Below are 144,179 nucleotides of genomic sequence, written 5' to 3' on the forward strand. Positions count from 1 at the left end.
TGTCACACAGTTTTAGAGACCTATGGAAGCATAAAGAAAGGAGATATTGCTTTCTAAATGTCATGGGCAATAATTTTTGGAATATCAGGTTTCTTTGCAGAAACTTAGTAAGCTATCTGACTTTTAAATGTACTGTGTGATTCTTTTTTTATTGAGGTATGATTGACATACAACATTATATGAGTTTCAGATGTACAGCTAAATGATTCCATGTTTGTATGTACAGTTGCAAAATGATCACCACAATAAGTCTAGTTAACAGTCTGTCACTATACATAGTTACAGAAGTTTTTTCTTGTGATGAGAACTTTTAAGATTTATTCTATTTTTTCTTGTGATGTGAACTTTTAAGATTTAGCAATTTTAAAATATGCAATACATTATTGTTAACTATGGTCACCACGATGTACATTATATCCCCTTGACTTATTTTATAACTGGAAGTTTGTACCTTTTGACGCCCTTCAGCCATTTCACCCAATACTTACACCCCGCCTCTGGCAACCACCAATCTGTTCTCTGTATCTATAAGCTTTTTTTCTTTTCTTTCTTTCTTTTTTTTAGATTTCACTTATAAATGAGATCATATGTTATTTGTCTTTCTCTGACTTACTTCAGTTAGCATAATGCCCTCAAGGTCCATCCATGTTGTTGCAAATGGCAAGATTTCATTATTTTGTATGGCTGAATAATACCCCATCGCATGTATATATGAATACCACATCTTCTTTATCCATTCTTCTGCTGATGGACACTGAGGTTGCTTCCAAATCTTGGCTATTGTAAATAATGCTGTGAGCATGGGGGTGCATATATCTTTTCGAGTTAGTGTTTTGCTTTCTTCAAATGAACACCCAGGATTGGAATTGCTGGTTTGTATGGTAGTTCTAATTTTAATTATTTTGAGGAAACTTTATACTGTTTTCCATAGTGGCTACACCAATTTACATTCTCATCTACAGTGCACAAGGTTCCCTTTTCTCCATATCGTCACCAACAATGTTATTTCTTGACTTTTTGATGATAGCTGTTCTAACAGGTGTGAGGTGTATCTCATTGTGATTTCAAATTGCGTTTCCCTGATGATTTGTGATGTTGAACATCTTTTCATGTTGGCCATCTGTATGTCTTCTTTGGAAAAAAGTCTGTTCAAGTTGTCTGACCATTTCTATTTTACTTTATTTTATTTTATTTTGGCTGCACTGCACAGCTTGTGGGATCTTAGTTCCCTGACCAGGGATTGAGCCTGGGGCCCTGAGCAGTGAAAGCACAGAGTCCTAAACACTGGACTGCCAGGGAATTCCCTCTGCCCATTTTTAAATCATATTTTTTAAAAATATTGAGTTGTATGAGTTCTTTATGTATTATAGATATTAACCTCTTAACAGATATATGATTTGCAAATATTTTATCCCATTCAGTAGGTTGCCTTTTCATTTTGTTGATTGTTTCCTTTGCTGTGCAGAGCTTCTTAGTTTGATGTAGTCTCACTTGTTTATTTTCACTTTTGGTATCAAATCCAAAAAAATCATCACCAAGATTGATGTCAAGTTGCTTACTACCCATGTTTTCTTCTAGATTTATGGTTTTAGGTCTTATATTCAAGTCTTTAATCCATTTTGAGTTAATTTTTATGTATGGTGTAAGGTAGCGGTCCAGTTTCATCCTTTGCATGCAGCTGTCCAGTTTTCCCAGTATCATTTATTGAAGAGATTGTCCTTTCCCCACTGTATATCCTTGGCTCCTTTGTCATAAATTAACTGACATATACATTGGTTTATTTCTGAGCTTTCTATTCTGTTCTATTAATCCATGTGTCTGCTTTTATGCTAATACCATTCTCTTTAGATTACTACTGCTTTGTAATATAAATAGTTTGAAACCAGGAAGCATGATGCCTCCAGCTTTGCTCTTCTTTCTCAAGATTACTTTGGCTATTTGGAGTTTTTTGTGGTTCCATACAAATTTTAGAATTGTTTGTTCTATTTCTGTGAAAAATGCCATTGGAATTTTTATAGGGATTGCACTGAATCTGTATATTGCTTTGAGCATTATGGACATTTTAGAAATATTAATTCTTCCAATTCATAGCACAGAATATTTTCCATTTATTTGTGTCTTCTTCAATTTTTTAAAATCAATTATTATTATTATTTTTTATAAATTTATTTATTTATTTATTTTTGGCTGCGTTGGGTCTTCGTTGCTGTGCATGGGCTTTCTCTAGTTGCGGCAAGTGGGGGCTACTCTTCGTTGTGGTGCGTGGGCTTCTCGTTGCGGTGGCTTCTCCTGTTGTGGAACATGGGCTCTAGGTGAGCAGGCTTCAGTAGCTGTGGCACGCGGGCTTAGTTGCTCCGCGGCATGTGGGATCTTCCTGGTCCAGGGCTCGAACCTGTGTCTCTTGCATTGGCAGGCTGATTCTTAACCACTGTGCCACCAGGGAAGTCCCTATTTTATTATTTTTGATGGAATTGTAAATGGGATTGTTTTCTTAATTTTTCTTTATGACATTTTGTTGTTACTGTATGGAAACAACAGATTTCTATGTATTGATTTTGTATCCTGAAACTTCACTGAATTCATTTATTAGTTTAAGGTTTTTTTTGTGGTCTTTAGGGTTTTCTACATTTAATATCATAGCATCTGCAAATAGTGACAGTTTTTCTTCTTCATTTCCAAACTGAATTTCTTTTATTTCCTTTTCTTGCCTAATTGCTATGGCTTGGATTTCCAATTACTGTGTGATTTAAAATGAGTCACCTCATCACTCTGAACCCGTTTATCATCAGTGAAAGAGGGGCTTTGGCCCTCCAGATGATCTCTGAAGTCTGTTTCACTTGTAATATTTCATTCCTCTAAATCTGTAATATAGTCTGATTTTTCTTGAATTGTTTATGTATAATTTAAAAAGTTATTAGGTTAAGGGGTAAAAAGTCACCTATGGGATTTAGGTGTCTCCTCTTCCGGCCCCTCTTACCCCTGAAAGGGATGAACTGAAGTGTGTGACTAGAGTATTTTATTCTCCAAGATGAGCTTCATTTCAGGTGTACAGAGATGAAGGGCAAACTTTTAGCTTAGGTGCTGCTCAAGCCGCCTTCTCTCTGGCAAGCATGTTTGAATAAAGAAATAAACACTAACGTCTGTCCATGGACTAATCAACCTAACAGTATAGTTGAACAGAGGAAATTAATGTGGGTTTGAATCTGGGCTTGAGTGGACTCCCTGCGCAGGCAGTTTAAAATCCCTAAGCCTGTTTCTTTATCTGTAAAATGGCAATAACATCATCTTATTGGTCATCTAGAGGATGACATGAAATAGAATACTGTATATATTTTTTACGTGCCTAGTATCCAGTGGACACTTAAAACTGTTACTTGCCTTGATGATATCCCTTATTTGTAGAATCTAAAAAATACAACAAATATTGTATTTGTGAATATAACAAAAAGGAAACAGACTCACGGATATAGAGAACAAATTAATGGTTACCAGTGGCGGCGGGTAGAGGCAATACAGGGGTGGCGGAGTGGGAGGTACAAACTACGGGGTGTAAGATTAGCTACAGGGATGCACTGTATCAATACAACACGGGGAATATAGCCAATATTTCATAATAACTGTAAATGAAGTTTAACCTTTAAAACTTATATAAAAAATAGAATTAAAAAAATCACCAACCTATACAATCAAGAGCAAACAAACGCTTGTTGTTTGAAACGACTTTAAAAAAAAAGTTACTTGCTTACAAAATCCTCGCTTAGAAAGGAAACTGAAAACCTCTGGGGTACCCCCGCCTGCCGGGTAGGCTGGAGTCGGGAATCAAACACCCTTCTCCCCTCTCCCTCCCCTCCCCCCGCCCACCGGCGGCCCCCAGCTGCCGTGACCCCGGAACCGCACCGCTGGGAGGAGTCAGAGGCGGGGTCGGCGGAAGTGCTCGCTCGCCGCTGTCAGCTGCGCCGGAAGTTCCTGGCCTGGCCTGGCGGTAACCTTGGGGTCTTCGCCGCCCGAGCAGCCTCGGCCGCCGCGGGAGTGGGCTTTGCTAGTCCGAGCCTCAGCCGGGGCCAGGTCTGTTAGGTGCCAGAAATCGCCGGGTTGCCCAGGAGTTCGCTGAGGTTCCCGGGGTGTAGGAACCGCGGGCCCAGGGCCGCCCAGCCGACATGTCTCTAGTGGCAGAAGCCTTCGTCTCGCAGATTGCAGGTAGCGTGCATGGCCGCGGACCCGGACGGAGGCGGGGACCGGCGTGGGGCAGTTGTGGGGAGCACTGTGGGCTTTAGGACTGCATGTTTCCTCCCGCCTTGTAGCATTAGACGCTGAACCCAGGCCTGGGGATGGAGGTGGGCACTGAGTACCAGCCGCATCTCATAGATGAGAAAACGGAGGGGGAGAAACTTGGCTAAGGTCACCCGGTAGGACTGGGAGTTCCATCTGCTTTTCCTGGGCACTGCTTTGTCCAGCTGCTCACTGGGTCTGGAGGTGTTGGGGTGCGTGGAGAACGCTGTGGGTTGGAATTAAGGTGGGGGCGTGGCCACAGGGGCAGGGCTTCCGAAAGCTTCAGTGATTAAGTATGGGGGCAGCCTCGGTGTGGGACCTGAAGTTTAAGGTGATGGTCACTAGTGAGTCGCCGTTGTCATTTGAGTGGCCACCGAAGTTTCCTCTCCGAGCAGCACAGTATTATCATTTGCTACGTCTCTAGGATTCATTGACACATTTTAAAGTCTACATGAATTTTTTGAAGCACCTTTGACTTGACGGACTGAACATGACTGATGTAAATAGATTTATAATGTATTTCTGTTATCGAGGTTCTTACTGTAGTGAAAGAAATTACATATTGTTGAGAAAGCGAGGAGACTATTGTAGGTGTAGGTTGATGGGTAATAGTTAATCTTTAAATGGAGTTAATCTTAAACATCCTAGCAGTATTCTCACAGTGAGTACGGTAAATATTCAGTCACAAGGATAAATAGGTACATTTACAGTAAGGTAGTATTTTTGAAATGGAAAGTACTGAATGTGTTACAGAATTTTCCAAAATGTTTTTCATTGCATTTGTGTGAACATATACTTCTTTTTTCCTTTTTTCACTTAAAGACTGTTTTCTAAAAGAGAGGGAAGCTCCCACTAGATTGCAAGCTTCATGAAAGCTGGGATAATACTTATTTTGTCTCTAGTATCTTTTTTCTTTTTTAAATTTATTTATTTATTTTTGGCTGCCTTGGGTCTTCATTGCTGCGTGAGGGCTTCTCTCTAGTTGCAGTGAGCGGTGCGCAGGCTTCTTATTGCAGTGGCTTCTCTTGTTGCAGAGCACGGGCTCTAGGCATGTGAGCTTCAGTACGTGGTACGTGGGCTCAGTAGTTGTGGCTCGTGGACTCTAGAGCGCAGGCTCAGTAGTTGTGGCGCACGGGCTTCGTTGCTCCGCAGCCTGTGTCATCTTCCCGGACCAGGGCTAGAACCCGTCCCCTGCATTGGCAGGTGGATTCTTAACCACTGCACCACCAGGAAAGTCCCTGTCTCTAGTATCTTGAGGACCTGCTTTTAATAAGTTTGGAACTTTGCATCCATTAGTGAAATTTAAGAATTTCTAGGAATTTTATCAGTCTGTCATCTTTGCTATTTGTAGTGGTCACTCTAGGAGGAGGCGTTTATAGATGGATAATTCAATAAATGGTGTTGGGACAACTCCTAAGTCATAACATTGCTAGAATAAATTCCAGATGAATTAAAGATTTAAGTGTAAAATAAGATCAAAAACCAAATTGTAATAAAATAATTAGGAAAAAATATAGGAGATATAGCGTAGGAGGCCCAAGCAAGACACAGAATTAAGAGTTCATGGAAGAAAAAAATTATGGATTTTATTGCACATAAATTTAAAAAGCTTTGTATGATAAGAGACATAAGTTTCTACAAATTAAGAAAAAGACAGTCCAACAGAATCAAAGATAAAGGACAAGAACAGGCAGTTCACAAAAGGGGAAATGCAAATCAGCAGTGAAGGTATGAAAAGATGCTCTCCACTAATTTCCACTCAGTTGGACCCTCAAATTATTGGTGAGTCTGTAAGAAATCACTGCTTTTTGGGAACTTAACATAACAATATTTATTTAAATGCTGTTAATTGACCCAGAAATTCTTCTTCATGGGATTTATCTGATAGAAATAGAAGGACCAGTATTTTTTTTTTTTTTTTTTGCGGTATGCGGGGCTCTCACTGTTGTGGCCTCTCCCTTTGCGGAGCACAGGCTCCGGACACACAGGCTCAGCGACCATGGCTCACAGGCCTAGCTGCTCCGCGGCATGTGGGATCTTCCCAGACCGGGGCACGAACCCGTGTCCCCTGCATCGGCAGGCGGACTCTCAACCACTGCGCCACCAGGGAAGCCCGAAGGACCAGTATTTAAAGAAATATACAACAGTAATAATTGTAGTATTATTTGTAATAGCAAAAACCCAGAAATGTCCTATGGCATGCCCACATTATTACAGATACTAAAAATGAAGAGGTATATCTGTTAAATGCATTGGCTTGAAAACTCTGATTATCTTAAGTAAAAACAAGTTATAGAATAGTGTAAGTGTGTATATGTATATAGTATGAACCCACTGTTAAATAAATGAACCCTGTATAAACATGTATATGTAAGCAAAGAAAAATGTAGAAGAATATTCAACTAATTTTAACTAGTAATGTCAGGGTAATAAGGATAGGATGTTGGTGGAGTGAGGATGTTTTACTTTTGAATTTAAATGGTTCTAATTTAAAAAATTTGAAAGATTACATTTTGGCAACAGCGAAAAAAGGGTGGCTATACCAATAATTTATATGAAACCTTGTATTGACTTGTAAGTGTGACTCAAATCCAACAACTAATCACAGCATTCTGTTCCTGGCAGTAATACGGTTTTCTTGGAAGAGATCAACCTCAAGAGATTAGAGATATATATCTACATAGTCCCGTTATAACTTAATAAGTAAATGTGAATCTGTTTTTGTAGTTGAGAGCTCTATTTTTTAATGCGTTTAACACTTTATTATTCTTTCTTTCAGTGGGCCAACAAACTGGTATTTCTTTTGGAAACATTTAACGGCATCTTACATCTATCTGTGATATTCATGAAGTGCCCTCCTTGAGAACCTCATTCATAAGGACATCCTTTTGAAAGCCTTCTCTGAACTCCCCCATTTAAATGAACCACTTCTGTCTCTTTACCACTAGTGTATCGTGTATCCCTCACCAAGTCCTCTCAGTTCTTACTCCTTATTATGACTCAGTAGCTATTCTCTCCATCTCCACTGCTATATTATTACCTTAGTTTAGGGCTTTGTTATTTCTTGCTTGGATTACTGTAGTAGTGTCTGAATAGGTTTTCCTGCTTTCAGTCTGGTCTCTTTCTAGTACAGCCTCTACACTGCAAAGCCTCAGTGGGTTTTTGTCTGTTTGTGTTGTTTTATTTTTATTTTCCTAAAATGCAGATTTAACTCCTCTCGTTTTAACACCTCATTGGTTCCCCACTGTCAGTAGAATGGAGTGAGGCATACAAGAGCCTCCGTGAGTTATTCCAAGTCTGTCTCTCCAGCCTCATCTCTCATCACCCCTTTCCTTGAACTCTTGCCTTTCTAAACTATTAGTAAATAAATAAACTATTAGTAGTGTCCATCTTTGGCAAATGTTGCCTTTTCCCTGAACTGTCCACTTTGCTTGGATAACTCCTGTCTGTCCTTTAAGACTGAGCACATTTTAGCCTGTAAGTCTACCTGACATTTTTTTCCTGTGTAATAAGAAAGGTTTATTGTTTTTTCTTTTTTTCTCATAATAAAAATGATACATTACTACTGTAGAAAATGAAAACAATCCAAAAGAATACAAAGTAAAAATCACCTAAAATCATAAATTTAAAATCTCATCCTCATCATTAAAACTTTGGTGAACAAAGCTACCTCATTTAGTCTCCCTACAAATAAAAAAATGAACATAAATAATATATAATATGACTACTTTTTTGTAATCTATTTAGTCATGTAGCATATTGAGATCTCTTTCCATGTCTATGAATGGACTGACATATATCATCATTGTTAAATGGTTGCATTAGTATTTCACGGTAATGAGAAATCATAATTGGCTTATCTAGTCTTATTATGATGGGTATTTGGGTGTTGTATTAGTTCAGCCTGAGAAGCAGAAGTGGTAGGAGCTCTAGTGCTAGTTCTAGCTCTGTCTACACACACACACACACACACACACACACACACCCACGCATGCACACGCACGCGCACGGAACTGGCTTATGCTGTTGTTGTGGGGTTGGCCAAACAAATGCTAAGTCCGAAGGCAGACAGCCCTGAAGGGGGTCCAGGAGGAGGAGGGAGCACATGCCGCAGGTGCTGCTTGCAGAGCCCGAGCTCAGGGAGGACTTAGGTCCTCTGTTAGTAAGTTGGGCCCACCCAGGATAATCTCCCTTTTGATTAACACAAAGTCAGCTGATCCTGAACTTTAATTATATCAGCAGAATCCCTTCACAGCAACGTCTAGATTAGTATTTGAATAACTGGGAGGTGTTTGCTACAAAATGGCGGTTGCCTCCCTTCTGTCTTCCCAACACCTGCTGGAGGATACCCCTTGTAGCTCACCCTAATAAACAGTAGAAAGGATATTCTGGCAGATGTAGTTCAGTCTAGCCAGTTTCATGCGCCTCAAAACCATCACAGGTGTATATGACTTTGTAAACAGTGCTTACAAATACATATTTGTGTATCTGAGTAGTTTCTTTGGATAAATTTCTTAAACTGGGAGAGAATTTTGAATTTTTCTTTTAACTCAGTGACATGGAAATAAATGGTAACATGATTTTGAATTAATAGCTTGGATCTCTAGATAATGATATGCTAGATTAAGAACTTTAAAAAGAAGATGAAAGTAGTCCTGGATATTGAGTGGTTTTCAAAATCTTTTGTAACAGCCTGTGTATTTTACATTTTAACTTGTATTTTAAATGGCAAAATTTTCCAATACATTAGTTGAGTTTCAGGTTAAAAAAATATATTTTTTTTCAGATAGTTGGGTAGGCACATATCCCGGGGAAGGATTGAGTATTCCCATTTGGGTTGTATGACCATATTTGGAGTAGTCACTGTAGCCAAAAGGACAGAGTACTGTGATGGACAGGCCTGACTCACTTGCCCATCTATTTACCAGGAGTGACTCCAGCTTTTAGGGCCACCAGATACACACAAAAAGCTAGAGAGGTGCTGAGCGCTAAACTGCAGGAATCTCCTATAGTGTTGATCACTTCCTTCACCTTGCTTTCTTCCTGTGGACTTGGAAGTGAGAGTCAGACCTGGGTTTTTATTCAGCTACTTGCTAAATGTGTGACCTTGGGCAAATTACTTGCCTTTTTAAGCCTCAGGTTTCTTATTTGCAAAGTGGTAAAGATAATTATAGATTATTTAAGGAATAGATGACAAAAGGTAGAAAATGCTTGGCATTGTGTCTGGCACATAGTAAGCACTCAATAAGTGTTCATTAATATTATATTTAGCTCATTTACCTATCAGTTTTTCTCTTACTGGACTTTGCTTCTGTCCTCCTGTGTGAAGATACAAGTTTGGTAAAGCTTTTAAAATTACTTATAAATAGAATACATAATTTATTTCAATAATATAGAACATCTGTAAACAGTTATTACTTTTATTAAAATTACTCCTGTAATAAATTATTCTAAGATATTTGTTTCAAGATTATACCTTTGATAAGTTCCAGCCATATTTATCTTCATTATATAATTGGATCTTCAGTATAGGTCATAGGTATAAATACTCTGAGACTTTTTCAGTGGTGATTTGTTTGTTAGCATTGCCAAAAGGTTTTAGCCTTAAAAACTTAGCTGCTAAGTATCTGGTTGATGATAAGAGTAAGCGTCCATTTTTGACCCACTGTGCTAGATGATATATTGATACATAGTTGCTAGTATTAGCAATTTGATCATGTTAGGCATTTTTCTTGTTTTATGGATGAGGAAATTGAAACTCTGTCAGGTAATAGAGTATAAAGGGTAGGAACAAGGCCATTGGAGTGAGACAGAACTGAATTCTAAGCTCAGTTCTGCTTTCTGTTTTATGATCTTGGGCAGAGCTTTCTAGGCCACAGTTTCCTTATTTGTGAAAAGGGGATAGTATATTTTACAATGTATTCTAAGTACCTAGGGTAGTACATGGTATGTTCAGTATGTGGTAGTTTGTTACTGCTTTTGTTCCCTAGGTGCCTCTGAGGATGTTACCTTTGTACTGTTATCCCTTTACCATTTTGGTCAGCAAAATATCCAAAGTGTCTTTATTTTTATTAATTTCTATACCATCATTTCTGAATGATCTTATTACTTCACTAATGTGTTGATATAGTTTAAAGCATATTAGTTAATTTCATCATACTGTGATTATTAATCTTTTGAAATCAGGACAATATCTGTTCTGTTCTTTATTTAGAAGCTCTGTAAACTATGTAAAGGATGAAAAAGAAGACTTGGAATATTTCATTTATCTCATTGTGAGCATGCAGATGCTTAATTATTTAAATTTATTTATTTATTTATTTATTTATTTTTTTGCTGTACGCGGGCCTCTCACTGCTGTGGCCTCTCCCGTTGCGGAGCACAGGCTCCGGACACACAGGCTCCGCGGCCATGGCTCGCGGGCCCAGCCACTCCGCGGCATGTGGGATCTTCCGGGATCGGGGCACGAACCCGTGTCCCCTGCATCGGCAGGCGGACTCTCAACCACTGCGCCACCAGGGAAGCCCTAAATTTATTATTAATTTCATTCTTGCAGTTGCATTAATTTATGGTATGATCTAGGAAAGTAGTTTTACAGGTTCCATGGCACCCATATGTAAGCATTTTGAAAGTAAGTATAATCAATATAGGCATGTTTAAAAATTTTTGTTTTTATATCAGTAATAAAGTGCTTTTTATTCCATCTTTCTTCCACATGAATACTGGGAAATTTGGACTTTGAAAGCATTTCAGAAGCATCTTAGAGGCCCAAAGTGGAAACTACGGGTTAAAAGTCCTTTGTAAGATAGAAGTGATGCTATTGCTCACAAGATTTATTAAAAGTGAAGAAAATGGTAGTCAAGGCTCTTACATCTGTATATCTAATATCTAATAATTGCAACAGATATTTGAAAAAATATAATGCATTCAATTCTTTTGCTCTTGAAAATAAAGATATTTTGTTAGTTATTTGTAGTCTACATTCTGGGGATTCTCCAGTATTGAGGAAGGCACTGAGGAATTATTGAGAGGTTATTGAAGTGGCCATTACATTTCAGAGAATCTTTTTTCATTTGTATTAGTTGTATGAATAGACTCATACCGTAGTGCTTATCACCTTGGCACATGTAAAGTTGATATTGAAGGGGCAGATGGAGAAGCAAAACAAAGACAAAACAGGTTATACTTCAGATTAGAGGCAAAATACAGTTTACTGACAGCAGTGTGACCTATTTTCTTTTATCATATGAACAGGTTGAAAACCAAATTCTTTTTTTTTTTTTATAATAGTTACTTATCAATCTTATTGCTTTTTTTTTTATAATAGTTACTTATCAATCTTATTGCTTTTTTTTTTTTTTGCTGTATGCGGACCTCTCACCGTTGTGGCCCCTCCCATTCCGGAGCACAGGCTCCGGACGCACAGGCCCAGCGACCACGGGCCACGGGGCCACGGGGCCACGGCCCACGAAAACCAAATTCTTAAAGGCAGTGTTTATTTCCTTTTAGAAAACTTTGGTATGCTGTTAAGATCACTTGAAAGGCTTGTTTTTGATCGTATAATAGTCCATATTAAGCATAATGTGAGTTTTGATTTTCTTGCGTGCTTCATTAACATTCTGTACTCTGAAACGACATGATTTTTCATTTTTAACTTAAAAGATTTCGGTGATGTATGCCCCATAAAATTTGTCAGTCTTTCTTCTGTGAAGACTTACGAGTTATTAATGTTAGCTCAAGCCTTTCATATATGAGTGAAAATTGAAAGAAAACATCAAACTTCTTAACATTTTTCACACATTTTTGATATTTCTTGATAAGCAGTTTTCAGATGGGCTGAAGATGTCACATGAAATGAGATATTAAATTCAGGCTTCTCATTTTTTGTTCAAAGACAGAAGTTATAATATTCAGCAAATCCAGCTACAGACATTTATGTGTAGAAGTTTCTGCCTTGCCAGTAAGAGAAATGCACGTTTTAATTTTTTATTGCTTTGTAAATGATCCTGTACTCTATTCTTGAGCACTTTTCTTATTTTTGTACGCTCTATAAATGAATCATGGTTTTGAACTTTCCTACATCAGTAATAAAAATGAAATTTGATTGGTTAGTAATAAAGAAGATTCTTTTCATAAAAACGATCATTTTGTCATGGCAATTCCATTAACTGTAACTGCATTAGCAAAATAGAAACCATAAAAAGCATTTCATTATGCTTGTACACTTAGCTATGTTTTTGTACTGATTATATATTTTTATCTCTAAGAACTTTTATAAACCAGAGAAGTTTCTTCATGGCTTAACCTGAGATGTTATCATTCCTAATTTGGTTAGATGGTTTTATTTCCAGACTTATAGCAGTTTTTTGCTGTCAGGTATCTTTTAGGCTTTAGATAGCAAAAGACCTGCTTGTATTTCCCACAGAATACGTTTTTAGGTTGAGTATCTAATTTGCATTAGGTGCTCTGCTAAGTGCTGGGGTACAAAAATGAGTAACAGTTGTTGAGTTTGGTGAACTTACATTCTTGTGTTGGACAGATCCATTGAAACAAATACAAACTGAATTAGGGGTGTTAGATATTTCGTGAACATCTCAACTCTCCCTGCCCCTCACCTTCTGTCTAGCGCACTTGTGATTATTTTTTTTACCCAGTTCATATTTCGTCTCCTCTCGTGAATTCTTTCCTGTCTTCCTCAAGCAGATTGTTATTTCTTCAAGAGGATTCCTATAGTGCTTTATACATCCCTCTGGTCTGATGCTTATATTAATAATTGATATTGAGTACATTCTGTGAGCTTAGAGACTGTATATGGCATTTACGTAGTTTATCTAATTTTATTCTTCCAAGAACCTTACAAGGTAGATGATATTTCCCCTTTTTACAGATGAAGTAAATGAGGCAAGAAGAGGTTATGCAACTTGGCTAAGGTCACTTAGGCAGTAAGTTGTAGAGTTGGGAGGGGAACTCAGGCATGTCTCACTTCAAGACCTATGTTTTTTCCCACCTGTATTCATTTATTGTATTGTAAATGGTTATGTGCATCTCAGTCACCTCTTCTCACTCCCTCTGCTCTGTGCCCCCCACCCGCTCAACAAAATTAGATCTTAGAGAGCAATGGCAGTTTTATATTCATCTTTGTCTATTTATCATAGTCCCTGGTACATTTTCCAAGTTTAATAACCTATGGTTGTTTAGTTAAATGCTTTAATATATTTTTTTTCAGCCTCTCTCAGGATTTTCTATCCCTGTGCTTCTGTTCATGAAGGGATTCTGTGATAGTTAGTCTATGTTATCTTATTTCTTGTTTGTTTTTTCTTTTTTTGTTGTTGTTGTTGTTCGTGGGGAATCTGGCAATCTGCCAAGACTTCTGCAGGTATAACAACAGATCACATCCTCTGTAGGGAGTCATTTGTTTCACGGCTAGCTGAGAGGAGTGAGGGAGGAGGAATAGAGAGTTCTTTGGTTACCTAGCTTGATATGAGAGAGTGAGTATATGTCATGTACTAGAAAAGGGCAGATACTTAAAATAATAGGTATTATTGTTACAGTGATTGTAATTGGTTTAGAGTAGTGGGGAGGATTGTTTCATAGTTGGACGGACATTTACTTTCCATTTTCTAGGATTAGATTTAGAGAACCATTAAATCTTGAAGGGTAACACTGTTAACAATGTTGAGGTCTGATACTTGTGTGGGACTGTTTGTCTTCTCTCTGTTTTTTGGCCAGATACTGCACTTTTAATCTTAACCAGCTGTTTTTGCATAGTTCTGCTATTGATCTCATATTCATCTCTATTTCTGAGAAAAGTTCAGACACGGTGTCAGTGTTTCCTCTTTTATGAATTACAGATTACCATTTTTAAAAAGAGAATTCAAATTTTGAGTCCTAGCTACAAGGTTCATATCTATTCATAGTCACCTGGAGTTGGCCTGCTGTTTATTGGAAATTAATGAAAAATGGTGGATCTTTTTTATAATGGGGCAAAGTCTAAACATAACCATTTGAGAGGATGACACATGAATCCTTACTAAGAATGGAAGGTTTTCCGTTTAGCTTGTATTCATTTTAGCCTGAGTTATTGGCTTGCTGATGCTGTGAATTTGTTTTCTTCACCCTTGTTAACCTCCAGAAGTTTGTCAGTTTTATGAAATTGATCCTTGAATACCATTTTGAAATTGATCTCTAGTGTCACATAGATAGGTTCAGATGGCTCACGTTCAAGTCCCATAACTACTAACTTAATTTTACTTTCCTTATTGATTACATCTAATGGAAAAACTATCATTTAACCACTTTTTGGTTCCAAAGCAAGTGCAGCCTCAGTTCATTAGTCTTAAAAGCTTATTCTGGAACACTATTAAAATTCAACATGTTACTAAAGCATGTTTTAAAACATGGCTTTAAGCCATATCCACAAATACTTAAGTAGAATAAGATGGGTAAAAATCTTCTTGAATAAAATTAATCTGCATAGATCCTTACTGCCTGCCACATTCTATGAGGCAAATGAATCAAAGGGGTGAAAAGAACTTAATCTTATTTCAAGTGTACTCCATGTCCTGTGGACAGTACTTTTTTTTTTTTTTTTTGATGGTGGTCGCAGACCATCTGCATCAGATTTACTTGGCGTGTGTGTGGCAAGTTTGGATTCCTGGCCCTCGTTTCTACAGTATCAGAATCTCTGAGTTTAGGGTTTGGTGGAAATATGCAATTTTACAAAGTTCCTTAGGGGATTCATATACATTAATGGTTGAGAACCATTCTTGTAGGATGATTGTAATTTCTTTAATTATAATTAATTAATTATTATAATTATTACCTAAGAACGTTTATTTGTGGGCTTTGTAAGAAGTTAGCTAATACAGTTCTGTGTTCATTGAATCCGGAGCCAGACTACCTGAGTTCAAACCCTGGCTCTTGTCACTTATTAGTCACTGTGACTTTGGCAAATTGCTTATGGTTGTTCCTTAATTTTCTTATTGTAAAATAGGGATAATAATAGTAGTGTCTACATCATAAAGTTGTTGTGAGGTAGTTACTATGTCAAGCACTTAAGTGCACAATAAATGCAATAAGTCTTTTAAAATCTATTTCAGTTTTACTGAGGTATAATTTATATACCCTTTTAAAGTGTACAATTAATTTTTAAAATATATTTACAGAGTTGTGATTATTACCACAATCCAGTTGTAGAAGGAACATTTTCATCACCCCCAAAAGAAATTTCTTGCCTGTTTACAGTCATTCCCATTCCCATCCCAGCCTGAGTCAACCACTAACCTACTTTCTGTTTCTGTAGATTTGCCTATTCTGAACATTTCATATAAATGGAATCATACAATGTGTTTTCTTTAGTGACTGGCTTTTTTCACTGGGAATAATGCTTTTGAAGTTCATCTATGTTATAACAGATATTAATGCTTGGCTCTTTTTTTTATTGCCAAATAGTATTTTGTGGTATGGATATACCACATTTAGTTTATTGACTCATCAGTTGATGGTCATTTAGGTTGTTTCCACCTTTTGTTTACTGTGAATAACACTGCTGTGAACATTCTTGTACAAATCTTTGTGTGGATATGTTTTTCCATTTCTCCTGGGTGAATACCTAGGAATGGAATTGCTGAGTCATAATGGCAATTCTGTGTTTAACATTTTGAAAACCTCCAAGCTTTTTATATTCCCACCAGCAATGTGTGAGAGTTCCAAATGCTGTACATCCTCTAAACATTTGTTATTGTCTGTCTTGTTGATTAAAGCCATTCTAGTGGGTGTGAGGTGGTGGCATCTCATTGTGGTTTTGATTTGCATTTCTCTAATGGCTCATGATATTGAGTATCTTTTCATGTGCTTGTTTGGCCATTCATGTATCTCCTTTGGAGAAATGTCTATTCATATCCTATGCCCATGGAAAGGATTGAGTTATTTGTCATCTTTGTTATTGAGTTGTAAGTTTTTTGTATATTCTAGATACTAGCTGTAAGGGTCTTAAGGGACTCTTAACTGTTGTCACCATCCCCCCCGCCCCCCACCATTATCATCTGCCTCAGTAGCAGTCTAGGTAGTTTTTGACCAGAAAGAGGTAGATTCTCATTATTCTCTAGTTTCATTTGGGCACCAACTTTGGTTGTAAGAGAGAAGTTCTGCCCTTTACAAGTTTTCCTGAATTTTCAATCTGTTTTGCTTTCCTTCTTCTGCCTCCTGAATGGCAGGATATTAGAACCCATTTGCCTTGGATATTAATTCTAATGTATCATTCATTCATGTGCCCTCACTTTGAATCATTTTAGTCCTTTGTTTACCACGTTGTTACAAATGAATAGGTGGTTGGAGATATTGATGAGGGATTTGTGGGGTTGATGATTTGTCTGCTATGGGCTCAGTAAATTGGCATTCATTTGGCATTCTGGAGATTGTGCACTGTTTTATGTAATTTTTTTCTTAGTTCTGTGTAACATGTAGACAGAATTAAGCCTTGTTATGGGTGTATCAGATAATCTTTATTGTTATTTTCAGATAGGCTCCAGTATTCGTTAGAGTTTTAAACTTGAAACATTATAAAGATAACAGATAGGGAGATGGGCCATATGGTACCACTAAAGTCTAAGTGCCTTAAAGGCAGTTACTTGATTTTCTCTTTTTTTTTTTTTTTTTTTTTTTTTTTTGCTGTATGCGGACCTCTCACTGTTGTGGCCTCTCCCATTGCGGAGCACAGGCTCCGGACGCGCAGGCTCAGTGGCCATGGCTCACGGGCCCAGCTGCTCCGTGGCATGTGAGATCTTCCCAGACCGGGGCACGAACCCGTGTCCCCTGCATCGGCCTAAAACCTGCATCGGACTCTCAACCACTGTGCCACCAGGGAAGCCCACTTGATTTTCTTTATAATTTTATCCCTAGTGCTTAGAATGGTGCCTGGCACATTATATTCAGGGTGTGTGTGTGTGTGTTCTGTGAATATTTATTGAATGATAAAACGGATTTGTAGAATGTGGCTTAATTTACTTTCTAAAATGAGAGCTGTGTACAGTTTACTAGACATACTTATATGCAACAAGCAATAAAGAATATTCAGTGGATTCTGATGTCAATCAACAAGTTTTTAAGGACTGATGATAACTTGTAGCCAAGGGAATGGTTCTAGTGTGTATCTTCTTCCAAAGTTTGGCAATCCCTTTGTATTTTTGTCTTACACTTCTCTAGTCTGTCTTAGAATGTCTGCTCCTTGCTTCAGGACCCTTATTTCAATCTAAGGTATTCTTTTTTTTTGTTGTTTGTTTTTTTTTGCGGTACGCGGTCCTCTCACTGTTGCGGCCTCTCCCATTGCGGAACACAGGCTCTGGACATGCAGGCTCAGCGGCCATGGCTCACGGGCCTAGCCGCTCCGCGGCATGTGGGATCTTCCTGGACCGGGGCACGAACCCGTGTCCCCAGCATTGGCAGGCAGATTCCTAACCACTGTGCCACCAGGGAAGCCCTAAGGTATTCTTTAATCTTTCTATCTGCACTTCCTTGCAGTATATTTTTTAAGTGGCTCCTGTGATCTGAATGTTTGTGTCCCCTCCAAATTTATGCTTTGAAACCCTAATCCCAAGGTGATGGTATTAGAAGGTGGGGACCGTTAGGAGGTGATTAGGTAATGAGGGCAGAACCCTTATGATTGGAATTAGTGCCAAGAGATCCCAGAGAGCTCCCTAGCCCCTTCCACCATGTGAGGACCCAGCAAGAAGTCCACAGTCAGTGACCTGGAAGAGGTCTCCTACCAGAACCCAACCATGCTGGCACCCTGATGTTGGACTTTGAGCTTCCAGAACTGTGAGAAACAAATTTCTGTTGTTTATAAGCCACCCAATCTGTGGTATTTTGTTATAGTAGCCCAAGTGGACTAAGACAGAGAGTAGCCTTACCACTGTGTTACAAAATACTACCTGTCAGTATTTTAAGTATTGGAACTATTTTAGGTTTATGGAAATGACAGCATGGTACTACACCTCTCCATTCTCTAACATGAGCCACTTTCTTTAAAATTTTTAAAAGTTGAAGTATAGTTGATGTACAATATTGTATAAGTTATAAGTGTACAATATAGTGATTCACAATTTTTAAAGGTTATATTCCATTTATAATTATTATCAAATATTGGGTATATTCCCTGGGTTGTGCGATACGTGAGCCACTTTCTGACATGAACATTGATCTCACTGTTGAGGTGATGGGAGAATGTTTTTTTTAAAATAAATTTATTTATTTATTTTTGGCTGCGTTGGGTCTTCATTGCTGTGCGCAATCTTTCTCTAGTTGCAGCCAGCGGGGGCTACCCTTCGATGTGTTGCTCGGGCTTCTCATTGCGTTGGCTTCTCTTTCTTGCAGAGCACGGACTTTAGGCGCGTGGGCTTCAGTAGTTGTGTCACGTGGGCTCAGTTGTTGTGGCTCACGGGCTCTAGAGCGCAGGCTCAGTAGTTGTGGAGCATGGGCTTAGTTGCTCCGCGGCCTGTGGGATCTTCCCAGACCAGGGCTCGAACCCATGTTCCCTGCATTGGCAGGTGGATTCTTAATCACTGTGCCACCAGGGAAGTCTGAGAATGATTTTAAACTCTTATTGTGTGAAGAGTCATGTCCTGCTTACACATCTTTGAATTGTACTATAGTTTGCAGTCTGAATTGTTGAATCTAATATATAGCTCTTAAAATTCTAGCTTTGATAAAGTCACATGTCATCATATTTTAACTCTAAACATCTTAAAAATCTATTTTAAATGAAGGCTTCATATCATAACTGCCTAAAACTTGACAGGTGTTGAACTTAGTGTCTATGTTGATATCACTGAGATCATCAGTATAGTATTTATGTCAAACAGTATATTTATTTCCTTCTTTTCTCTGTGTGTCTTGCAGTAACTTGTCCATGTTTAAGAGCTGTCAAATGTTCTTTGAGCATTTTGTTATATTAGTCGTATTTGCATTTACACCTTTGGCAGAACGACATCCAAATTTGGAGATAGGTTGCATGCGTTTCTTATTCCTTTAGACTGTCTAAATAGTCTTTGGAAGAGGAAGAGATGACATCTATGAGCTTTTGGAATCTAGTTGCCTAAGGATAAACTGGGTTTGACTTCATTAGTGCACAAATGATAGTTTTGTGTACAGTTATTATAGCATTAATCTATTTGATGGATTGGAAATATGACAGTACTGAAGCAGCATGTAATATTAGTGCCTATTATCCTACAAATTATGTCTTCACCTACATTCATATGCCAGAGGAGTCATGTTGTACATTAAGAATGAAGAATTAAAAAAAAAAACCCCGACAACAGAGGGCATCTCTTTTTATGGCCCTTCTCTTGTCCTTTTAGATTAGATCATCAAGAGATGGACTTTAGAATTAGACTTATTAGGTCATAGCACTTTCATACTGTGAAATACCCTGAATTGAATGGAATAGGTAGATCATTTGCCACCAGAATGACTTATCACCCAACTTGATACTATAGAGAATACTGCAGGTAAAATGGAGTCTTTAAGAAACCTAGGTATATACATATGTGAATTTGTTGGCCAGTAGTCATTTCTCTAAAAATTGTAATGGATTTGTAGTAAAGAGTACTGATGTTTTTGTTATGTTGGTTGATAAAGCTTAAAAATAATAGGTACCTTAAAGATAATTAAATGAGAATCAAGTATGTATTTTGGGGGGCTATGGGTTTTGCTTTATCATGTGTGTCTTTCTAGCACAAATTCATTTATTTATGTATTGTTTATTTTATATTAGGGCTTTCAAAAGTCCAAAAGTATATATTCTCTCTCTTTCTAAGCTTTATTCCTCCTCCAAGATAAGTACTTATGGGAGGTAGAAAATATCTTTGAAAAATTTAAAAACATTCCTTTGCATAAAAAAAGCTACCACTAAAGGCTGAGACTTTAAGAGGAATCACCTTTGCTCCTGGTAAAAGAGATACTAGTGTAAACTACTCAGGGCAGTTTTACCTGGGCAGAATGGCAAAGAAGGTAAAGGATAGAGGGGTTAAAAGACCTTCAATAATGTTATTTGGATAGAAAGTTATGTGGTGTTCTGATATTTGCTTTATTTCTAGATGTTTATTTATACCTGTAAAATAGGAATATATTTCTTCTTTATAAAAATGATAAACACTTTCATGGACCTTTTGCTAGGGAATAAGAAGTCCTTCTAATTCTCAAGAATGAATTAATGTAGGTCACTAAGAGTATCTTGGAGTAAGTTATTGCTTTGGTATGAAAATGATATAGTAGTTTCTGATTGTGAAAGAATTAATTTCTGAAAGGTGGGTAGTTTTACTTTGGAACTCTTGTGATAAAGATTAGTTTTAAATGATACTTAGACCAAAAAAATTTAAATATTGCTTAATTTGAATTTCATATTTTGGCATGTATTGTACGTATTATTATAAGTGCCATATTCAAGTTTGGAGCAATTGAGAAGCCTAGTCTTTAATAAATAATCTCAGGACCATAGGAATTTTCACATTCTGGGAACTTACTGCCTAGAAACAGAGATAAGTTATTGACATAATAATAGAATAGAGAAGAAAGCAATATATGATATAAGACAAGTACAAACTGCTATGAGCAGTATAGATAAAGGAGAAAGTAGATTTGTTTAGTTACAAAAGCCTTCTTGAGAGAGGTAGCGTTTTAAGCTTGGTCTTGAAAAAGGTGTAGGATTTGGGTATGTGGTGGGGAAGGAATATTCTGGACCGAGGGGAACAATTTGAGCAAAGTCACTAAGGTGAGGAAGTATGAAGTATATGGGGGAAATTTTAAGTACTCTGGTAGGATACAAGGGTACTATTATTAGGTAGATGGGTAGGCAGGTATTCCCCCCCCCCCCCATTAATTTGTGTGTGTTCTTTCCAAGCTTTTTTCGTGGTCAAAAAAGGTGATTTCACTAGAATAGAGGAGGACTCTTCTTTGTTCAAGGGTACGTGAATGGCTGGGTTCCCTGCTGAAACTTCAAATAAGTAGTTATTTAATTAGAACAGTGTTTTCCGAGGTGGGGTGAGGTATATATACACCCTGTTTTATGCAGGACAGTCCTTTGAAGTACAGGAATAAAATATTGGAATTTAGGTTTCAATTTATTTTTTAACTGTTTTCTTTTTTAGTGTATGTTTTATAATGTGCATGATTTATTAGCTTAGGAATACCAGCCATATGATTTCCAAATCTATTTGGGTCTGCATACTCAAGGTGTTTTTTTTTTTTTTTGGCTGCGTTGGGTCTTAGTTGCTGTGCGCGGCCCCTCTCTAGCGCAGAGAGCCGGCGCTACCCCTCGCGGTGGTGGGCAGGCTTCTCATCGGGTGGCCTCTCCCGTTGTCAAGCACGGGCTCCAGCAGCCGCAGCACGCAGGCTCAGTAGTTGTGGCTCGCGGGCTCCAGAGTGCAGGCTCAGCAGCTGTGGCGCACGGGCCCAGCTGCTCCGCGGCATGTGGGATCTGCCCCGACCAGAGCTTGAACCCGTGTTCCCTGCATCGGCAGGCGGATTCCCAACCACTGCGCCACCGGGGAAGCCCCCTCAAGTATTTTATTGATGGGGACATGAGAGTTTAAAAAGTGATAATCCGGGCCTCCCTGGTGGCGCAGTGGTTGAGAGTCCGCCTGCCGATGCAGGGGATACGGGTTCGTGCCCCGGTCCAGGAGGATCCCATATGCCACGGAGCGGCTGGGCCCGTGAGCCATGGCCGCTGAGTCTGCGCATCCGGAGCCTGTGCTCCGCAACAGGAGAGGCCACAACAGTGAGAGGCCCGTGTACCGCAAAAAAAAAAAAAAAAAAGTGATAATCCCTATGTTAGAGTTAAAGAATATGGAAAGGCGAATAGTGAGAAGACTTGTCAGATGGTTGAGGGCCTTGTGTTGGTCTTAGGAGCATTTCAACAGTAATATCCAGTGAAAATTGTATATTTGGTATAAAACGTAGAAACAGATTTCCAGTTTTAGGGTCAGTGCATAGGTAAGTTTACAGGATTAGATTCTGCCAACTATTTCAGGCAGCTGTTTAACATTTTTATAGTTGTGTTATTGGTTGTAGTTTTGGAGTTCTCTGGGTAAAAGTTTCCCTTTTTTTTGTCCAGGTTGTGTAGTGTTCTTATCTTCCCTGATTCATTCTTAGCCTAAACAGTCCAGAATCATAATAATGATAGTAGTAATAGTGAACACAAACATTTATTCAACCAGCATTTACTGATTGCCTGTTTGGTGCTAGGTTCTGGGAATGAAGTGGTAAGCAAAAATCAGATATGAACACTGGATTCATGTGCTTATTTTCTAGTGGGGGAGGTAAACAAGTAGTCCTCAAATCCTTGTAAAAGTGTTGACTGTGATAAGTGGATCAAAGAAGTGTGCATCTTATTCAAGCTTGAAACAGAGAGGGTTTGAACTATTCCGGAGGTCACTGAAGTCTTCCCTGAAGACAGGACCAGCTACATAATTTGTAGGGCCCAGTGCAAAATGAAGATATGAGGCCCCTGTTTAAAAGAACAGGGGCCTCAAGACTGGCACAGCAGAACATAAAAGCACCCGTGGAGCCCTTCTAAGTATGGGCCCTGTGCAGCTGTTCAGGTTGTAAGTCCATGAAGCTGGCCCAACCTGAGGAAGTGATGTTTTTGCTGAGATGTAAGGACATGAAAGGAGGGGAAGATAGCTCCAGGGTAGAGGAAACAGCTTAAATGAATCTCTGGGGCAGGAAGGAACGTGATGCATTCAGAAACTGGGTGAAGGCCATTGTGGCTGGTGTATAGAGTGGGTGGAGAGGAATGATGAGGCCAGAGAGGGAGAGAGGCTGATGTGTAAGGCCAAGTCGATCTTTATTCCAAGAGCCACACAAACTACTGATGTGTATGAAGCATAAAAATTACTTTTGATATGCAAATAATACCAGTAATTGGCACCTTGACAGTGTTGGACAACATTGTCTCTCAATCCTCATTTTCTATCAGTCTCCTTTTCAGAAACGTTTATCCTCACCTTCTATATTTCTAAGCCTGGCCCTTCCCTAAGGCAGGTTTAAAAAGCCTCTTCACATCAGGGAGAGATTTTGGTGGTAGAAATGGAAAATAGGATAGGTGAGTCATGAAATTTTATTTGCTATGGAATTAGTCTGTGGTCTAAAACATTTTAGGTTGACTAAAGTAAAACTAGTAAGAGATGAAAATGTTTTATTATTTATTTTTAAAGATTTTTCTTTTAAAATGCGGCAGATTTTTAAGGTCTGTTGTCAGTACTATGATTTTGAATTCTTAATCTCCCTCTCTTTTACACATGATCAGGGACAAGGGTGGATATTAACTTCCCTAACCTTGGGAAAGAGGAGTGGGGAAGAAATTGTATTTTTGGACTTTGTCTTTCACATAACAGGCATTCTCAAAGAAAAGGCTTTAATTAATATTACCCAAACCAAGAAATAGGCTTTGTACTTTGTTATGTGTGGATAATGTTCATGATTCATTGACTTACTTATGAAAGCTCATTTCCTAGAAAGAAACCTACATGGTTGATCTGTAGATCCATTGCCATGCCACACAACTTAGGATTTTCACTATTGTCTCTCTGTTGAACAACACACCAGCCATTTCTTCTCCCATGCCATTCATTCCCGGATCACTCCCTGCATACTCTGCTATTTCTTGCCTCCTGGACTATGGATATACTGGAATTCCAAGCTGCTAAAGTAGCATGGTTATATAGGTTTATATCAGCCTACTTGCCTTCTCTTTTTAAATGATAGGTTCAGTTTGTGAAGATAACATCAAATGTTTTGGCAGAGTTACTTTCTGAGAATTTACTTTCAGTAATAATTCCTGAGTTGGAACATAGTTTGTATATTGGAGCAAGGAAAATATACTCTGTCATCCCCATTTCCAGCTTTAGGTTCTTAATAACAGAGCTTTTAGTATTTGTAGATAACTCCTTTGTTCTTATTTGCAGTCGGGTAATATGTTGCAAGATTTCTGTTACTTTTACATATGTCGGTTGTATTACATCAGGAGAAAGGGGGTGATGATAAATGAACTTTTAACTGGAATTACTGAACACGGAAGTTCCTATTCGTATGAGAACTCTGATACTGCAGAGTAGTGATGTAGCTTCTGATTTATCAAAGAACACTTAAATTATACTCAGCATATATTTAGTGCTAAATGTATGTTTTTCCATTGTTTTGAAAATTTGTAATTCATGTCTAATATGTACACAAAATAGCTAACCAAAAGTTAAAATTACCAGAATATTTAATTAGAGCACCCTATTACTTTAACATAGTTGATAATTAAGTTCAGTAAAACTTTGATTAGCCAGAATGTTTAGGGGATTGACTGGTAGGTTTCTTTCTTTCCATGCACAATTAATGATCACCAACTGTACGCAAAACATGGCACAGTGTGGCATACACAGATGCATATGACACATTTGTGCCCTCAAGGAACTTAATTTCAATGTCTTTGGAACTTTTGTAAATTTTATTCCTATGCCTTATTGCTTTCTTTAATAAGATTAATATAATGCATATAATTGAGTCTTTGATGATGTAGACTCTTACAATGAATGAACCTCATTGTATTGTTTCTTATATAGATGTAAACAGTGTAGGTGTGCTGATCATACAGTTTATCCTAAAAGGTTATTTTTTAGTAAATTGCTGATGTCAGCTTGTTTTTGTTTCCCTGACTTTTATTTTTAAAACTGTTACACAGGTTAATTGGGTTCTTATTGAAATTTTACTTTGTTAAAAAGTTTACACTAACATATAGTAATATTTAGTTGCACTGCCTTTTTGGTATGTGAGTTGAAATTCAGTAGCCTTTACGTATATGTATACAGACAGTCCCTAACTTAACAACGGTTTGACTTAACGATTTTTTGACTTTATGATAGAGCGAAAGCAGTACGCATTCAATAGGAACTGTATTTCAAGTTGTGAATTTTTATCTTTGCTTGGGCTAGCGATATGTAACTAGATACTCTTGATGCTGGGCAGCAGCAGGGAGTCACAGCTCCCAGTCAGCCACGAAATCACAAAATCAAGAGGGTGAACAACTGATACGCTTACCACCATTCAGTACCCATAAAACCATCCCGTTTTTCACTTTCAGTACAGTATTCCATAAATTACATGAGATATTTAACACTTCATTATAAAACCGGCTTTGTGTTAGATGCCCAACTGTAAGCTAATGTAAGTGTTTTGAGCACGTTTAATGTGGGCTAGGCTAGGCTATGGTGTTTGGTAGGTGAGGTATATTAAATGCATTTTCAACTTACAGTGGGTTTATCGGGATGTAAACCCATGATAGGTCAAGGGAGGTCTGTAATACTGTGATAACAGTGTGCAAAACTGTGTATGGTCCATTATTTGCTTGGTGACTTCATGTATTATCCCTAAGTATGAGTTTAATTTTGTGTAGCCCAGACCAAACCAAAATTTATAATGTACAATAATACAATGTTTTTCTTTTCATTCTAAAGTGGAAGTAAAAGGAAATTAAGGCGTCCACCCCTCCCTCCCACTCGTAAGACTGTTTTAGTGCATCTTAAATGATCAGTCTTAAGAAAAAAATGCTTCATGTGTATAAGTTTCTTTTTTAAAAAACCAGCTGGAAGTATATATTAAAAAATAATTTACTGTGTCACAGACTGTATTAATTTAAACACAGTAAGAAAAATACCAATTATTATCAAATTTCATATTTGACTTTCTTGCTGACAGCAAATATAGTTAGAGTGTTAGAATTGGTGATTCTGATGTTTTATGGCTTTTACAAAGAAGAATTCAACAAATGATATACTGTATATTCTGTCAGTGGAGGCACTGCTTCTTAAGTGCAGTTGATTAGACAAATTCAAATCTAGTGCTTTTTCCAAGCACTGGTAGGTTGCTAATATTCTCTTTGTAGTTGGAGTCTTCTCTGGATGAGAAATTGAGTCAAGGTCAAGCCTGGCTTCAGGCCTAAAATTAGCTTTAGCAGCTCTATTTCACATTGTAGGTACTTAACTGCTTCATCATGTTACTTCCCTTTGTTTTTGTGAGATGGTGTTGGTGAGGTCAAGGCAATGAAACGTGGACAACAACAGGATTCTTCTGTCTGTTTAAATACTACCAGCTTATGAGGAAAGGTGCACAGCCTGATAGAGATGTATTTGATTCTTTCATACAGTGTTGTCTTGAAAATTTACTTCGTTAAAAGTTTACAGTAAAATATTATAAATATTGCTTCACTATTTTTCTTTTTGATAGTGAACTGAAATTCAATATCTTTTTATATGCATGAGTAACATTTTGGATATGTCTGTGTTTGAAGGAGGCTAAAGGAATAGTAGCATTTAGGCTGTTTTATTTTTAAAATTTTCCCTTTTGATTGGGCAAGATGTCTTCCACCTCCTCCCCATAAAAAATGAAACTGCCACTAAACATTCACTTAAAAGAAATTATCTAACCTGCTTATATAGGTTCCCATAGAATCTAAAGTAGTATGACTAGTTGCCATATTTAAGGTATCCTTGGCAGTTGACTTTAAATGCTCTAGGCAAATGTATGTGATTATTAATTTGGTTGGTTATTGATATGTTTTTGCCCTATGTGCCTAATTATCACTGCTTTGTTTCCACAGCTGCAGAACCGTGGCCTGAAAATGCTACATTATATCAGCAGCTGAAAGGTAGGTACTTGTTCTCAGTTAAAAATGGCTTTGTATCAAAATATATTTATTACCAAAAACACCCTTCAATAATATAATCCTTTGCAAAGAGAACATAAAACGTAAAGAAGGGATTCCCTTGTATAATTTGTCTAGGAGATTTTACCTAAATTTATATCTGCCAGTGTAAACCAACTATTCATGGCCTATAAGGTCCTTAGTTGATTATTGACTCATTATATTGGCTGCTGTAGGCAGTGTAAAATGATGTGGTTGCAGGAGCAGTTGGCAGATTTACTGTGCCAATAGCTGACACAGCAGATTTTTGAAGTCCTGTGGTAAAGTGGGCTCTCAGTAAAAAGGAACTGTTAAAATGTATAGGCTAGGATGGTTCAGGCTCCCTTTAGCAGCTCTTCATATATCATCAGGTCACATTATGGACCCCATTTGGGGCTCAGCAGCCTGCTGCAGTTGTCAGAAGACTGCAAAGTAATGAAGACTAATAGGCAGCAGCCCTAGTCTTCTAAGCATGGAATTTTTATTGCAGCGAACTTGTCATCTTTCTTTTGTGTGACAGACCTAGACACACTGTGTAATATTAACTGTAAGCTGGTTTTATATGATTTTGAATGCTTTTACTTTTAACTAGAGAGGTTTGAGTAGAGATACTATTTTACTTAATGAAAAGAAGAGGAATGTTTCTTGAAAACTTGGAAAATGAATTTGTTTTTAAGTGAGCGATTTTCATTATATATTGTTGATAAAATACAGTAAGTGATCAATTAGTTTTAGGGGAAATTGTTGATAAAATACAATAAGTGATCAAATAGTTTCAGAGTAAATAGTTTTGTTTCATTGTTATTTACATACTATGATAATTTAATCAAAATTATAATCACACATTGATATAGACATATAGACAACAGCATTGATATAGAACTTCATGATTACATTTTCTTTTTAGAAATAGGAATAGTTTTTAAAAATAAAAACATTTATAAATGTATTTTACTTGTTTAGCAGTTATGCTTTTGACTCAGACCTTTCACTGTATTTCCACAGGGGAGCAAATTTTGCTTTCTGACAATGCAGCTTCTCTTGCTGTGCAGGTAAGTATGTAAATAATGTAATTTTTTAAATTTTGAGTTGCAAATTTTTTTTCCTCTCCAGTCTGATACTGTATGTTTAGAATTTTTTGTGATTTATCATTATCAGTATAACATCTCTTTGTGAAGTATAATTTTATTATGTAATATTATTCAGGTAATTGTTGCCAGTATGTAAAATGAACATAAAAATCTTTATTATTCATTCTTTTTATAAACATCACTTATGTTGTGGGTGCATTTTCTTTATTTGCTGTTTTGCTTTTGGCTAGATATGATGGTATTGATTAGTTGGGGTGAATGTTCATTTATAGGCACAAAACTATTTTCTAACTTATTTGTAAAGTTTTATTCACTACATATTTTTAAGCATCATTCTCTCATTCTTCTCATTCTAGCCTTAATCCATTTGGTAATCATGAAGCAAACATATTCTTTTCCAGCCATTCCTTATATATTTATCGATTACATTAGTGTCTGTTATCCCCAGACCACTTACTGAATATAATAACTCTTCAAGTTGTATATCACAGTTGTGTAATCCAAAAGCTTAGTGGCCCTGTAAACTTTAACCTGCTCTATAGGAAATATAGGATACTTGGGAATTGTTTGCCTTAAAAAAAAGAGAAATGTTTATGTAGATTATGGAATTATAATTATTGAAACATTTTACATATTTAGTTGCTGTTTGGTTAGCTTACATGGTTTGAATCACAAAGAGGATTTTATTGTGTAGCACCTAAAAGATAGCTTAAAAGAGAAATCTAAGACGTGACATTTGTTGCAGATGAGACTGTGAGCTTCTTGAGGACAGAAAGAAAAGGAAGAAGAGGGACTGCTTTTGCTGCGTTCTAGGCATGATGCTAGGCACTTGGTCATCTTGTTTTTTTTAAATTCAAGTTGATAATCATCTGGGCTTAATCACTATGTCTGATACATAGTATGTCATTCAGTACATTTTAATTTCGTTTAAGGCAGGGAAAGAAGGAAAAGATAGAAATGTGTTTGGACAATAATTCATTTGTATGAGTATGAGCTTTTTAAAGTTTCTTTCTTTTAGAAGATTTATATATTTTTCCCAAGAATATAAATTTTGTTTATTTTATTTACTTACCTTTATTTTATCTTTAGTACTGTGACTAGTGTATTTTCTTTCTTACGGTAATCTTTGAGAGGCAGAACTTCTTAGTTGGTTATATTTAATAAATACGGACTTTATACTGCCATTTTGGCAGGGGGGATAAGGAAGTTGAAATTTAAGTTTAGTTTTCAAATACTAATGACACAGTGCCTGGCTTATAAAATGTACTCAGTAAATATTTGTTGAATGAAGGGTTTATAAGTGTGGTAGAAGCAATCTTGCTTGATAACTGATAGCACAAGTAAATTATTTGCTGTGTGTGAAATAGTGTCTTCAGTCTTTATACTTTTGAAAAGATAACTTCAGGGCACAGTGAATATATTTTTTTAACATCTTTATTGGAGTATAATTGCTTTGCAGTGGTGTTGTGTTAGTTTCTGCTGTATAACAAAGTGAATCAGCTATACATGTACATATATCCCCATATCTCTTCCCTCTTGCATCTCCCTCCCTCCCACCCTCCCTATCCCACCCCTCTAGGTGGTCACAGTGCACCGAGCTGATCTCCCTGTGCTATGTAGCTGCTTCCCACCAGCTATCAATTTTACATTTGGTAGTGTATATATGTCCATGTCACTCTCTCACTTTGTCCCAGCTTACCTTTCCCCCTCCCTGTGTCCTCAAGTCCATTCTCTAGTAGGTCTGTGTCTTTATTCCTGTCCTGCTTCTAGGTTCTTCATGACCTTTTTTTTTTTTTTTAGATTCCATATATATGTGTTAGCATACTGTATTTGTTTTTCTGTTTCTGACTTACTTCACTCTGTATGACAGATTCTAGGTCCATCCACCTCACTACAAATAACTCAATTTCATTTCTTTTTATGGCCAAGTAATATTCCATTGCATATACGTGCCACATCTTCTTTATCCATTCATCTGTCAGCGGACACTTAGGTTACTTCCATGTCCTGGCTCTTGTAAATAGAGCTGCAGTGAACATTGTGGTACATGACTCTTTTTGATTATGATTTTCTCAGGGTATAGGCCCAGTAGTGGGATCGCTGGGTCATATGGTAGTTCTGTATCAATTTACATTACCACCAACAGTGCAGGGGGGTGCCCTTTTCTCCACACCCTCTCCAGCATTTATGGTTTGTAGATTTTTTGATGATGGCCATTCTGACTGGTGTGAGGTGATACCTCATTGTAGTTTTGATTTGCATTTCTCTAATGATTAGCGATGCTGGGCATCTTTTCATGTATTTCTTGGCAATCTGTATGCCTTCTTTGGAGAAATGTCTATTTAGGTCTTCCTCCCATTTTTGGATTGGGTTGTTTGTTTTTTTGATATGGAGCTGAATGAGCTGCTTGCATATTTTGGAGATTAATCCTTTGTCAGTTGCTTCATTTGCACATATTTTCTCCCATTCTGAGAGTTGTCTTTCCATGTTGTTTATGGTTTCCTTTGCTGTGCAAAAGCTTTTAAGTTTCATTAGGTCCCATTTGTATTTTGGGTAGGAATAGACCAGTAGTTCTTAACTGAGGGAGGATTACTACCCCAAAGAGGACATTTGACAGTATTTAGACATTTTTGATTGTCACAACTGCTAGGGAGGCTGCTTTTGGCATCTATTGGGTAGACACCAGGGATGCTGTGAAGCAGTGCATGAGACAGTCCCTCCACAGAAAGAATTATCCAGCCCCAAATGTAAATGGTGTCAATGTTGAGAAACCCTAGAATAGATGGTTTAACTAGTTTGCAGCACAAACCAAGATATCATTATATTACTGTTAAAAAAAATTAACATTTTAAATAATCTGGGGAAGGAAAGAAAAAAGAAATCTTAGTGTGTACCTTATCTAGTAATTCTGTTTTTATGGTTCTTATTAATTTGCTTTCTCACCATGGCATCTCAAATCACAGTTGCAATTAAAACCAGAAACTAAGAACCATTTAAAATGCAGAATTTTGCATAACCGTTTTAATTTTTTTTGTTATCCTACGTATGTCACTTAGATGATAAATTAACCAGCATATATTAAAAATTCTTGGTTTTCTTCAATATTCTTTGACTTGACAGCTGATAGTAGCCATGACTATAAATGTGACTTTTCCAGATATCTGATGTAAACTTTATGGAGTAATTTTCTTCTATATAGTGGACCAGTATCCGTTTAGAAGAATCAGTTAAATGTATAAAATTGATCAAAACAATGTGATGGGTATCCATAAACTGGATATTTTCTAGAAGATATCAGATATCAAGCATCAGATATTTTAGTAGTCTGCCAGTTAAGCCATCAGGAAATTTAAATTTTACTTACCACATAGAATTGGCATTTATTATATTCCTGGAACTAAGTGGTTAGATTTTTTTTTTTTTTTTTTTTTTTGGTTAAAGGAACTTTTATGATTTCAGTTTAAAAGAAAATAAATTTTTTTTTCCCCATGGCTGTTATTTCCTCTTATATTTGCTTTCCTTCTTTCATCCACAAAGTATTGGTATTACCTGAAGTGTTTGCCTCATAAAATAATCTTGTATGTTGAATATTTTGAAGTATTAGAGTAGCGTGTTCCTCTGGTTCTCATGAGCAGTGTGTGTGTATAAATATATATACACACACACATATATATGGCAAGATGCATATACACAGTATTACATACACAAACGTGGGGGAGAGAAATCTTCTATTTCATAATATTACTTCCGCTCTGAAGCTTGTAATGGTTGGTAAAAGAATTTTGATAACAGTTCTCTGTTACTATCCTCTCATCCCCTAAACCTAAATCAACTGTCCAGTAGATATATAATGTATATAATGTTGCCCACATATGTAATTTAAAATTTTGTAGTAGCCCCACTAAAAGAAGTAAAAAGAAACAGGTGAAATTAATTTTAATAATATATTTTATTTAATATTATCAAATATTATCATTTTAACATGTAATCAGTACATAATTTATTAATGTGATGTTTTTTGTTTTTTTTTATATTAAGTTCAAAATCTGTTGTGTATTTCACACTTACAGCACATCTCAATTTCTGCCAACCGCATTTCAAGTACTCTGTATGTAGCTGGTGGCTCTTGTATTGGTCAGCACATGTCCAGAAATACTGTATGAGCAAATGCATATGGACTTCAAAGTTTTCTGCAGAAAATGTTTCATTTGATTTTTCTTCAAGAAGTTTATGTCTTTACTGATTCAGTATATGTTGTCTTTTATAGCCGATTCCACAAATGAAATGGGTGGTTGGTCTCTGTTGCAAATACCTTAAACATTACTCTTTGTTTCAAGTTTCCTCATCTGTAAAATGGAGATATAATAGAAGCTATCCTACTGGGTGTTATGAAGACTGAATGTGTTAAAAAATATGTAAAATATATATAAAAATTAAAGCATTTAGAAAAGCACCTGGCATATTGTAAACATGCAATGAACATTGGTTATTATTTCCTTCTTTCCTGATTCTTTGACAGAAATATACATAATCAGTGTCAGCATCAGGAATGCTTTGTAATGCTTAAAGTAATTAAAATAAATGTTAGGTGTAAGAGTTATTTTTGGACATATTTAAATCTGTATGAACATTAATAATTTTTATATTCATTGTTTCATTCCGTAACTAAAAGTTGTTAATATAGAGTGCTTGAATTCAAACAAACCCCGGCATTATTTTAATAATACTAAATAAGGTTTGTTTTAAAGTTGAATATTTATCGAATGCTTTTATTGTCTAAGGCACTCTATTGAGAGCTTTTATGTGTGGTATCTCCTTCAATCTTTACCGTAACCCTAGTGTAGGGCACTATTATTAAGCTCATTTTAAAGATGTGGAAACTGAAGCTCAGGAAAGCTCTGGCCAAGGTCATAGAGCCTAGAAATTGAGGAGGTAAACAGACACCAGCAGCACTGGTGGAGTGCCTACTATGTGCTCATCACTGTGCTGAGCACTTAATTCTTATGAACTCATTTAATCCTTATAATAACTGTATGACGTCAGTGCTGTTATAATCCCCATTCTGCAGATAATATTAATAAGAACAACAATAACTGAAGCTAAAATTTACACAGCCCTTACTCCATGCGCCAGGTCTTGTTCTGTGTACTTTAGGTATCATAGATAATGCTTACACACAGGCACCATATGAGGTAGGTAGCATTATTATTTCCGTTTTGCAGATTAGGAAGTTGAGGCAGAGAGGTTAAGCAATTGGCCCAAACTTATATAATTAGTACTTGACAGAGCTGGAATGCAAATCCAGGGAGTCTGGGTCTAGAGTCCACCCTTGTAACACTTTGCTGCACACCAGTCCAGTCCAGTGATACAGACCTTTGGAGTTTTATCCAAAAATAAGTAGACACTTAATTCAAAAATCATTTCTGACATTTCTTAGCGAATTATATCTTACAATTTACGGATTATATTAAGATGTGAGAGATAGATATGTTGCAGCTTTTGGATCTCTGAGATGTGATAAAGGTAGTATTACCTATGTTATGGGTTATTAGGAAGTTCAAGTTAGGTAATAAATGGGAAATTCTTTTGAAAAAAGTGAAAGCAATAGAACTACAAGATGATGTTGAATGCTGAATTAGTGCCAATTTTTGCTTCAAAGATTTATATACGTATTTTGTGAATGTCTATATAATAAAATGTTACTTCTAGCAAGTTTTAGAAAGGATTTTTGTTTATTATATATATGAAGCCAATTTAAAAAGAAACCTGTTTTCCTTTTTTGTGTGGCTTAATCTAAATATTGTAAAAGTTTAGTTATTGAATTTATTTTTTAGTGTCTCAAACTGATGATTATTAGAATGCTGAATGAAAAAGTAATCTTACTTTTTACTTCTTCATTTTTTAGTTACTTCAAGTAAGAATAACATTTAAGCTGAGGTTAAGGGAAATAATATTCTTATTTTTTCCTATCCTTTGCGAATAACTACTTAATCTCTAAAAATGAAAGGGAACACAACAGAAAAAAACTATATTCTTTCTGTTGAATATGTTGTTTTTTTTCCTTCAGGTTTTGTGGTTTTTATTAACACAGGCTGTTATAAAAAATTTGTTTTGCTTTTTAAACATTATATCTAGTCATATAACCCCAAATAATTATTTACTTTTGGTACAAAAGGAAATAAACTGGGAGACCGAAGTCCTATTTTAACAGTAGGAAAATATAGTTTAAGCTATTCCATTGAGAACCTGCCTCTCTATATGCTCCCCCAACTTTAATCATTAAAAATGTCAGCATTTTTATAGGCCCCATTAATACTGGGCCATGAACACTAACATGCCAGATCTGCTGATAAGCAGTTAGCTGACCCTTGCTTTTTCCTTTTCACAATTGATGCTTTTTAGGTGGACATATTAATTTGAAGTTAAATGATAACATCCTAATGTAGTGATTGGGGAAGAACAGGAAAGAGGAGTATCTCTCCTTCAGGACTGCAGGTCAATTGTTGCATTGGAGAAAGAACTGTGATTATGAAATTACAGCTGTTGTAAACTTGTTGTGTCATTCAGATGGTCACAGTGGACAACTTACCTATAGAATTTTAGAGGAAATGATTTTGAATTTTCAGTTTGGTTTAATACATTTTCTACTTTAAACAACTTGTTTATGGTTGTATGTAGTTTCTAAGTGTCAGTTTAAACCTGATATAAATACAGTAAGTGGGAATGCAGTGATACATTTATTTTAATAGAGAATTAATAGAATACTATTTTATGTAAAACATTTTAAAATTGATATAACTTTCTTAAAGTTTTATAAAGTGTAAAATCTTAGTTTTTTTTTTTTTTTTTTTTTTTTTGCGGTATGCGGGCCTCTCACTGTTGTGGCCTCTCCCGTTGCGGAGCACAGGCTCCGGATGCGCAGGCCCAGCGGCCATGGCTCACGGGCCCAGCCGCTCCGCGGTATATGGGATCCTCCCAGACCGGGGCACGAACCCGTATCCCCTGCATCGGCAGGCGGACTCTCAACCACTGCGCCACCAGGGAGGCCCAAAATCTTAGTTTTTTAAAGTATGTTTATCCCTTCCACTTTGATCATTTTCTGCAAAATGAGGCTTCTGTGTTCACTTTCAGGATTAGGAGAAGGAAAGCTAAGGGACAGAGAGAATTTAGTGGATCCTTTTCAGTGTTCTAAAATGAGCAAAATAGAGGCTGCAGATGTTTCCTTGATATCACTGAATTTAAATTCTTCAGATTGAATGTGTTACATTACATTACCTTTTTTATATCAGAAGTATTATAAAGCATTTTGGTGATATATGCATAAAACACCTGGAATGATTTAAATGTATAAAATGTGACCTTTAGGAAGGATGTCTGTGAACTTAAAGTGCAAATAGAATTTAGCAGATTAAAAAAATTCTCAGTATTAATATTAATCCCTCAACACATAAATGGTATGGTGTATATAAAACATTTAAATTAATCTTACAGATTTGTGAAAAGTATATTCAAAATAGAATTAGGTGGCTATTGGAGTTGTCATTTTTTTTTTTTTTTTTTTTTTTTTTTTTTGCTGTACGCGGGCCTCTCACTGCTGTGGCCTCTCCCATTGCGGAGCACAGGCTCCGGACGCACAGGCCCAGCGGCCACGGCTCACGGGCCCAGCCGCTCCGCAGCATATGGGATCCTCCCAGACCGGGGCACGAACCCGTATCCCCTGCATCGGCAGGCGGACTCTCAACCACTGCGCCACCAGGGAGGCCCTGGAGTTGTCATTTTTAGTAATTAGTGAAATAATGTAAAATGGTTATACAGGGTAATAGTTTGCTAATATAAATATCTATTTAACTTAGCAGAAATTTACACTTCTGTAGTTCTGAGAGATTGCAAGTTAGAGTATCAACCGTATACTTTTCTCTTTAAAAAGTAAATAGCAAGCAGGATTTTAAGATTTGTTGCTGTTAAACAGAACAATAAAGACATAGCAGTAAGATGAAGAAAATGACAGTCTGTTTTTTAAACAGAAAAAGGCTAGAATTCTTCATGATTAGATATACGTATCAATGTAATCGATCTAGCAGCATTATATTTGAGCTGAAAATGCACTTAAATTTGAGACCATACGCTACCCCGTGTGAGCGAAACATCTTTCATATAGTTCTAAGATGAAATTACCCTTGAATGAATAGCATCTTCATTTATCTTCAAACCTCTTCTGTGCTTTTAGTGAATCTACTCTTTCAACATTCTACAAGAATTACATTATACCATTATACCAGAGTATTTCTGCAGTGTGAAATAGATTGGTTTGGAAAATGAACCTGGCTTTGATATAAATTACATTGCCAGGTACAAAGGAATTTGTTATTTTGTTTAAAATGGTCACAAATATAATTAAGGTCTTAATTTATGTTAAACTACAAATATGGCTATTACTTTAACTGGATTAGGAACTTAATCTGTCACTTCAAGAATGATACCTAACACTTTTCATTTGTAACCTTAGATACATTATTTCAATTACAGGGTCTGCAGCTGTTTGATATAAAAAATGAATTACTTTGTAGATAGATTTGTTCATCGTTTTTAATTTTAAAACATGTCTCTTCAGTAAGGTGGAAAATAATCCTTCAGTTGTTGTCACAGATTTTCCTTTGTGTTTGGGTAAAACAAGATATGAATTAAAATTCAGAACCATTTTTATTTTGTGCCCTGAAAATGGTATTGCGTGCTTTAGAATAGTTCTTAGTGAGTTCTTACCTAAAATAATTCAAATTTAATTATGAAATGAATAGAAGCTTTGTCCTAAAGAAGAAAACCTGAGGCCTGCTGTCTAAGGATAACTGGTAATGATTGGACTGAAAATGGATTGTTTTCTATTTAGACTTTGGATAATTTTGTTAATGTTAAGTTTACATACATTTAGAAACTATGTTTATAATCCCTTAAATTCCACAGTGTTAATCAATTTAAAGCACCCAATCTTTTAAAAGGTTATTGAGGACAATTCTTTAAAATTTTGAGTTCTTTTAATATTTTTATTGGCAAGCAATGTTGATTTTATTGCTTAAGTGCAATTAAAGAGTATTGTTATGTATTTAACTTATAAGATAAATGTTCATTTTATTTTTGGAATAAAGAAAATAAGTTAATTGGTGTTGCTCATTGGTAAATGATTCAGTATCAAGTTACCATTAGGTTATTAAAATGAAATGAATACATTTTATATTGCTGCCATCTACTATTTAACTTATCCTAAGAATTTTAAATTTAGGGTTTTTTTCTTGTTGTTATTTTTCTCAGTTGGGAATATTTAATCTGTAAATCACAAAACTTTACAACATTCATTATAGGAACTCAGAGAAAAAGTAGTTTCCTGTCATTACTCCCAAATTGTTCACTGAGTGCCAACTCTGTGACTGGTACTGTATTAGGTTCTTGGGTTACAAGAATTATTCTTTCTGTGTCTTTGACTATTTTATAACTCTTTTACTTAATTTTGACCCTACGATTTACTTTTATTTATATTTAATTCTAACAGGGAAAGCTTATATCTTTTCCTATTCTGGTTATCTTTTTTGTTGCTTTCTTTCTGCACTTGATTTTTTTCTACAGCTGTCAGATATTGATATATCTAAACTTGAGTCATATATTCCAAGAGTGGTATTCAGGTGAGAGTTGTGTTAATTAGGAAGGTCCTATTCTCTGATGTGATGTTTCATATGCGCTCCCAATAGCATTTCATGTTTTTGGTAACAAATTTGCTCTATTTAGAGCTTTTTGTGCATATTGAATTGTGGTTTCTGATGATTTCTGCATAGCTAATTTTTTAAGAAGTTGAATTCCTGTTATTGTTTTTCTAAAACATACCTGCTTAAATACCTCTGAATATAACAGGGGTTACATTGATCTTTTTAATGCAGTGAGCTTTGGTAACATAAAATAACAAAATGCTAATCTTTGTTGTAGCTTACTGGTTTTCTATGAACTTAGGTATGTTTGTATTTATTATTATGAATATCTGTGTCTTATTCATTAAGCAAACGTTTACTGAGAACCTGTGGTGTGCTGAGGATAAAGTAGTGAGCAAGATAGGCGTGGTCATCATGTACTAATGGAACTTATGTTCTGGAGGGGGAGGCCTTTTATCAGTTTCATCAGTGTGTATGACTTTGAAAAATTATTTGTAAAGTAAAAGTTTATGTCAATATCAAAATGTCTTCAGTTGTTTTTGCCATGTTGAGAAGATTTTATATTGTATAAGCTTTTGGTTATGTTCCCTTATTTATTCTTTTAATATCTACTTAGAGATTTCTGTCTTAGTGCACAATTTTTCTATTTTGATTATAAATAAGTATAACTGTTACAGTATGTAATTATTATTTGCCCTTTTCTCTTAAGGAGGTGTTAATAGGTAATAAAATAAGTGAAGTTTTCTTTTGAAATCACCAAGATTAAATAGTCTTTCTTCTTTTGCAGATAGCTCTATGAGTGTTTATTATTACTAATATTATTACTACTAATTTTAATAATAATACCTTATATTTATTGAAATACTATGTACCAGACAGTATGTCAAGTGTTTTACATACAACACTTCAGTTAATCTGCATAACAAGGTGTCTTCATTTTAGAAATGGGAAAGCTTACAAGGTAAAGGAACTTTCTCACATTAACACAGTCATCACCAAGATTCCACCCAGAGCTGTCTCACTGCTCTATTAACTTTTTTTGTTCTATATTGACTTTTAAGACTGAGGCAGGGGATTCCCATTTTTCAAAAGACACTATAGTCTCCCACTTAAACAGTTTGCTTCTTAAATATCTGCTCTGTTAGGATCTGTTAGGTTCTGCTAGGGCACTTAACCAGTGACAAATAAGGAGTGAGAGTGTGCTAATAGTAGCCCAGTCATAAGAGTGGTATGGCTTATGAGTCAGCAACAGGTAGTCAGATTACTCTAAATGATGGTAAGGACAGCATCTCAATGAGGCAGCGTCCGCCGTGTGCAAATGCAGTGACCAGGGTGGGCCTGTTGTTGGCTGGCTGTGTTTCCATTCAGCCAGGGTTGAGCCCTTTACACCATTTCATGAACTGAATATTTTTAATTACCTTTTTGGTTGTTGTTAACATAATGCAACTAAAACAAAGGATATTTGATATTTTAAGGTTTTTAAGGTTGTAGATTCTATTTCCTTACTTCTGTCAGGGACCATCATAATTATTGTTTTCTGTAAAAGAAATTGATGACTTTTTGGCTTAAATTTAATTTCACTGGTTTCCCCCTAGATTCTTTCTGGAATACTATTTGAGATGTTTTGTTTTGTTTGATTTGCTCATTAATGTTATTCTGCTTACCTGCTTATATTAATTGTGAGACTTGCATGCTTATTTTAAATTTTCTGACAACTGAGCCATAGTTGCTGAGATTTTAAAGGGCCCGGCTGACAGTGGCTCCTTCATGTGGTACTTCTCAGTAAATTTTCAGAAGATAATACTGTTCTTATCAGATGGTTTCTTAGCTTCTTAAAGCTTCTTGTTTAACCGGGTGTTAAATTGACTTTTCAGTTTTTAAGCGTGGTGGGCTATAGATGCAGAAAAGATCAAAGATAAAAACGGTCCTTGATTGTGTTTTTATTCTGCATAATATCTGTAGCTCTACCAGTTTCTTAACACCTTGATATTACCGTACTTGCAGGAGTGTTGACAAAGATGATACTGATTTGTAGGTATTTCTGTCACCTTTGTTCATAAAAGAGATGGGGTGGCCTTTGAGATGGGGCTTCTTGATGTTTCATTAGAATCTGTTTATCTGGTTTCAAAGCATATAACTGTGCCATTTGCAACTCCAGGCCTTTGAAAAGAGAGCAGAGTTTTCTGCTATTCATTGCCTGTCAGAAGTCTAACAGAGAAGTGATAATTAGAGAAGAACAGCTAAAGTCCCCTGAATCCTCCTCCTCCCACCAAAACCTGCTCATCCCACAGTTCTTCCTATTTTGGTAAATGGCAATTCCATCGTTCTTATTGTTTATGTGAGAAACTTTGAGTCATCTTTGGAGTCCTCTCTTTTTTTGCTATGTCCACATCCAGTTACCAGCAAATCTTTTTGACCCTACCTTGAAAACATAGCCAGAATCTGACTTCTTACCACCTCCAGCTCTCCTATCCTGGCCTGGGCTGCCACCATTTCTTGCCTGGATTAGTGCAAAATTTTCCTAACTAGTTCTTGTGTTTCCACCCTTCTACTCTTTACAATCTAATCTCTGTATAGTGGTTTGTAATCCTTTAAAATGTCAGTCAGATTCCAGCAGTCCTCAGCTCAACCCCCTGTAATGATTGTTCGTTTCACTCAAATTAAAAGCCAAAATCCTTACAATTATCTCTATGTCCTACATGATCTCCTGGTTGTCTCTCTGAGCTCGTCTCTTACCACTCACTTCCTTAGTCTGCATCGTCACACAGGTCTTGTTGCTGTTCCTCAAACACTCCAGTTGAAGCACAGAACTGCTTTGAACTTGGACTGCTCTTCTCCTAGAAACCTACATGGCTTGCTCCCTAACTTTCTTCAGGTTTATGCTCAAATGGTATGTTACCGGTGAACCCTTATCTGACCATCCTACATATAATGGCAATACCCTCACACTGCTTTGTATTTCTAAGTAGCAGGAATCACAGTGGATCTATTCTGGCTTATTTGCTTATCTGTCTCCATTAGAATGTAAATTCCATGAGGTCTGGGACCACTCTATTCCCAGTGCCAAGAACAGTTTCTGATAAATAGCACATGCTCAATAATATTTATTGAGTGAGTGAATGAGTGAATAATTGCTTTCCATTCATTCTTCTAGATATTCAAAATTATATCCTCCTACTAAGTTAGCTCACAGGAAGCTATACAATGGACCAAATAAATTAGCTTTTTGCAGGCGTTATTAAGCTATGGTTTAAGTGATTTGCTCCAGGCCTTTAGAAGAAAAATAACACAAAAAGGAATTCTGCATTTGGCGTATACTGTCTTATGTCATTCAGTAGCCCAGATGAGAAATGTCTTTGGAATTTAGTGTGAGAAGTTCAGTTGAGGGGCAACCCCATTCTTTTTTGAAGGCTACAAATATTCCATTAATAGATTCACCACAGTTTATTGAACCAGTCTCTTATTGATGGATATTAGGCTATTGTTATAATTATTACTTTGCTACTATAAATAGGGCTTAGGTGTGAATATCCTTACATATATCTTATATAATCTTATATAAATATGCCCATATGGTATATTTCTAGCAATACAATTACTGGGTCAAAGGCTATGTATATTTAGAATTTTGGTAGATGTTACCAAAGTGCCCTTTAAAAAGATTACATTGATTTATACCCCGACCAGTGGTTGAGTATAAATTTTGTCTTGAATTTTGACAAAAGCAGCCTTTTTTTTCCCCCTGTGTTTTTATTATCAGAAGTTTCTGTTGTTTCATTTAGAAAAATTCATGTATGACTAGAACTAGGTGTACTGAGTTTTGGATTCTCTACTTTTTGTTTATTTTGTGGTTTATGTATTGTTCAGATTTTTGTGTGTTTGTTCATTTATTCATTGAGCTGATAATTATTATCTGTTATGTACCAGGCACATAACTGGGAATTACAGCAGTAAAAGCTAGTTTTAGAAGACAGAGGGTTCTGAAATGAGAAGGAAGAGGAATCAGAAGCCTTGCCACCATGTTACTGAAGGATTGCTGTTACAGGATCCCTGTCTATATTCCTGACATTCTTTTTTTTAAAATTTATTTTATTGACGTATAGTTGATTGACAATGTTGTGTTAATTTCGACTATACAGGAAAGTGATTCAGTTATACATACATATACAGTCTTTCTCATATTCTTTCCCATTCTGGTCTATCACAGGATACCGAATGTAGTTCCCTGTGCTCTACAGTAGGACCTTGTTGTTTATTCATCCTGTATATAGTAGTTTGTGTCTGCTAACCCCACACCCCCAGTTCATTCATCCCTCCCCCTGCTGCCGCCCCCGACCCCACCCGACCCCACCCCAGCAAGCACAAGACATTCTTTTATCTGCAACGTGTGTTAGGTTTCCCCCCAACATTTAAGATGCTAGTTTTATGATCTAATAAAAGGAGTGGCACTGTTATCTAAAATAACTTTTGAATATAGGATTTAAAGTATTTGTAAGGGTCGGATTGATTGGTAACAGATTGTTCTTATTTCTTTAGACTCCTGGCCTTAGTTTCAATTATATGTAAATGAAATATATTTTATGTCTCAAAACTAGTTTTTACAAAATATTTGAGCTGTAGTTCCCAGAAGATATGATTCAGAAGTAATTAGTGAAGAAATAGAATTTAGAATCTTTATGGATTATCATAGGTGTTACCTTCTGGGACTGTTTCTAGAATTTCTCTGATTTAAAAGTTCTCCAAGTATGCTATTTCTAAAGAATTTAGAGTTAAGAAAAATGTGTAATCTTTTTATATTTTTCGCTTTTTTATAATAGCAATTGATAACATTATATATCCTTTTTAGCTTGGAATTAGGAATTTTAGAGTTGCTGCTCATGTTAACGGACATTTGAGTTCCTTTATTTGATTATATGGACGAAGTTGCTAGGAGCATTCTTGTGTGTTAGTGGCTATATGCCTCGTTTCTTTTCGGTGTATTTCTGGGAGGGGAATTGTTGGCTGACAGAGTAGGCATCTGCTTAATAGTCAATACTACCAAACAGTTCAGAGTGGTTGGCTCGTTTACCACTCCCACCATCAATGTATGGGAGTCTTATCACACACAGAAAACAGTCGACTGTCCCACCCTTACCTCACCCCAAATCCTGATACCCAGAAACAACCACTTTCTGTTCTTTCAGCTGTATTTTTTTTCCCCTGGGTATATTTACCTCTATATTTCGAAGTAAGATGCTTGTGTTGCCGTTTCATTTTTTAATTTAAATATATCTATTGAATCCCACTACGAAATTTACCATTTGCAGCTCTCTTCCCCTTCTCCTTCCCCATCTTCCCAATAATTCTTTAACTTTTGTTAAATTAATATTTAGTGTTTATATTATAATTAGAATGTAAATATTTACCCCAGCTGAGTGGCTTAGTGTACAATGAACATACTCTTTCTATATGATTTTTTTTCCATTGAGTAAGTAATTGCTTTATTTAATTCATTTGGGTAGTTTTCTCTCCTAAACTCTTTGACTGAACTGTAAAACTCCCCCTCACAATGGTCAAACACGTCAGGTCCTTTATTTACTTATTTCTTGGAACTATTACCGTTGAAAGCCCTGTTCCTTCTACTTTAATTGGGACAGTTTCTTTCTTGGTTGGCGTCATAGCTGGTTGTTAAGACTGCTATTCATCATCATTCAGGGAATTCTTCTTGCCTGCCTTTTATGTTGGATTCCCTAATTTTCTGCATCCCATATTCTTTTTTTTCTTGGTTTATTATTTTTATTTTAGGCTTTTAAAAAAGACCTTGCTTGTGTTATGTTTTTTTTTAAAATTCTATCTTCACACCTGATTGATTCCTTGGCCACATGTAGAATTTTAGGTTGGCAAGATTTTTCGTTAGAATTTTGAAAGCCTTTTGTCATCCTTTAGCTTTTGGAGCTTCTTTTGAGACATTCAGTGTCATCTCAGTCCTTTGTATGCTTTGCTTCTTTTCATTTTGCTTTTTCTTTCTTTTTTTCCTTTCTTTCCCTTTTTCTCTCCTTTCTTCCCTCCCTCCCTCCTTTCCTTTCTTCCTAAATGCCTTGAATAGATTGCTTGACCTCCCTGTACTTCTGTTTCTCATCTTAAAATAGGGATTTTTTTTTTGTACCTACCTCATAGAGTTAAGCTCTTATGCAAATACCTGGCACATAGTAAGTGCTCAGTGAATATTAGCCATTATAATTTTTCTTTGAAGTTGCTGTCTGCATTTTCTATTTCCTCTCTGTTTTTTTTTGTAGTTTGTTTTGGCTCTGTATGTTTGAGGCTTTCCTCAAATATCTGTTGATCTCTGCTAACAATTTATATTTAAGAGTGAGGCACTAAAAAGCTGATGGGGCATTGAGGGACTTTTTGACCTGCGGGCTTCACTGTAGACTGATTGCACAGTGGCCATTTTTTGGCGACTGTCCCTACCCCTCACTAAAATCATCAGTATTGGTAGGTGTTTTCAATGGAGGGGTACTCTGGAGGACTTAATGTGGCTGCCAGTGTTTGGGAGCTGAGAGGGAGAGGGTGCTGTGGCTCTCTACAGTGTACATACTTTCCCTTAACCTTCCTTCCAGTGTGACCCTCTACCCAGGGCTCTCTGCTGTGCTTGGGTCCTGAGTCAGGAGCCTCTCTGGTTGGGTTTCTCCAGAGAATGAAACCCTGTCTCCTGCCAGATTGGGGGCGGGCTAGTTGTCTGATGCTTTTACAGACTTTCATCCAATTGTCCTATTTTTAGTCCTTTACCTCACCTCTGCCTTCTGTGGTACTTGGTACCTCCAGTTTTGGAATCTTCCCAGTTTCTGTGATGCAAATGTATTGATTTTCTCCTCTGCATGCCCTTAGGTTTCAGCTTCCTCTGCCCTGCTAAGTCTGCTTTTTATCTTATAAAAATGGGTTGACATCTCTGGTCTGCTTTGGTCTCCTCTTCCATTCTTTGTGTTTTTCTGGGTTTACACATTTTCTGCTTCTTCACTGTTATTTCATTGGATTTTTTGAGAGGTTGCAGAGATAAATGTGTAAGTTCAATCCTTCATGTTTAACTGGTTCTCGATGATCTAGTATTACTTTTTTCCTTTGAATTTTTTTGTGGAAATAAAAAAATATACAGACATACCCTTCAATGAATTTTTTTTGACGCTATGAACTTAATTAATTCACTCAATATGTTGAAACTACATGAAGCTAATTAAATTTCAGGGTCTTAGACTTTAGGTACTGGGTATTATGTTCTGTGTGCGTGTGTGTGTGTGTGTGTTTAAAAAAGTCCTACCATGTCATGTGTTTAGGTACTCAGTAAATTTATATTCAAAGAATATATTTATTGGCTGTGCTTTAATTTATTCATTCTAAAGTTCTTATTTTTCACATTTTAATAAACTTAACCTGACCCATTTTGTCAATTGGGGTTGCTCAGCAAATGAGTAAACCCTATATTAGTTCTTTCTGAAAATTGAAAATATTATGGTGTTTAATGTCTCACAGTCATCACTGTAATACTGTGCAGGTTGTTTTTATAATATTTAGCCTAATCTCTTTCAGATGATGTCAGCCTGTTTTGCTAAGGTATCTTTTATGCACTGATTACCATTGCTATTGCAATAGACTCACACTGTCCAGTAGAACTTTCTGTGATGATGGAAATGTTCTGTTATTTGTACTGGCCAATAAATATGGTAGCCACTAGCCACATATGGCTATTGAGCATGTGAAATGGCTAGTATGACTGGGGACCTGAATTAAAAATTTTATTCAAATTTAATCAATTTAAATTTAAGTTAAGTAGCCACAGGTGACTAGTGGCTACCATACTAGACAGCACAGTTATAAATCATTGTTCTCATAGGGTGTGCTAAATTTTTTATTTAAATTATTTTATGTTGTCAATCACTTGAATTAGTTTGGAATAATGTATCCAACAGAGGAAGAGGAGTTGGCTGAATTTTCCTAACTTTCCTTATTATAATTAGAACTACATTTTTCTTTGTATTTACATAAGAATAAAAGTATGCAGATTGCTATTCAGAATTGAAAATAAAATGTGTTTTAGGTTGGTGTATCATACCTGTTTTAATTAGAGTATTTGAGGTGCTAATAATAGATTGAAAATGCAAGTGAAAGGTGAAAGTACTATTTTGGAGCCTCAGAGATTTTTCTCCTGTGCTACAAGAGAAAGGAGAAATACTGTTGAATCAAAGTCTGTTTTGGATTTGGAATTTTTTTTTTTTTTTTTTTTTTTTTTGCGGTACGCGGGCCTCTCACTGTCGTGGCCTCTCCCGTTGCGGAGCACAGGCTCCGGACGCGCAGGCTCAACGGCCATGGCTCACGGGCCCAGCCGCTCCGCGGCATGTGGGATCTTCCTGGACCGGGGCACGAACCCGTGTCCCCTGCATTGGCAGGTGGACTCTCAACCACTGCGCCACCAGGGAAGCCCTGGATTTGGAATTTTAATATTCTTGAAGACAGTAATGGTAATGTTTTGGTTTTCATTTTTAATGTTTGGATGAAAATACTGTGTTTGTGACATCAGACTTCTTTGTGATTAATTCAGAAAATTTCTTTTTAATCAGGGATGAAGAATAATTGCAGTAAATGCTATAAAATTAATCTTTGGCTAAGTAGAATTGTGCCATCAATTGAGGTCTGTGGTAAGTTGAATGTTGTTAAATTGGTTAAAATTAAGCCAGTTATTTTTTAGTAAAGAAGTAAAAAAAATTCACAGGACTGGAAACACGGCTTTGATTGTAGAACGTTACAATTTTGCTTAATCTCTTTTAGTGAAACACAGCTTTTTGGAACAATGATTAGTACATTTACCAATGTACATGGAGGTTAGCAAAATATACCATATTTACTATTTTATATAGTGCTATGATTGTTAACTAACAACTGAGTATTATTTTGACCTTTGAGAAGATGCATTAAGCCGTTCTTTCAAATTCTTTTTGTTCTTCTGAAGGCCTAAACCCCCTCTTAGTCCTACATTCTCGGCAGACAGTTTCTTCTCCCATTTCACAGAATATGAGCACTCCCTCATTTTCTTGTCCTTCTCACTTATCAGCTTGCAGTCATCATCACTGATGCTGACCACCCCTTGCAAGTACAGTGGAAAAAGTGTCCTGTTTCCTGAAAAAAACAGATGCTTCCACTTGTGCTCTTATTTCATTCCTTTTTATCTTCTCAAGGATCTTGTATGTCAGTTATTCTGCCTGGTTCTTGTCATTTCAGCCTATTTCCTATATATGTTTTAATGAGCTCAACCTTTTTCCATCATTGGGTACAGATACATATATAATAGAAGGGAGTTGACCCTTCTTAATTCCCTTCTTCCTTCTCAGTCTTGAAAGTTCTCTTTATACTTATTCTAATTCTTCCCTTCTTAGCAATCCGTGTTTTAACAAGCCTTCCACATGACGTTGATGGTACACTGAAGCTGGAGAACCACTACCTGGAGTCCATACTTGTGGGCCAACCAAGAAGCTCACTATTATTGTTATAAATTCGGAGCATAGGTTATAGTATTTAGAGGACTGTTAGTTATACTTATATAGACATAGAGGAGTCAACTTTTGTTTGGGTGAGGTGCTGTTTAAACCTAGAAACAGTAATTGTTGGTAAATTAGTCAGGATTAGGTTTGGCTGTAAGTTATGGAAAACCCAAAATAGCAGTGGCTTAAAAAGATAGAAGTTTATTTCTTTTCTTTCTTTCTTTTTTTAATACAAGTAATCCAGGTTTGGGACTGAATGATTATCAAAAACTTAGGCTTCTTGCCTCTTCTTGTTGCTCTACCGTCTTCAACACTCAGCTTCTACCGTGACTCAGTTTGGCTATGGTGGCTGTAAATCATTTTTTTCACATTCTAGTCAGCAAGAAGGAAAAAGAGGAGAGGTCATATCTTTTCTTTTTAAAGAAACTTCCTGAGCAGTTGCCCAGAACTTTGAGTCCCGTTGGCCAGAATTTAGACATTGGTCACACCCAGTTGGAAGGAAGCTTTGGAAATAAAGTTCTTATTTCAGGCAGTCATGTGTGAAGATATAATTAATGATTTTTAAAAATTGTTGTATAAAATTATATGGTTTGCATTTACCATAAATAATTTAACAGTTCCCTATTGTTAGACAATTAAGTCACTTATAAAATTTTTGTTGCTATAAACAAAGTAAAAATAAACAATTCTATATCTTTAAAAAGTGAGTTAATAAGCATGAAAGCTACACATTAGGATGTTAAGTATTATTGGAGAGAACTTTGAAGTAGTAAAAATAACATTTTGAGAGTTTTCCCCTAAGACAGGAAAGATAAGGATTCTGTAAAGAGTAGTGGAAGTTAGTTAGCTTATAAAGTTTGGACTTTAGTCATCTGTTAAAGAAAATTAAATAAATATACAGTATTGCTGACTTACATAAACTAATGCAGTAAAATAAGTGGATAATTTACATTTGTGTGTATAAACGCTTTAAGTTTTATACATTTACTGGTGTCTAAGTCATATTGATTTTTAGTATTGAAATGACATTTTATTTTTGAAAGAGTACGAATCTTTCACTTTAAGTTGATTCATTCTTTTTCTTTTCCTGAGCTATTACTTAAGTTTAGAAAAGAAATAAATGAAAAGTTGTGTTTGAATATGCATATACTTTCACTAGACTTACTGTAGACTTCTCTTGGTTGACAGGCCTTTTTGCAGATGTGTAATCTGCCCGTCAAAGTGGTTTGCAGGGCAAATGCAGAATATATGTCTCCATCTGGTAAGTGTTTTTTAGTTTTGTTTTTCTTCTCTGTTAATATTCTGCATTGATAAAATTGCAGTGATAGTCCAGTTTGTACCTAGATTTTTTAAATGCCTATATTTTTTGTTTACCCTTTGAAGAATTTTCCCATTCTATAAAGTTACAGTTGCAAACTTGACAGTCTTGGGGTGACGTGTCTACTCATTTCAACTCTGTGGTCAGAGGTGATTACTGGAAAGTTAGGGGAATTGTTTCAAATAGTAAATGTTAAGAAAATACATAATCTCAGATTTCCCCCAGTCTTATTTACGTAAGACTGTTCCTTCTTCAGAAAACAAATTTTAATATGTGAATCCATTTATTATTAAATACACTTCTCTAAATTGTATTCTCCCATTATGCCAATGGAAGAAGAGAGATTGTGGAATAATTAAATTAACATGTCATAGATCTGAATGTCTTTGGTTTCTGATTCTTTTTGTTTCATTTTAAATTTTTAAGGTACTTTTTCTTAATAAGGTTTTAGCCTTTCTGCTATTTTTTATAATTAGTATTGCCTTTTCTGTGTATCATGTATTAGTAGATTAAGGCACAGTTTTAAATAAATATGATTCAGGTAATTTTTAATATAAAAATATAGTGCCACCAAATCTGATAAATAAATAGAATTGGTATGGGTTATTATAATTGTCATTTTGCTGGAGCAATAATAACATATAGAACCACTGCTTTATGAATAAATTCATTAAATATAACTGATTGGTATAAGTGTGTTACATTGCTTTTTAGGGAGACATTTATCGATCTCTTTATTGTGGTGATAATTTAGGAATGACTTGGATCGTTAGAAATGACATTTTTTTCATCATAAACTCTTAAGGGTGATAATAATTGTCAACAGCTGTGAAGACACCCTCTCTATACACACTGAAAATTCTATATGAATACCTCTACATTTATAGGTTTATGAATATACATTTTAAAAATGTTTCAATAAATGAATTTTTAGACTTATAAACATACACATCTTTTAGATTATTGAAGGCTATTAATTGAATCATTTTGCTTTAAATTTATACATAGGTTTTATAAACTTTATTGAATTCTGGTGAAATGAATTATATTGGGTTCTGTCCATCTTTTTCCCCTGTGTAGTCATACAAAGAGTGTAGATATACATATAAAAAGGTTAGTAATCTAATACTAAAGTTAATATCTTTGACAAATCAAGGAGAAGCCATATAGCTTATCCACCTATTTCCTAAAATGAATGTACTATATGTAGTATTACCTAGGTAGTTATCCATCTTTATAGATTCTAGGAAAGACAAACATAAATATTATAGAGACTACAATACATACATATATACATATATGCATAGGAGAAGTCTCCTATAGGTAGATGAAAATGGCACTTTCTATTAAGGTATTTAAATTTCATTGTCTCTAGTATTTCTTTCATCATATGATTTGGGTGACCATGGGAATGTGTTGTATTTTATTTGCTTGTTTGATCTGGTTGTTGGTAGATTTTTAAAGCAGAGAACATCATGGAATAGTCAGAAGACCGCTTGGCTAAGAGTTAGGAAATTTTTAGTCTAACCCTTCTGTGACTTTGTCACATGTTAACAGTTTTCCTGGGAGATTTCACTTTTCTTTGAGCCTCAGTGACTTCATCTGTAATATGAGGTGGTTGTATTAGATGACATCCAAGATCCTTTCAATATATTTCTAATATTCTCTGAATAAATAAACTTGCTTGGCAACATCTTGCTTTCTTTAAATATAAAAGTTCCAAAAATGATTATTCTGCCTAGAATGAGAAACAGGGCCTTTGGGTTTTTTTTTTTTTATGACCTTTGGTGCCAGAGGATAACTGTCTCACTCTGCTTTTGTCTGATCACCTCCAATAATAAGGATATAACACTGGCTCCACCTTAAGTCAGGCTAGTGACAGAAAACATTATTTACTTCTAATTTGTTGCCTTGATTTTTTAAAAAAATTAATTAATTAATTAATTTTGGGGGCTGTGTTGGGTCTTCGTTGCTGTGCACGGGCTTTCTCTAGTTGTGGCGAGCAGGGGCTACTCTTCATTGCAGTGCGCGGGCTTCTCATTGTGGTGGTTTCTCTTGTTGCGGAGCATGGGCTTTAGGCACCTGAGCTTCAGTAGTTGTGGCACGCAGGCTCAGTATTTGTGGTTTGCGGGCTCTAGAGCGCAGGCTCAGTAGTTGTGGAATACGGACTTAGTTGCTCCATGGCATGTGAGATCTTCCTGGACCAGGGCTCAAACCCGTGTCCCCTGCATTGGCAGGTGGATTCTTATCCACTGCGCCACCAGGTAAGTCCCTTGTTGCCTTGATTTGTATTTATTTCTTTGTATTTAGAGATATATGAGTATTCATTTGACTACCCACACTGCTTCCCTGCTTCAGAATCTACAATGCTCATAGTATTTTTAAGAAAAGAAATAAAATACAGGCGTACCTTGAGATACTGTGGGGTTTGGTTCCAGACCACCACAGTAAAGCGAATATCGCAATAAAATGAGTCACATGGATTTTTTTTGGTTTCCCGATGCATATAAAAGTTATGTTCACACTATACTGTAGTCTGTTAAGTGTGAAATAACATTGTGGCTAAAAAAACACTATACAGATCTCCGTTAGAAATATTTTATTGCTAAAAAATGCTAACCATCATCTGAGCCTTCAGTGAGTCAAAACCTTTTTGCTGGCGGAGGGTCTTACCTCCATATTGATGGCTGCTGGTTGATCAGGGCGGTGGTTGCTGAAGGTTGGGGTGGCTCTGGCCATTTCTTATTGTTTCATTCATTCATTCATTCATTCACTCATTGATTGATTGATTGATTGATTGCTGCGTTGGGTCTTCGTTGCTGTCCGCGGGCTCCCTCCAGTTGTGGTCAGCGGGGACCGCTCTTCATTGTGGTGTGTGGGCTTCTCATTGCAGTGGCTTCCCTTGTTGCGGAGCACGGGCTCTAGAGTGCAGGCTCAGTAGCTGTGGTGCACAGGCTCAGTTGCTCCGCAGCATGTGGGATCTTCCCGGACCAGGGCTTTAACCCGTGTCCCCTGCATTGGCAGGCGGATTCTCAACCACTGTGCCACCAGGGAAGTCCCTGGCCATTTCTTAAAATAAGACAGCATTGAAGTTTGCCTCTTTGATTGACTCTTCCTTTCACAAACGATTTCTCTGTAGCATGCAATGCTGTTTGATAGCATTTTACCCACAGTAGAACGTCTTTCAGAATTGGAGTCAATCCTCTCAAACCCTGGTGCTGTTTTATAAGCTAAGTTTATATAATATTCTAAATCCTTTGTTGTCATTTGAACAGTCTTCACAGCATCTTCACTAAGAGTAGATTTTATTTCAAGAAACCACTTTCTTTGCTCATCCATAAGAAGCAACTCCTCATCCTTTAAAGTTTTATATTTATAACAAATATAATAATAATGAAAATGTTTGAGGTATTGTGAAAATTACCAAAATGTGATACAGAGACATAAAGTAAGCAAATGCTGTTGGAAAAATGGCACCAATACACTTACTCAATTCGGGGTTGCCACATACCTTCCGTTTGTAAAAACACGCAATATCTGCAAAGCACAATAAAGCCAAGTACAATAAGACAAGGTATGCCAGTATAAACTCTGTCTTCCAAGAACTCCAAACTGGATAATGAAAATGAGAAATATACTTTGATCTCAAAATGTACCACCAGAAAATACTCTTCAGTCTAGACATTCATTCACAAATAGTTTTCATTCTCTGGTCATATTATCTCAGAGGACCTGCATTATTTCTATCAGTATAGTAGTTACAAAGATATTATCCCAAGTTAAAAAAGAGTATGATCTAATTCTTAATGCAGATAAGAAAATTTTTTCTCTTTTGAAAGATTTATAAAGCGGTAGAAAAAAGGAATGCAGAATTCAGTGTTTTTATATTGGTAAATGGAAATGTCTTCTAAATAGCTCTGTTGAGTTGTATTCCAAAAGGCCTGCCTTTCCTTTGTAATGTCCTGTGGACGCAGATGAAGCTTTTGTTGGTGCTGTGCACCTAAACCATTACCCTCAGGCTGTCTAAGCCAGAGAGGAGTGAATCTGTTGAAAAGGACCACGAAGAAGCCTGCTGTTAGTGTGAACTCTATTTGAACTAGGTCTGACAAAGTTTCATCCTCTAGCATTTGAGGTAGACTTTATTGCTATTTGGAGATCGTCATCTCTGATAATTTCATCTATTATTAGTATTTAAAAAATGAAATATTACTTTTTTAATGTGGCATTTATTTAGGGAAACCAGTTTTTGTAAGCATACTACTTCTTTTTTCCCCACATGTGTTAAGAGCATACTTTGTATTATAATTCATAAGCTAGCATACCTTCAAAGATTGTTATTAATTCCTGATATTTTTGAGTCAGATACATTTATTAATGCACCATTATGTGCTTAAACAATTGATCTGAATGGGTACCTGAGATTTGAAAGTAGTAGATGTAAAAAAAAAAAAAAAAAAAGCTTCATAAATGTAGCTTAAATGTAGATTGATACATTGTACTCTGAAGAGAAGGCCCAGTTTAATTTTTTCGGATCTGTCAGTGGTCATGAACCAATGACTAGGCTTGTTTCATATAATTTGAATAATTAGTATTTACTGCTATATAGTGATTTATTAGTGTTAGCTCTGAAAAGGGAATATTGTGATCTGTTATTACATATAAGAACTCTAGAAATGAATCTCCTTGTTTTTTTCTTTTGTTTTAAAATTAGTAATTAATGTTTAAAAATTTTTAGAATTTAACATACGCATTTAACTATAATTTTCAAAAGTCATAGTGTTAGGAAACTGTGTATTAATAAAACATATCCCAGTTTTGTGTTGATTTCCTTTTTAGCACAAACTTTAATTTATGGAGAGTGTTTTCACATTTTTTTTCTCCCTCAACAGGTAAAGTACCTTTTATTCACGTAGGAAATCAAGTAGTATCGGAACTTGGTCCAATAGTCCAATTCGTTAAAGCCAAGGTAATAGAAAAGATATTAAATGCATTTGATCACAGTTACTTTTAAATAAGTCATTCATCATTCTTTAGGGTGTTGTAACATTTACGTTGATTTTAACCTAGTTTTACAAAATGCTGATATAAACTACCAGAAAAATATTTCTAAAGAGTAAGTTTTTTTTCCCCCATAATGTAAGTCAATGGCAAAAGGGGCCATTTGATCTTTACAAAGTGATAGATAATTTTCTAACTCATGCTTATGAGAATTTTGGTCACAAATGAAAACTCTTCATTGTTGTAAAATATCAGGTTAACCTTTGAGAAGGGAGTTATAGAATATGTTTAAAAGTTGAATGTATCAATACTAATTTACCCATTTGAATTATTATTCAGTTTAGATTTTAATAGTTATCAAAGAACAACCTCCATTAACATTTTGGGGAACGTGCTTCCAGAATTGTTTTTTGCATATATAGAAAAATACAGGTCATACTGTTATGTATTATTTTGCAACCTGCCTTTTAAAATCATCAATGTGTTTGGAAATTCTCCCATTTAATGACTATAAATATATGTTATCCTTTTAAATTGTTATATAATATTCTATCATATGGATATATTATAATTTATTTATTTAAGTCTTTATTGATGGACACTGAAGTTGTTGCCAATTTTCTGCTGTTATTGAGTGCTAATACAAATATTCTTGTATATACACCCTTGTATACTTGTTAAATTATCTCCTTAGGATAAATTCCTAAGAGTGATAATACAGTGTTATAGGGTATGCATTTAAAAAATCTTACAACTACAGCTTATACTATTTTATGCATCTACTCATTACTATACTGTATTAGAATTTAAAAATTAGTGTCTATTTCCCTATCCTTTACTAATAATATTTTAAAAAATCTTTGACCACTTTATAAGTAACACATGTCAATCTTTGGAATTTATTTTATTACTAAAAAGGTTAGTCTCTTAAAAAAAACAAGGTTTACTGACTATCGTTGTTTTCTTCTTTTGTGAAATAATAATGTAATTTTGTCTCTTGAAAGATACGTTTTTATAATGACAAGTAAATACTTCTTATTAATATTTTGTAGTGATAGCAAAGTATTATTTTTTCACATAAAACAATTATGTTTTAGGGGGCATTTTGGAAATTAATCCATTGAACATTTGCAGTAAAACATTGATGTTGTATTACTTGGTAGTAAGATAACTGAAAGTTTTTGTATATTTAATATGATGCTCTTTTAAAGTTTTTTAAATTCCCTTTAGGGCCATTCTCTTAGTGATGGGCTGGATGAAGTCCAAAAAGCAGAAATGAAAGCCTACATGGAATTAGTCAACAATATGCTGTTGACTGCAGAGGTATAATAGAAGATAATAGGCCTTGAAAATAAGCTTTTTCTCTCATAAAAGATCATCTTTCTTATGGGTTATGTTAAAGTTACTGAAAAATAGGAAAACAGTCAAGCAAATTCTAGGGCTAGTGTGGTTACCCAAATTATTTGATCATTATCTTTGAACAAGTTGCCTGATATTATCATTTCTAGTTTTTCTGTTTGTAAACAGGAGTGACTCTTGCCCACTATTATTTTATTTTGGTCTTGTGAAATTCTCTTAAATGGTATCTGTAAAATACCTTACTGGCACTTAGAGATGTATTCTATGAATAAGAAATATTTTTATAGGTACCACTGTTAAGTTTAATAATTCTATGTAGCAACATTAGCCAAGAAAAAACAAAAACAACCCTCACATATGTGACTTTTATGATGTTGGCTTATAAAAAATTACCCTGGCAAGAAATAACTTTCTTTATCCATTTTCTCTTTGATACTTTAAAGTTTTGGTGACTGTTTTTTTTTTTCCTAGTTGTATCTTCAGTGGTGTGATGAAGCTACTGTAGGGGAGGTGAGTGGTTCTGCAACATTTATCTTAATTAAAATTTAATGAAAAAACACTTTTGCTCAGAATCATAAGTCCCTGCTCATAAATGAAACATTGTGGTTTATACCATTAGTGATATAGTTTTTCACTTTAATTTTGCTTGCACATACATTTTAGGGAAGCTGTGTGTCATTGATATAACTGGTTGCAGAGTATGTGAAAGTTTATATATTTTTTAAGGGAGTGGTTTAAAATTTTAATTTTTAGATTGCAAGCTATGTTTTGTTTTATTTTATTTTTTCAGATTGCTCTGTTTGTGGTCTCTGGAAATATATTTCCCTTAGAATTTTATTTGTGAAAACAGGCTATGTCTTTAGAATCATGTTTTTAACATAATCTTTTTGCTTTAGATCACTCATGCTAGGTATGGATCTCCTTACCCTTGGCCTCTGAATCATATTTTGGCCTATCAGAAACAGTGGGAAGTCAAACGTAAGATGAAAGCTATTGGATGGGGTAACAAGACTCTGGACCAGGTCAGTTCAGATTGAAGTTGATAAAACCCTCAACTTTAATACATAAAGAAAAAAGATTTTTAATTGTTGGTCCTTTAAAAAGAATCCCAGGGGACTTCCTGGCGGTCCAGTGGTTAAGACTCTGCGCTTCCAATGCAGGGGGCGCCTGTTCCATCCCAGGTGGGGGAACTAAGATCCCACATGCTGCGTGGCACAGCCAAAAAAAAAAAAAAAAACTCCCAACATAATAAAAAAAAATTTAACAAAACATTTGTTCTTATTTTCTCTGGCATGAAGTACTTTTTTGTTTTATAAAAATCACACATGCTTATTGTAAAACAAATTACGTAATACCGAAAACTTCAAAAACGGAATAAAAGTTGGCTGGAATCCTACCATCTAGAAATTGCCACTGTTAATAACTATATGGAGAATATTCTTCTAGGTGTCTCTTTTTTTTTGCCATACGTGGGCCTCTCACTGTTGTGGCCTCTCCCGTTGCGGAGCACAGGCTCCGGACGCGCAGGCTCAGCGGCCATGGCTCACGGGCCCAGCCGCTCCGCGGCACATGGAATCTTCCCGGACCGGGGCATGAACCCGTGTCCCCTGCATCGGCAGGCGGACTCTCAACCACTGCGCCACCAGGGAAGCCCTAGGTGTCTCTTAATAACATTTTCTTTAAATGGGGTCATAGTATACCTGCCACTCTATAACCTAATTTTTTTTTATCCATTCAGCAATACATTGTGGACATTTTTTTATGCCAATAAATATAGATCTACAGCATCAGGGCTTAAAAAGAAAAACCCAACCCTGTTAGATGCAGTGCTTAATATACCTGCTTTTCTTTGGTCTTAAATTTACTGAAGTAGCAAAATTATAAAAATATATATCTTGTCAAGGTCATGACTTTGAGCATCATTAAGCTAATTAATGTCTCTTTTTCAAGGATACCCCTAGTCCTAGTCAGCCAGCTCATTGATGTGTGCCATTGGCCACAAGGGGGATTGGGTAAATGAATAGGGATGGAGTAAATAAAATCTATTTCCACTAGTGGGGAAACAATTCAAATGATTTTTACTCATGGTAGGTCAGCAGTGTCATCTTTATGAAGCAGATTTTTTAATACATGTGAAGTCATTTGATTATATGGATTCAGGAAAACATTTTTGTAGGGAGTAGAGTTTTGAGATAAAAACTTTCTTGATCATAATCCTTATAAGTAACTTAAATGTACTTGTATTTAAAGGAAATTTGCTCTCAAATTTTCTTCCTGTTTCTTGTATAGAAATTATTACGTATGTTCTCTATGTGGTCTATAGTCTGATTTAAATATACTATAAATGGTTACCTAAATTTATATTTTTATTATAAACTATGATACATATTAAGTTTTAGACACATTTTATTGCTTTGCTAATTTAAATATTTTTCTCTGGGGTCTGTTGCTTGTGTTAGGTCTTAGAAGATGTAGACCAGTGCTGTCAAGCTCTTTCTCAAAGACTGGGAACACAACCGTATTTCTTCAATAAGCAGTAAGAATTTATTCTTTTTAGTTACTTTTCTATATTATTATTTTATCATACATGTCGTATCAAACATTTTTTCATAGAGGAATTGTTTTATCAAGAAATATTTATGAAAAGATTTAGTTATATTAAAGTTCATTTTTGCATTCATTAACCATTTAATTTCTTGGGTGTCAGGCATAGCACTAGCTTCTGGGAGACCAAGATTTCTAAAATGCAGTGCTAGCTATTAAGAATTTTCTCCTGAGGGTAGACAATGTAAACCAGTCATTATTGTATGATATCATAGAGGTTCTACTAGAGGTAGTTCAAGGTGCTTTGTATGGAACTATGACATCTTAACAAAATCTGAGCTTGCAAACTACTATTAAAACATGAAGTGTAGCCATACCTGTCTGTATAGGATGATACCCTGAGGACTAGAAAAGTGAATAAAACTAAACTGTAAAAAATACTGTTGTTTGGACAAGCATTATTTGAACTTTTCTTTTAAAATTTAATGAAAATATTTGTAAACATTGGATAATTATGAAGGATATAGATAAATATATGTATGTGTATATATGTAAATTGAATAATTCATGTTTTATTAAGACAGAATTTTTTTGTAATTTGGAAAATAATATTTAACGTAGGCAAAGAATGAATTTTCCTTTTTTTTTTAAAGTTACAATTTTAGTATATCAGAATCAGCTATCCTGTGATCCAGTTTAAGATGGGTTTAAATTAGCAGTTTAACCTCATTGGTTTGCTTAGAATTCTAATCTTTTCTTGGCTTTTTATCTTTTTGTCTTCTAATCTTTTTATCTCTCTTAAGAGAGATAAAAGTGTCTTGACTTTTAGATTGATTTTTTTGTGTGTGTGGTACGCGGGCCTCTCACTGCTGTGGCCTCTCCCGTTGCGGAGCACCGGACGCGCAGGCTCAACGGCCATGGCTCACGGGCCCAGCCTAGATTGATAATTTTTTAAAAGGTTTATTTACTATTATATATTACATCTTCATAGGCATTCATCTATAGCTATATCAAACATCTTTTGGTAGAGATATTAATATTTGTAGCAAAAATGACTATGATGATAGCTTGGTAATATTAAAGTTATATTAATGTATGTGCTATATAACTGATATTAAAATAAAATTGGGCTCTGTTGATCTTTGAAGCAGAAAGGTCATAGAGTTCAAACCATGAAATCCTGGTAGGTAAAGTTTCTACAGCTATGTTCTTATTTCTAGTGATGTTTTCTATGCTGATTCTAGTTGTTTAGTCTCTAATACAAAAGAAAGGTATCAAAATGTTAGTATTATGTAGTCCCCTTTCTTTCTGATATAGGAATTCTTAGGAGCTGAAAAGCTCAGAAGGGGTGCATTTTATTGTTTGAAGTGCATCACTCTGTTTTAGGAGTTAGTTTTGTTATGCACCCTGTCTCCATGGGAAGCCAGGATAATAGATCTAACTTATTTTTCTCCTCATTGAAACTCAGTGTCAAAGAGTTAGTAACCAGGTATCATTTGGCATGTGATTCAGTGGAAATATCAAAAAATTTTTTTCTTCATAAGGGTATAATTATTATTTTTAACAACTTTATTGGAGTATAATTGCTTTACAATGGTGTGTTAGTTTCTGCTTTATAACAAAGTGAATCAGCTATACATACACATATATCCCCATATCTCCTCACTCTTGCATCTCCCTCCCATCTTCCCTATCCCACCCCTCTAGGTGGTCACAAAGCACCGAGCTATTTTACACTACCAAATGTAAAATAGATAGCTAGTAGGAAGCAACTGCATAGCCCAGGGAGATCAGCTCGGGTATAATTATTTTTAAACTTGTAATGAAAAATTCAAAATTTAGAATAGGTACAAAAACAATTGAGAAACTGTTGAACTGGTATTAAGATGTAGGTTTTTGAAATAATTTTACCTTATATGAGACTTAGATACACATTTTTATGATTGAAGTATAGAATAGTTTCAATTTTTAATTTTAATTTTATCCAGTTGTTTAATATTAAAATTTATTTCCCTGTGTATCCTCTCCTTACCCACTAAAATTAGAATCAGCTTTTCTTCTAGCTTACCTACTAGACGTGTTGAGAGGCCTCATGAAAGAAACTCAGTAGCTTTCCTTGATGAGAGAAAGGGAAAGATAGTTGAGGGAGATCTTGCAGCAAGAATAGTAATTGGGAAAAGAGGACAAAGAAGCTAAATGGTGGAAAGGAAAAAGGAAAGTGAATTTGAAAAAAATTAGAAATAATACAAAGTAGATACTAACAATTGTCCTTTTTATCCTTCATAATATATAGTTGGTAGCTTTTAAATATTTAAATCATATTTCTAAAATGCAATTCAAACAAAATCTGTGTTATCTGTTGTATCTGTGATCTTGCTGATGTGATATCTGTTAAGACACCTATACAAAGACTGGGTAATTTATTCCCTTTCACCTGGTGAGTGGATTTGGAATAAAAAACTAAAACTTTTCTTGAAGTGATATTTTCATGTTACCTTTTTAATAAAGGGGAAGAAGAAGAAAAAAATAATTTTTCTAAATGTAATCAGGATAGAAAGAGTTAATACTACTCCAAAGCATTTATGAGCTCCTAGAGGGTTTGTGTTTTCCAAACAAAACCTGTTAGAGGAAGCTCAGTAAATATTGGTTAAGACTAGATTAAATTGAATGAGAAATTGGGAAAGGAGTTAGGTTTGAAAAAGAAAAAATACTGCTATTAACCATTAAGTAAATGGTAAAATTTGAAAATATACCTTCATATACTGATAGGAAGGTATTTTGAAGAAATGATGCAAAAATTATACTTGGGAACCTTAAGAAAAATTTCAGGGGGTAATGGGATTTCACTGAAGTTTATTCAATTGAGAAATCACTAGTTAAGAAAATTAAGGGGAAATTGCTCAAAATATCCAAAAGCAAAATATAGCAAAGTTGATGGCAAGGGGCTTGATTTACAAATTTGAATGATAGTCCTAAAGATCAGTGATTGATATATAAAGAAAGGATATGTAGATTATTTCTGTTAGTATGAAGAAATGACAAGTTAGTAGTATAATGGGAAAGAAAAATTAGGGAACATTCAGACAAAATTAATGTTTTTGAAACTAGACTGTGAAACGTATCAGAAAGAGAGAAAGAAATGTGGAACCATAATAATTGAAAATGAAAAAGATAAGTACAAAAAAATTTTTAGTGGGAAAGGTTAGGAAAACATTCGCATTTTATGGTACTGTTTTTATTTTGATATTCAAATGAAAGAATAGTAGATAATCGGTGGATGTTAGCTGAACCTATTGTGGCAACAATTTTCAATATATGTAATTATGTAAATCAAACCGTCATGTTCTACACCTTAAACTTATACAGTGATGTATGTTAATTATTTGTCAATAAAACTGGAAAAAAAAAGAATAGTAGGTAACCAACAGAAATGTGGAAAGAATGATAATGCAAGATGAGAAGGCAACAATGTGAAAGACGTTGAAGGTCTTAGGAGGAGAGTTGCTATCTATATCCAAATTACAATCTACAAACTACTTAGTAAGCAGAAGGGTGGAAATGTTATGTTTTCTCTCCATATTGTATAGAAAAGGTAATTAAAACTGGAGGTACATGAAATCTTGGCTTGATTAAACAATTCAGTGGAAGTATTGGCTAAAGTGTAATTTTTTGTCCTTGTCTCTCATAGGAGTTGCAAATATTTTTCTGAGCTTATTGCTTTTTTATTTTTTATTTTTTTATTTTTATTTTTATTTTTTTTTTCTTTTTGCGGTATGCGGGCCTCTCACTGTTGTGGCCTCTCCCATTGCGGAGCACAGGCTCCGGATGCGCAGGCCCAGCAGCCATGGCTCACGGGCCCAGCCGCTCCGCGGCATATGGGATCCTCCCAGACCGGGGCACGAACCCGTATCCCCTGCATCGGCAGGCGGACTCTCAACCACTGCGCCACCAGGGAGGCCCTTATTGCTTTTTTAAAAAGTCAGGTTTATTGTGGCATAATTTACAAAAAGTAAAATTGACGCTTTTATGTGTATAGTTCTGTGAGTTTTAGCAGTGGTATACAGTTGTGTCCCCACTACCACAGTGTACTTTTTTTTTTTTTTTTAAATTTATTTTTGGCTGTGTTGGGTCTTTGTTGCTGCGTGCGGGCTTTCTCTAGTTGGGGCGATTGGGAGGCTACTCTTTGTTGCGGTGTGTGGGCTTCTCATTGCAGTGGTTTCTCTTGTTGCAGAGCACGGGCTCTAGGCGCGTGGGCTTCAGTAGTTGTGGCATGCGGGCTCAGTAGTTGTGGCTCATGGGCTCTAGAGCGCAGGCTCAGTAGTTCTGGCGCACAGCCTTAGTTGCTCCGCGGCATGTGGGATCCTCCCGGACCAGGGCTCGAACCTGTGTTCCCTGCATTGGCAGGTGGATTCCTAACCACTGCGCCACCAGGGAAGCCCACAGTGTACTTTTTAAAAAGAAAGAATTGTGGGAATTGATAACATATATGTCAGAGTCAACTAATATAAGTAGTTGCTGAAATTTGTAAGGATTACAAAAAATATGCATTAAGTTATGTGTGTGTTTTGCTTGATTTAGTATAGTGTATTCTACTTCCTGTTAGATGTTCTAAAAGTAATTTGTCACAAAGTTGCTATCTTTAGGTAACATAAGATCAGTTTTTGTATGCTCATTACCCTACATAATTCAGCACCTTTTGAGTTATGTGGATGTATATTTGAAGCAAATAATATTTTGACCACTTCAGGGGTACTTCTAGACTACTCTGGTTTGAACATACCTTCATACCTGAGCTCATTCAGAACCTTCACTTATTGATAAAAGATGCCCATCTACCCTACTGGAAGTTGCATCAGAGAATATATTCACCTTTTTTTAGGCTCTGGTATAAGAAGCAGAGGGTAGTTAATCCTAAATAAGGATTAAGGAAATAAATCCTAAATTGGTAAGATACATGTTTTAAGAAATATGTTTAGGGATCTGGAAGAGTTGGTGTTTATATTACTTCTCACAAAGTGCCTCAGCTCAATATTTATCCACCTTCTACATCCTTGGTTTTTTTCAGGTATCCATTTGTTATTGATTCTTCATCTGTAATGCTAGGATCATGGTGCTATTAAGTCCCAGGACACTTGTGATTTTTTTAAACTATCCTATTGACTTCTCTCTTAAACATGTCCATAAATTGCACATTTGACTTTGATTAGTACTTCATGAATGTGTCAAAAGAGGGAAGGCTTTGGAAGAATGTGAATAACTACTATTGAAAAATTAAATATCCTATACAACTTAGGCAGGATACTTTCTTTTCTCTTTCATGTATTCATTCAGCAAATAACCATTCAGTTCCATAGATACTCTGCTAAGAACTGGGGTTATAAAGATATATGCAGTGTTATCTTTAGAGAACTTAGAGTATAATAGGGGAAACATTAAGTAAACAGTTATAGTATGGTATGAGAAGTACTTCACCTTTTTATCGATTCATTAAGCACATATTTATTGAGAACCTGCTTTGGGCCAGGCATTGTTCCAGGTGTTGGGGACACAGCAGGAAACAAGTAGACAATGTCCTGGTAGAAAGAGACGGACAGTTAATTAAAAACAAATATTAGATAGTTTTAAGTGCCATATAGAGAATTAAAATAGAATCACATCACAATAAGCGGCTATATGTCCACTTTAGATTGAGTGGTCAGGGGATGCTGACCACTCAAACTAAGATGTGACATTTAAGTTGTATTCTGAAAAACAAGGAGGAGCCAGCAGTATGAAGTCAAGGGCAGGGTGTTCCAGGCAGCAGGAATAGTTGGGTCAAGGCCCTAAGATTGGCTAGAGTTTATGTTCAAATGGAAAAAGCAAAACCATTTATGGTTGTGTGTAGAAAATGGTAGGAGATGAGGCTGAAGAGGTAAGCAGGAGCCAGATCATCTAAGATTTGTATGTTTTGGATAAGGAGTTTGGCATGTTAGTGTAAGTGGAGTGGAAATTCATTCCAATGTTTTATGCTTGGAGGAGATATAGATAAGTGGTGGCATTTTTGGTGGTTGTGTCTCACCAGGCTTGCTAATGGATATGGGAGGGTAAGAGAAAAAGAGGACTGAAGAGTAACTCAGATTTTTGGCTTGAACAGGTGGTGGGTAGTGGTGACTTTTATTTTGGGAAGATGAGGGGACAAGCAGGTTTGAGATGCTTATTCAACATTCAAGTGGAATTGTTATATAGGCCTTTGAATGTATGATTCTGGACTTTAGGGGAGAGACTCAGATTGGAGATAAATATTTTAGGAATTAGTGGCATGAAGAGATACAAAGCCATACAACTATTTATTTTTTATTTTTTATTTTTTTGCGGTACGTGGGCCTCTCACTGTTGTGGCCTCTCCCGTTGTGGAGCACAGGCTCTGGACGCGCAGGCTTAGCGGCCATGGCTCACGGGCCTAGCCGCTCCGCAGCATGTGGGATCTTCCCAGACCGGGGCACGAACCCGTGTCCCCTGCATCGGCAGGCGGACTCTTAACCACTGCGCCACCAGGGAAGCCCCATGCAACTATTAGAAGAAGTCATTCATCAGTGGCGATCAAGGCCACATAGCTAGTAAGTAACAGAATTAGGATTTGACGGACCCCCAAATCTATTTTGCCAAACCAGATTACTGCAACATATTTTTACATTTTAGGTCGACTAATGTGCCTTCTCAGTAACTTTTTCACTGTAGGGCTGACAGCAATAATTAGTTCATAATAATGATGGTATTTTCTCCTTTTAGTAATATTGTACTAGTACAGTACAATGAGGGGGCTCAGGGTGCTGACCCTTTGCTGCAGCTGAAAATCCATGTATAACTTTACAGTCAGACCTCTGCATCTGTGGTTCTGCATCTGCAGATTCAGTCAACCCTGGATTGTGTAGTATTCTAGTACGTATTTATTGAAAAAAAACCTGCGTGTAAGTGGACCTTCACAGTTCAAACCAGTATTTTTTTTTAATTAATTAATTTATTTTTGGCTGCGTTGGGTCTTTGTCGCTACGCACAGGCTTTCTCTAGTTGCAGCGAGTGGGGGCTACTCTTTGTTGCAGTGCGCGGGCTTCTCATTGTGGTGGCTTCTCTTGCTGTGGAGCACGGGCTCAGTAGTTGTGGCTCACGGCTCTAGAGCGCAGGCTCAGAGAGGCGTGGTGCACGGGCTTAGTTGTGGCGCACGGGCTTAGTTGCTCCGCGGCATGTGAGATCCTCCCAGACAAGGGCTCGAACCCGTGTCCCCTGCATTGGCAGGTAGATTCTTAACCGCTGCGCCACCAGGGCAGCCCTCAAACCAGTGTTGTTCAAGGGTCTACTGTAATTATTTTAACGTAATATAGATTGGTGATGTCCCATTTATAGACCGTTAGTAGCAAGGTAGATAAATTTAATCTTTTTGTTAGTAATGTATAATTAAAGGGAAAAAAAACATAGAAAAAATTTTGTTGAAGCCATTCTTACATCTCCTTCAGAAAGCTAAGTTTACTTTTAAAATGGTAAAATTAAAATTAAATCATGTTGTAATATGATGATCAGGTAATCAGGTATCATTCTGTTTTCCTAGCACCACAGTGAAATCCTCTGCTTTGACAGCATTTTGGTTATGCATCTACAAAAGCACTTACTAAATTGTGTAGTGGTAATTTATGTTTTATGTCCATGTCTTAGAATATCTTTCTTGCTTTTATATCTTTAGCATCTGGCATAATTCCTGGCACACTGGAGACCTGTTGTATATATTTAGTGAATAAATCAATGAATAAGATGAATATGATCATTTACACCAATATTATTATTATTTTAAGGTTACATACTATATAATTCCATTTGTATGACATTCTTTTTTTTTACACCAATATTATTTTAACACAGTTAAATGATGCTATTTAAAAAAACAAGTCACTTTTCACAGAACTGGAACAAAAAATTTCACAATTTGTATGGAAACACAAAAGACCCCGAATAGCCAAAGCAATCTTGAGAACGAAAAATGGAGCTGGAGGAATCAGGCTCCCTGACTTCAGACTATACTACAAAGCTACAGTAATCAAGATAGTATGGTACTGGCGCAAAAACAGAAAGATAGATCAATGGAACAGGATAGAAAGCCCAGAGATAAACCCACACACATATGGTCACCTTATCTTTGATAAAGGAGGCAGGAATGTACAGTGGAGAAAGGACAGCCTCTTCAATAAGTGGTGCTGGGAAAACTGGACAGGGACATGTAAAAGTATGAGATTAGATCACTCCCTAACACCATACACAAAAATAAGCTCAAAATGGATTAAAGACCTAAATGTAAGGCCAGAAACTATCAAATTCTTAGAGGAAAATATAGGCAGAACACTCTATGACATAAATCACAGCAAGATCCTTTTTGACCCACCTCCTAGAGAAATGGAAATAAGAACAAAAATAAACAAATGGGACCTAATGAAACTTAAAAGCTTTTGCACAGCAAAGGAAACCATAAACAGGACCAAAAGTCAGCCCTCAGAATGGGAGAAAATATTTGCAAATGAAGCAACTGACAAAGGATTAATCTCCAAAATTTATAAGCAGCTCATGCAGCTCAATAACAAAAAAAACAAACAACCCAATCCAAAAATGGGCAGAAGACCTAAATAGACATTTCTCCAAAGAAGTTATACAGACTGCCAACAAACACATGAAAGAATGCTCAACGTCATTAATCATTAGAGAATTGCAAATCAAAACTACAATGAGATATCATCTCACACCAGTCAGAATGGCCATCATCAAAAAATCTAGAAACAATAAATGCTGGAGAGGGTGTGGAGAAAAGGGAACACTCTTGCACTGCTGGTGGGAATGTGAATTGGTACAGCCACTATGGAGAACAGTATGGAGGTTCCTTAAATAACTACAAATAGAACTACCATATGACCCAGCAATCCCACTACTGGGCATATACCCTGAGAAAACCATAATTCAAAAAGAGTCATGTACCAAAATGTTCATAGCAGCCCTATTTACAATAGCCCGGAGATGGAAACAACCTAAGTGTCCATCATCGGATGAATGGGTAAAGAAGATGTGGCACATATATACAATGGAATATTACTCAGCCATAAAAAGAAATGAAATTGAGCCATTTGTAATGAGGTGGATGGACCTAGAGTCTGTCATACAGAGTGAAGTAAGTCAGAAAGAGAAAGACAAATACCATATGCTAACACATATATATGGAATTTAAGAAAAAAAATGTCATGAAGAACCTAGGGGTAAGACAGGAATAAAGACACAGACCTACTAGAGAATGGACTTGAGGATATGGGGAGGGGGAAGGATAAGCTGTGACAAAGCGAGAGAGAGGCATGGACATATATACACTACCAACATAAGGTAGATAACTAGTGGGAAGCAGCCGCATAGCACAGGGAGATCAGATCGGTGCTGTGTGACCACCTGGAGGGGTGGGATAGGGAGGGTGGGAGGGAGGGAGATGCAAGAGGGAAGGGATATGGGAACAGATGTATATGTATAACTGATTCACTTTGTTATAAAGCAGAAACTAACACACCATTGTGAAGCAATTATACTCCAGTAAAGTTGTAAGAAAAAAAAAAAAGCAAGTCACACAACTAGCAAATCATAGTTTAAAAGATCTTTTTTTCTTTCATATCTTATAACAGAAACTCCAATAAAATAGAATAAATTCTATCAAGTCGGGGTAGGATTTATTGCTTACATGACTTTTTTTCTTTTAAATAGATGAATAAAGTGTTTAAAAAATAGTATATAGTCTACCATACAAGTTAAACACTGTTCATGTTACTCTCATTTCTGCTTTTGTCTTAGGCCTACTGAATTAGATGCACTGGTATTTGGCCATCTCTACACCATTCTTACTACACAGTTGACCAATGATGAACTTTCTGAGAAGGTGAAAAACTATAGCAACCTTCTTGCTTTCTGTAGAAGAATCGAACAACACTATTTTGGTAAAGTCAGCTCATCCATCAGATTGTCTTAGGGTTATGTGTTAATTTAATTATTATTTTTAAAAAGTTTAACTTTTGAAATATATGTTACTTGAATAATGTAATAGATAATGGTATCAGAATTTTAAAACCAAAAATACTGCTTTTCACAACCTCAAAACAAATTACTTAATGTATCATATACGTGTACCTTATACTGCTATTTGTGTATACATTAAAATAATTTTGAATGATTTCATTTGATATGTTGTACTCTATATCTTGAAATTTTTGGTTTATTTGACACATGTATGCATATAAAAATAAAGCTCAAACAACTGTGTGGCCAGTGTATTTACTTTCTTTCCATCTTTCTGAAAGCTACTCTCTGAGCTTTATATATGGAATAAACAGTGTCTTTTCTAAGGCAATAATTTGTATTCCATACTCCCAAGATTACTTTGCTAGATGTAATGCATGGTAAACCTGGTCATGGGAAGAATGTTCTTAACAGTGAGCACTTAGAAAATGCGCATGATTACAAAGTGATTAAATCCTGGAACAGATTACCATTTAAGAGCATTTTTCTTATCTAAACTTTATTGAACTTAAAAACATTTTATCAGAGCAGCTATAATTTACATTTGATAAAGGGATAAGTTTCAAGGACCTTATTTTTTTGAAACTTCTTTTTGGAGAAAATAATACTTTAATAATGCTGTTTTATTCCTTTTGTGGGGAAGGGAGGATAGATTTCACAGAAGTATCAATTTATACACAAGCATAAAAGATTATATGCTGTATTTCTTTCAATTTTTCTAATATTTTATGTAAAGCCAGGGATGCTATAAAAGAGTCAGATGTACAAATAATTTCTTGAAAATGTGTCGAATAGTAGTACTTCTATATTCCTTTTTATGTACCAGACATTTTAACTCATTTAATCCTTACAAAAACTATGAAGGTTGTTATTCCCAGTTCACAGAGGAGGAAATGGAGACACAAAATGGGTAATACCTTGCCCAAGGTCATAGGGTTAGTAAGTGGTAGAGTTGGAATTCAAACCTAGGCGTCTGGCATCTGTTTGGCTTTTAAAGAACACTACATTTTTTTTTTTTTAAGATTATAGATTTATATCTTATAAGGGGTGAATTAGGTTCTCCTTAGCCCAAGTCCCACATAAACTTTGGGTACTCCCTTTTGACTATAGTGCTATTTATTATAGCTTTCCTGAACTAATTTTGTAATTTGTTTTATTATTAAAATAAAAAATTCCAAATTACCTTTGCTTTTGTACAATTTTTATGACAGTTTTTTTTGGTATGTATTTTTGTATGCTTGTTTTATACTGAATGATGCTCTTTTAATAATGCCATAACGTTCATTTCATAGAACAAGTACCTTCTGTACTCAGTATATAAAATCTAGAGTTTTTTCTTTGAGCTTTTTGGATATAAAGATATTACAACAACATGGGCTCTGATATTTTAATCTTAATCATTACAACTGGCTGTATTATCTTAATATGAGAAACATTGGCAGACAATGGTTGTTTATTCCAAGTTGAGATATTTACTCTTATTTAAGACTTACTGACTATGGATCACTTTGATAGAGGTCTTGTTTTTTTCTAGTGTTGAGTGAATCACCATCAAAACAGAATGCCTTAAAAAGTAGAAACCTTGACATTCAGTTATGGTTATTTAATACCTGCTTTTATCTTTTAAATTTGGGTCCATCAAGCCAAGTCACAGTAGCTAAAAATTATCACTGAAAAGCTAGTTTGCTGACCAAAGAGTTAAAGGTTTTGCTGCCAAAACACTTAGGTGTGTACTGAATTTTAAAGTAAGTAGCATGATTCCTTATTTAAATTAAAATTTAAGTCATAATTAGTGAGAAACTTTATATCAAGATGGATATAGTCTATCCTGTCATTTGATGACTTCTGAATGATGTACGTTGTTGGGTTTAAAATAACTACAGTCATCCAGGACCTCCCAAAAATATCAAAATCTTTGGATGCTTAAGTCCCTCATATAAAATGGTACAGTATTTGCAATAACCTACACACATTCTCCCATATACTTTAAATCATCTCTAGATGACTTATAATAACTCATACAATGTAAATGCCATGTAAATAGTTGTAAACACAATGTAAATAGTTGCTGGTGCGAGGCAAATTCAAGTTTTGCTTTTTTGGAACTTCCTGTTTTTTGTTTTTTTTTTTAATATTTTAGGTACGCAGTTGGTTGAATCTGCCGATGTGGAAATTGCAGATATGGAGGACCAACTGTATCTTCTATAAAACCCTTTAGAAGCCCAACTTGTTACTTTTTTAATTGATTTGAATGTTGAATGAGTAGATATTGTATTAATTCATTTGGATCCCTAAATCCAGGAAAAGGAGAAATTATAAAATATGTCAATCTAAGAGACTAATATATTTTGATACTTTTTTGATGAATAGATAACAAGTAGTTTTCTTACTGTTGTTTATGATTGTCGTTTAGTGAGAATGGGTAAAAAGCAGTTGTACATTGAGATATTTCAAGATACTACATTCTAAAGTAAAATTTAAGATGATATAATTTTTTGCACTTATCTTACTTTCTTGTTTTAAAGTATTACAACCAGTTGCTTCTTATGAGATTATTTGTAAATTTCATTGAGTCAAAAGGAAATATTAAAAAGTTTGATTATATCTAGATTGATAGAAATATTTTCCTAATCTATTTTTAAGTTCCTAAGAATTGGGATCGGATTTCTAGTTTTCTTTTTTTTTTACATTTTTATCAAATTATGGTAATTGAATTTGTCATAAGACTGTAGTAGAGTCTCTGGGTATTTCTCCTTTTTTTTGGCTATGCTGGCTTGTGAGATCTTAGTTCCCTGATCAGAGATTGAACCTGGGCCCTCAGTAGTGAAAGCACAGAGTCCTAACCACTGACCACCAGGGAATTCCCAGTCTCTGAGTATTTCGACTTAGTCTTGTTTTCTGTGAATAGAAATAATTTTATTTAATACTTTATAATCGGTAGGCCTTTTGCTTGTTTTGCCATATTGCAGTAGGACTTCCAGTACAGTGTTGAACAGGAGTAGTGAGAATGGACGTCTTTGCCTTATTCATGATCTTAGGAGGAAAGTATTCAGTCTTTCACCATTAAGTATAATTGTAGGTTTTTGTAGATGCCCTTTATCAGGTTGAGAAAATTTCTGTTTCTAGTTTGCTCAGAGTTTGTGTGTGTGTGTGTGTGTGTGTGTGTGTGTGTAAATCATGAATGAATGGTGTATTTTATCAGAAGCTTTTTCCATATCTGTTGTGATTATATGTATTTTTTCCTTTAGACTATAGAAATGGTGAGTTATGTAATTGATTTTCAAATGTTCAATCAACATTAGTTTCCTGGGATAAACCCCATATTGTCATGATGTATTATTCTTTTTTATATATTGTTGGATTTGATTTCCTAGTATTTTGTTAATGATTTTTGTTTCCATATTCATGTGGCATGTTGGTCTTTGGCTTTCTTGTAATGCTTTTTTCTGGGTTTGGTATCAGGTTATTGCTGGTCTCATTAAATGAGTTAGGAAGTATTCCTTTCTCTTCTATACTCTGGAGTTTAGATTTGGTACTATTTCTTCCTTGAATGTTTGGTAGAATTTACCAATGCAGCTAACTAGGCCTGAAGGTTTCTTTGTTGGAAGATTTTAAGCTAAACATTTTTATTTACTAAATAAATTTAGGACTATTCAGATCATCTGTTTCTTCTTGAGTGAGCTTTGGCATGTGCCTTTCAAAGAATTTATTTTCTCTAAGTTGTTGAATTTATGGGAATAGAGTTGTTCTTGGTATTCCATTTTTATCCTTTCTGTACCTGTAGTGATGTCCCTTCTTTTCTTCTTCATATTTGTAATTTTTATCTTCTCTTTTTCTTGGTCAGTCTGTGCTAGGTTTATCAATTTTTATTGATCAGCCCCCTCCCCAATCCAGCTTTTGGTTTCATTGATTTTTCTCTGTAGTTTTGTTATTCTCATTTTCTTCTGTACCCTTATTATTATTTCCTTCCTTCTTGCTTTGAGTTTAACTTGCTCTACATTTTATAGTTTTTAAATATAGAAGCATAGACTGATTCAAAGCTTTCCTTTCTAATATAAGCATCAATGCTATAAATTTCCCTCAAAGCACTGCTTGGAGGGAATTTTGAAATGCCATGCTTTTATTTTCATTTGGTTCAAAATATTTTCTCATTCCCTTGTGATTTCTTCTTTGACCCATGGGCTATTTGTAAGTGTATTCTTTAATTTGAAAATACTTGAGGATTTCCCAGATATCTATTATTGATTTCTTAGTTTAATTCTATTGTATTTCTAGAACATATTTTATATTTCAGTTCGTTTAAATTTGTTAATATTTGCATTATGGTCCAGCGTATGGTTTATCTTGGTGAATGTCCCATGTGTAATTGAAAAGAGTGTGCATTTTTCTGTTATTGTATGGAGAATTCTATATATGTTAAGCTCATCTAATTGGTTCGTAGTGTTGCTCAGGTCTTTTATATCCTTATTAATTTTCTGCCTACTTGTTCTACATTGCTGAGAGAGGGGTGTTGAATTGTGGCTTTTTTCCCCCTCCTTTTATTTCTATCAGTTTGCTTCATGCATTTTGAAGATCTTTTGTTAGGTATATATATATTTGGGATTATTATTTCTTCTTGAAAAATTGATCCCTTCATTGATATATACTGTCCTTCTTTATTCCTGGTAATATTTCTTGCTCTGAAATTATTTGTCTGATATTAATTTAGTTATTTCAGTTAATTTAGTTATTTGATATAGCTACTCAGTTTTTCTTTAAAGTTTGCAAAGTCTATATATATCTTATCATTTTTCTTTTAGCCTTCTTACATACTTAAAAACATTTTTTTTTCTTATAAACAGCTTAGAATTGGATCTTGGATTACCTGAAAATTTCTCTTTTAATTGATGTGTTTAAGGTGTTAACATTTAATGTAATTATTATTTTTTGTGTGTGTGTGTGGTACGCGGGCCTCTCACTGTTGTGGCCTCTCCCGTTGTGGAGAACAGGCTCCGGACGCGCAGGCTCAGCGGCCATGGCTCATGGGCCCAGCCGCTCCGCAGCACGTGGGATCTTCCCGGACCGGGGCACGAACCCGCGTTCCCTGAATCGGCAGGCGGACTCTCAACCACTGCACCACCAGGGAAGCCCTAATGTAATTATTGATGAAAATGGGTTAAAATATATCGTTGTGCCAGATATTTTCTATTTGCTTTTATTCTGTTTCTTTTAATCCTTTCTTCTTTCTTTTGGATTGATTGAGGTGTTTTGTAAAATGAGGCCATTTTATCCCCACTATTGGCTTATTATTTATACCTTAATTTTTTTTTTGGTAGTGATTACCCATGGTTTACAATATATATCTTTAATCAGAGCCTGTGTTCAAATAGTGTATACTGCTTTACTCCCAGTCTGTGGCTTGTCTTTTCGTTTTCTCAATGGTGTCTTTGGGAGAGCAGAAATTTTTAATTTTGATGAAGTCAGTTTATCATGTCTTTCTGGATTATGCTTTTGTTGTTATATCTAAGAAATCTTTGCCTAATCCAAAGTCCTAAAGATTTTCTTCCATGTTTCTTTTAAAAGTTATATTGTTTTAGCTCTTATATCATTTAAATCTATGATCCATATTGAGTTAATTTTAATGGGGTGAGGTAAGAGTCTTAAGTGTTTTCTGGAGTGTTTTTGCATGTGGATATACAACTGATTTGTTGATATATTTGTTTCATGTGAGAAATAGGGAAGAAGGATCCAGGTGGGGTTTTGTGCCTTTCCTGTAATTGCTGCTGTTCTCCTTTCCAGGGAACCACATGGGACACTTTCTCAGATTCCCACCATGTCTCCCGTTTGGTTTTTTTTTTTTTTTTTTTTTTTTTTTTTGTGAACTTCCTGTGAATTCCTTCGAGAAGACCCTGTGAGTAAATGTGAATTCCTCTTTTCGTTTGTGGCCTCCAGGGTTTTGATAGGTTTTGTTAGCTCACACTCAGCCATTAGCCATTAGTTTAAAATATTAGCTAAGTTCTTACTGTTGTCCAGTAGTGTCTATCTCAGGTAAACAAGTGCTTATGTACCTTTTCTCCTTAGATTTTGGGTTAGTTGGCTATGCAACCTCAGCTCTCTGCTGGGTTCAAGAACCAGGGTGAATTTGCAGATTGTATGGTGTTCGTCATTACTGTAAGGGAGGAAGCAATGCTCTTTTTAGCATTCTACATTCTAAAATGGGAAATCTGAGTTGCTTTTTATTTTTTGAATTTTATTTATATTTTATATAGCAGGTTCTTACTAGTTATTTATTTTATACATATTAGTGTATATATGTCAATCCCAATCTCCCAATTCATCCCACCACCCCTCCCCCCACTTTCCCCCCTTGCTGTCCATACGTTTGTTCTGTACATCTGTGTCTCTATTTCTGCTTTGCAAATGGGTTCATCTGTACCATTTTCTAGATTCCACATATATGCGTTAATATATGATATTTGTATTTCTCTTTCTGACTTCACTCTCTATATGAGTCTCTAGGTCCATCCATGTCTCTACAAATGACCCAGTTTTGTTCTTATTTATGGCTGAGTAATATTCCATTGTATATATGTGCCACATCTTCTTTATCCATTTGTCTGTCGATGGGCATTTAGGTTGCTTCCATGTCCTGGCTGTTGTAAATAGTGCTGCAATGAACATTGGGGTGCATGTGTCTTTTTGAATTATGGTTTTCTCTGGGTATATGCCCAGTAGTGGGATTGCTGGGTCATATGGTAATTCTATTTTTAGTTTTTTAAGGAACCTCCATACTGTTCTCTATAGTGGCTGTATCAATTTACATTCCCACCAACAGTGCAAGAGGGTTCCGTTTTCTCCACACCCTCTCCAGCATTTGTTGTTTGTAGATTTTCTGATGATGCCTATTCTAACCAGTGTGAGGTGATAACTCATTGTAGTTTTGATTTGCATTTCTCTAATAATTAGTGATGTTGAGCAGCTTTTCATGTGCCCCTTGACCATCTGTATCTCTTCTTTGGATAGATGTCTATTTAGGTCTTCTGCCCATTTTTGGATTGGGTTGTTTGTTTTCTTTAATATTGAGCTGCATGAGCCATTTATATATTTTGGAGATTAATCCTTTGTCCGTTGATTTGTTTGCAAATGTTTTCTCCCATTCTGAGGGTTGTCTTTTCATCTTGGTTATAGTTTCCTTTGCTGTGCAAAAGCTTTTAAGTTTCATTAGGTCCCATTTGTTTATTTTTGCTTTTATTTCCATTACTCTAGGAGGTGGGTCAAAAAAGATCTTGCTGTGATGTATGTCGAAGAGTGTTCTTCCTATGTTTTCCACTAAGAGTTTTATGGTGTCCGGTCTTAATAATCCATTTTGAGTTTATTTTTGTCTATGGTGTTAGGGAGTGTTCTAAGTTCATTCTTTTATATGTAGCTGTCCAGTTTTCCCAGTTATTGAAGGGGCTGTCTTCATTGTATATCCTTGCCTCCTTTGTCATACATTAGTTGACTATAGGTATGTGGGTTTACCTCTGGGCTTTCTATCCTGTTCCATTTATCTATATTTCTGTTTTTGTGCCAGTACCATATTGTCTTGAATACTGTAGCTTTGTAGTAAGTCTGAAGTCAGGGAGTCTGGTTCCTCCAGTTCCGTTTTTTCCCCTCAAGATTTCTTTGGCTATTCAGGGTCTTTTGTGTCTCCATACATATTTTAAGATTTTTTGTTCTAGTTCTGTAAAAAATGCCATTGGTAATTTGATAGGGATTGCATTGAATCTGTAGATTGCTTTTGGTAGTATAGTCATTTTCAGAATATTGGTTCTTCCAATCCATGAACATAGTATATCTCTCCATCTGTTCACGTCATCTTTGATTTCTTTCATCAGTGTCTTATAGTTTTCTGAGTATAGGTCTTTTACCTCCTTAGGTAGGTCTATTCCTAGGTATTTTATTCTTTTTGTTGCAATGGTGAATGGGATTGTTTCCCTAATTTCTCTTTTCAATCTTTTGTTGTTAGTGTATAGGAATGCAAGAGACTTCTGTGCATTAATTTTGTATCCTCCAACTTTACCAAATTCATTGATTAGCTCTAGTAGTTTTCTGGTGGCATCTTTAGGATTCTCTATGTATAGTATCATGTCATCTGCACAAGTGACAGTTTTACTTCTTCTTTTCCAGTTTGTATTCCTTTTATTTCTGTTTCTTCTCTGATTGCCGTGGCTAGGACTTCCAAAACTATGTTGAATAATAGTGGTGAGAGTGGATAACCTTGTCATGTTCCTGATCTTAGAGGAAATGCTTTCAGTTTTTAACCATTGAGAATGGCATTTTCTGTGGGTTTGTCATATATGGCCTTTATTATGTTGAGAGGTAGGTTCCCTCTCTGCCCACTTTCTGGAGAGTTTTTATCATAAATGGTCTTGAATTTTGTCAAAAGCTTTTTCTGCACCTATTGAGATGATCATATGGTTTTTATTCTTCAATTTGTTAATATGGTGTATCACATTGATTGATTTGCATATATTGAAGAATCCTTGCATCCCTGGGATAAATCCCACTTGATCATGGTGAACGATCCTTTTAATGTGTTGTTGGATTCTGTTTGCTAGTATTTTGTTGAGGATTTTTGCATCTATATTCATCAGTGATATTGGTCTGTAATTTTCTTTTTTTGTAGTATCTCTGTCTGGTTTTGGTATCAGGGTGATGGTGGCCTCATAGAATGAGTTTGGGAGTGTTCCTTCCTCTGCAATTTTTTGGAAGAGTTTGAGAAGGATGGGTGTTAGCTCTTCTCTAAATGTATGATAGAATTCACCTGTGAAGCCATCTGGTCCTGGACTTTTGTTTGTTGGAAGATTTTAAATCACAGTTTCAGTTTCATTACTTGTGATTGGTCTGTTCATATTTTCTGTTTCTTCCTGGTTCAGTCTTGGAAGGTTATTCCTTTCTAAGAATTTGTCCATTTCTTCCAGGTTGTCCATTTTATTGGCATAGAGTTGCTTGTAGTAGTCTCTTAGGATGCTTTGTATTTCTGCGGTGTCCATCGTTACTCCTCCTTTTTCTTTTCTAATTTTATTCGAGTCCTCTCCCTCTTTTTCTTGATGAGTCTGGCTAAAGGTTTATCCATTTTGTTTATCTTCTCAAAGAACCAGCTTTTAGTTTTATTGATCTTTGCTATTGTTTTTTTTTTTTTTTTTTTTTGCGGTACACGGGCCTCTCACTGTTGTGGCCTCTCCCGTTGCGGAGCACAGGCTCCGGACGCGCAGGCTCAGTGGCCATGGCTCACGGGCCCAGCCGCTCCGCGGCATGCGGGATTTCCCCGGACTGGGGCACGAACCCGTGTCCCCTGCATCGGCAGACGGACTCTCAACCACTGCGCCACCAGGGAAGCCCCTATTGTTTTGTTTTTATTTCATTTATTTCTGCTCTGATCTTTATGATTTCTTTCCTTCTACTAACTTTGGGTTTTGTTTGTTCTTCTTTCTCTAGTTCCTTTAGGTGTAAGGTTAGATTGTTTATTTGAGATTTTTCTTATTTCTTGAGGTAGGATTGTATTGCTATAAACTTTCCTCATAGAACTGCTTTTGCTGCATCCCATAGGTTTTGTCATGTTTCGTTGTCATTTGTCTCTAGGTATTTTTGGATTGTCTCTTTGATTTCTTCAGTGATCTCTTGGTTATTCAGTAACATATAGTTTAGCATCCATGTGTTTGTGTTTTATACGTTTTTTTCCCTGTAATTGATTTCTAATCTCATAGCGATCTGGTAGGAAAAGATGCTTGATGTGTTCAATTTTCTTAAATTTACTGAGGCTTGATTTGTGACCCAAGATGTGATCTATCCTGGAGAATGTTCCGTGTGCCCTTGAGAAGAAAGTGTAATCTGTTGTTTTCGGATGCAATGTCCTGTAAATATCAATTAAATCTATCTTGTCTATTGTGTCACTTAAAGCGTGTGTTTCCTTATTAATTTTCTGTCTGGACGATCTGTCTGTTGGTGTAAGTGAGGTGTTAAAGTCCCCCACTATTATTGTGTTACTGTCAATTTCCTCTTTTAGAGCTTTTAGAATTTGCCTTATGGATTGAGGTACTCCTATGTTGGGTGCATATATATTTATAATTGTTATATCTTCTTCTTGGATTGATCCCTTGATCATTATGTAGTGTCCTTCCTTGTCTCTTGTAACATTATTTTAAAGTCTATTTTATCTCTTAAGAGTATTGCTACTCCAGCTTTCTTTTATTTCCATTTACATTGAATATCTTTCTCCATCCCCTGCAGTTTCAGTCTGTATCTGTCTCTAGGTCTGAAGTGGGTCTCTTGTAAACAGCATATATATGGGTCTAGTTTTTTGTTTGTTTTTTGCGGTACGTGGGCCTCTCACTGTTGTGGCCTCTCCCGTTGCAGAGCACAGGCTCTGGACATGGAGGCCAGCAGCCATGGCTCACGGGCCTAGCTGCTCCGCGGCATGTGGGATCTTCCCGGACTGGGGCACCAACCTGTGTCCCTGCATCAGCAGGTGGACTCTCAACCACTGCACCACCAGGGAAGCCCTGGGTCTTGTTTTTGTATCCATTCAGCGAGCCTGTGTCTTTTGGTTGGAGTATTTAATCCATTCACATATAAGGTTCTTATCGATACGTATATTCCTGTTACCATTTTCTTAATTGTTTTGTGTTTGTTTTTGTAGGTCCTTTTCTTCTCTTGTGTTTCCCACTTAGAGAAGTTCCTTTAGCATTTGTTGTAAAACTGATTTGGTGGTGTTGAATTCTCTTAGCTTTTGCTTGTATGTAAAGCTTTTGATTTCTTTGTCAAATCTGAATGAGATCCTTGCTGGGTAGAGTAATCTTGGTTTTAGATTCTTCCCTTTCATCACTTTAAATATATTGTGCCACTCCCTTCTGGCTTGTAGAGTTTCTGCTGAGAAATCAGCTGTTTACCTTATGGGAGTTCCCTTGTTATGTTATTTGTCATTTTCCCTTATTGCTTTTAATAATTTTTCTTTGTCTTTAATTTTTGTCAATTTGATTACTGTGTGTCTCAGCATGTTTCTCCTTGGTTTTATCCTACCTGGGACTCTGTAATTCCTGGACTTGGTGGCTATCTCCTTCCCCAAGTTAGGGAAGTTTTCGACTATAATCTGTTCATATATTTTCTCAGGTCCTTTCTTCTCCTTCTGGTACCCTTATAATGCAAATGTTGGTGCTTTTAACGTTATCCCAGAGGTCTCTTAGGCTGTCTTCATTTATTTTCATTCTTTTTTCTTTATTCTGTTCTGTGGCAGTGAATTCCACCATTCTGTCTTTCAGGTCACTTATCCGTTCTTCTGCCTCAGTTATTCTGCTATTGGTTCCTTCTAGTGTATTTTTCGTTTCAGTTATTGTATTGTTCATCTCTGTTTGTTCTTTAATTCTTCTAGGGCTTTGTTAAACATTCCTTGCATCTTCTCGATCTTTGCCTCCATTATTTTTTCCGAGGTCTTGGATCATCTCACTGTCATTATTCTGAACTGTTTTTCTGGAAGGTTGCCTATCTCTACTTTATTTAGTTGTTTTTCTGGGGTTTCATCTTGTTCCTACATCTGGTACATAGTCCTCTGCCTTTTCATTTGGTCTTTCTGTGAATGTGGTTTTTGTTCCACAGGCTGCAGGATTGTAGTTCTTCTTACTTCTGCTGTCTTCCCTCTGGTGGATGAGGCTATCTAAGATGCTCTGCAAGCTTCCTGATGGAAGGGACTGGTGGTTGGGTAGAGCTGGGTGTTCCTCTGCTGGGCAGAGCTCAGTAAAACTTTATAATCAGCTTGTCTGATGAGGGGTGGAGCTGAGTTCCCTCCCTGTTGGTTGTTTGGCCTGAGGCACCCAGCACTGGAACCTACAGGCCTTTTGGTGGGGCCAATGGCCGACTCTGGGAGTGCTTACACCAAGGAATACTTCCCAGAATTTCTGTTGCCAGTATCCTTGTCCCCATGGTGAGTACAGCCGTCCCCTGCCTCTGCAGGAGACCCTCCAACCCTAGCAGGTAGGTCTGGTTCAGTCTCCTGTGGAGTCATTCCTCCTTCCCCCTGGGTCCTGTTGCACACACTTACATTGTGTGTGCCCTCCAAGAGTGGAGTCTCTGTCTCCCCCAGACATGTCAAAGTCCTGCAATCAAATCCCGCTAGCCTTCAAAACCTGATTCTCTTGGAATTCCTCCTCCTATCGCTAGACCCCCAGGTTGGGAAGCCTGACGTGGGGCTTAGAACCTTTACTCCAGTGGTTGGACTTCTGTGGTATAAGTGTTCTCCAGTTTGTGAGTCACCCACCCAGTGGTTATGGGATTTGATTTTATTGTGATTGCGCCCCTCCTACTGTCTTATTGCGGCTTCTCCTTTGTCTTTGGATGTGGGGTATTTTTTTGGTGAGTTTCAGTGTCTTCCTGTCGATGATTGTTCATCAGTTAGTTGTGATTCCAGTGCTCTCATAAGAGGGAGTGAGCACACGTCCTTCTACTCCGCCATCTGTTTTTTACTCTTGAGGCAAGAAGTGCTCATTAAGAATTTTAAGTGCTGACTATTTAAAGCATTTTCATTATGGAAAATTTCAAACATACAAAAAGAAGAGAAAATAAGAAGAACTCCCATGTACCTATGAACCACTACCTCACTTCAACATTTACCAAGTCAGGGTGGTCTGTACCCCCATTCTTTTTTATATGCTTTATTTACTTTATAATATATGTTGCCCAAAAGTTCATGTAAGTCTACTTTTGAAGATGTAATATATAAACATGTTCTTAAAAATATTTTGTTGTTATGTACATCATATCCACACCTAGGTTAAAAAATAGAACATTACTGGTATCTTAAAACCTCTATTTGACACTATTTTCATCTAATCCCAACTCCGTGCTCTACCACTGGAGGTTCCTGCTATCCTGAATTTTGTGTTAATCATTCCCATGATTTAATTTTTTACTTTTGAAATTTCTCTAAATGGAATCATACTATATGCATTCTGCTGTTTTTCTTCTTTCACACAACATTACATTTAAAAGCTTCATTCATTTTGTTGCACCTAGCAGTGGTTAATTACATAGTATTTTTTTATATGCAAATACAACACTTTATTTCTCTGTTCTGTTGTCAGTGGGCATTTTGGCTGTGTATGGAATTTTGCTGCTATAAAAAAATGCTGCTTATGAACAATTCTGTACATGTGTCCTGATATAAATGTGTAAGAATTTTTCCAGGGTATATACTTAGGAGTGTAATTGCTGGGTTGTCAGGTATGTGTCTTTCACTAGGTAATTCCAAATTGTTTTCCTAAATGTTTGTGCCAGTTTACACACTTACACTTATCTACCACTTTGCAGACATTTGGAATTATTGGACAATTTTTTTTTCCATTTGGGCTTTAGTTAGTATTTTCCAGATTACCAGTGAGCTGAATACATATTTATATTTATTGGCCATTTTCTTCTTCCATTTTTTTTTTTTTTTTGAAATGACTCTTCCTAGTGCCTTTGCCTATTTTTCTGTTGGGTTGTTTGCCTATTCTTATGATTTATGGGAGTCCTATTTGTATTATAGATATTAATGCCTACTTGGTTATAAGGGTTACAAATGTCTCCTAGCCTGTTGTTTGTCTTTTCACTCCCTTTATGGTGTATTCTAATGTACAGAAGTTATCAATTTTTATATAGTGATGATCAGTCTTTTCCTTCATGATTTGAGATTTTTGTGCCTAGTTTATATAGGACATCCTTCCCAATCCTTATGTATAAGTCAGGCTTCAGTCTTAGAGTCCTCTCATTCATGGGACTCCAAAATAAGGCCTTAATTTTTTTTCCATGGGAAGTGACTCCTAAAGCCTTGTGGCTAGTTTACTTTCTGTATTTTAATCAGTCCAGTGGACACAGTCTTGTGAACCAGTAGATCTCAGTGTCATAGAGCAGGTAACTGGAAACTATACCCATTGTATGATGTTAAGCAAAATATTTCCGTGTATTTATTTTAGTGTTCCCCTTGTAAGTTCTTGCCTACTTTACCAACTTGAGTGGAGACCTTAAATGAGATGTTAAAGATAATACCACAAAGAACACTTTATGAAATTCCTAAGCACTTTTTGTTGAAATTTGTGGAGAAAGACAATGGGAAACTGACAGCAGATATGTTGAGAAAGGTATAATTTTCATCTGCATAGCACTCCTATATAAAACTTAAGGAAAAGAAAAAAGTTCTTCAGGAACTGGTAAGCTTGAAGAATTGTTCTACAAAAAACTAAACTCTGTCTACCTGGCTTCTGTGTTCTATACAGAGTTTTTTAGAGATAATTTATGATGACTCTATTATATTGGTCTATTCCATGTATGACTATCCTACTTTGCATCAAAATCAAGTTCTCTTAATTACTATAGTTTATATCAAATTTTGATATGTGATAATGCAAATCCCCCATTTTATTCTTTATCTTCATAAATTGAAGTTGGACCTTTGCCCTTCAATGTCAGTTTTAGGATCAACTTTTAAAATTCCATCAAAAACAAGAAGAATTTTGATTGGGTTTACATTGAATCTCTGGATCATTTTGGGAAGAATCACTACGTTTACAAAATTGAGTCTTTATATTCATGAATGTGTCATGCTTCCACATACCTCTTTAATGTCCTTCAATAAGGTTTTTCACCATAGAGGTTTTGAACATCTTTTGTTGATTTTGTTTCTATTTTTCACTCTATTTTTAGCCATTATAAATAACAACTAAAAATTTAAGCTGTTGATATAAAAAATGTTCATGACTTTTGTATGAAATCTATCCAGTAATCTTGTTGAATGTTTTTATTCTAATGATCTTTCTAAGGATCCTTTTTGGTTTCCTATAGATAAAATAATATAATGCCTAGATAATGGCAGTTTTGTTTCTTTTAAACTTTCGTTTCTTTTACTTGTCATATTGTGGTAACTAGCACCTCCATGTTAATGTTAAATAAAAATGGAAGATCCTTTTCTTGTAGATTAATTAGATGGGAATTGACAGTTTAAAAATATTGAGTTTCTGCTCTTAAAACATGGTAAATATCTCCATTCATTTAGATTTTCTTTTGAGTACTTCTTGAAAGTTTTATATTGTGCTGCATATAAACTGATCTTTTCCCCCTTGTTACAAGTTGTATTTTCCTGCTTCTTTGCATGCCTGGTAACTTTTGATGTCAGATATTGTTAATTTTGTCTTTTGGGGGGCTGGATATTTTTGTATTCCTATGAATATTCTTGAGCTTTGATCTGGAATGCAGTTTTCTGTTGAATTTGGGTGTCTTTCTCTCATGGAATTGGTTTTCTTTATATGTTTGCCAGTTCTTCATTGTCTACTTGTCTTTCTTTGTTTTTGAGAATTGCTACACATTTCTTTGTGGGTGCTAGTTATATTACCTTATATGGTTCTTCTCATTTTTCATGATGTGCTTCTAAATAGAGTTTGGTGGCAGTTTGTGAGTGTGTTGTTCCTCATTCTTGGGATTAGTTACTTGTGTGCTTCACTGTCTCTCTAATCTCAGATCTATGCTCACTACATCATTCTGAGAGCAAATACTGTATTGCTGTTGAGCACCTCTTTCTTAGCCAAAGCTGGAGATGGAGGAGAGCCCCATTAGCCAACCTTCTCTGAATTAATTTTCCTAATTAATCACTTGAATACCTAAAATCCCTTCCTGCAATTTGTATAAGGTGGTACCTACCAGTGGAGTTTCCTTGGACTGTTGCCATTTTTTGTGCTAACCTTCTGCTTCTACTTGGAGCTTTGGTTTCCTCCAAACTTATTTCTGTGTAAATCTTATGCCATCTGCATTATTATTATTATTTTTTTGTGGTACGCGGACCTCTCACTGTTGTGGCCTCTCTCATTGTGGAGCACAGGCTCCGGACGCGCAGGCTCAGCAGCCATGGCTCATGGGCCCTGCCACTCCGCGGCACGTGTGATCTTCCCGGCCCAGGGCATGAACCCGTGTCCCCTGCATCGGCAGGCGGACTCTCAACCACTGCGCCACCAGGGAAGCCCCTGCATTATTTTTTAAAGCAGAATTTCTTCAGAATTTCTACCCCTCTGGTAGCCCTTTTTGTTTGTTTGTTTGTTTTCCACTGTTGCTATAGATATATTCTTTTAAAATACTTATCTTTTCTGACAGTTTATGGGCTATAGGGTAGAATATTGTGGACACATGTTCAGTGGTTACATGTTTCATTATATGAAGGTGTACCATAAGTAGTTTATCACCCTCATTAATAAGAGATTTAGGTAGTTTACAGTGTACATGTTATATTGTAATAAACATTCTTGAACATATATCTTAAAATATGTAAATATTTCTGAAAGGTAAATTTTTAATGGAAATTTTTTGTGAAAGCATATGTTTCTTGCTTTTGATAAATTTTAAGAGTATACATTGTCAAATTATCCTTCTAAAAAAGACGTTTGTTCAAACCCAAAGAATGTATAATACCAAGAATGAACTGCAAACAGTGGACTTTGAGTGACTATGGTGTGTCATTATGGGTTCATCAGTGGTAACAATTGTACCACTCTGGTGAGGGATGTTGATAATGGTGGAGAAGCTCTGCATACTTGGGTGCAGGGAATATATGGGAAATCTCTGTACTTTCCCTTTAATTTTGCTGTGAACCTAAAATTGCTCTAAAAAATAAAGTCTTATTTTTTAAAAGTGTATTTATTTAGCAAAGACTTATAGTAGTTGCAGATGTGAATCATTATTCTAAGCTCTTTACAGATATTAAATAATGTGTTCTTCTCAATAACCCTATGATGTAATAGTATCCCCATTTTAGAGATGAGAAAACTAAGGGGGCACAGAGAGATTAAGAAATTTGTTCATGGTCATATAGCTAAATTATATCAGTTCACATCACACAAAACTGTGTTTCACCATGAAACATTTAAATATTTGCCAATCTAAGTGAAAAGTAGTATTTCATTACTCTTTGATTTTGTGTTTCTATATAAGTGAGATTAAACATATTTTCATATCTTTATTATTTGTAATGTCTGATTTTGTTCATTGTCAATTAGATTGTTTCTTTTCCTTATTGATTTACATGTGATCTTTCTATCATGCATAAATTAATCCATTGTTTTCATAGGTATTGTGGATCTTTCTCCTCAGCTTGCCATTTGCTTTTGACTTCATTTTTTCCAGAAGTAAGTTAAAATTTTTTAAATGTATTGTCATATATTCTTTTTTATTATGGCTTTCTGATCTGTATGCTTATTTTGGTCTAACTGGAAGTTATCTTGAGGCAAGAATTGAGAGAGTTAAGGATTTGGCTTTATTATTTGTATGTTCATTTATTTACCTATTCATACAAATGGCTAGCCAGTTGTTCCAACAGAATTTTATGAATTCGCTGATTAGAAATGCCATACTTATCATACTAAATTCCAATTTGAAATTTTGTCCAGAAATGTTACACTAACTTTTGTTATTATGGTATGTTATAGTATTTCTTGTTACATGGATTTTCAGTTTTCAAATCATTAAAATGCAGTAGGATGTAATTAATAGTGAAATAGCATCAGGCATAACTTAATTACTCAGAATGAAGCAGAAGGTATTCTAGGATATTATAATGCTTCAGGTTATTTTTATGAAAATCAGTTATAATTAGAATGAAGAATTTTAGTGCCAATTGATTACATCTATTGCTAGAATGCTAGATACATCTGTATATATCATAATTATTAATATTTATAAAGTTCTAAAACATAGCTTATTTGATTTGCTCACATTCTATTTAAACACTAAAGGTATAAAGTATTCATTTTATCCTCACCTGCCTACTTGATAAGATTATATTGGAGGAAAAAATATTGATTCTAATTTGAAAAACAATGTTTCTCCCCCCTGATTCCTAACTTCTTCCATTAGTGAGAGATAGTAAAAGGCTATACCTTAAAAAACAATCATATCGGACTTCCGGGTAAGATGGCGGAAGAGTAAGACGCAGAGATCACCTTCCTCCCCACGGATACACCAGAAATACAGCTACACGTGGAACAACTCCTACAGAACACCTACTGAACGCTGGCAGAAGACCCCAGACCTCCCAAAAGGCAAGAAACTCCCCACATACCTGGGTAGGGCAAAGCGGAGAGATCCCCACACAGAGGATCGGTGCCAAGCGGCACTCACCAGCCCGAGAGGCTTGTCTGCTCGCCCGCCGGGGCGCGCGGCACTGGAAGCTGAGGCTCGGGCTTCGGTCAGAGCGCAGGGAGAGGACTGGGGCTGGCGGCGAGAACTCAGCCTGAAGGGGGCTAATGTGCCACAGCTAGCCGGGAGGGAGTCCGGGAAAACTCTGGAGCTGCCGAAGAGGCAAGAGACTTTTTCTTCCCTCTTGGTTTCCTGGTGCGCGAGGAGAGGGGATTAAGAGCGCTGCTTAAAGGGGCTCCACAGACGGGCGCGAGTCGCGACTGAAAGCGCGGAGCCCAGTGACGGGAGTGGGACACTGGGGCTGCTGCTGCCGCCGCCAAGAAGCCTGTGTGCGAGCGCAGGTCACTGCCCACACCGCCCTTCCGGGAGCCTGTGCAGCCCGCCACTGCCGGGGTCCCGGGATCCAGGGGCGGCTTCCCTGGGAGAATGCACGGCGCGCCTCGGGCTGGTGCAACGTCACGCCGACCTCTGCCGCTGCAGGCTTGCCCCGCACTCCGTGCCCCTCCCTTCCGCCCGGCCTGAGTGAGCCAGAGTCCCCGAAGAGGCTGCTCCTTTAACCCTGTCCTGTCTGAGCGAAGAACAGACGCCCTCCGGCGACCTACACGCAGAGGCGGGGCCAAATCCAAAGCTGAGACCCAGGAGCTGTGAGAACAAAGAAGAGAAAGGGAAACCTCTCCCAGCAGCCTCAAAAGCAGCAGATTAAAGCTCCACAATCAACTTGATGTACCCTGCATCTGTGGAATACATGAATAGACAACACATCATCCCAAATTGAGGAGCCAGGAGTCAGTGCTGTGCCTCTGAGGTGGGAGAGCCAACTTCAGGACACTGGTCCACAAGAGACCTCCCAGCTCCACATAATATCAAATGGCGAAAATCTTCCAGAGATCTCCATCTCAACACCAGCACCCAGCTTCACTCAACGACCAGCAAGCTACAGTGCTGGACACCCTATGCCAAACAACTAGCAAGACAGGAACACAACGCCACCCATTAGCAGAGAGGTGGCCTAAAATCATAAAAAGTCCGCAGACACCCCAAAACACACCACCAGACGTGGACCTGCCCACCAGAAAGACAAGATCCGGCCTCATCCACCAGAACACAGGCACTAGTCCCCTCCACCAGGAAGCCTACACAACCCACTAAACCAACCTTAGCCACTGGGGACAGACACCAAAAACAACGGGAACTACGAACCTGCAGCCTGCAAAAAGGAGACTCCAAACACAGTAACATAAGCAAAATGAGAAGACAGAAAAACACACAGCAGGAGAAGGAGCAAGATAAAAACCCACCAGACCTAACAAATGAAGAAGTAATAGGCAGTCTACCTGAAAAAGAATTCAGAATAATGATGGTAAAGATGATCCAAGATTCTATTTCCTAGATCCAAAATCTTGGAAATAGAATAGACAAAATGCAAGAAACAGTTAACAAGGACCTAGAAGAACTAAAGATGAATCAAGCATCGATTAAAAACACAATACATGAAATAAAAAATACTCTAGATGGGATCAATAGCAGAATAACTGAGGCAGAAGAACGGATAAGTGAGGTGGAAGATAAAATAGTGGAAATAACTGATGCAGAGCAAAATAAAGAAAAAAGAATGAAACGAACAGAGGACAGTCTCAGAGACCTCTGGGACAACATTAAATGCACCAACATTCGAATTATAGGGGTTCCAGAAGAAGAAGAGAAAAAGAAAGGGACTGAGAAAATATTTGAAGAGATTATAGTTGAAAACTTCCCTAATATGGGAAAGGAAATAGTTAATCAAGTCCAGGAGGCACAGAGAGTCCCATACAGAATAAATCCAAGGAGAAATACGCCAAGACACATATTAATCAAACTGTCAAAAATTAAACACAAAGAAATCATATTAAAAGCAACAAGGCAAAAACAACAAATAACACACAAGGGAATCCCCATCAGGATAACAGCTGATCTCTCAGCAGAAACTCTACAAGCCAGAAGGGAGTGGCAGGACATAATTAAAGTGATGAAGGAGAAAAACCTGCAACCAAGATTACTCTACCCAGCAAGGATCTCATTCAGATTTGATGGAGAAATTAAAACGTTTACAGACAAACAAAAGCTGAGAGAGTTCAGCACCACCAAACCAGCTTTACAACAAATGCTAAAGGAACTTCTCTAGGTAAGAAACACAACAGAAGGAAAAGACCTACAATAACGAACCCAAAACAATTAAGAAAATGGGAATAGGAACATACATATTGATAATTACCTTAAATGTAAATGGACTAAATGCTCCCACCAAAAGACACAGATTGGCTGAATGGATACAAAAACAAGACCCAGATATATGCTATCTACAAGAGACCCACTTCAGACCTAGAGACACATACAGACTGAAAGTAAGGGGATGGAAAAAGATATTCCATGCAAATGGAAACCAAAAGAAAGCTGGAGTAGCAATTCTCATATCAGACAAAATAGACTTTAAAATAAAGACTACTAGAAGAGACAAAGAAGGACACTACATAATGATCAAGGGATCGATCCAAGAAGAAGATATAACAATTGTAAATATTTATGCACCCAACATAGGAGCACCTCAATACATAAGGCAAATACTAACAGCCATAAAAGGAGAAATCGACAGTAACACAATCATAGTAGGGGACTTTAACACCCCACTTTCACCAATGGACAGATCATCCAAAATGAAAATAAATAAGGAAACACAAGCTTTAAATGATACATTAAACAAGATGGACTTAATTGATATTTATAGGACATTCCACCCAAAAACAACAGAATACACATTTTTCTCAAGTGCTCATGGAACATTCTCCAGGATAGATCATATCTTGGGTCACAAATCAAGCCTTGGTAAATTTAAGAAAATTGAAATTGTATCAAGTATCTTTTCTGACCACAATGCTATGAGACTAGATATCAATTACAGGAAAAGAGCTGTAAAAAATACAAACACATGGAGGCTAAACAATACACTACTTAATAACGAAGTGATCACTGAAGAAATCAAAGAGGAAATTTAAAAATACCTAGAAACAAATGACAGTGGAGACACGATGACCCAAAACCTATGGGATGCAGCAAAAACAGTTCTAAGAGGGAAGTTTATAGCAATACAATCCCACCTTAAGAAACAGGAAACATCTCGAATAAACAACCTAACCTTGCACCTAAAGCAATTAGAGAAAGAAGGACAAAAACATCCCAAAGTTAGCAGAAGGAAAGAAATCATAAAAATCAGATCGGAAATAAATGAAAAAGAAATGAAGGAAACAGTAGCAAAGATCAATAAAACTAAAAGCTGGTTCTTTGAGAAGATAAACAAAATTGATAAACCATTAGCCAGACTCATCAAGAAAAAAAGGGAGAAGACTCAAATCAATAGAATTAGAAATGAAAAAGGAGAAGTAACAACTGACACTGCAGAAATACAAAAGATCATGAGAGATTACTACAAGCAACTCTATGCCAATAAAATGGACAACCTGGAAGAAATGGACAAATTCTTAGAGATGCACAACCTGCCAAGACTGAATCAGGAAGAAATAGAAAATATGAACAGACCAATCACAAGCACTGAAATTGAAACTGTGATAAAAAATCTTCCAACAAACAAAAGCCCAGGACCAGATGGCTTCACAGGCGAATTCTATCAAGCATTTAGAGAAGAGCTAACACCTATCCTTCTGAAACTCTTCCAAAATATAGCAGAGGGAGGAACACTCCCAAACTCATTCTACGAGGCCACCATCACCTTGATACCAAAACCAGACAAGGATGTCACAAAGAAAGAAAACCACAGGCCAATATCACTGATGAACATAGATGCAAAAATCCTCAACAAAATACTAGCAAACAGAATCCAACAGCACATTAAAAGGATCATACACCATGATCAAGTGGGGTTTATTCCAGGAATGCAAGCATTCTTCAATATACGCAAATCAATCAACGTGATACACCATATTAACAAATTGAAGGAGAAAAACCATATGATCATCTCAATAGATGCAGAGAAAGCTTTCGACAAAATTCAACACCCATTTATGATAAAAACCCTGCAGAAAGTAGGCATAGAGGGAACTTTCCTCAACATCATAAAGGCCATATATGACAAACCCACAGCCAGCATCGTCCTCAATGGTGAAAAACTGAAACCATTTCCACTAAGATCAGGAACAAGACAAGGTTGCCCACTCTCACCACTCTTATTCAACCTAGTTTTGGAAGTTTTAGCCACAGCAATCAGAGAAGAAAAGGAAATAAAAGGAATCCAAATTGGAAAAGAAGAAGTAAAGCTGTCACTGTTTGCAGATGACATGATACTATACATAGAGAATCCTAAAGATGCTACCAGAAAACTACTAGAGCTAATCAATGAATTTGGTCAAGTTGCAGGATACAAAATTAATGCACAGAAATCTCTGGCATTCCTATATACTAATGATGAAAAATCTGAAAGTGAAATCAAGGAAACACTCCCATTTACCATTGCAACAAAAAGAATAAAATATCTAGGAATAAACCTACCTAAGGAGACAGAAGTCCTGTATGCAGAAAATTATAAGACACTGATGAAAGAAATTAAAGATGATACAAATAGATGGAGAGATGTACCATGTTCTTGGATTGGAAGAATCAACATTGTGAAAATGACTCTACTACCCAAAGCAATCTACAGATTCAATGCAATCCCTATCAAACTACCACTGGCATTTTTCACAGAACTAGAACAAAAAAATTTCACAATTTGTATGGAAACACAAAAGACCCCGAATAGCCAAAGCAATCTTGAGAACAAAAAATGGAGCTGGAGGAATCAGGCTCCCTGACTTCAGACTATACTACAAAGCTACAGTAATCAAGACAGTATGGTACTGGCACAAAAACAGAAAGATAGATCAATGGAACAGGATAGAAAGCCCAGAGATAAACCCACGCACATATGGTCACCTTATCTTTGATAAAGGAGGCAGGAATGTACAGTGGAGAAAGGACAGCCTCTTCAATAAGTGGTGCTGGGAAAACTGGATAGGGACATGTAAAAGTATGAGATTAGATCACTCCCTAACACCATACACAAAAATAAGCTCAAAATGGATTGAAGACCTAAATGTAAGGCCAGACACTATCAAACTCTTAGAGGAAAACATAGGCAGAACACTCTATGACATAAATCACAGCAAGATCCTTTTTGACCCACCTCTTAGAGAAATGGAAATAAAGACAAAAATAAACACATGGGACCTAATGAAACTTCAAAGCTTTTGCACAGCAAAGGAAACCATAAACAAGACCAAAAGACAACCCTCAGAATGGGAGAAAATATTTGCAAATGAAGCAACTGACAAAGGATTAATCTCCAAAATTTATAAGCAGCTCATGCAGCTCAATAACAAAAAAAGAAACAACCCAATCCAAAAATGGGCAGAAGACCTAAATAGACATTTCTCCACAGAAGATATACAGACTGCCAACAAACACATGAAAGGATGCTCAACATCTTTACTCATTAGAGAAATGCAAATCAAAACTACAATGAGATATCATCTCACACCAGTCAGAATGGCCATCATCAAAAAATCTAGAAACAATAAATGCTGGAGAGGGTGTGGAAAAAAGGGAACACTCTTGCACTGCTGGTGGGAATGTGAATTGGTACAGCCGCTATGGAGAACGGTATGGAGGTTCCTTAAAAAACTACAAATAGAACTACCATATGACCCAGCAATCCCACTACTGGGCATATACCCTGAGAAAACCATAATTCAAAAAGAGACATGTACCAAAATGTTCATAGCAGCCCTATTTACAATAGCCCGGAGATGGAAACAACCTAAGTGTCCATCATCGGATGAATGGATAAAGAAGATGTGGCACATATATACAATGGAATATTACTCAGCCATAAAAAGAAATGAAATTGAGCTATTTGTAATGAGGTGGATAGACCTAGAGTCTGTCATACAGAGTGAAGTAAGTCAGAAAGAGAAAGACAAATACTGTATGCTAACACATATATATGGAATTTAAGAAAAAAAAATGTCATGAAGAACCTAGGGGTAAGACAGGAATAAAGACACAGACCTACTAGAGAATGGACTTGAGGATATGGGGAGGGGGAAGGGTAAGCTGTGACAAAGTGAAAGAGCGGCATGGACATATATACACTACCAAACGTAAGGTAGATAGCTAGTGGGAAGCAGCCGCATAGCACAGGGAGATCAGCTCGGTGCTTTGTGACCGCCTGGAGGGGTGGGATAGGGAGGGCGGGAGGGAGACGCAAAAGGGAGGGGATATGGAAACATATGTATATGTATAACTGATTAAATTTGTTATAAAGCAAAAAAAAAAAAAATAAAACCAATCATATCCTTTGTATTTATTAAGTATTTTGAAAACATTACCAAATTACAAATATTACCTAATATCTTAGGTGATGGATTGTTAATTTATACTGAGTATTAGATCAATGTCCTAAGTTTGGTGTGTTACATATTATTCAGTATGTTTGTGGGTTTCACACCCAAATATTTAATATGTGAACTTTCAGTGATTATTGAGTTGAAACTGGGGAGGGAAGAGCATACTTAAATCTCTCTGTGCCCACATAACGTGTATTTTGTTAATGTTGAACATGTAATTATTTCATTTTGGTTTAATCATACATTCAAAAGAAATACCATTTATAGGCACAAAGTTGTTTCTGGGGGATTAGCTCCTTATTGTTTTTCATTGCCTAGGTTTTAAAACTAAACAAAAATTATTTTTAAAATATTTTTTAAAAATAACTGTAATATAGCTTAGACCAGAAAAATGACTAATTTTATGGTATTTTAATCAGAAATGTTGGCTTACCGAGTTTAATACAATGTACTTTCATCAGTGTAATGTTTCACTCCTATAAAACCAGAGAGCCTTAAAAATAAAACAGTAAGGATATTGCTATTTTTAGCTTTTTATTGTAAATATTTAATTTGAATTCCCAGTTCTCTTTACTTTTTTCTGTTGGAATAAGCAATGTATGTACTTAAGGATATCATTGAGAATTTGTATCACAAACAGGGAAACTGAAAGACAAGAAGAAAGTGCATGAGGAAAAACATATGAGAGTCTCATTATTGACCATACATGGAGTTTCAAAATGAAAAGACAAAGCTAATAATTAAGTCAATTGAATTTTTAAAAATGTCTAGGCTTTTAAATAGGAAAGATCTTTCTCCAACTAGCTAGTTGTTTATTATGATAGTTGACTATTTATTTACTTATTTATGTATTTATTTGGCTGCATTGGGTCTTCATTGCTGCGTGTGGGCTTTCTCTAGTTGTGGCGAGCAGGGGCTACTCTTTGTTGCAGTGAGCGGGCTTCTCATTGCGGTGGCTTCTCTTGTTGCGGAGCACAGGCTCTAGGCGTGCGGGCTTCAGTAGTTGCGGTGCGCAAGCTCTAGGGCACGCAGGCTTCAGTAGTTGTGGCTCAGGGGCTCTAGAGCACAGGCTCAGTAGCTGTGGTGCACGGGCTTACTTGCTCTGCGGCATGTGAGATCTTCCCAGACCGGCGATCGAATCCCTGTCCTCTGCATCGGCAGGCAGATTCTTAACCACTGTGCCACCAGGGAAGTCCCTGATTTTTTAAATAGACTGGAAAGTTAGTTAACAGTCTATGATATGTTCCTGCATATAAGGCTATAATGGTGTAAACAAGAATTTAACACGTTATTCATATGGGGTAGATCTACTGTATCATTTATTGGCAGTCATTTGACTATGTGATGCTAAAAGTTTTTTCCAACTAAAAGCGGTATCAGATTAGGCATCCATTATCTGTTCCCTTGGAGAATTTAGAAGTGCTGAATTTCTCATTAGCACAAGAAGCATTATTTTGGCAAGTTCTTGAATACCCATGTAGTCTTTGTCCCTTGGTATCAATCATATTCTTCATCACTAGATTAATACTCTTGAGAGTTAAGTTCTAATCAAATTTCATTTTTACATCCCCCCAAAGTGCTTATATTCATTCATTCAGTAAACACCTTTAATTTGCCAGGGACTGTGCAAGTTTAAGTAGTCAGGATGAAGATCTGCTATTTTCCTGTCCCGTATCTCCAGAAACTTACTAACTTGTTGATCATATGGCAGGTGCTGAACAAATAGTTGCCGAGTAAATTTAGGTCATGGATAATCCCCTAATATTTGGAAATTAAACAAAACACTTCAAAACAACCCATGGTCAAGGAAGAAATCACAAAGGATATTAGAAAATGTTTTGAATTTAGGAATAATGAAAATATATCCAAGCTCATGTGATTTAATTTAAGCAGTGCCTAGAGGGAAAATTATAGCTGTACATGCTTATATTAGAAAAGGAAAAAAGTTTACGGTCAACTATCTCAGCTTCCATCTCTAGAATCCAGAAAAAGATGAGCAATTAACCCCTAATAAGTACTATGAAGGAAATAACAAAGAATGAAAATCAATAAAATAGGAAATGGACAAACAATAGAGAAAATAAACCCAAAATGACATAGAAAACAGAAACAAAATAGAGAAAATCAGTAAAACCCTAGATAATTCAAAGGGGAGAATAGATAGGTTTTTAGATAAATGATTCTGGAACAACTCAATATCATATGGAAAACAAATCCCAATATTACCTCAAGCATACATAAGAATTAACTCAAAGTGTATTATAGATCTAAATGTAAAAGTTAAAACTCTAAAACTTCTAGAAGAAAACACTGGGAAAAAAATCTTTGTGTCCTTGAGTAGGCAAAGGTTTTATAGATAGGACATAGAAAGCACTTATGAAAAAAAAATATTGAAAAATTGGACTTCATTTAGAACTCTGCTCTTCCAAAGACACTTTATAAAATGAAAAGGCTTGCCACAGACAGAGAAAATATTTTGTAATAATATATCTGATAAAAGTCTTGTTATCCAGAACAGATAAATAACTCTTAGAACTTAATAAAAAGACAACCCAGGTTAAAAAGTGAGCAAAAGACATAACACAGACATTATACAAAAGAAAAGATATAAATGGCCTATAAATACATGAAAACAAGCTTAATGTCATTAGCCATCAGGTAAAAGTAAATTAAACCACAAGATATCATTACACACCTATTAAAATAGCTAAAATTGGAAAGTCTGACATTACCACGTGTTGACAAAGATGTGGAAAACTTGGAATTCTCACACTGTTAGTGGGAGTATAAATTGGTACAAGCATTTTGGAAAACTGTGTTTCTTAAATATGCATTTACTGTATGATTGAGCAAATCCACTTCTAAGTATTTGCCCTAGAGGAATGAAACCACATCCATATAAAGATTTGTACCTGAATGTTCATAGCAGTTGAATTCATAATAGCCTGGAATTGGAAAAAAAAACACACAACAAATTCCATCCACAGATGAATAGATAAATTATGGTTTATTCAAACAATGGAATACTACTCACAATAAAAGGGACAGACTACTATGACTTACAGCACCCCGAATGAATCTCAGAACCATTACGCAGGCTGAAGGTAAGAGGCCAGAAGTGAAAATACATACTCTATGTATGGATATATGAAATCCTAGAATAGGGAAAGTTAACCTATATTGACAGCAGATCAATGGTTGCCTGGGGGTGAGGTATTTTAGTTTTGGGGGGGTTGTTTTTGTTTTTGCTTGAATACAGAGGGGCACAAGGGAGCTTTTGGGGGGAATGAAAAAGTTCTATAGTTTGATTTTGTTGATAAGTTGTATACATTTGTCAAAACTCATCAAACTGCATTTTCTATGCAAATTGTACCTAAATAAAGTTGATATAAAGTTATGAATTAGATGACACTCTGTTCTCTGAAACTTATAGGGATTGTCATTCTTAAAGGTTACTGGATTTGGGGGAGGAGTAGATTTTTGACTACCAATTCAATTTGTATTATTTGTATTTTATTTATATTTTATATTTTAATTTAAAGAGAAAATCAGTGATGAATCAATAGTCTAGAATTTCAGTTTAAGGTACTTTGCTTCACTTCTTTTTATTTATTTATTTTTATTATTATTAATTTTTTGCAGTATGCGGGCCTCTCACTGTTTTGACATCTCCCGTTGTGGAGCACAGGCTCCGGACGCACAGGCTCAGTGGCCATGGCTCACGGGCCTAGCCGCTCCATGGCATGTGCGATCTTCCTGGACCGGGGCATGAACCCATGTCCCCTGCATCAGCAGGTGGACTTTCAACCCCTGCACCACCAGGGAAGCCCTCTTCACTTCTTATTAAGCGTTATGAGATGTTTGGTTACTGAGGGAAGAAGGTTCTTGTTTCATTCTGTTTCTTTCTCCATTTATTTCACATCTTGGCTAAAACTATTCTTAAGAGTTATCCTGAGATCTAGGCTGGGTTACATTACCCTCTTCTGTGTTTCCATATCACTTATAACATTGTGCAATTTTCAAGAGATCTTGATACCATGCCAGGCATTGCTTGTTTACGTAGGGCAGAGGTAAAATATTTCTTAACTGAAGAAATTGATGCTTAGATAATTTGTGATTCTTGAAAAATCTCTGGATATATTTAGCTACATATCTTGATCCAGGTTACTTTATCAGTTTTTTTCCCTTGGTTGTTATTATTTATATCTTTCCATTTAGCTAGGGATCATAAACTCAGTTTGGAAGTCAGAATGAGTGACATGGACAGGATATTAAGACAATAGAGAATGGTGGAGGCTGTGCAAAACTGGTGAATGCATCCCTCTGACTAAGGCATTTAAATAGCCTAAAGAAATTAAAACAACTTGCCTGCCAAGCAAATATGTCTTTAGGCCACGTTCAACTGGTTGACGCCATTATGAATCCATTGACTTGTGACTTAAAATATATAGTATCATTTAAAGAAGTTTCTCAATTAAGAGGCAAGGAATATCCTGGGAAGCTTTTCAAACAGTACATATTCCCCTTATCATCTGCCTAATTGAGGATGACTGGTATACTACCTTGGTATCCAGTGCTAAATGATCATAATCAAGTTGATGGCACCATGTGGCTTTAGTTACTGGCCATTACTAACAGTTTTCTTTTTGCCAGCAGAGAATGTTAATTTTGCTGTGGGTTTTAGCAAAACTACATTTGTGCACAATTGCATTATTAGAGAAATGACAAGAGATAACCATATGTAGTTCTCAAATGACCCATATTACAATGTCGAGTACTTAGGCAAGAATTCTATTTTCTCATGTATTATTCATGTATCCATTTATTCATCCATTCAATAAATATTTAAATGTATGCAAAAATGAGTTAGTGGTTTCTTTTCTCTGAAGATACTTAAAACTTAGCGTTGGGTGGGAGAATATCTAGCACTGGTATTCAAATGGTGAATGTCACTGAGATGGGCTTAATGAAGCCTCTTAGGATCAGCTGGACTGCTAGCAAATGCTTCATTTCCTGTGGCTTTCTTTCCTCACAAGCTGAGCAGAGCTTCAGCAGTTCTCACAACAATTATCACCCACTTGTTCTGTAGGTCTTAAGTTTTTTGCATTAGTCAGGTTGAAGGATTCATGGTATTAATCAGGACTGAAGTTGTTATTTATCACCTGCTGGGTGAGAAATAATAATTTTGGCCCTAGTGGGGCAGCAGGCCAGAGGTACCAAATTAAGTAAAACATCCAAACACTAGCAAGGATCATTGCTCTGATTAATGAATTGTTACAAAGAAACAGTGCTACTCATTATCTGGTCTTACCAATACAAAGTGGGGCATGGAAGAAAAAAAAGTACCCGCTTGCTCAGACCAATTTTTCTGTTTATTTCCTTCCTTTCTTTTCTTGCTCTTTCTCCATTCTCCCTCGCTTTTTTCTTTTTTTTTACTATGAACAGACTTGTGTAGCCAGTCACATTATGTTTTGCTTTTTGCTACCAAATAACACAAATGGACAAATACTTTATATTTTAATAGTACATTAGGAAGTATTTCTGACTATCAAAGCAATGATTTTTGTGACCATTAAGAAATTAAACTGAGTTCAAAAGAGGTTAGGTAAATAACCTTTTAAATGTTGAATTATCTCCTCATATATGTATAAATTAAAGACTTGACTATAAACAGTCAATGTATTTTACTTTTTCTACTTTGAACTAAATACCATTTCTGAAGGGCTTATTTTAGAAAGGGTACATTTTCATTTCTGTTCGTTAGGTTTTGTTTTTCACAATTCCAAATAAGAAAAACTCATTTTTACTCTGACTTCTAGAGTAATCTTTACCTTTCATTAATGCCATCTAAGAGCTTCCACTTCCAGTCATTATGGGAGTAACAGGGACTGGATTTATTGTCCTGCCTTAAACAGCTAAAGAAACCAGACAAAATAGATGAAACAATGGTTTTCAGACACGAAACAATAGTCAGTTCAGGACAGTGATCCCTGCATGAAAGGGAAACACAGGGTGAACCTTCACTTACCCCTGCTTCTGCCTAGAAAGCATCTCCACGCCACAGCAAAGGAGAGAGGAACCCAAACAGAGCTCAGTAGATTCCCTGAGTTGAGAAGACAAGAGTTGAGAGTTCACGAAGGCCAAGGTGGTGAGAATTCACAAAGCAGAGTACTGGAGATAAGCCAACTGCACAGAGAGAGAACTCTGGAGAGCTGTAGAGGGTTCCACTTCTAGTGTTCAACTGAGTGTTGACCATCACAAGGGTATGAAGAAACTACCAAGACTCAGGAAAAAAACTATTGGAAAAGAACAAGCAGAACAATCTTTAGAGCTCATGGAGGGCTGCAAAGAACTTGTGGTCCTCCCAGTTCAGATTGGAAAGATTGCCTGGTAAACATGGGGATCAAATGGAGTCCTCAGAAGGGCATTGCCTCAGAAGGGGATTAGGGCCAATTTAGACTTAGACTGAAGGCTGTCTGGACCTGCCTACTATAGCTTCAAAGTAAGTCTCAAAAGAACGGAATTAATTCCAAATAACTAACTGCATCCCAGAACAAAACCTTAACATAAATATCTCCAGCACCCAATAATGTAAAATTCACAATGTCTGGCCTGCAAGAAAAAATTACCAGGCATGCAAAGAAACATGAGGAGAAAAATTAGTAGAAATAGACCCAGAAATGACAGAGGTGACAGAATTAGTACATAAGGATGTTACAACAGCTGTTATACTCCCTATGTACAAGAAGGTAGATGAGAGAATGTTACGTAAAATAAGTGTTATTCTAGGTAGACAATTGATGTTAGAGCTTTGAAAGGGTGCTAAGGACGGAATCAATGCAAATAAGCCAGGATTAATATGACTGACTTTTCAGAAGATGCATTTGAGTAAGTAGAGAAAGCCTTGAAAAATTTGTCATTTATATTTTCAAACGAAGGAAAATTATCCTGAATGGCAAATTGAAAGGCTGAACTTTATTATATTTATGCTTGTGTTAAAATTATCCTAAAATGATTAAAAATATACAAAGGAATAAACAAAATGTAGGTTTATGTTCTTTTCATTTGGTATGCCATCAAAGCTTTACAATATACTTAATAATTACCACTGATTAATGACACATTTCTCCTAGCGAAGTTGTTTCAAGTGGTTTTCTAATAGGAGTCAGTGAACACCATCTCTGTGTAAACCTAATCAGAAAATAATGTGTCACATGGAAACTTGATTTCTAGAAGAGACCAAGAAAAAGGTTACTTTATTTTAAACTCCTCATTTAATGATGATTAATAATATAGTATTTAAAATAAAATTTAAAAGAATATATCAAATTAGATTGAAAGTATCTAAGAGAGGGTAGTCAGGATATCTGTATATGGAATCCTATTATAATGCCAGAATGGAAGTTCCAAGTGTAAAAACCATCTACTAACAAAACTCAATCAAAATCAATTCAATTCAATTAAACATATTTGTTGAACATTTTAATATTGCATTTGTTAGGTTCTGAAGGAGGTACAAAGATAGACATAGCTCCTGCTGTCAAAAAGCTAATAATCTATATGGGTAGATCAGACAAAGATGTGTGAAAAGTTAAATGAGAGTACAAAAAAGCAACAATTTAAGAAGGGACATGGTAATACATAGTTAAGTATTCAAGAAATGACACTGAGTTTAAACGTGAAAAATTATAAACATTTAATAGAATGATTGTGGAAAGATTCATGGAGAAGGTCAACTAAATTACATTTTTAAATGTAGGTAGGTAGATTTTGAATAGGGGAAAACTTTTATTAGAAGGTCACAGTATGAGTAAAAAGGGCCCAGCAAGTTCATGGACAGTAGGTAAATCAATGTGGTTGGATCAGAAGGTTTCTGTAGGATAGCCATGAAAGATGAAGTTATAAATGTAAATTTGTACTAGATTACAAAATGCTTTGAGTGCACTTCAGAAATTTTGATATTTAGGCAATGTGCAGTCATCCTACCCAGAATGGTATAATGGAAATTGCTCCAGGCTTGGAGTCAAAAAGACTTGAGTTGGGCCCTTGGCTCCAGTTGGTAGCTATGTACCAACTTCAGGCAAGTCACTCCCCTTCCAAGTTTTAGCTTCCTGGTCTACAAAATGGAAATGTGAATACCCGTTCCGCCAACCTCACAGGCTTGTTGTGATGATCAAACAAATTAATTAATGTGAAAGTGCTTTGTGGATTATGAAGCATTCCACAAATCCAAAGTGTTATTGTTATTGGAGAGAAGAATAAGATATGATGAAATTGGCTGTTGAGCAAGCTTGATCAGGAAGTGAGGTGTTGGATGCTTCCTACAGCTAGGAGGCAAAAATGAAAGGCCGTTTCATTAATTTAAATTGAGGTAAGAGACCTGGATTAGGAAGGTCACCAAGTAAAAGGAAATAGAGGGCAGATCTGAGAAAAGTGTGGAAGGAAAAGCTTACTTGGCTGATAGCTAATCAGATGTGGAGAAAGAAAAAGTAGCGTCAGTGGGCTTCCCTGGTGGCGCAGTGGTTGAGAGTCCATCTGCCAATGCAGGGGACACGGGTTCGTGCCCCGGTCCGGGAAGATCCCACGTGCCGCGGAGCGGCTGGGCCCGTGAGCCATGGCCACTGAGCCTGAGCGTCTGGAGCCTGTGCTCTGCAACGGGAGAGGCCACAACAGTGAGAGGCCTGTGTACCGCAAAAAAAAAGGGGGGGGGGAAGTAGCGTCAAAGATTTTTGAGCCTCAATAGCAGAAAAAGTATAGTTTCTAGAAAAGCAGTCTCACGAGTGGTTGACAGTTTGGAGGCCAGTTTAGGCATGTTACTCTGGACATCCAAATGGAAATATCCAGTAGGCAGTTTACAAAGGTGTTAGTTTTCACAATTCGAATTTAATGAATCTCCCAAAGAACCTTCTGTACATAGAGAAAATTTTAATAAGCGTTTCCTTGGTATTTTTAGGGTGTAGGAGAACAAAAAGCCTGGGGATGGGGGAGGGGTAAACCGGGTATAATTTGGCTCTGCCGACCTTGACAATGCTCATTTAAAAACATGCAAATTAAACTTGTCAGGATAAACTCCTGAGGGGCTGCTGACCACATCTTAAAAAGTCCCCAAATGTAAATTCACAAAATCCATCATGCTTGATTTTCCATAATTTTACTATTAACATATGTATGTTTCCATTTTCTTCCCTCTTGTCATTAATTGAAAGAATTACAGGTAATCAGAAATGACAAATATTGATAGAAATTCTGTTAACTGCCTGTTATTTTGAATTGATAGTGTTCAATTTCTGGAAATCATATCATACTGAGTCACTACGAAGATGGCCTTGATGGCTTCTATTTCATTACTTCCATAAGCATAACTTGTCCTAAGTGGGATGTTTCATTTTGGTAAGTACATAGATTTTTGTTCTACAAATTAAAACAAAAATCAGTGGGTTTCTTTTGCTGGGTTTAGTAATTCTGCATCAGAGCGAGTAGAATTATTTGTTCAGAGCTGCTGCATTTATGTTTAAAAAATACATACATTTTAACTTCTTGCTTTTCCTATCTTACTTATCTATACCACCCCCCCCATTTTTTTCCCCCTCTGTGGTTAAATTCCCAAAGAAGAAAAAATCTGCTTTGATAGGGCTTCCCTGGTGGCGCAGTGGTTGAGAGTCCGCCTGCCGATGCAGGGGACATGGGTTCGTGCCCCGGTCCGGGAAGATCCCACATGCCGTGGAGCGGCTGGGCCCGTGAGCCATGGCCACTGAGCCTGCGCGTCCGGAGCCTGTGCTCCGCAATGGGAGAGGCCACAACAGTGAGAGGCCCGCATACCAAAAAAAAAAAAAAAATCAAACAAAAATTTTGAGGGATTATTTTCTTAAATTAAAATTAGGTACTTTTGGTCGAAGTTTCAATGTCCATGTTTGAAAACTTTTTTATGTCCAAATCTGATAAATGGCGGAGGACAAGAACTAAATATCATGTCTGATTTTAGTACTCCTCCCCCTCCCCGCTGCCCACCCATCACCAAAAGAGGGAGGTTGGGAAGATATTTTATGTCCACGTGAATTTTATAGGAAAATAATCCATTTGTTTCTGATGAACTTACACTTCACTCATCAAAATGTGTGGTTTTGTAAAAGCTATTTGATGTCTAAACGGATCCCTTTGGGACAATCTTTAAACTTCTTAGTTCTCTTCCTCTGTGGTTCTCTCTCCCTCCCTGATAAAAACAGAGGGAAATGCTGTATTCTGCCTTGAATCGAGTGTCTGGATTCTGCAGAGCTCTTAAAAGAAAAGATTTCTTAATAGTTTAGAAATTATGTTTTACGATCTCACTCTTACCGTGTGTCTGTGTGTGTGAGAGAGTCTGCAGGGATGACGATTACCTCTACTTCCTGTCTGTAGCAAATCCCTAAAACTAATCACACCTTCTGGTTGTAGGTGTAGCCAGTTCGGTTTACCACCGGTGATTTCAAGTATACCTTACACTGCATTCTCTTCCAAAGGAACAAAACAAAGGCCATTTCCGAGGCATTTGACACAGTAGTTAACCAGGGGATAGCAAGAGTGCCCTTTGCTTTCCCCTTTATCAAAATATATTCATTCCAGTTTTTAAATCGCTGTTTTTGAGTCCTAAATCCCTACCCACACTAATTTCTGCGGGTCAGACTTTGACCCTGATTGGAACAAAATCCGGAGTCGGGTATTCACACCAGAGCGCCTCCGCCCCGCGCGTGTCAGAAGCCATATTGCGGCAAATGCCTCACGCACCTTGGAGCGCAGCTTGTGGAACTGATGAGGTGAGAGCGCGGCGCAGCGGCGCGGGCCGGGTAATCACAGGACTGAGGAAACACATACATCATCTGCCGCACAGGTTGGCATTTCAAGTAAAAAACCTTCACACTGTGTAAGATGTTGGACAAATGATGGCCACGTGCATGTTTGTCTGGGTGCAGATGGCTCTGCGTTCTCGGAGAGGAGAGAGCTGAGCTCGGCTCTTTCTCCAGACAGTTTAATATTGGTGACACAGTTTATGTCCTCTGCAAAAACAATAATGGAGGGGAAGGTGACATAAATTATTTGCAAATCGTTTGACATATGCAGGGCATTGTCCTTGCAATAATCACCATCAGTCTGTCAGTTTAAGATATGAACCGTGCCACTGCCATTTTATATCACTGTGTTAAGCTTTCACATGTTGTAATTTTACAGATTTGTTCTTTGGGGAACCACGGCAACACAAATCAAATTGGATTATGTTTAGTCATGGACTGTATCGTGCTTAGATAAAAATAAAAACGTGCATGGTATGGGATAGGGATCTTGAGGCAGTCTTCCGTTCCATATCTAGGTGAGGTTGTAGTTAAATAAACTTTTCCATCCACACCATTACTCAACTTTACTTCATTTTTCAAATTGGCGAGGCTATTTTTTAGAATATTGACTTCTGTTTCTCACTAGAAAGATATATAGAATTTGTATAAGATGAAAATGGCTCATCATAAGGATTTTTCTTATGTTTTCTAATAAATTTAAGAAGTTAAGGTGCAAATGTTCAATGATACCTCATAGTGACCTTTAATTTTATATATGGTATTATTGGATTTCTTTTTCAACCCAAGAAAATGACTGTAAGTGGTGATTAAAATGAGACAGCATTGTCCCCGTTTCTACCAAATGAATGTAATACCATATGGCACTTTTTACTGTTGAGTTCTTGATGCCAGTTGATACTGAAAACTGTGTTTTTCAGTGTAAACATTCACAGCAAATGTTATAAACACTCCCCTGAGTCATTGCTCTATTGCATGTATTTGGATCACTGATAAATGAACTTTAGAGACAGTTTCTCAATTTCCCAGAGTTTCCAAGAAAACTACAAATTCTAAATTATAGGAAATTATAAATTCTAAAATGGCATTCAGAAATTGAGTACAAAAATTTCTAAAGAGAAATATGATTTGTTTTCATTTGGAAAAGTTACTTCCATTCAGTTATATCAACAGAGCTGCATCTGCCTTCTCTCATTATATAACCTTTGAAACAAAGATTTATTACATTTCCATCTTTGAAATAACATTTTTCTCATTGAAGGTAGCCATTATCACTATGCTATTTTATATCTGTACTGATAAGTACAGCGAGGCAAGCATTTATAAATAAATTGTTTTAATCTCTTTTAAATGATGCACTTAAATGTTACATCAGGGAATTTGACATTAAGGTTTAGGTGATTTCAGGATTTCTTTATTGTAACATTAAATTAGAATATTCTTTACTTAGCATTCAGGAAAGCTTTAAATAAATAAATAATTAGATGTGATGAAGATACTGATAAGAGCAAATATTTTACTCATAGGACCAAAGTGTAAAGGTGGCAGTTGTCTTCCAACAAACTTAACTAGTCTATTTATTTTGAAAGTCATTGCCGTTATGCTGATGTATGACCTCTATGTCTTATCTCTATTGAACCTATTCAACAGAATGTCCCATGAACACGTAAAAAAAAATACAGTCCTTTCTAAACTACTGTTCCTCCATTATTTTCCCCATTTTGGTTAATATCAATATTTATTCAGTTGTTCCTTCATCTCTGTTCTCCTACAACTTTCATGCTAATTTCTGTTATAAAACATTTGTATATGTTATAGTTTGAATTATTTATCTCTTCAAGAAGACTGTTAGTTCTTTGAGATCTTGAAAGGCACACAGATACTTGGTAAATATTTGTTGAATCGAATTGAATCAGCTTTGGCTCCTCTCTCTTCCTTGTTGCAATATTAAGTACTGTCAATTGTTCTTATGAATAGTCTCTAGAATTCACCCATCATCTTCATTCCAATGTTTTGGTCCTGGTTTCAGATCCTCACTGTTCTCTTATTTTTTGCTAACTATTCCCTCCAGACTGAGGTGCCCCCTTTCTTTCTCTGTTCTAGTTGGGCACCTGTTTCCTCATGGTCCATATGCTGCTTTTCCCTTCCTGCTCCAGGGACCTCATGGCCTTAATTAATTAATTGATTAATCAAACAGGACTTATCAAATATTATCTGAGTGTTAACTTTTTGCATTGATTGAGTTTTGGAACTAATTCTTTACATTTTATTATAGCTTTCACCAGGTCTGATCTCTCCTGTACGTGACATCTATTTTTAGCTCACATGTCCAGTTCTTGATTTCCCTTTTTCTTTCAACTGTTAACATTTGGCACTTAAAAGATCTTTTTTATTATGACAAATTTTAAACATACAAAAATCTAGAGAGACTAATGTAATAAACTCCCTGTACCCATCGCCCAGCTTCTACAGTAATGAACTCGTGGACAGTCTTGTTTCATCTATACCTCTCTTCCCATTTTTTCTGTAAGTCATTGTGTTGAATCAGATCCTAGATGATATATATCATCTTTAAACATAGTATATATTTCTAAATGGTAAGGGCTCTCTTGAAACCTTATTAAGTACCATTATAACACTTAGCAAAATTGACAATAATACCTGACTATCATCTAATATGCAGTCAATGTTCATATTCCTTTGTTGTCTCATAAAGGTTTTTTGAAAATTAGGTTTGTTTGAATAAAGATCTAAATAAAGTCCACACATTGCTGTCAGGTTGATGCATCACTTACTCTTGATTAAGCTATAAAGAACTCCTCCATCCCTTTATTTTTTCTTGGCATTTAGTTGTGGCCAAAACTAGGTATTTGTCCTGTAGCCTTTTCTGCAGTCTGAATTTGCTGATGGCATCTTCTTTCCCTTTATTTACCAGTTTCTAAATAAATGAATTTGTTCCCTAATGCTCTTCAATGACCAATGAGTGTATTTGTTGTTGTTGTTTTAGAATCATTATGAACAAATGGATTTTTAAAAGTTTGTTTGTTTAATCCACGCATTTATCATCTTTATTGATGCTCAGATGGTCACATCTTTGGCCAGTGGGAGGTTTTTCAGCTTGACCTCTGAGTCCTTTTGACTGGGGTAGTATTTGGCAGCTTCCTTGGTTTTTATTGTGATCAATTTATACATTTTCTTTCTCAGACCTGGGATTAGCTGTATCTCTTTAAAACTCTGGTTCTTTTTGGTGGTTAGTGGTATTTAGTGATACTCATTGCTCCTGGGGCTGATCATCATTTTAGGCATTTTCAGTGAACAGAACTAGGAACTATAATTATAAGTATATTCATATATGTAAATGATACGCAAGGCATGTTCAGAGAAGTCTAGCTTGTATCTCTGTCCTGAATATACCATATTCTCTAGGTATCTAGGTGTTTTCCCATTGTTCTCTATTCTATTGCAGAACAAACTGCTTTAATAAAAATTTGTGTGCATATTTTTCCATATTTTTGCTAATATACCTTTGTAATAGAGTCCTAGAAGTGAGATTTGTGGGTTAAAGGTAAATGCATATGTCGTTTGGTAACTATTGGCAAGTTTCCTATGGATAATCCAATTCTGTATTGTCCATAGTAATGTATGAGAGTTCCTTTTCCCCTCACAGCCTCATCAACAAAGTATGTTTTCTAACTCTTTGATTTTTACTAATCTGATAGGTAAGAAATAGTATCTCAGTCTAGTTTTTAAAATCAATTTTATTGAGGTATAATTTACATATAGTAAATGTAAATTTTAGGTGTACAGTATTCAGGTTTAGAAAAGTACACATCTGGGTGACCATCATCAAAATCAACCTATGGAATATTTCCATCATCCTCCAAAGTTCTTCATGACCCTTTGCAGTCAATCCTCACTCCCTACCCAACTCCTGATCTTAGACCACCACTAATTTGCTTTCTATCACTATAGATTAACTTTACCTCTTCTAGAATTTCATATAAATGGAATCATATTATATGTACTCTTTTGTGTCTGACTTCTTTCAATCAACACTATGTGAGATTCATCCCTGTTGTCCCATGTATCAGTTGTGCATTTTTAAAAATCCATTTTATAAATCATATGGATATACTACAGTTTGTTTATACATTTGCCTGTTGATGGACATTTGTGTTGTTTTCAGTTTTTGACTATTTTGTGCAAAGTTGTTATAAACATTCACATTTGTGTATAAGTTTTTGTGTGGATATATGTTTTCATTTGGGTAAACATCTAGGAGTTGAATTGCTGAGTCATATGACACATGTATGTTTAACTTATTAATAACTACAGAATATTTTCCGAAGTGTTTGTACTATGTGGCATTCCTACTAGCAATATTTAAAAGTTTCAGTTGCTCCTCATCCTTGCTATCACTTGGTGTTGGCAGTCATTTAAATTTTAGCCATTCTAGTGCATGAGTAGTGGTATTTCACTGTGATTTTATTTTACATTTTCCTGATGACAGTGATATTGGGCATCTTTTGTAGGCTCACTGGCCAGTCATCTGTCACCTTTTGTGAAGTGTATGTTTAAATCTTTTGTCCAATTTCAATTGGGTTCTAAGAGTTTATTTTAAAATATCCTGGGTATAAGCCTTTTGTCATCGTTATAATATATTCTCCCAGTACGTGGTTTGCCTTTTCATTTTATAAAGAATGTTTTTGGAAGAACAAAAGTTGTAAGTTTTGATAAAGTACAATTATTATTATTTGCTTTCTACATTTGTACTTTCTGTGTCCCATTTAAAAACAATTTTTCTCACCCCAGAGCCACAAAGATTTTCTATTATTTTATTCTGGAAATTTTCTATTATTTTATTCTGGAAATTTTAGAGTCTTAATTTTTACATTTATTTCTGTATATGGTGTGAGGGTCATAGACCTTTTTTTTTTTTTTTTCATATGGTCATTCAGCTGTTGTAGCACCATTTGTTGAAAAGACAGTTCTTTCCATATTGAATTACTCTGGTACCTTTATTGTGAATCAGTTGTAATAGTTATGATATATGGTAATCTTTGATCTTGAGTCACCTTGGTATTTTACTACAAATTAATTTCTTAACTCAAATAAATGTTTAATTAGAGGTATTCTGTGCCCTTTACAGTTACCTTTTTATAACAAGAGATAAACATATTCTGCATTGCCCAAAATATTTATACTTTAATTTTTATTGCCGACTTTAAAAAATAATTTGTTCATATCAGTGCAATAGTCACTGCTTTTCTATTCTTTTTTTTGTTGGCTGCGTTGGGTCACTGTTGCTGCACGTGGGCTTTCTCTAGTTGCAGCGAGCGGGGGCTACTCTTCGTTGCAGTGTGTGTGGGCTTCTCATTGTGGTGGCTTCTCTTGTTGTGGAACACGTGCTCTAGGCACGCAGGCTTCAGTAGTTGTGGCTCACGGGCTCTAGAGTGCAGGCTCAGGAGTTGTGGCGCACGGGCTTAGTTGCTCCGTGGCATGTGGGATCCTCCTGGACCAGGACTCTAACCTGTGTCCCCTGCATTGGCAGGTAGATTCTTAACCACTGTGCCACCAGGGGAGTCCTGTCAGTGCTTTTCTGAGATTTATTTTGTTGTAAGGGGGAACCCTGAAACACACACATATACACAAACCTTAAACCCAAACAAGTCAACCCCCCCAAATTTGCCCATCTATAAGTGTTAAGGGTCATATCAACAACCCCTTCCTTCCCTATGTTAAATATAATTCAGGTGTGTACGTAGTCCCTTGTCACTGTAGTCTCGTGAGAAATGTGCATAAACTCTCGTAGAGACGACATTCCTCACACAGGCTACTATAAAATGCAAAGTATTACGTTTTTGTATTATGTTAACTCAAGGGAATTTAACAAAAATAAAAGCATTACATTAACATGCAATGTCCTTCTACTTTAGGAAAGGACAAGATTATCACTGAGGTTTTCCTTTGTACCAAATCTACTGCTCTTGGCCTAAGCACTCGTGGTCTTCAACTAATATTGAACCAGGCAAATTAGTTCAAATTTAGTTTCTTATAGTAGACTCAAGTGTGATCTCCCTTTGTGGCAGTGAGCTGGTAGAGTTACCAGATAAAATGTAGGATGCCTAGTTAAATTTGAATGTCAGATAAAGAATGAATATATTTTTGTATGTTCCAAGTATTGTATGGGACCTACTTCAGTAATAAAAATTTATTTATCATTTATCTGAAATTCAAATTTAACTGGTGTTCAGTATATTTCTTTTCTAAATTTGGCAACCATATTCATGGTAAAATATGGTAAGAATTTACTATCTATAAAGTTTAACACAGAACTATGGCTAAAATAAGCCCAAACCTATGTGTTTATTTTGTCTTTATAGACATCTGTCTGTAATCCTTGTCCAGAGGCCCTGGTACAACTTACCTGTTCGGCATTTAGACCTTTAGAATGATTAAATAGTAAGGTACAATGTTCTGAGAATGAAAACACCCCCCTTCTGTAGGGAGTTAAGTCTCTCTGAGCTGGATCACACAGCCACTTTCTGCTTTCTGGCTTGATGTGAGACTGGGTGTTTCCACTTCACTTCCAACAGGTCAAAATAGGAACAAAGTCTTCTTTCCCCAGTCCAAGTTCAATATTTGGCTTTTGTTAAATATTTCACAACTACGGATATTGCATGCCCAGTGTTCCTTTTATTGGATTTTGATTTTCTATTCTGTCTCCTTCATAGACATTGAGTCCACTCACACAAAGATATAATTTGAAACTTGTTATAAGGGACCCCTACCCGTTTACATCTGGATATCCAGGGCCACCAGCAGTGGTATTGTTCTCCTATGTTACCCCCATCATAATGAGTTTACAATCCTGAATCTTTAGATCTACTGCAAGCTTAATTGAAAGAAACATTTCAGCGCTAAGATCTATCATCCAGTGAACTGAAGGGGAAATAAGAAAATAACATTGATGTGTGTCTGGGGTCCACAAATATACCAGATGAACAAGTATATTGGCTCATAATTTATTTTGAAAAGGGTCTTGTAATACAAAGTGCTGAGTAATGAAAGATAGTTGATAGGTACCTATGACTAGGGCTGACATTTTTAGAGAACTATCCCCTCTTCTAAATAAGGGTCCACATCACAAGTGGCCAGTCTTTAATTATATGGAGAAACAGAAGTGATAGAATGAACACAACCCATTCCTGGGAAAGCATCTGAATAGGTGAATTACCATTATCAAATGGCCTACACACTCATCATGTGAGGGCAATATGTGTTTTAAAAATAACAGTTGCCTTCTTTTGGCGATAGTGTCTTTTCCCTATTATATAAGAAATCCACATAATTCTCTTAAGAAGTTACTTGGCTGTAGTAGGGTGATCCTGATCTTGGCTGGTAACCTTTATTAAGTTGTAAACGTAGTTTGTACAGTTGTTGCACTTATTTAGCATATGAGAAATTTTGCCCAGAAGAAACTTCTCTTGGTCTCCTATATTATCCAGGAAAAGGTCTTTCTGGACTTTTCAGACTGTGGGTGTCCTTATATAGTGAATCAGCATCTGTCCTTGGTTGATTTGTGACATTTCCTCTGCCATTTGTTGAAGGCTTTAGCAAGCAGTGAAATGACCAAAAAACAAGGGATCAAATTTGACTCGGACTAATGAAGCTCTTACCCTTGTTCCAAACATTTGGAGTTTGGGATTTGGGCTGTGAAACAGTTGTATTTGTGATTCTAGTTACAAATTCTAGTTACAAAGTAAGAACCGAGCTCTTACTTAGAACACATTCATTTATTACAAACTATTGAAACGTAAGTATGTTTTAGAAGCACCTACATACCATGTTCATTAAGCTGTATAAGGCTTGCCTAAGTGTAAGAAGCATCTGAGACATTTGTTAAAATATAAATTTCAAGGCCCATCTTTTGGAGATTCTGCAAGTTTAGGAGACATTGACCTAGATAGGGTTAATGTATGAAATACTCTGGTTGGCTGGATTTTGTCTAGAATTTGATCTGTGGGATTTAATGAGTAAGTACATCATGTTACCCTACTAATCGTTTATCTTAATTTCATAGATTTTGGTACACTTTCCCTTTTAGTCTTTATGAGGTAGGGAATCTTAATTTATTAAGACTCTCTTTCTATGAAAACTGCTTCATGAACATGATCATCTTACTTGCCTTTTACCTAAGCTTCTGGCCATGTGTGGATGTTAAGTACAAGGACCAGAACTGCATTCACTTTTCCAGATACAGATGTACCATTGTACTCAGGAGGATAAGAACAAGTATTTACCTCTCACCCCTCATCACTCCCAGACCCCATCTCTCCACTTCCATTCCACCCACTCAGAAGAGCTTCATCAACACCTCCTAGGTTCCCTGTGGGCCTTTTCTCTTCTAGTTTTTTCATTCTGGGACACCAAATCCTTTCAACCCATCTGTATCCAGCTAACTCCCACCACTTCTTTTACCTTCCTTGCCCCTGACCATCTAGGCTATGTGTTCTTTTTCCATGTAGCATCATGTGATGTCATCTAGGAAAGAATTCATCACACTCCATCAATTTGTCATGCTGTGAGACTATAAGCTTTGTATTTCCAACAGCAAACACAGTGCACCTAGTCTGTGTTTAGTACATATTTATTTGAAAGAATGTTTATTTGTTACATTTTCTGATGCCATCCTACATTTATTCACTTCTTTGTACCCATGGCAGGGGGGCAGTATCTGTAGAGAAAGCCCCTGAATTCTTTGGTAAAACTGAAAGCCCAGATCCTGGAGTTTCATAGGTACATTTTGCATGACTTCTAAATGCTGGCACTCATCACTCATTTCATTTACATGAAATCACAGAATTTTGAGAGATCCTTCTAGTATTTTGTTTCTATGGGCATTTCACATATTAGCTATCTTAGTATCATTTATAATCCAGGAGGTTTTTCTTGTTCTCTCTTGCAAGATACTTATAAAACATCAGATGGTCCCAATTCTGATCTCTATGGAAACTTTTTGTTTTTAGCCTTTATACTTCTCTCTCCTTGACAAAATCACAAAGCTTTTAAGAATAGAGCTCTTAAATTCATGAATAGCCATTTGGATAAGAATGATTTTAATAGGACTTATATTGGGTTATTAGAATGGGAAGAAGGTCTATAAAAATACATCAATGAGAATGCATACAAGATAATGTTATTTGGAGTGTAACGACTTTAGAAAGAAGTGGATACTTTCAGAATGTGTATGAAAGCATCTATTAAGAACTCATGTCTACCAACTCAACTCCAAGTCCTTACAAAGTTGTATTAAGCCCAACACGATCTGGCCACTCCTACTTCTCTGAACACACCTTTACCACATCCTCCTTCACCCACCAGGCTCCAGTCAAATGGATCTCCATGCTGTTTCTTGTTCACTAAGCCTGGACCACTTTCTCACCTCTCTTTCTTCAATCACTGCTCAAATATCACCTTCTTACTGAATTATTCCTTGGCTACTCTAGAAAAAAATAGCGCCTCCCCCATCCTGTCAGGCACTACCTGTGTCCTTCTCAAGCTTTTTCTCAAGTACCATCACCTTCTGATGTAAATACTTTATGTTTATTTGTGCATTTGTTTTTCTGTCTCCTCTGCTGGCAGGTAAACTCCATGAAGGCTGAAGCTGGTCTGTTTTGTTCACTGCTGTATCTTCAGCACTTAAATCAATGCCTGGAAATAGCCTAGGAAGTCAATCAACATTCATTGTTCCATATCAAATTCATTTTCTATCTTACAGTATCTGTAAAGTCTGTATTGTTTTAAAAAATGGAATAGAACATCACCAAGGAAGACTGAAAAAGTTATGGAATAATTACCTCTTAAACTATTGGGTTTTAACAATTTTATTAAGATTTTTAAATCTTTCATGGAATATTTCAACCCAATACTGTTAAACTCTTTTAGAAGATAGGAAAAAATATGCATCACAATTTACCATAGTGAAAAATGGAAACAGTGTAAATGTCCAACAATAGGGAGTTGCTTGATAAGTTAATGGGTATTTATACAGTGTATTCTTACAAGGCATGAGAAATAATATTAACATGGAATAATGCTTCTGATGTATTCTTTAGTGTATAAAATATGTAAATATGCAAAAATATGATTTCAACTTTGTTGTATGTATATATGTATATATATATTAGATACAGACACACTCAGAGGACTGGAAGGAAATACATCAAAATAGTAATGAAACAGATACAGATGTTTTAAGTAAACTGCACCCTAAATGGAGGAGCTGGGAGTCAAATCTAGGCAGACTGGCTGTAGCCTGTGTCTTAGCATCTTCTGTACTGTACACTGCTGGTTTTATGTGTGTCATGCTGTACACCTCAGCCTCACCAGCACCGCTCCCTATAACAGCGAGCTTCTGCAGTGCAAGGCTGGGTATCTGTAATCCAGCACCTAGCACACGCACCAGCTCACCACATTGTAGAGTTGAATTACAGCGCAATATAACTTTGCGTCCTATGTCTTCTCTTCCGGATAACAGGGTTAGATTACAGCAGGCATAAATCAGTCCTTTAGCTTTACCTGGAAAATACTGTTGTATAGTAGTATTCAATACTCTGCAGGCTAATATGTAGTGCTTTCTGTAATGACAATGAATGAGCCCACGAGTGTTGAGTTTTTTTCTCTTTCAGGACTGGGACTACTGCTGTTGACCAATGTGGAAAGGATTTAGCTCAAAAGCAGATCCCGTCACTCAGTTGTGAGAATATGAGTTAACACCTTGGGCAACTCTTAGGTTATGACATCAGTTTGAGAGAAAGCTCAGACAAAACATCTTCTAAACTATCATCATTGGTAAAGTCTATTTGGATATTTAATCAAAACACAGTGTCAGTAAATACAGCCCTAGACTAGAGTTTATAGTCTTAGGCAAGTAGCTTACAAGATGGTCACCATTTGTTCTTCTGTTTCCTTAAGCAGTTATCTTGATATCCAAGATGTCCTGTTTATAAACTGTCATCTACGAGGCCAGGGAGCAAAGTGAGCCCTGTGATGGATCACCCTCAGCAGACTGACTCCGCCTGTCGTTCTTGCTGCTCTAATTAAAAGACGGCGAAGTCAGGGGTCTAAGGCAGGGATGACAATAGGGCGGCAGTCCCCAAAATAGCAGCAAAGGAAAATGGATGCCTTTGAGTGATTGCATGATGTCTGAATTAATGGCCAGGAAATGAGCGATTATTGCATACTTAAAGCTGGGCTGTTTTATAAAGCTTGTGGTAGTCTCAAAGCCTTGTACTTGAACTTGGGGAAATTTAAGAGGGGAATTTGTTCAGTTATTGCTTGGCTGGATATAATGCATATCCAAGCAGTGCTTAAACTAAGGGGAAAAACTGTTACTGTTGTATTAGTATTGATGTTTCTAAAATAAGCATGATCTTATGAAACTCGTTTTGTAGGCACATGTAGTCTCTAGCCAGTTGTTGACTTAGAGAAGCCGCTTGTATTGCCACTGCCTCTGTTCCTGACTTAAAATAATATTAGTTGGTATTTAAATAGATGTTTTACTGTGGAAGCAAAGCTTCTAAGATCACCCTTCTTTCTTTTTTAAAAAGAATATATTCTCACAGCACAGCTATTTGGCAAGTCAGTGATAAGCATCCTTATTTTTCCGTGGCTGATTAGTTCTGTAGGTTAAGGCATCACACAAAAGAGGCCAAGGTCCAGTGTTTGATTCCCCCATGGGGGTGAGCTCCCCTAGGCTGCACTCCTAACCCCAGACGCCATCTTGTAATGGTGTCCATTCATCATGGGCAGAAACAGGAGAGGGTGAGGGTGGATCACAGCAAATCCATCACCACTGCTGGAAGCCCAACTGATCATGCTGGCCTCACAGACTGGGGGCTGGGAGGGGTCAGGGCAGTTGTTTTACGCAAACAACAGTGAGGCATGCAATTGGGGAAATTGAGGTACAGCTACATTATATTGCTGAATTTTAAAAACCTGATCTTAATAAACTTCAAATCCACATTATTTTTTCCTTCTTTTCAGTCAGTTTGAATTTTTTAGACATAGAAACATTTGCTGCTATCTGGCCTGTATCACATATGGGCATCTAATTATTTCTTAAACTATCTTTTGTTCTAAAAATAACCACCGCAAATTTAGTTGCTGGAAAACGGATGTCAAATGAAACCTCCCTCACATATATCTTTTCACAGAGAATGGCCTACCTTAGAAGAACCCATAGGGAATAAAGGAGAAAACAATACAGAAACATAACACTGACTTCAAAAGGCAGATGATTGGAGCTGAGGTAGGGGATGTTATATTTGCCTTGGTTTTGTGTTTGCAGGACAGTCATTCTTAGAGTGGCTGACCTTCCTATTGTGGGTTTCTTCTATCTTGACTAACGTTGGCTTCTCTGTTTTTTCCCCATTTATTTATTTATTTTCCCTCCAACTGGTGGTGCTTCCAAGAAGCTCAGCTGCTCTCAGCCCCGCAGACTGTGCTGTCAGATGCTCTGAAGTGCCCTTGGCAGCTGAGGTCTCCACTCACGCATACCAAGCCCACAATCAAGACTTCACTGAGATGAGAAAAATCTGGGCCGTGTTCCTTACTCCATTCTGTCGTATGTCGTGCTTTCCTCATAGTAGGCTTTTTCTGAGAGTTCATAGAGTTAAATGGGCAAAGAAGCCAAGGTCTGTAAATGCTATTTATATGCTTCTCTGATGAGAGTGGTTTGGCTTCATTTTTCAATGTGCTTCATCCACAGAGAGCCAGAGCATCCTCTTCTCAGTTCAGGCAGACGTTAACCTCCACTTCTGGTTTCTTTTCTTTTTTTTTTTTTAATTAATTTTTAAATTTATATTTGTTTTTGACTGCATTGGGTCTTCGTTGCTGCACGCGGGCTTTCTCTAGTTGCTGTGAGGAGTGGGGGCTACTCTTCATTGTGGTGCATGGACTTCTCACTGTTGTGGCTTCCCTTGTTGCGGAGCACGGGCTCTAGGTGCACGGGCTTCAGTAGTTGTGGCTCGCGGGCTCTAGATCGCAGGCTCAGTAGTTGTGATGCTTAGTTGCTCCACAGCACGTGGGATCTTCCCCAACCAGGGCTCAAACCCGTGTCCCCTGCACTGGCAGGTGGATTCTTATGGTTTATTTTCTATCTGTGAGTGACCTCCACACCTGGCATCAACTCTCCCTCCCTTGGCCACTAGGATTATCCACTGCATGTGTGTATGGTCACGAAGACCCGATTCTCAGTGTCTAAAGCACCTGTTCCCTGGCCCTCCTTCCCTCACTCCCCATTGTAGCTTCTGCCCCTCTGCTTGGCTGGAAAGGTAGCTTCTGGGTTTATGCTAAGCACTCTCTTCGTTCTTATAGAAAAATCAGCTCATTAGTGATTCCAGGAATTAGAAGGGTAGAGAGAAGGCTTCCTATCTCAGGCTGAAGCCAGACTGCTTGGATCAAATCCATCACTTTGTAGCTGTGTGACCTTAGACAGGTTACTTAATTTCTCTGGCCTCCATCTTTTAATGCGTATAACAGTGTCTATCTCACAGGTTAATAGTTTTCGTAAAGCACTTGGACCTGGCAAAGAGTAAATGCTATGGAAGTGTTGCTCAAATCATGAGAACTTTTTCCTCCTAAACCTTTCTGCTAACTACCTCGCCTATTATTTTCCTATAACTTTGTTCCTTTGGGAGGCAGGCAGACAAGGCTGTGTGTCTTGGGACCAGGAATCAGGCATCACCTGCCTACAGGCCCAGCCCCCAGCAAAGGTGTAACTGCAGGATTAGTACATTTTCTCTGAATGAGCCCATGTGAAGCCTTGGCCCTGATGTATGACCTGACCTTCAGGGTCCTGCAGGCTATGCAGCAGCCAGCAGGTATATGTGAGGTGAGTGTGTGTGGTCTGTGAGGTGTATGGAATATGGTGTCAAACCAGAATCTCTCTGGGTTAAAGCCTGTTTTGTACTCAAGACTCTCAGAGACATTTTTAGAATGAGAGAAGGAAACTCAAGAGAACTAGAGAGAAACTCTGGAAAAAGAATGTGTTTAAAAGAGAGGAAGAATCAAGAAATAATGGGAAAATTTGCTTTTTGTAGAGAATTTAGAGACTTTAGTTACTTTCACAGTATTAACATGTACTTACTATACCTAAATATGTCCCTAATCTTGACTGATAAGCTTAAAGCAGCACTCAAGGACATATGTGTCAAGGGAGAGGGAAGGACCAGCATCATCAGCAACTATAGGCCTCAAAAGGGCCCTGGTATCTCTTCAGATCCTGCTTGGATCTTCTTGGAACTCTCCATATTCCTAATCAAATCTGCTTTCACAGTCCCAACAATCAATATTAAAATATACTTTTCCTAACGTATTTTACTGTTGTGTTTCTTTTTTTTGGATGACTAGTCATGGGATACATAAGGGAACTACTACGTGTATGTTTTAAAGACCTTTGAAATGGTCCATATATTTACATATAATTTATGAATTCTGAAAGATAAAGATGATTCTCCAATACCCCCAGCCCTGGGGCCATGTCTCTATGGATTACCATAACCATAGGACTTGCTCAGTGTGTTACCCCTTAGGATATGTTTAATAAATATTTATTTCAGGGCTTCCCTGGTGGCGCAGTGGTTGAGAATCTGCCTGCCAAAGCAGGGGACGTGGGTTCGAGCCCTGGTCTGGGAGGATCCCACATGCGGCGGAGCAACTAGGCCCGTGTGCCACAACTACTGAGCCTGCGCGTCTGGAGCCTGGGCTCCGCAACAAGAGAGGCCGTGATGGTGAGAGGCCCGCGCACCGCGATGAAGATGAAGATGAAGAGTGGCCCCCACTCGCTGCAACTAGAGAAAGCCCACGCACAGAAACGAAGAACCAACACAGCCAAAAATAAATAAAAATTGAAAAAATTATTTCAGGTAATTGCTGATTATATAGGTAAATGTGCCATCTATTATATTATCAGTTAAAGAGGATCCTGGGATAATATGTTTTTGTCTCCACTGGGCTTCAGGTATGTAGAAATGGGTTGATTTTTTTTTTTTTTTTTTGCGGTACGCGGGCCTCTCACTGTTGTGGCCTCTCCCGTTGCGGAGCACAGGCTCCAGATGCGCAGGCTCAGCGACCATGGCTCACGGGCCCAGCTGCTCCGCGGCATGTGGGATCTTCCCGGACCGGAGCACGAACCCACGTCCCCTGCATTGACAGGCGGACTCTCAACCACTACGCCACCAGGGAAGCCCCAGGGTTGATAATTTTTGGTTCATGACACATTCTTATTGGTCCTGCTTTTATTGTTTACTTGTTTATTAATATAATTTTCTAAGGTAATAAGTATCCATGAACCCACCATCCAACACAAAAGCCCAGTCTTAACAATAACCTACATCTTACTTATGGTCATGCCCCCTTCCCCCCATCCATTTCCCTGCTCCTCAATCCAAGGAAGCCACCATCCAGAATCCTGTGATGAATAATCATCTAAAATATGTCTCCTGGGATAGGGATGAGGAAGAAAAAGCATTCCCAAGTTCCAAACAACTGGCCTGGGGATTTCTGAAACAAATCCATCTGCAAGTTGGAGACGGTTGGTATTTTATTCAGGCCAGCAGAAAACTGTCTAGTCTGATTCAATTCATCTTGGCACGGAGGGCTTTGCAGGCCTGTGATGAAAGGGGTAGGATGGGAGGAATTTCTTTGCCTTTTGATATTAAGTGTTTACAGGGACATGATAATCTAAGTTTTAAAGTGTAGAACTAAGGCACTTTGTAGTAGTATATCAGAACTGATGTTCATCGTTAGGTAAAAGCTATAAAAGTCTTCCGTGAAGAGTAACTGTCTTATTCACTACATGATAAAGCTTTGCCTCCCATCCTCTGACTACGTTCAGCTCTTTTAGTTGTTTCTCTTGGAATGACTTCCATATTTCCCAATAAGTGCATGATCCTTCCCCTTGAGTCATCAGTGTTACTCACTATCTGTGGAATATCTCCTCTGGTAGAGAGAACTTAGCTCTCTTACACAACCCTCCAGTCTTTCCCCATGATTTTTGGTTCAATCAGTATTTCAGAGTTTATAAAATTATGACTATAAATATTGTTGCCTGAGCCAAGTAGTGTACCGTGATTACGTTTCTTCTCTCATGTATGTTTTCCTTTCTCTAGAGTTACAAACTCCCTTGATTTTCACTGGACTTATTTTCTTTGTACCCATTAATATGTCTTTCTATACTCTCTTCTGGTCGCCCAGTACAATTTCCCTTGGGGTTAATCTATCAGATTCTCTCTCACATTCTCCCTGTACCCTCCCTCCTGACTTTTTTCCCTGGAAACATCTCTCCTGGATCCTGTGTCCTCTTGCCCTGATCTGAACCAGTAGCTCTGGAGGCCTGTGGTCCTGGGATTTTCCTTTGCTTTTTTCCTTCATTGAATTTTCTGTGTTCTCGAAGTGCATATTTTTCTCTTTCTTCTTTTGCTCACTTGTTTTGAGAGAAAAAAGAGTTCCTGAGGAAAAAAAGTTGTTTCATTGTCCTCTGTGTTCCAATATAGCTTTTGAGAAGTCTGATGCCATTCTTATTCCTAACCCTTTGTGTGTCCCGGGTTTACTACTCTCTCATTTGGAAGTTATTAGGATCTTCTCTTTACCCCTAGTGTCCTAAAATTTCTTGATGTGGATATTTTTCATTAGTTATACCAGACTCTCACAAGGCCTTTCATTTTTCAGATTTGTAAACTTTAGTTCTGGTAATGTTTCTTATATTATTTATTTGATAATTTTCCCCCAACCACTTTCACTTTCCTTTCTGTCAGTTCTGTTCATCAGCTGTTCAACAACAGTCTACACTGATACTCAGATTCTCTTATGTTTTTCTTTCATTGTGGATTTCCTTGGCAGATTTTTTTTTTTAACTTAATCTTCCAATTCTTCTACTGGACTTTTTCTTTTTGCTGTCATATTTTTCTTTTCTAAAAGCTCTTCCTTCTTATTTGTTCCCTTTTTATACCTCCTTCTTATTTCATGGATACAATATTTTCTCTTTTCCCCTTAAGGATATATATATATATATATTTAACATGTTTATTGGAGTATAATTGCTTTACAATGGTGTGTTAGTTTCTTTTTTATAACAAAGTGAATCAGCTATACATATACATATATCCCCATATCCCCTCCCTCTTGTGTCTCCCTCCCACCCTCCCTATCCCACCCCTCTAGGAGGACACAAAGCCCCGAGCTAATCTCCCTGTGCTATGTGGCTGCTTCCCACTAGCTATCTGTTTTACATTTGGTAGTGTATACATGTCGGTGCTACTCCCTCACTTCATCTCATCTTACCCTTTCCCCTCACCGTGTCCTCAAGTCCATTCTCTACATCCTGTCCTGCCCCTAGTTTCTTCAGAACCATTTTTTTTATATTCCATATATATGTTAGCATATGGTATTTGTTTTCTCTTTCTGACTCACTTCACTCTGTATGACAGTCTCTAGGTCCATTGACCTCACTACAAATAACTCAATTTCGTTTCTTTTTATGGCTGAGTAATATTCCTTTGTATATGTGTGCCACATCTTCTCTATGCATTCATCAGTTGATGGGCACTTAGGTTGCTTTCATGTCCTAGCTATTGTAAATAGAGCTGCAATGAACATTGTGGTACATGACTCTTTTTGAATTATGGTTTTCTCAGGGTATATGCCTAGTACTGGGATTGCTGGGTCGTATGGTAGTTCTATTTTTAGTTTTTTAAGGAACCTCCATCCTGTTCTCCATAGTGGCTGTATCAATTTACATTCCCACCAACAGTGCAAGAGGGTTCCGTTTTCTCCACACCGTCTCCAGCATTTATGGTTTGTAGATTATTTGATGATGGCCATTCTGACTGGTTTGAGGTGATACCTCATTATAGCTTTGATTTGCATTTCTCTAATGATTAGTGATGTTGAGCATCCTTTCATGTGTTTGTTGGCAATCTGTATATTGTCTTTGGAGAAATGTCTATTTAGGTCTTCTGCCCATTTTTGGATTGGGTTGTTTGCTTTTTTGATATTGAGCTCCATGAGGGGCTTGTAAATTTTGGAGAGTAATCCTTTGTCAGTTGCTTCATTTGCAAATATTTTCTCCCATTCTGAGGGTTGTCTTTTGGTCTTGTTTATGGTTTCCTTTGCTGTGCAAAAGCTTTTAAGTTTCATTAGATCCCATTTGTTTATTTTTGTCTTTATTTCCATTTCTCTAGGAGGTGGGTCCAAAAGGATCTTGCTGTGATTTATGTCATAGAGTGTTCTGCCTATGTTTTCCTCTAAGAGTTTTATAGTGTCTGGCCTTACATTTAGGTCCTTAATCCATTTTGAATTTATTTTTGTGTATGGTGTTAAGGAGTGTTCTAGTTTCATTCTTTTACATGTAGCTGTCCAGTTTTCCCAGCACCACTTATTGAAGAGGCTGTCTTTTCTCCATTGTATATTCTTACCTCCTTTATCAAAAATAAGGTGACCATATGTGCGTGGGTTTATCTCTGGGGTTTCTGTCTTGTTCCATTGATCTATATTTCTGTTTTTGTGCCACTACCATACTGTCTTGATTACTGTAGCTTTGTAGTATAGTCTGAAGTCAAGGAGTCTGATTCCTCCAGCTCCATTTTTTCCCCTTAAGACTGCTTTGGCCAGTCAGGGTCTTTTGTGTCTCCATACAAATTTTAAGATTTTTTGTTCTAGTGCTGTGAGAAATGCCATTGATAGTTTGATAGGTATTGCACTGAATCTGTAGATTGCTTTGGGTAGTATAGTCATTTTCACAATGTTGATTCTTCCAATCCAAGAACGTGGTATATCTCTCCATCTGTTGGTATCATCTTTAATTTCTTTCATCAGTGTCTTATAGTTTTCTGCATACAGATCTTTTGTCTCTTTAGGTAGGGTTATTCCTAGGTGTTTTATTCTTTTTGTTGCAGTGGTAAATGGAGTGTTTCGTTAATTTTTCTTCCGGATTTTTCATCATTAGTGTATAGGAATGCAAGAAATTTCTGTGCATTAATTTTGTATCCTGCTACTTTACCAAATTCATTGATTAGCTCTAGTAGTTTTCTGGTGGCATCTTTAGGATTCTCTATGTATAGTATCATGTCATCTGCAAACAGTGACAGTTTTTCTTCTTCTTTTCCAATCTGGATTCCTTTTATTTCTTTTTATTCTCTGATTGTTGTGGCTAAAACTTCCAAAACTATGTTGAATAATAGTGGTGAGAGTGGACAACCTTGTCTTGTTCCTGATCTTAGAGGAAATGGTTTCAGTTTTTCACCATTGAGAATGATGTTGGCTGTGGGTTTGTCATATATGGCCTTTATTATGTTGAGGTAAGTTCCCTCAGTGCCTACTTTCTGGAGGGTGTTTATCATAAATGAGTGTTGAATTTTATCAAAAGCTTTTTCTGCATCTATTGAGATGATCATATGGTTTTTCTCCTTCAATTTGTTAATATGATGTATCACATTGCTTGATTTGTGTATATTGAAGAATCCTTGCATACCTTGGATAAACCCCACTTGATCATGGTGTATGATCCTTTTAATGTGCTGTTGGATTCTGTTTGCTAGTATTTTGTTGAGGATTTTTGCATCTATATTCATCAGTGATATTGGCCTGTAGTTTTTTTTCTTTGTGACATCTTTGTCTGCTTTTGGTATCAGGGTGATGGTGGCCTAGTAGAATGAGTTTGGGAGTGTTCCTCCCTCTGCTTTATTCTGGAAGAATTTGGGAAGGATAGGTGTTAGCTCTTCTCTAAATGTTTGATAGAATTTGCCTGTGAAGCCTTCTGGTGCTGGGCTTTTGTTTGTTGGAAGATTTTTAATCACAGTTTCAATTTCAGTGCTTGTGGTTGGTCTGTTTATATTTCTTATTTCTTCCTGGTTCAGTCTTGGAAGGTTGTGCTTTTCTAACAATCTGTCCATTTCTTCCAGGTTGTCCAATTTATTGTCATATAGTTGCTTGTAGTAATCTCTCATGATCCTTTGTATTTCTGCAGTGTCAGTTGTTACTTCTCCTTTTTCATTTCTAATATTATTGATTTGAGTCTTCTCCCTTTTTTTCTTGGTGAATCTGGCTAATGGTTTATCAATTTTGTTTACCTTCTCAAAGAACCACCTTTTAGTTTTATTGATCTTTGCTGTCATTTCCTTAATTTCTTTTTCATTTATTTCTGATCTGATCTCTATGATTTCTTTCCTTCTGCTAACTTTGGGATTTTTTTGTTCTTCTTTCTCTAATTGCTTTAGGTGTAAGGTTAGGTTGTTTATTTGAGATGTTTCTTGTTTCTTGAGGTAGGATTGTATTGCTATAAACTTCCCTCTTAGAACTGCTTTTGCTGCATCCCCTAGGTTTTGGGTCATCGTGTTTTCATTGTCATTTGTTTCTAGGTAGTTTTTGATTCCTCTTTGATTTCTTCAGTGATCTCTTGGTTATTTAGTACTGTATTGTTTAGCTTCCCTGTGTTTGTATGTTTTACAGATTTTTTCCTGTAATTGATATCTAGTCTCATAGTGTTGTGGTCAGAAAAGATACTTGATATGATTTCAATTTTCTTAAATTTACCAAGGCTTGATTTGTGACCCAAGATATGCTGTCCTGGAGAATGTTCCATGAGCACTTGAGAAGTAAGTGTATTCTGTTGTTTTTGGATGGAATGTCCTATAAATATCAATTAAGTCCATCTTGTTTAATGTATCATTTAAAGCTTGTGTTTCCTTATTTATTTTCATTTTGGATGGTCTGTCCATTGGTGAAAGTGGGGTGTTAAAGTCCCCTACTATGATTGTGTTACTGTCAATTTCCCCTTTTATGGCTGTTAGCATTTGCTTTATGTATTGAGGTGCTCCTATGTTGGGTGCATAAATATTTACAATTGTTATATCTTCTTCTTGGATGGTTCCCTTGATCATTATGTAGTGTCCTTCTTTGTCTCTTGTAATAGTCTTTATTTTAAAGTCTATTTCATCTGATATGAGAATTGCTACACCAGCTTTCTTTTGATTTCCATTTGCATAGAATATCTTTTTCCATCTGCTCACTTTCAATGTGTATGTGTCCCTAGGTCTGAAGTGGGTCTCTTGTAGACAGCATATATACAGGTCTTGTTTTTGTATCCATTCAGCCAGTCTATGTCTTTTGGTTGGAGCACTTAATCCATTTACATTTAAGGTAGTTATCGATATGTATGTTCCTATTACCATTTTCTTAATTGTTTTGGGTTTGTTATTGTAGGTCTTTTCCTTCTCTTGTGTTTCCTGCCTAGAGACATTCCTTTAGCATTTGTTGTAAAGCTGGTTTGGTGGTGCAGAATTCTCTTAGCTTTTGCTTGTCTGTAAAGGTTTTAATTTCTCCGACGAATATGAATGAGATCCCTGCTGGGTAGAGTAATCTTGATTGTAGGTTTTTCCATTTCATCACTTTAAATATGTCCTGCCACTCCCTTCTGGCTTGCAGAGTTTCTGCTGAAAGATCAGCGGTTAACCTTGTGGGGATTCCTTTGTATGTTATTTGTTGTTTTTCCTTTGCTGCTTTTAATATTTTTTCTTTGTATTTAATTTTTGATAGTTTGATTAATATGTGTCTTGGTGTGTTTCTCCTTGGATTTATTATGTATTGGACTATCTGTGCTTCCTGGACTTGATTGACTATTTCCTTTTCCATATTAGGGAAGTTTTCAACTATAATCTCTTCAAATATTTTCTCAGTCCCTTTCTTTATCTCTTCTTCTTCTGGGACCCCTATAATTCAAAAGTTGGTGCGTTTAATGTTGTACCAGAGGTCTCTGAGACTGTCCTCAATTCTTTTCATTCTTTTTTCTTTATTCTTCTCTGTGGTAGTTATTTCCACTATTTTATTTTCCAGGTTACTTATCCGTTTTTCTGCCTCAGTTATTCTTCTATTGATTCCTTCTAGAGAATTTTTAACTTCATTTATTGTGTTGTTCATCACTGTTTGTTTGCTCTTTAGTTCTTCTAGGTCCTTGTTAAACGTTTCTTGTATTTTCTCCATTCTATTTCCAAGATTTTGGATCATCTTTACTATCATTATTCTGAATTATTTTTCAGGTAGACTGCCTATTTCCTCTTCATTTGTTTGGTCTGGTGGGTTTTTGCCTTGCTCCTTCATCTGCTGTGTGTTTCTCTGTCTTCTCATTTTGCTTAACTTACTGTGTTTGGGGTCTCCTTTTCGCAGGCTGCAGGTTTGTAGTCCCCATTGTTTTTGGTGTCTGTCCCCAGGGGCTAAGTTTGGCTCAGTGGGTTGTGTAGGCTTCCTGGTGGAGGGACTGGTGCCTGTGTTCTGGTGGATGAGGCTGGATCTTGTCTTTCTGGTGGGCAGGACCGCATCTGGTGGCATGTTTTGGTGTGCCTGTGACCTTATTATGATTTTAGGCAGCCTCTTTGCTAATGGGTGGGGTTGTGGTCCTGTCTTACTAGTTGTTTGGCATAGGGTGTCCAGCACTGTAGCTTGCTGGTTGTTGAGTGGAGCTGGGTCTTAGCATTGAGATGAAGATCTCTGGGAGATATTTCGCTGTTTGTTATTACATGGAGGTGGGAGGCCTCTGGTGGACCAATGTCCTGAACTCAGCTCTCCCACCTCAGAGGCACAGGCCTGACACCTGGCCACAGCACCAAGACCCTGTCAGCCACACGGCCAGGTATGTGGGGAGTTTCTTGCCTTTTGGGAAGTCTGAAGTCTTCTGCCAGCATTCAGTAGGTGTTCCCCTTAAGGATATTAATGGTAGTTTTTTGGATGTTTTCCAACAGTGCTCCCTGCATTGTTTCTCTTACCTCTAAGGTTCTTTCCTTCCTACCAAGTTTATTAATTTAGATTTCTGTCCTTCATATTTGAAGATTTCCTCAAATGTCTGCTACTTCTTGGCTATAAGTTTATAATTAAGAGCAAGGACCATATTTAAAGTTATTTGTAACATATTTTATTTTCTGAATAGGAATTCCCTTTGAGTTTCTGATATAAGTTTGATAAAACGTTCATTTACAGAGAAATGAAAAACTTCTCATAGTTCTACCTCTTAGAGATAACCACTATTTAACAAATCTTCATATTTTTATGCATATATAAAGATATACTTATATAAATGGAATTGTAACATACATGTTTGAAACCTGCCTTTTTCACAATCACTAGGCCATTAGTATCTTTCATGTCAATACATGTATTGTACCCTTTTTATTGGGTACAACATTTCTTTAACCAATCATTTATTGTTGAAAACATTTAGGTTTCTAATTTGTTACAATTCTAATTAATGCTGCACTAGGCATTTTTTCACACTTCTTTTAATTAATTAATTAATTAATTAATTTTTTATTGAGGTATAGTTGATTTACAATATTCTATTTACTAGGCATTGTTGTATACACATCTTTGTCCACTTGTCTGATTTTTCCCTTAGGAGAAATTCCTAAAGGGAAGTTGCTGAGAACGTAGTGAGGTACATATTTAAGACTGGAGGTGCTTGTACGTGAGGAACTTGTGAGGTGGTGAGAGTCAGTATATAATAATGAGACTATGAACTGCTTTTTTCATTGACAAGCCCTCAAATACAGTATCTGTTGGTCTGTTTCTGGGGCTGCCCATCAGGAGGCTATAATGTCTTGTGAAGAGTGTGTCAATCTGATTGTTGCATTCAGAAGGAAGGTGGGAGGAGAGCCTGGTACCTCACTGCTTAACATGAAGATGAGCAGTCAGTGCCACCTCCCCAGTGTTCTCTGCTCTGCCTCGTGTCCCTTAGCTCAGGGCCTTGCAGGGTAGAGGTGAGGATCCAGGATAGGAGAGGGGGTGAACAATTGCTCCATATGTGGAGTTTGGCCGAACACTCTAGTTTCATGGGGCATTGAATCCCCATCTCTCCAGCACCTGGTGCTTCCCATACCTGAGGCTTTCCTGGTTTTGGGATTCTGTTGGCTGGCTTCTCTTCAGTACATCCTTCTGCAGGCACTTAGCTTTAACCTTTCCACTTGGTTAAGTCAGTTACCACCTTCCATCTGCTTTCCATGTGTATATAACCATGGCTGAGGATTTCAGATGACTCCTAGGCTCAGTAGAGATGGAGCTTGTGTTTTTGTTTCTTGTTTCATTTACTGTTTTGGGGGTGGTTTTTAGAAGCGATGTGGCAGAACAGAAAAGTCAGTCTGTAGCATCTTAAAACCAGAAGTGTACAATCATTTAATACAGTCATGAGAGGGTCTCCAAGAGATATGAGGGTTCGTAACAGAGGGACCTTTGAGGGAGTGAGGGTTTGGCCATCTGAGCTAAGAGGAAAGGTCCTGAGGAAAGGCTATCGTTGTTACAAAGCAAATTGATCATATTAATTGTTTTTAGTTTTCCTTGAGACTTAAACAACTTTGCTGCGTATTTTATCTTTAAAGTAAGATATATTAAGGTACAAACATCTGGTTATAAAAAAAATAAGTCATGGGGATGTAATGTACAGCATGGTGACTATAGTTAACAGTACCGTATTGTACATTTGAAAGTTGCTGAGAGAGTAGATCTTAAAAGTTCTTATCATAAGAAGAAAAATTGTAACTATGTGTGGTGATGGATGTTAACTAGACTTGTTGTGCTGATCATTTTGTAATATATACATATATCAAATTATTATGTTGTAAACCTGAAACTAATATAATGTTATATGTCAATTATATCTCAATAAAAGTATGATATATTAAACCTTATGAGAATGTAAATTTTTAAAAAACAAAAACTGTTTAAGTACAATGTCCATTGGCAATGATCATTGGAATACTTTCATGTGATTGCACATTTTTTGGAGGGTGGAGATTCTTCCTTACTTTGAAATGTTAAGTCAGGTAGATCTTTAAAAATATGTTTTTCAAATCCTCAAACAGCAGTTTGTGTTACTCTGTCTTCCTCTGAACATTCTGAAGCTTAGAAAAAGAATTTCTCAGAGATTATTCCCTTCTTCTTTTTGCTAAATAACCATTCAGGCAACTTACACTTAAAGAGGAAACACTGACATTTAGTCAACAAAAGAAAGTTGTACTTGATATCCTGTTTGTATGGAGGATGAAAATATCTCTTCAAAAAAACCGATTGAAGTTGATATTAGAAACGTCCACTTTGATAGTGAGCATTTCTCTGTCTCTGTTCCTGAGATAATCTATGCTCCCATAATAAATAGGGCATCAAATGGAACACGATTGTGTCGGAGTTTCTCTGTTTTGCACAAACACAAGTATACATATCTTACAATGACAGTTGATAATAAAGATTTGCACAGGACTCATCTGTTTGTACCTTTCTTATAACCCCATTATTGGTGATATACTGTAGCACATTTTTTTTTTTTAATGAAAGGAGAAAGAACAGAATGCAATAACAGAAAACCACTGGGTAGAGCTCTTGTTGATCTGGTTCTTGGGGTTTTGGGGTCTGTGCCTGCAGCATTCTAGGGATTCCTTTATGGACTAAGATTGGGAATAATCTCACTATGCCTCAGGTGTAGTGTCTAGAGGAGTTGTCTCTGGATTTACTTAAGTACCCAGCATAGGTACATTTGTTTATTTAAGGGGAAGTTGTTACATGTACTTTGTATATACCAAATGAAAAATTAAAGATGATCTAGGTACTACACCTGAGTTTTAAAAAATTTAATTTTCTACCTGTACCCAGTATCTCATTCCTATTTTGGAGCCCACTGGTCTGGAAACAAGGTCCCCATTTTACCTATAAAATGAAAGCTCCTAGAATTTCCCTCTACAATAAGTGAATCACCTAGTGAGAACAGAGTCTGGAGAAGCATATGTAGCTTATTTTTTCCTTCTCAACGCCCATCTGAACCTCTCTATATTAAAGGTCATTCTTCACTAATCGAAAATTCTCTTAACTAGGCATTGGTATAGAAACCGAGCTCCCAGAAGTCATATTCTCCCCTATGTGATTTGAAAGTATTCTGCTGGCTATTTTTATGTCCTCAAAGTCCAGGATCAGAAATGGAATTTTCAGATTAGTTGCAGATGCCCTCCCCTCCCCCTTTGTAACTGGATGTGCTTTAATTCAAAAGGAAACTTTTCAGGCCATTAAGCTTCAATACAGTTTAATGCCTTTGGGCTGTGGGGCTTGAAATCATAGAGAAGCCTGAATAAATGTTTTAAAATAAAATCTGGAAAGCAAAGTACATTTTTTTTTCCTTAACAGCAGATTTGTGTTTAGTTTTGTGATTTTCTGCCTTGTTCAAATCAAAGATCTTGGTCACGTGGAGACTGTATCAGCCCCTGTGGATGGCCCAGCCCAGCTGAGGAGTGGACAGGCCAAGTCTGAGGAGGTTTGGCTTGTCATAGAGGGAGGAAGGCAGTGACCTCTGCCTCCCTCTGCTCGTAGCTTTAAAATAGTCTCAAGTGACCAGTTTGCATTCTGGGCCATAGTAACTTTTGCAGAATGAATAATATTTTCTTAAGCACTTTTAAATTCTCATTCACAGCCTATTTTAAAAATGATTTAATGAATAAAAATATGCTGTTTATAAGTCCCTAAGTGCATATTTTTCAGAAAGGCCTAAAAGAGTAGCTTCGTTTACACATTTAATACGATGGCCAAGTGGGATGTTATTGTGGTCAGAACTCCCTCACAATGATTTATGGAGAAAAATGGCTATCTACCTGGCCACCTGTTTTAGAATCAGATTCGATTTTAACACTTGATTCACTTGAACTTGTACAGACCCTCGGCCCCGCTTTTCAAATGGGGAAACTAAGGCTTGCAGATATATGAATAACTTGCTCCAGTTTAAGCCAAAGACAGCAGGGTAATCAGGAACAAAGTAAGATTGCTGGAAAATGTAGCCGGTGTGCTGCCTGTAGACTGTAAGGAAACCTCCTTAGTCAGAAAAGCTCTGATAATGGAGACAGGAATGGGGCTCTTACCTCTAGGCTGGAGAAAGGATTTGTTAAGCAAATTAATGATCTACAAAGGACAGCCTTCAAGTCTGGGGGAGCAGCCAGCCTTGTGCAATTGGCATGATAATTGTGAATCATTTCTCTATTTGTCAATCAGGTCCCTGAATAATCTCTTATTAGCAATACCTAATTAGAGTTCTTGTGCATAATTTAAAGGAATAAAATGACGTTGATTTAAAATATTCTCTTATTCAGATTAGACTAAGTGTTGCAGTATCATATGCCATCTTTTATGTAGCAAAGTGCTAGCTTTGTGTCTGAATTTTTAAAATTAAGTTTTAAAGATTTACTCCTAAATTTGCTGTCATCAAATATATGTGGGGTTCCGAATACTTTCATTATTTAGAATTAAAAATCATTCTAATTTCAAATAAGAAATTGATTTTAAAAACCATTTCCCACCAAGAAGAAAATTTAACCTTATTTTTTAAAACAGTTATCTCTATGAGACAGTCCATAAGGGAGCAGCACAGGCTGAGATGGAATTTAACTGAAAAATAAATTATTGGGTAAGAGTATGTCCTGTCAAATTTTTAAGTATTAACATTCTATTTTCCTTTTTAGGTAGACTTCCTAGGAATAATCCATAACCTTTGAATAAACTTAAATAAATGTATCTTTTGTTGTTTTTGTCAGTGTGGTGCTTTAGGAATTTCAGGAAGCCTATACTTCTGGCAAAATGAAAGAGACTACTTCAGTATTTCTCAGTAAAAAGGAGGATCCAGTGATATCATAATTTATTTTGATACCCCAAATAAGAAGGAAAAATAACTATGGGTTATATATTACTCAGGCCTGCAAATACAAAGTCACTATTTGACTTGAGCTGTTTTAACAAATGTTCTAGCCCAAATCAATTCAAGTTAATCAGATACAGGCCACTGAAAACTATCCAGAGTGATTTAGGAGGTGCACTGCACAGGCCAGTCATGAGAGAATCAGAATTCTTTTGAAGAGCTAAAGCTTTAAATTGTTAAGTGTTTAAAGTGGGAAAATTCATCTTTTTTTTTCAATTGGAAAACCCAGGTCAGGCTAGAGTGATACAGTGCAGCTTCTCAACGGAGAATAATATTGAATTGATTTGAGGGTAGGAGTTCTTGGTGATTAGCTTTCAAATAAGGATGCCATTCTCTGGAATTCTGCATTAAACCCAGTTTCATCTTCTTCTTGAGAAGTAGTTATTTTCATCCAGCAAAAAGCATCTCCTGTGTGGTGGTAATAACAAAATGAAATTTTACCAGGTACTTCAGTAACGTATAGTCATCAGTGAATCTAACAAGGATGCATTTTATAAGAAAATCAATAAGAGAAAGTGATTATATTGTTGACTGGAGCCAGCATCCACAAATGAAAAATAGAAAGAAAAATATCACTTTGCAATGGACAGGGTTTCAGTGTATATAATGTGCCGGGATCTTCTCTTCAAAGTTATTAGGTGTCTAGAGGAACAACAGGCAGCAATGTGATAAAAAATACTTCAGGCCTTTTTAAATGTCAAAAACAACCTTAAAACCACTATTTCATCCCTAATCTATTGTTTGAATAAAGTGCAGTTTTCTGTCCCATCGAAATGTTTGTGTCTAAGTTGAAATGTGTTGTGAGCCTCTGTTTGGAGGTATTCGTATTTAAAAATGGGAAAAACTATTCAAACAGTGAGTTGAAAAAAAAAATCAGTGAAGAATTCTAGCAGATATACATCTGGAAAACATGGGAAATGAACGTTTTTAAACCTCTGAGGACTGGAGATCTTGTACTTAACCAGTGTTGTTTCTAAATACTCACAAGAATGAACACATACTTGGCAAAGAGTGATTGATATATGTTATAAAGAAGAATACAACACACTTATGATTTTGAAATATACTTAATGTAATTGAAACTACCTTAAAAACCACTTTTTTAATACTGTGACTATATCATTCCATCACAATCCTCTCCGTTTTCTTCCTTAAAAAGTATATGAAATTAAAATCACAAGACTTGAAAGGTTATTTAGCAAGTTTTTTTCATTAAATTTGAAATATGCATTCACTATCATAAATGCATCTGATTCTAAAATACGAACTTATTTTGATATCTTGAGTCTACTTATTTTGGTCCCTTTATTTTTTAAACTCTTACAAAGGTGTACATAGATAACAATTTTAAAAGGTGGAGTATTTTAAAGGTTTAAAATTAAGAACAGCAGCCCCTGACTCAACTTTTCCCTCCTGAGTCCTTTCCAGTGGCAACCGCCTGTAACTCTTCTAATTTGTTCTAGTATTTGTGATCATGTTTCTGAATAACTTCCTTACATGACTATTAAAAATTTTTTTTCAAAACGAAAACACTAATTTGAAAAGATACATGCACCCCAATGTTCATAGCAGCATTATTTACAATTGCCAAGATATGGAAGCAACCTGTGTCCATCAACAAAGGAATGGATAAAGAAGATGTGGTATACAATGGAATACTACTCAGCCATAAAAAAAATCACATTTTGCCATTTGCAGCAACATGGATGGACTTGGAGGGTATTATGCAGGTGGAATAAGTCAAATAGAGAAAGACAAATATTGTATGATGTCACTTAAATGTGGAGTCTAAAATATAAAACAAACCAGTGAATATAACAAAAAATAAACAGACTCACAGATATAGAGAACAAACTAGTGGTCACCAGCGGGGAGAGGGAAGGAGGGAGGGGCAAGATATGGGTAGGGGATTAAGAAATACAAACTACTATGTATAAAGTAAGCTACAAGGATATATGGTACAACACAGGGAATACAGCCAATATTTATAACTATAAATGCAATATAACATTTAAAATCTGTGAATCATTATGTTGTACAGTTGAAACATATAATATTGTACATCAATTATACCTTAATTAAAAAAAATTTTTTTCAGCTTTAGATATTTTCTGTTGGTTTCCTACCTTTAATGATGAGGTTTGGCTTTCATACCCTTCCTGCCTCCAGACACCTTCCCTCATTTTGGTTAGATCAATATTTGAAGTTTATAACTATGTACCTCTTTTTCACAGCTGAGCCATACGTATGACATCATTTTCTTTATTGTCTACTTTGTTGTTTCCCCTGGAATTAATACTCTCTTTCTCTTTTTCATTTGCTTAGTTTTCTGTTTTTTTTCTAGTTTGTCCCCAAATCTTGGACTAAGGGGTAAATTTTCTGACTACAATCAAACAAATCAGGTAACCTTTTTCTTAGATACATCCCTCCAGAATCCCCTTTTCACCTTGCCACAGTCTAGACTGCCTCATGGCTGGAGCCCTAGAAGCTCCCTTTACCATCATCATGTAGATTCCCTGTGACTTTCTCTGTGCTGGATCCCAAATCTTCCTCTTTCTTATTTTACCACCCCTTTGGATAGTAAGCCTCTAGCCTATTGGATTCCTAACCAAAAAAAAAAAAAAAAAAAAAGCAGAGGAGATCATTTTTTTGGTCTTTGCATTTCCAGAAATGTTTTAATCTCTCTTTACATTTGATCAGTATTTTAGCTGAGAACAGAATTCCTATATGCAAATAACTTTCCTTCAGTCTTTCGGAGGCATTTCTTCAAAGTCTTCTTGTTTCCAATTTTGCTGTTAAGATTTCCTATGCCATCCTTTGTATGTGGCCCTTGTATCAAAGTTTCTGGATTTCCTCTTTGTTTCCAGAGTTCTGAAATTTCATGATTATGAGCTTTGATATCAACCTTTTTTTCACTTACTATGCTGGATACTTGAAGAGTCCTCATATATGGAACCCCATGTCTTTTTCCTCTGTGTGTTCTTTTCTGGTGTTACTTCAATGATTTCCTCCCCTCCTCTTTCTCCATTCTTTCTTTGTTAAGCTGCTATAATCAGAAGATAAACTTTCTAAACAGGTCATCTGAATTTTTCATCTTATTTCTTCCACAGTCTTATATTTATTTTAAAAATTTGATTGCTGGGAATTTTTCTCAACTTTATCTTCCAACCATGCTACTGCTTTAAAAAAAAAATGTCAGTGATCATTATTTCCAAAAACTTTTCACTGTTCGTTGAATGTCTTTTAATAATGTATATTTTTGAGGATCTTTCTTATTTTTCAATGTTTCTTCTGTTCTTGCATTGTTTCTGTTTTCCCCAAGTGATCCACCCATCCTACATTCCTTCCTTATCTCTCTTCTGTCCTTCATGTTAGAAATGTTTCTTAAATGTCTAATGATCCTTGGCTGTCTGTCCATTTGTAAAAGTGAGTCTCTACCATGCAATCTGGAAGCTGTGTGCACATGTGCCCAATTCAGGGCTGGCTAACCATGAGGCTTTGATATCAGGAGACCTGACAGCATTCCTCCATTAGGGCAGTGACTCAGCTGTTCACATTTACTTGTCTTTTCTTCAGCTTGGTCAGTTTTTTTTTCAGAGAGGATTCCTGCCTGGGAGATAGAAGCCAGGCTCCCAGCATTCTTGGAATTCAGTTGGGGAAGGGTACTGTTCCATATGTAGACTTTCACTTAATCCTTCTGTTTTTAGTAAGGAAATTCTGTGCTTGGTTGTGATTGTAGCCCTGTGTCCAAAGTCATTCTAATTCAACTTTTCAAGAGGCTAGAACTCTAGAATTCTGCCAGAGGGGTATATTAGGGTATTCTCTAACTGTGGTGGCTGGGGAAGGGGACCTGTTTTATATAACTGCTATAGAATATGTAGAATTTTAACCAATCCTTTTGTTTTTGGTTCACTCACATCCCTGACTCCAGAAATATCAAGTGCCTCCAATTTCTGAACCTTTCAGGGTTCTATGGTGCAAATATATTTGTGGGGCTTTCCCCCGCTGCTGGCTTCAGTTTCTGTTTTCTTGAGTCTGCCTGGACAGTTAAAACTTGTCCACTGCTTTCTAAGCTTCCACAATTTTATTATGGCCACTTCCTCTCCTCTTAATCCTTGTGAGTAAATGCTTTTTCAAAAATCATTTAATTACTATTTCAATGGTTATTTGGAAGGGACTAGCAGGAAGAGCACCTATGAAGTCTATCATGTTTAAGTAGAAGTGTCCAATGTCCTAATTTCAAGTGTCCTTCCTATGTTAAGCTTGCTTGTTCTTTCTTCTCTGGTTTCCAAAGGGGAGTCTTTAAGGCTCAGCCCTATTTCCTTTCTTCCCTTTGGTGCCCACTGTGAAGACCTCATGAATATGACGATTGCTCTTGTGTTGCTACCTCCAAGCCTGTATCTCCAATCTTGTTTTTCATCTAAACTCAAGTTCCATATTTCCATCAGCCCAGCAGGGCAGTGACTAGGATGAAGCAGTTGAAATCCCAGTTGCAAAAGTTAAGGAGGCACTCCCTCCCAGGGGTGTGTGACCTGAGACCTGAGTAGCCCTGCTGCCTTGTACCTATTACCCTTTGGGCTATCTTATTATCACCTCCAACTTATTGATGTCCAAAGCCAAGTTCATCATCTCTCTCTTCACAGTCCTTCTCTCTTACCCCATCTATACCTCTGGTCTTTGCCATTAGCACTACCCATCTCCCTGTCAGAGTCAGTTCTCTCCCTTACCAATTCCCTGATGGTTGCACTCAAAGTTTTATCTATTTTTCTTTTAAAATATATCTTTTATCTGTTCCTCTCAATGGGGATTTTAACTCTGGAAGCCTTGGATGAAAACTTTCCCTGCTCCCAAATTCCTTTCACACTGTTTTCATCACTTCTTTAAAAATCTTTGGTGTCTCTTTCCTAACCATTCAAATCTAAAATGCCTGCTGTGCTTTCACAATCCCCATCATCTGACTCTACCTTACCTTGAATTGATTCATTTCCCTTTTAAGGCTCAATACAAGTCATAGTTCCCTCAGGAAGTTTTGAGTCACTGCTCATTTCTGACTGGTCTGTTTAGCTTCCCCTTTTCAGTCCCTCTAGTACTAATTGTCCATTTTACACTTAATTTTACACTGACATACAGCAATCCATGCCTCGTGGTCATGTCCTACTCACTGGCGCAAAGCCAGGTTCATCTTCCCGTTCACAATCCACCTATCTTTTCCTCACCTTTCATTCTCATTTCTGAGAGTAACACTTCTAATCTGTCAGCGAGATTCATTTGTCTGGCCCCCACCCCCGATATTCTGATCTAAAGTTCTATCAATTTTTCCTGTAAAATTTATCTCATATTTTTATGTCTGGCTCCTTATCTAGATTGTAGGCTCCTGGAAGGCAAGATACACGTGTGAATATGGCTTCTTGCGAAGTCCTAAGCAAATAGAAGTCTCACAAAGTCTCCTTAATAAGTAAGAAAAGCTCCTCCAATGTTTTACACAATAGTTATTATCCATGAGAAAGAAGGACAAATTTATCTTCTTATCAAAATAATATCATTTCAAAAGAAAAAGGTATTGCGTGGTTACCCCAATCCAATATCAGATTCATTATTTAGTATACATTTTAAAAATTTTGTGTCATTAGATAAAATGTGTTAAACCGGGTGCTGAAACTGTGCGTAAAACCTAAACTTTAGTCATTCAAAATATATTTATGATTACTATGATTATTACAAAACTCTAGTTTTACATAAAGGTTCATATAATGTAAGACAGCAAGAAGCTTTCTAAAACCCTACCAAACTCAACCCTCTGCTGATTCCAATAAGATCTTTCTAGACCCTCTCAACTTCCCAGCCTCCCTCCTTGGTGAATGTCTATGGTTTCAGCACTAAGAGCAAGAGGTTTGAAAGCAAAGAAAGAACAAGCAACAGTTCATAATGATTCTCTGATACATTTTTCAGTCTTTCCAGACTATTTCACCTGGAATTTTATTCAGTTACTCCAAACTTTTCCCAACAAGAAACCTCTGCAAACTGCCCAACTCCTAGTTATTTGGGAAAGAAGTAATTTAGTTAGGAAATGGTAAGTGGGGTTGAATTAGTGCTTCTCTGGGAAGGTGTGAGGTTTGAATTTAGGACTGAGCTTTCTATCCTTCAGGGGCATTTTAGAAGGGCAAGTAGAGTGTCAAGATTACAGCAGTTTTCCTGATCATTCAGGTCTGAACTCCACATTACTTAATTTACCAGTGTCGTCTTGGTCTTGTAGTGTTTGTGGTGGTGACCCCAGCACTCATGAGATCTCTGCTTCTGTATTCCCCCTTTCTCAGCAGCTCCCCCCGCTGTAATCCACAGGTATATGCTACCACCAGGGATGACCTGGGATCTTGTTAGCGTGCAGATTCTGATGAGTTGGGCCTGGCTGGATCTGGAGAGTCTCAGTCTGCAGAAGCTGCCAAGTGATACCACTGCTAGCATCTGAGGAACACACTTTGAATAGTAAGGAGTAATTAGATGTATTAGAAGAATTTGCTCATGCTCCAAACTGTTATTTTTTAAGAGTAAAGTACTGCAGACATGCCGAACTTCCTAAATATATTGAGTTATCATGATCTCTTATTGATAATTACAGACCCATGATTTTGTACTTTATTTCCATCTGCTGATGTCCCAGTGGGAACCTCATCCTCACATCAGAGAGGACCAGGTTGCAGATAGGCATGCTTCCCTTGAGCTCCCAGAGTCAGCACTCATCAGGGCTCTTGGGAAACCAAGGGAACAATTCACAGCCCCTCAGGGTGCCACTCACTTGGACATTTGGGGGTATTTCTAACGCTCTCCAGCTCTGAGTAACTGGATCTTCATTTTTAAGAGGGCTGCTCTGAAGGACTTAGCTTTGAAGAATATGTGTGGGTCCCACTACTGGCTGGGAGGCTGCATGTGGACTGCAGGTCTCTGATTTATGGGGCTTCTCCCCAGCCCGTTCAGCAGGGAGTCACTTGCCAGATAGTCAAACAGAAATATGACTCTTAGTGGTGATAAACACTCTGAGAAGAGGGCAGGAAATGTGACTGAGAAAAGAACTGAAAAAGAAAATATCATTTTATTCACTGAGCTACCCTCAGCTTCTCTCTCAGGGAGACAGTGGTTGTCCTTCCTTCCTGTGGGAGGTTGATATAAAAATATGAGGCTCTGGATTACCTGGCTGAGCAGGAGATTTTTCACAAAGGCTGTTTTGCCTGACATTTTAGAAGGATTGATTCATTTTAAGATACAGATTAGATGGGGATATCTCCCTTTACAGACTGATTTTATTCTATTTTATTTTTATTAACGTATTTATTTTCCAGGACCGGATTGAGCAGCCGTTTGTCTGAGTTGAAAGACATTTGATCTGAACTGATACTTGTCTATATTTGTCTATTTGAGAGGAACGGCCTCTGTGAAATTTGAAATGAGAGCTCAGATTAGCTTCTACAGCTACCTAACCATCAGATTAAGAAGCACTTTTAGATCAGACCAAACAAGCAAGGACTGAAATGATTTTCCACTTCCTTTTATCTGTGATTCTTTTTTTTTTTTTTTTTTTGCGGTATGCGGGCCTCTCACTGTTGTGGCCTCTCCCACTGCGGAGCACAGGCTCCGGACGCACAGGCCCAGAGGCCATGGCTCACGGGCCCAGCCGCTTCGCGGCATGTGGGATCCTCCCGGACCAGGGCACGAACCCGCGTCCCCTGCATCGGCAGGCGGACTCTCAACCACTGCGCCACCAGGGAAGCCCAATCTGTGATTCTTAAAGTATGGGCTCCAGACCAGCTCACCTTGGAACAAATTAGAAATGCAAATTCTTAACCTCTACTCCAGACTCACTGAACCAGAAATTCTAGGAGTGCAGCCCATCACTCTATGTGTTTTTCCTCCTGAGATCTGTATCTTTATGATATGGTCACCTCAACCAATTTTAGAAATGTATACAGTTAAAAGTGAAAGAAAGACCCACCCAACCTCTTCTCCTGAGTGCCTCAGCCTTTGTAAAAATAGTTGAGCTTATTTTCTTTAATTTTTAATTTTGAAATAATTATAGATTCACAGGAAGCTGCATAAAAGAAATGTACAGGGAGGTCCTTCTTCCAGTTTCTCCCAATGCTAACGTCTTGTATAACTAGAGTACAAAGGCAAAGCCAGGAAATTGGCACTGGGGCAATCCACAGAACTTATGTAGCCTTCACCAGTTTTATATGCACTCAATTGTGTGTGTGTTTACTTCTATGCAACTTTTTCACATGCATAGATTCGTACAACCACCATTACAATCAAGATACACCATTGTTCCATCACCACAAGGCTCCCTTGTGTTCTCTCCTTGTAACTACACCCACTCCCCTCCCTTCCACTTCATTCCCATCCTTAACCTCTGGCAACCACAAATCCATTCATCATCTCTATAATTTCATTATTTCAATTTTATTTATTATTTGTAAGTTTATTTTTGTTATATAAATGGAATCATATAGTATGTAACCTCTTGGGATTGGCTTTTATTCTTTTAACTCCACATAATTCTCTGAGATTCATCCAGGTTGTTGAATGAATCAACAGTTCGTTCCTTTTTAATGGCTGTGTAGTACTCCATGGTAGGGGTGTCCCACAGTTTGCTTAACCACTCACGCACTGAAAGACAACTGGGTAGTTTCTTATTTTTGACTATTATGAATACAGCTGTTGTAAACATTCTTGTACCTGTTTTTGTGTCAACATGTTTTCATTTCTCCGGGATAAACACCCAAGAGTACAATTACTGGGTCATATGGTAGTTGCATATTTAGTTGTCTTTTTTTTTTTTTTTTAACTGTCGAACTGTTTTCCAGAGTGATGGTATTATTTTATGTTTACACCAGCAATGTATGAGTGATCCAGTTTCTGGCCAGTTTTTAATTTTAGTCATCTGTTCTGTTAGGTGTGTATTGATATCTTATTGTAGTTTTACTTTGCATTTTTCTAATAGGAAATGATTTTGACCATCTTTTCATATGCTTTTTAAAATTATTTTATTTTATTTATTTATTTTTTTGGCTGCGTTGGGTCTTCGTTGCGGTGCGTGGGCTTCTTACTGTGGTGGCTTCTCTTGTTGTGGAGTACGGGCTCTAGGCTGTGGGCTCAGTAGTTGTGTCTCATGGGCTCAAGAGCGCAGGCTCAGTAGTTGTGGCACACGGGCTTAGTTGCTCTGAGGCATGTGGGATCTTCCCGGACCAGGGATGGAACCGTGTCCCCTGCATTGGCAGGCAGATTCTTAACCACTGTTTCACCAGGGAAGTCCCTTTTCATATGCTTATATGTCATCTGTATATCCAATTTGATGAAATACTGGTTCATGTATTCTGCCTCTTTCCTAGTTGAATTGTTTGATTTATACTATTTAGTGTTGAGAGTCCTTCAGATGTGTGATTCGTAAATATTTTCTCCTAGTCTGTAGCTTATCTTTTCATTCTCTTAACAGAGTCTTTTGCAGAGCAAAAGTTTTTAATTGTGATGAAGTCCAATTTATCAGAGTTTCCATTTAAGGATTATTCGTTTGGTGTCAAGTCTAGGTCCCAAAGATTTTCTCTTTTTTTTTTCTAACAGTTTTATAATTTTCCATTTTCCATTTAAGACTCTGATCCTTTTGAGTTAACTATAAGAGCAGTTACAGAGGACATCTTTACCTTGTTCCCAATTTTAGGGAGAAGGCATTTAGTCTTTCACCATCAAGTATGATATTAGCTGTAAATTTTTTTGCAGATGCTTTTATCAAGTTGAGAAAGTTCTCATCAGCAAAAACCAGTTTGCTGAGTTTTTATCATGAATGCCTGTTGAATTTTGTTAAATGTTTTTCCTTCATCAGTTGAAATGGTCATATGATTTTTTTTCTTTAGCCTGTTGAGTTATTGGATTGCCTTATTTTTGTTTGTTTGTTTTGTTTTTGAATAATGAACCAGCCTTGTATACCTGGAATAAGTCTCACTTGGTTGTAGTATATAATTTTTATTTTTTATATATGGATAAATTCAGTTTTCTAAATTTTGTTGAGGATTTTTGTGTCTAAGTTCACATTTGTCTGTAGGTTCCTTTTTTTGTGCTGTTTGTTGATTTTGGTATTAGGGTATACTGGCCTCATAAGATGAATTGTTCCCTCCTCTTCTAGTCTCTGAAAAAGAGTGTATAAAATTAATGTTAATTCTTCTTTAAGTGTCTGATAGAATTCTCCAGTGAAACTATACAGAACCAGGAATTTGGGAAGGGAAATTCTAAATTATGAGTTTAATTTCTTTAATGGTTATAGGACTATTTAGATTATTTCATCTTGGCTAAGATTTGGTAGTTTGTCATTTTCTAGTTTGGTTGGTCAATTTCTTCTAAGTTGTCAAATTTATGTGTAAAGTTATTTGTATACCCCCTTATTATCGCTTTAATGGCTGCAACATCTGTATTGAAATCTTCTATTTTATTCCTGATATTGGTGATTTTGTGTCTTCTTTTTGCCTTTATTAGTCTTATTAGAAGTTTATTAACTTTATTGCTTTAAAAAAGAGAGCTTTTTCTCTATTGATTTCCTCTATTGTTTTCCTGTTTTAAGTTTCATTGATTTCTTTTCTTTTCTTAATATTTCCTTCCTTCTGCTTGCTTAGGGCTTAATTTGATCTTCTTTTTCTAGTTTCTTGAGATAGCAACTTAGATTTTCAATTTGAGAACTTTCTCTTTTCTAATATAAACATATGTTTCCCTCTCAGTTGCATCCCACAGATTTATTATACTGCATTCCACTTTCATTTAGTTCTATGAATTTAAAAAATTTCTTTTTGGGTTTTTCCTCTTCCACTTATGGATTATTTGGGAGAATTTTGTTTTATTTCCAAGTATTTGGAGATTTACCTGTTGTTTCTCTGTTATTAATTTCTAGTTTGATTTTATTATGGTCAGAGAACATATGTGTATGATTTCAATTCTTTTAAATTCGTTGAATTTTGTTTTATGATCCAGTGTATAGTCTACTTTGGTATTTGTTTCATGGCCACGTGAAAAGAATGTGTATTCTCTTGTTGGGTGGAGTTCTATAAATATCATTTAGATCCTGTTGGCTGATGGTGTTGTTCAGTTCTTCTACATCTTTGCTAATTTTCTGTCTAGTGGTTCTTTCAGTTGCTGAGAGGAGTGGTGAAGTCTTCAGCTGTAATTGTGGTAAGTTGTGTTTGAACAAGGTTTCCAGATGGTTCTGATCATGCTGAAGTTTGGGAAGAAGTACCTTTAACTATTTGCCAGTTTCAACTCCATGAAAGAAATCACCTTGAAAGGGGTGATGATGATACACATTACTACAAGTGCCTTGAATATACAGCATCATTTAATCTCACTGCCTCTGAGGTAGGTTACTATTGTTGTTTACAGATAAGGAAACAGAACAACAAAGAGGTTAAGTAGTTTGCCCAAGATCACAGAGCTGATGGGTGGTAGATTTGGGTCTAGGTAATTTTGACTCCAGAAGTCTACTCTTTTAACTGCTACACTCTACTGAGGAAATAAGCTACGAGGGCCCTGAAACAAGTTACTTCTTCTCAATAAGGGTAAAACTCAGGTCTCTCAATTTCTGCCACAATATTCTTTCTACCTCACCAGACCATATAAAAACATGTCAGATAAATTGCAATTCTTTTGGATCCTTCGTGTTATCAGTTGGAGTATGTTGAAACTCATAACTGCAGGAAAGTAAATACTTCTAATAGTCTCAGCAAAATATTCTAAAGTGTGCCTGTGTTTCAAATCTACTGTTCGTCAACACCATATAGGCAGGTAAATAACTTACTGCCACCATTACATTAATGGAAATGTAAGAATATTCTGAATAACCAAAACAAATATTACCACTTAAGAGTTACGTTGTTTCTCCTAAGCATATATTATGGGATGAATTTTGTCCCTGCCCAAATTCCTGTGTCAAAGTCCTAACCCCAGTACCTCAGAATGTGACTGTATTTGGAGAGAAGACCTTTAAAGAAATAATTTAGGTAAAATGAGGTTGTATTGGTGGGCTTTAATTCAATCTGACTGGTGTCCTTAGAAAAAGAGATTAGGACACAAACAGCACAGAGGGGTGACCATGTGAGGACACAGGGAGAAGGCCTCAGAAGAAACCAACCCTGCTGATACCTTAGTCTTGGGCTTCCAGCCTCCAGAATTGTGAGAAAATAAGTTGCTGTTACTTAAGCCACTCAGTCTGTGTTTTTTTGTCATGGCAGCCTGAGCTGACTAATACAGTGCAATTGTTACAGCCCATGGAGTCCTGGGAATATTTACTTGAGAAAACCTTTTGGTCATTAACGGATTCTTTGTTTACTAAATATTTGCTTTGCAAAGACTCATTAGCAAAAAATGTTGGCCAGTTCAGGATACAGTACCCCCTCTGTATACAACATGTTTCCCCTCAAGGTAAGTTCTATTTGAATTTTTCTTCTAAGGGCTCCAGAAATATTTCCTCATTTTTGCTCGCCCCTGCAATCACCAGCTTCTTGAAATCCACGGTAAATGTAGTAACCAAAGTAACACTGACCATCTTGCTGGTTTTCCTTGTCTTTGGGCAAGGCTCTAGATTGAGGTGTGACAGCGTGGTAAAAAGGGCAGGGAGTTCTGGCTGAACAACTGGCCTGTGGCATGGTCAGTAATGAAGCCATTTTAGCTGGAAGTTGTCTACTTTAAGGATTATTTCTGTTCTTTACCTGGTGGGGATAAATTAAAAAAAAAAAAAAAAAGACAGCTATGCTTTTAGAAAATGGACTTTGGAAAGTAAGCTCCAGCAATCCTAAGGGGCATCAGGGAAATTATACTCATTTCCCCCCCCAGGCTCCAACAGTGAGGGACCATGACAAATGTTCTTGGGAAAAAGATGCTTTGGAAGGTTGTCTTTCTACCTGGAACTTTCAATTTTAAGATGCTACTAGAATGTACTTATTATTTGCCAGTTTATTTGAAAGCTATTCGTTACAAGCCCTTCTGTTTCTCCCCCCAAACTCAGAAGAATATTAAAACTTTTTGCATAATGTTTCCCTTTTTAGGTCTTTTGCAAAACAGCATGAGCAAGAACATCACTTTTTTTTGGAATAAAATGTGTGTATGGGTGAAGGGAAGGAGTCTGGATACCCTGCACATTTATTTCTCAGTCTTGTCATAAATATTAGCATATAAGATAAAAAACAATGCTGCCAAACACTCACCACCAGAGAATTCTTCAAGAGGAGTTATACTGGGGCAAAAAGCTAGTTGTCAATTATGATGGAATGTAAAAGTTTTTAATGCCTTTAGATCGATAGAACACCAGGAAGTGGCAAAATGACAACCATAATAAAAAAAAGAAAAACACAATTCCAACATGCTCCCGAATTTCTAATTGTGTCAGATTTTAGATAAGTTT

At 36.7% G+C, this 144,179-nt stretch overlaps 1 protein-coding gene across 1 annotated transcript; it reads left to right on the forward strand.

The window, feature by feature from the left end:
• Positions 1–3,937: 3,937 nt before the first annotated feature.
• MTX2 (metaxin 2) lies at positions 3,938–67,822 on the forward strand. The gene is made up of 10 exons (XM_082630159.1): positions 3,938–4,197; positions 26,909–26,956; positions 27,998–28,044; positions 48,473–48,545; positions 53,492–53,568; positions 54,831–54,923; positions 55,431–55,469; positions 55,856–55,981; positions 57,419–57,495; positions 67,347–67,822. The coding sequence occupies exons 1-10, from the start codon at positions 4,158–4,160 to the stop codon at positions 67,519–67,521; spliced, it is 795 nt and encodes a 264-aa protein (XP_082486285.1). The 5' UTR covers positions 3,938–4,157; the 3' UTR covers positions 67,522–67,822.
• Positions 67,823–144,179: the final 76,357 nt, after the last annotated feature.

The sequence above is a fragment of the Mesoplodon mirus genome (genome assembly GCF_964341445.2).
Source record: "Mesoplodon mirus genome assembly, chromosome: 8".
In the NCBI taxonomy this organism is placed as follows: domain Eukaryota; kingdom Metazoa; phylum Chordata; class Mammalia; order Artiodactyla; family Ziphiidae; genus Mesoplodon; species Mesoplodon mirus.

Bases quoted from the DNA above. Each gene is read 5' to 3' on its own strand.
- MTX2 (XM_082630159.1), top strand. From the start codon at position 4,158: ATGTCTCTAGTGGCAGAAGCCTTCGTCTCGCAGATTGCAG. The intron at 28,045-48,472 runs GTAAGTATGTAA...CTTGGTTGACAG, and splicing joins CAGCTTCTCTTGCTGTGCAG to GCCTTTTTGCAGATGTGTAA. The intron at 54,924-55,430 runs GTATAATAGAAG...TTTTTTTCCTAG, and splicing joins ATATGCTGTTGACTGCAGAG to TTGTATCTTCAGTGGTGTGA.